At 41.4% G+C, this 142,777-nt stretch overlaps 2 protein-coding genes, 1 long non-coding RNA gene and 2 pseudogenes across 4 annotated transcripts; 3 read left to right on the forward strand and 2 right to left on the reverse strand.

The window, feature by feature from the left end:
* The first annotated feature begins 22,301 nt into the window (after nt 1-22,301).
* Nucleotides 22,302-27,089, forward strand: LOC115431308 (ceramide synthase-like). Of its 2 annotated transcripts, XM_030151568.1 has the most exons (5): nt 22,302-22,664; nt 23,991-24,074; nt 24,165-24,384; nt 26,624-26,719; nt 26,801-27,089. In XM_030151568.1, exons 1-5 carry the CDS (start codon nt 22,543-22,545, stop codon nt 26,852-26,854), a joined length of 576 nt encoding a protein of 191 aa, XP_030007428.1. In that variant the 5' UTR covers nt 22,302-22,542; the 3' UTR covers nt 26,855-27,089. The 2 variants fall into 2 exon arrangements, with proteins under 2 accessions (XP_030007428.1, XP_030007427.1); XM_030151567.1 differs by having other exon boundaries at nt 26,624-27,089.
* Nucleotides 27,090-37,166: 10,077 nt separating this feature from the next.
* On the reverse strand, nt 37,167-52,329 carry gemin4 (gem (nuclear organelle) associated protein 4). The gene is given in 24 exon segments (XM_030152436.1): nt 37,167-37,444; nt 37,447-37,512; nt 37,515-37,565; nt 40,968-41,050; nt 41,170-41,257; nt 41,260-41,366; nt 41,368-41,545; nt 41,548-41,619; nt 41,622-41,667; nt 45,165-45,224; nt 45,226-45,430; nt 45,529-45,685; nt 45,737-45,744; nt 49,527-49,811; nt 49,868-49,974; nt 49,976-50,049; nt 50,052-50,231; nt 50,234-50,539; nt 50,616-50,621; nt 50,624-50,951; nt 50,954-51,079; nt 51,081-51,329; nt 51,331-51,530; nt 52,164-52,329. Coding segments are annotated over 24 exon segments (3,165 nt in total). The 5' UTR covers nt 52,186-52,329; the 3' UTR covers nt 37,167-37,283.
* A 256-nt stretch (nt 52,330-52,585) lies between these two features.
* LOC115431309 (tapasin-related protein-like) lies at nt 52,586-59,821 on the forward strand (annotated as a pseudogene).
* A 25,128-nt stretch (nt 59,822-84,949) lies between these two features.
* LOC115431310 (uncharacterized) lies at nt 84,950-85,368 on the reverse strand. Its single transcript, XR_003937075.1, has 3 exons — nt 85,220-85,368; nt 85,065-85,135; nt 84,950-84,989 (listed from the first exon to the last, which is right to left on the reverse strand). It is a non-coding gene; the product is annotated as an uncharacterized LOC115431310 (long non-coding RNA).
* Nucleotides 85,369-128,374: 43,006 nt separating this feature from the next.
* Nucleotides 128,375-129,854, forward strand: LOC115431306 (uncharacterized; annotated as a pseudogene).
* The last annotated feature ends 12,923 nt before the right edge of the window (nt 129,855-142,777 follow it).

The raw sequence follows: 142,777 nt of genomic DNA on the forward strand, positions 1-142,777 counted from the left end.
ATTGTGGCAGTGGTTTAATCTGAAAAGGAATTCCTGCAAATTAAATCTGACGCCCTTCCATCTTGGACCCGAGCTCTAGTCCTGCAGTGGACCACATTAAAACACTTTTTGGGGCTGGATCAGGGTCAGGGTCAGGGGTCAGCAGAGAAGGCTGGCATGGATATACTCTGTCTCCCAGTAGGTATCCATCAATCTGTCCTGGAAGTAAAGTGGATACATGTGAGTGTGTTTATATCAGAGAAAAAAATGATAATTGCACAAAGTGTTCAGTTACTTAACACATGCACATTTGTCTCTCAGGCTACACTCTGGGTATATGTGCAATCAGGTACAGAGCCAGGACACTAGGCTCCTACATTTGTAATGATGTGTGCCAGATCATAAATGAGCTTGATAGTGCAGAGAAATTCATAATTATTAATAATAATAATAATAATTATTATTATTATTATTATTATTATTATTTCATAATTATTATTATTAGCAACGTATTATTATTGTGACGTAAACTGTCCTTTTCAACATATTAGTGACGATGCCTGGACGTTGATGCTGTGGAAGGACTGCCTATGAACATGGTCCCTTGGCTTTGTGCAGGAGCAGTGATAAGAATGTGTGTTCCATCTACACACACTACTACATTTGGAAGACCAGCAAAATGAAGATTATCACTGATCTGAGACTGAGTTACAATAGAATGTCTCTAACATCATTTAAAATATAATTTAGGATTTAATATAGTGTAAGATTGAAATGGTATGAATAAACTTTATGTCCAACATAAGTAGGAATAACACATAAAGGTGAACAAAAGGACAAATATAAATTATGAATTTAAACAGAACAGTCCAAAATACTTAAGGTAATCATCAACAAAAGAAAAATAAGTCACATACTGTACAGTTATTTCACTGTGGCTCTTTAACAACACTTTATGTCCAAATGAAGTAGGAAGAAGCCAAACTTAAATTGTTCAACCCCAAATACAGACATAGATGAAATGATATTCATGAGGAAATGATAGCGCATGTACTCCGTCTGAAAATCCTCTCCCGACACTAAATCGCTGCGTATTAACTGTGCGTTTAAGGCCTTGGGATCGCGTTTGTCCGGACAATCCATGTCTAACAGCCTGTTTCAGGTGGGAGGAGACAGGTGAAACTCGGGGTTTCTTAAAGGAAACCTGCCACTGAGCAGGTTATGTTCACGGAGTACCATGGCGACAGACTCAGGGTTTGACTTAAACCCCGAGTTTCCCTCATCTAGGCTTCACATCCTCAGAGTTTTCACATAACCCGCTTTCTGGAACAGGGCCAAGGTCTTTACCCCTCACTAACGCTGACAAATGAGGTTAGCTAGCAACACACTTGTTGTAAACTAACAGATGCGAGAAAAAACAAACAATTCTTACGTTAATGTACAGAAACAAACATGATAAAAGGAGTTTACCTTTATGATGGACTTCTCCAACATAAACAACAATGAGGTTTTTGCTTTACATTTCAAATAACCCTAGTGAAATTGACTTTTATTAACTCTTCTGTGTAGTTTGATTTCAATATTATCACTCATTGCTGAGAGTGAGGGACTCACAGAAATCACAGACCCACAAAAACTACTCCCTTTCTCTATGTGAATTAAGAGATCCCATTCACAACATTGTTATGAAAATTACTTTCAAAATTTCAACTTTTTTCCTCAGCTCATACACTTCCCAAGTAGCTTATCCAACACTGAAAATATCATATGTAAGAGTACAAAATACTGATAGGGATTATTTTAATGACTACTTTTAGTCAAATAATGACTACTTTTACTTTTTTCTGATGTTTACTTGTGTTGATTTTTCTCTGCGTGGTATTAGTACTTTAAATGCTCTGACTCCTTCTTCCTCCATTGCTAGAATGTCTGTTATTCTGTACAGTAAGTATGCCCTGTATGACTCATTTTATTGACCTAATCCTGTTCACTGTAAACTATTCTGTTATGAACTTTGAATCATGACCCAATCACATGATGTGACCAAGCCTTGGTTGACTGCAGGGACAATCTCGATTTATTGAGTGTTATTTTGTTATTCTGTCCCACAGAACTAGGCTGAATGAAAAGCAGGCAGTACAGAAGCAGCTGGAGTCAAAAAAACATAGACTACAGCTGGAGACTTTCACCCAAATCTCTGACTGTGGATTTCTATCTGTGGACTGTGACTAAAGTCTGGGCTGGTTAAATGGCAGCCTCAGCTGGTGAGTTATTGGAAAAGTGTGAGGATGTCTATGTTTGAGTGTGTGGGTGACATAGTATTACATGTGAGTTTTTTCTTCCCAGGGCCAGGCTGGTCACAGGTGGTTATTCTGCTACTGGGTGAGAAACATAGTGGGAAGAGCTCTGTAGGAAACAGCATCCTGGACAGACAAGCCTTTCACAAACAAACAAACTGCAGCTGTAAAGAGAGCGGCACTGTGTTTGGGATACAGGTGGATATTCACATTCACACATCCTCTTTACTAATTTAACATGAATTTACTCAGAAACAAAACAACAATGTGTTTGGGTGTTAGTATTTTGTCACGACTAACTATTCACATACAACTAATTTATTGTATTGGTATTTCTTTTTATTTATTGTCATTTTTATGTGGTCTATGATGATTGATTTTACTGCCAGTCAGTTCAGTCTTAGTTATGGATTTTCTTCTTTTTTCATCTGTTTATGACGCAAATTGTTATTATGAGGCAAATTTTTTGAAGTTCTAACGTAAATATGAAATATGTAACTAGGGTATGATCACACTGCCATCATTGGTGTTTAGTCGTTCACATTATTCCTGAGGTGAAACACATGCAAAAAACATGGAGTTAGAAGTGTTCGGATAATTTCCTCTAGTAAAAGTACTGATACACACATGCAAAAGTTGTGCATTCGAAAAATTTTCATCCAGTGCAGAAAAGTCTGTATTTTTGCATAAATTCTGATAGACTGTCAGTCTGAGGTGACAGTGAAAAAGGTCAGTTCTGTTGTGACTCAGTACCGGTACTACATCTAAAGTTGCCTGGATCAGACACGGAAAGATCAGATTCCATGTGATATATATTATATATATATATATATATATATATATATATATACTATATATATATATATATATTATATATATATGAGTGTGGATGTACCTACTGCTTTTCTCACTGATTTACACATCATATCATCCAGGTGACGGTAGTGGACACCCCTGGGTGGTCATCCCACTCAACCAGTCCACACCAAGTGTCTCAGGAGCTCTGCAGAGGCCTTGATGCTCTGTGACCAACAGCCACATGTCATCCTACTGGTTCCTGCTACCACCACCACGTTCGGCCAGGGGGAGTGGAAGGCCATGAGGACCAGCTCAGGCTGCTACACATGCCATTTGGCAGCGAGCTATGATCCTTTTCACCCATGGAGACAGTTTAGTAACAGTTTATCATCTGCTTTTCACTTAGTCTGTTGTTTGTGTCCCTACAATTTACTGTTGCTGTGTTGTAGAGCACAGCACGATGAATTATTTATGTTTTCATCTGTTAATGTTGGAATCAGTGCTTAGTAGAAACAAACCCTTTAGGCTCAGATGCCCCCGTGAGATACAAGAAGAATGTGAAGGTCACATTAGGTACAAGATGATGATGATGAAAAGAAGAAACTATTTATGTTCAAAGGAATGTCAAGATATCCATAGTGGACACTGTGGGGAGTATATTCTCTTTCACCTGGAATAACCACAGCTTGAATGATAAACCCAATCTAAATGTATTCTAGAATTGAAAATATTGAAACAATGTAGTTTTCAGACTATGAACTTCATACATTATTTCTGTGAAAAGCCAGTCTTGCCATAATTCATTTTATTCAATTTATTCATCAGGGACAATGCAGGGAATCATAGTAGACATATAGAATATCTGATGTCCTGCATAAAGAGTATATTGCATTTAGACAATTTAGCAATTATCCAATAAATCTTCTGGTATATGTACATGTAAAGCGGCCACTGAGCTTTGAGCCAAAATGCCAAAAGAAAATGAAGGTACAGGGTTATTTAAAAAAAAAAAAAAAAAAGAGTTTCTTCTAATTTTGTTGAGATGATGATCAATTTAAGGTTTGTACAATCTGAAGAAAAAACAGAATTATTAACAATAATGTCTACAAGAAGAGATGAAAAATGAATGCATTGACAAGGCCCTCTCTAATGTTAATGTCAGCGTTACCACCAGGAAGCAACACCTTCAGCCTCCCTTATTTAAAGGACTTCCTGATGAACACAAAGTTAATGTGACCTGTAGGAAGAAGGATGTAGACTGACACAATGAGGGAATGATGGATGTTATGTATCTGAGAGCTGCTGCATTTCAGTGAATGGAAACCAGTCATTGTCTTTGCCTTCCTGTTGTGGTTGTAAATTTCTGGGGACTGGTCTTTATTGATTCATTTTGACGTTGTAATTTATCATTATAAGACCCACTTTGTATCTGGCTCCTGGGTTTTAGAAAATTATGATTTTTAAATATTCAACAGGGAATTTTTTTTAGATATTGAGAATAATGAAAAGAGTTTAGTCTGACAAAGCACTATCACTGTGCCTATAGTGTGTCACAATAAAAGCATTACTGAGACACAAATAAATGACTGAAACACTGGAAGGGCTTTCATTTTAGACTGTTACAAGAGGTGAAAAGACAAAAATTGCTGAAACCTTTTCCCTCTGTCTTATGTGACAGAAAGAACTACAGGTGAATTTCAACAGAATTTCACTCAGTCAATAACATAGGTTTAAACATAGGTTAACACTAGGTTTATACCACGTGTTGTAAAGAATGATGTATCTATTTGAGGTCATTATCTCTAAAGCACATTGCAGACCTGACTGAAAACAAGGTATCTTCCTTCAAACTCTTTTTTATCTTATCTTCTTACCTAATGAACAGCAATTTGATTTATCGCAGCAATAAATAAAGACACATTCATTTACAAGGCTGATAGCAGGAGATATAAGGACTTTCTGACCTTTCTGAAGTTCTGCATCGTTGTTGACTGTACCTGTGCTGTGTTGAAAACAATGAAAATTCACACCCACAGGTCATGGCTCAGATCAACCAGGACTGATCTGGCCTTCTTCACGGACCTGTTCCACTACAAGTCATGTAGGTTATGTCAACATTAAACCTGTGACATTTGTGGTACAAATGCATGCACTGATGTGTTTTCTAACACACAGCATCAGTCTGTGGCTCAAAGCACAGTTTGCTGTGCAGTTTGCAGTTTGTGTTGTACTAACCCACCAGTCCAATGGTCTGACTGTTTATTATAACAGGGGAGAGTGATTTCCCCTAAAGTCAGTTCAGATCTCCATTGTTTTGACACAATGATATTCAACATGGACGATTCACACCAGTCAGCAAACTCCCTCAGTACTAGACTATGATCGGAACAGGGTCGTAATTATAGAATCATGTAGCGCCTGTCATGATGGCTGCTGCAATCATTGGAATCCATCCATCTTTTGAACTTCATCGTTGAGAGGGTACTGGAGCCTATCCCAGCTACCTATGGGCGAAGACGGGGTACACCCTGGACATGTTGCCAGTTCTTTGCAGGGCTGACATATACAGACGAACTATGGGCAATTTAGCTTGACCAATTAACCTATTAGTGCACGTCTTTGGTCTGTGGGAGGAAGCCAGAGTACCCAAAGAGAATCCACACAAACACGGGGAGAACATGCAAACTCCACACAGAAAGGTCCCACTGAAGGAATCAAATCCAGGACCTTCTTGCTGTGAGGCGACAGTGCTATCCACTACACCACCATGCTGCCCCAATCATTCGTATATGAAACAAATAAATCAGGTTGGAGGAGGGGGATCCAGTATAGGAGAAAAGAAGATCTGTTAAAACACCTTTACCTTCACCTGCTGTGACCCCTCTGTTAAAAAATCCATCAGCCTAGCATTAAAATGATAAAAACTGAGATCCAATACCTAAAGTGTGGGGATGGATAGGTTAAAAGCTGAGGTGAACTCAATAAAAGGTAAAGTATGTAAAAGAATCCACACCTCTGCCCTCTGTGCTACTGGCCTGAAGTCACTTAGTGTCTTAAGGGTTTTGCTTTTAGACACAGGAACAATCACCGAGTCCATCCAAAGACAGGAGACCTTCTGTAGTTCTCATAAGAAAAGGAAACACTGATGTTTCGCAGCTGTAGGGTACAATTTGTCAAAACCCAACAATCAATGCATTCTGGACAACGGACTTTTCATCTCTTTTACACCATGGAAAATTTCAAAACCATTCATTCATTAATTTTTCCAACCACTTAGTCCATAGAGCAGGGTACACCGTGGATCTATTCATCACAGAGCTGACATATATAGACAAACAATTCGCTCTCACATTCACACCTATCGAATTTAGACCAGTTAACCTACTGAAGTGCATGTCTTTGGATGACTGGAAGAAGCCGGACTAACCAGTGGTATGGCGTCCAGTTTCAAAACCATGAACCAACTGGCACATTATTATGTACAGGGTAAAATCAACATTCCGAAGAACAGACACCCCCTTTACTAAAATCATGGACAGTAAAGTGATTTTAGAATACATTAAGCTCATTAGCGGGGTTTAAGAAATGGAGTTAACTATCTCTAACTCCGGGTAAAACCACACCACATTCACTAATAGCAGTGAATGTGTCCATCATGTATCATCCATACATGATGGATTAAAAATACATTGTGCTCACTGTCACAATGATAGAAAGTTGGATTGTAAAGTCAGACTTCCTTGTAGCTCTAATTTACGTTAATTGGATCTGTCACTCAATAACTTATCTGTCACTTTGCTGTTGCCACTTAGTTTTTGTTTTTTATTGTCTCTTCAACCCTTACTGTTTATAGTTATATTCTATGTTTATAGTTATATTCTATTTTTCAGTTTTTTTTTTTTATATTATTCTATGTTCATTGTTGCACCATGCACCTTTTTTTGTACTTTTGCAATTTCAGTCTTCTGTATGTGCTGTATAAATGGCAAAACTGACAATAAAGCTGACTTTGACTTTAACAAGGTTTGGTTGTTTTTGTGCTGCAGGAGCCTTGTCCATCGAGGAGCACATCAGGCAACAGGGCAGGACTCTGTGCTGGCTGCTGGAGCGATGTGGAAACAGGTACCATATCATGACCGATCAGCCCGGGGGCTCCAAGTCGCAGGTCAAAGAACTCCTCAGGAAGATTCACAAGATAATAGAGGCCAATAATTGTCCCAAAGAGATCCGGTATGAGATGTACACTAAACTGAGACAAGAGGTGAGCATGAGGGAAGAGAGGAGAACACAGCGAGGAGATGAGGAAATAGAAATGAGGATGATGTGTGATGTGTACGATGGGAGACCATGGCAGAGGCAGTGGATGAACTCAGTCCCAGTGTACAGAGGTAGGAGGAAACTCACTTCAAATATGGATGTTTCTGTTACTGTGGCAGTTTTTGTTTTTATTTAGTGTCTTGGTTTGGCTTTCAGTTTCACATTAAGATTAATTTAATCAACCCTTAAAGACCTAGACCTATTTTTGTGTTGAATTTCAGATTATTTTTCTCTACATCTAATCTTTCTTAAGTGATTTATCGTCACATATCATTTTATCCTCTGCCTTTTTCAGTGAAACCCATGTATTACATAGTTTATTCATCATGTAGATTTTCATAAAATGTCAAAGGAAATACAGAGATTATTGTACCAGAACAGAAAACGGACATATCAACTGAACGTAAAAACAACAAGCATTTGCATCCACTGTCATTTGTCACATTACATGCTGGTGAATCAATGTTGTAGAAAATGGTAGTATTTCCATATTTACTACGGAACCTCTGAATGTCCAAATGGGTCATAAAATGCTGAGAAACTGCATTTTATCTGAATTACATAAATGTCATGACATGATCAGTGTTGAAAGGATATTAAAAATTAAGGTGAGTAGATACTTTTGGTCATCACCAGTTATTTAGGTCTTCAAGGGTTAATGGGATCAAACCTTTTTTCCGGATGCACCAATGAAAGTTTTTGCAACCCTTTATAACATATCTTCACAATTTAACTAATTCATACAAACCTTGAACATAACATAACAGATAGATCGTCACCACTACCACAGGTGAAATAAAAAGATTTTAAGCCAATAATGTAACAGCAAACGTTGGCTGATAACACTGTTTGGCGTAGTGCATCCCTAGTAGTTGTATTTTCAAGTTGAGGAATAAAGTAGCTTTAGTTTTTCAGGTATTTAGAGAACAGCCTTGAATTTTAGAAGTTGAACATATGCTTTTCAAAACCGTCGTTTATCAAAGGTTCCATACTGTGTAAAACCATTTCGTAAGGGAAAATTAAGATGATTTTACCTATGTTTTCTCCTGCTCTATTGTCCATTATAATTCTTAGAAATCATTAGTAAGCATTTAATGAAGAAGATAATTTTCAAACTTTGATTTGGACTCAATATTGGCAAAACCATTGCTGCATCTTCTATTAAATCTCAGACACTGTTGTTCAACTGACTTCATCCTTTCTTTATATCATTAGCATGTTTGACCATTGTTATTTTCAACAAATACAGTGGTGAGCTATTATAAAGTGTATATTGCCCCAGACTTAACAGTATGACTTTGTTAATTTCATATGATATGCTGAATAAAATGTCTGTAGTATTAAGAGATGATGATGGCGGTTCAATGAGATCTGAGGGTGAACAATAATCTGAACCTACCGTGTGCCAAACAATAGATTACTGTGTTGTAATATATTCAACAACTTAATTATGATTTAAAACAATAACAACCTAGTTAATAACCTGTGGAAGTTTTTGATCCCATTTGATTTGTGCCGTCATTTACGCATATGTTCAATATTTAAAACATGATTTTACAAGTGAAAAAAGTATCAGTATGTAGTAAAGATAGTACAGTAATGTTGTACAGTAGTTTAGTGTGAAGCAGCTCAGTTTGCATTTCTCGAATCATGAGATACATGTGAAGCATTACCTTGACATACCTTCATACCTTCATTCTTCAAGAGTTATGTGAAAAGGTACAAAAAAGTGTGTGTAGTCTTTATTTAGTTGATATTTCAACAGCTGTGACGAAAAATTGTCTTCAAAATAGACAGACATCAAAGTCAAAGGGGATAATTAACTGTACATTTTGGGGGTTTTTTGTTTTGTTTCTTTTGTGTTTTTTGTGAAATAAGGTCCAATGGGGTATAACAGGGAGGGACAGGGACATTTTTAACCTTTAAAGGTGATGTAAGGTCATGCAATGACATACACAAGTGTTTGTCCACTTTGACTTTTAGTTTTAGTCTTCATTTTATCCTTCGTTCACATTCAGTCAGCCAACAACTGGCAGCATCTTTGTATGTGTCCACAGAATACCCAGCAGGCCAACCTTCTCTGAAGCCCACCCTAGGCCTCATCCTTCTGGGCAGGAGGAAATCAGGAAGAGCTCATCAGGAAACATGATCCTGGACAAAGAAGTGTTCAAGATAAACACAAAGACAGTCCGGTGTTCTGCAGGACATGGGGTTGTATGGGGCCAGTCTGTGACAGTGGTAGACACTCCCGGGTGGAGTCAATTTGGTCTGGCCAACCCACAGAAGGTCAGGACGGAGATCAGTGACAGCCCCTCCCTCTGCCTGTGGGGAGCAAAGTAGTGTTTCCTGTTAGCTGTCCCTGTGGCCTCGTTCAAAGAAAAAGACCGGAGAGCAGTGGAAGCATACCTCAGTGTCCTGGGGAACACGGTGTGGAGGAACACTGTGGTGCTGTTCACCTACGGAGACGAGCTGAGAGGCAGGACAGTAATGAAACATATCAAGGAGAAGGGAGACGCCCTGCAGTCGGTGATTGACAGATGTGGACAGAGGTATCATGTGTTCAATACAATACAAGAGACAGGACTCAGTCATTCAGATACTGGAGAAGGTCCAGCAGCTTTAGACAGCAGATACTGTAAATACTGTCAATATGAAAAAAAAAATCTTTTTTGCAGAACAACAATGAGTAATAATGAATTTAGTTTTCAACATTTACATTTCATTCTTCAAATAGTGCAAATAAATATGCATATACAGGGTGGGGAAGCAAAATTTACAAATATTTTGAGGGCAGGGATTGAAAGACAGTGTATGACCAATTAGTTTATTGAAAGTGTTGAGTGCGATGTCTGCCACTGTGATACTGTGGTTGGCACTATTTTGTTCAGCGTAAGGTTACGTGCTGTTATGAAGTAATAAAGGCGGAGCCTCCCTGCACCTGTGTTGTATGGCCGAGACAGTGGTGCTGGTGTGGCTACCTGTTAAGAAAGAAAACATGTCTCCTGTCTTGTGTACATTTACTGACTAAGTTAATACTTCTGCAAAGATGTCTACAGAAGCTTTAGACACGGGAGAAGGTCCGAGTGTCTCCCGTGCAGATGACGAGGACCCACTGCAGGACAGCCAACAGGTTATGGGCCCAGGCAAGTGACAAGTACAAGCGATGCACGGAAGGGGACTGCCCGCCGCGGTTCGAAGGAGACGAAGCCCGGTACCACATCTGGGAGGCAAGGTTTTTAGCGCACTTGAAAACCATCGGCCTCAAAGACGTTATCCTGGGAAATGAGTTAGCAGCAGGGGCTAACGCACACGAAGCTGCGGAGATCAGTAGGAGAAATGAACTGGCTTATGCAGAACTGTGTGGTTGTTTGGATGACAAAACCTGATACGAAGCACCAGATGATGGCAAGAAAAGCCTAGAAATATTGAGGCGTCATTTTGAGTCAGAAGAAAAGCCGCGAATCGTCGGGCTGTACACAGAGCTAACTAATGTGCTAATGACTGACAGGGAACAGCTAGTGGACTACCTAGCCCGTGTTGAGAAGATAGTGGCCGCATTAAACAGAGCTAAAGAGGACCCTCAGTGATGCACTTTTGGTGGCAATGGTGTTTAAAGGACTCACGGATGACTACAACCCATTCTCTGTGCATGTTACTCAGACGAGGGAAGCGCTAACTTTCACTGAGTTCAAGGCAAGACTGAGAAGTTTGAATGCACACTGCGTTACCGCAACAGACCCCGCACAGACGAAGTGATGACCGCTAACTACAAGGCGTCCAAACCTAAGTTTAAAGAGAAGGCGAAGAAATACTTCAACGGTGAATGCTTTATTTGTGAGAAAGTGGACATAAAGCAAAAGACTGCAGAAACAAAGAGAAGAAACCCAGCGGAGGGCAGCCAGTGCACGTAACAGCAACAAGGTGGCCACCATTACAAACACTGGACAAGATGCTTTTCGCGGCAATGACGGACATAAACCCGCGAAGGAAGAAGAGGAGACGTTTGTACTCAGGGTGAGTGAATGGCAACCCCATGGCACGCAGCAGCAAGGTCTACTCGTGGACAGCGGTGCCACTGCACACATCATAACCAGCGAGGGAGCCTTCACTAGATTCGATGATCATTCCGACCCAAGAACCACATCATGCAGCTGGTGGACGGGACGCGGATCACCGGCAGCGTCCAGAGGAAAGGAGACGCGCAGATTGAGCCGACCGACTGCAACGGGAGAGTGGTGAGTGTCAAGCTCACAAATGCCCTTCTGATTCCAGGATACCCACAGAAACATCCTGTCTTTGAATGCAGCAACTTCAAAGGGAGCGAGATTCAGCTTTGAGAAAAATAACAACAAAATGATCCTTCCTGATGGCACAACGTGTAACATGACGTGTAACAAGACAGACTGTACTATCTGGACATTGTAACAGAGAAAGATGTAAACAGTGAGGACTCATGTAATGCATTTTTTGATCTGAAAACTTGGCATGAGATAATGGGTCATTGCAACTATGGTGATATTGTAAAACTTGAAGCAGTTGTAAACGGCATGAAAATCAAAGATAAACATGCAGACCTAACCAGTGTGAAACTTGTCTACAGGGCAAATTTTCTCAAAACAGAAACAGGCAAAGTGATGTCAGGGCCAAAGAGCCATTAGAGCTGGTACATACAGACCTGGGTGGGCCTATTGCCCCAGAGTCATTTGAAGGGTTGCAAATATGCTATCACTTTCACTGATGATTTTTCAGGTGCTATCTATGTATATTTTCTTAGGAACAAAAACAAGGCAGTTGAGGCAACTAAGCAGTTTTTGCGGACACAGCACCTTATGGTAAAGTAAACGTCTGAGATCAGACAATGGAACAGAGTTTGTTTCAGAGGAGTACCAATCATTACTGAGAGACAATGCCATAAAACATGAGAGGTCAGCGCCCTACTCCCCCCATCAAAATGGGACTGCGGAGAGGAACTGGCGCACACTGTTTGAAATGGTTCGATGCATGCTGATTGAGTCAGGTTTACCCAAAGAGTTGTGGCCTTATGCAGCCAGGACAGCTGCAGTCATAAGGAACAGTGCTACTGTAAGAGAACAGGAGAGACACCCTATTTCCTTTTCACTGGAAAGAGACCAGATTTGTCAAAAATGAAAAAGTTTGGTTCAGAGTGTATGGTGTATGAGCGAAACAAGAAAAAAGCTTGACCCAAAAGGCAAAAGGGGAATCTTTGTTGGTTTCGATCGTCATTCACCTGCTCATTTGGTTTATTTTCCAGAGACAAACAAGGTTCAGAAACACAGACTGGTCCACTTCATCTCAAGAGTGTGACTGAGAGTCATACACAGACCGACGCGGACCAACTAGAGGACCACTATGTAGAGTGGGTAACTACACCAAGTCAAACTATTCAACCACAGACTGCACAAGCAGAGCAGAAAGACCCAAACACTGAGCGAGACTCAGACCCAGACAGTGACACAGATCCAACTAATGACACACAGACTCCATGTACCACAGGTAGAGTCAGAAAGAGACCTAATACTTGGAGGACTATGAATGTGCAGTGCAGAACAGTGAGTTAACTATTGACTACTGTTATCGTGCTACAAGTCGGGCTGCCACAGACCTATAAGGACGCTATGGCATCACCAACATCTGAAAGGTGGAAAAGGGCAATGAGAGATGAAATGGCTTCATTTAAAGAGAACAACACCTTCTCACTTGTAACATTACCAGAGGGTAGACAGACAGTGGGGGGAAGGTGGGTATATGCTCTCAAACAAGACGATAAGGGAAATGAGACATACAAAGCCAGGTATGTAGCCAAGGGATACAGTCAAGTAGAGGGACTTGACTATTCTGAGACATTCTCTCCGACAGCCAACCTAACTTCACTACGTGTACTGATGCAGCTAGCTGCACATCATGACCTTACACTACACCAGATGGACGTTAAAGCAGCATACTTACATGCACCTATTGACTGCGAAATATTTATGGACCAACCCGAAGGTTTCCAGGTTAAGTCAAAGAATGGTGTACAACTTGTGTGTAAGTTAAATAAATCCTCTATGGGCTCAAAACAGTCTGGCAGGAATTGGAATATGATGCTCCATGATTTTTTGATTGAGAACGAGTTTGTACAGAGCCAGGCGGACCATTGTATCTACATTAAACTATCTGACAAACAAAAAGTGATTTTGTTAGTGTGGGTCGATGATATAGTTGTGGCTGCAAGCAACGAAGGTTTCTAAGAGAGGTCAAGGAGAAACTAAAAAGCAAGTTTAAAATGAAAGACCTCGGACACCTCACTCATTTCATTGGGATTGATTTCACCCCAAAAAGAGGGTACTGTCAAATGAACCAGTCAAGATACATTAAGAAAATACTGGGAAGGTTTGGGCATGGGTGACTGTAAGCCAGGGCCACTCCCAGTGAAATCAAATGTGATTTGACTCCAGAAGGGGACGAAACTGACCAAAAGAAGTACAGAGGAATGTTGGGCAGCCTCATCTATATCATGACCTGATATCAGCTGGATTGTGAGTAGACTGTCACAGTACATGTCTGCCCCAGAGAGAAGCATATGACAGCTTTAAAGCATGTGTACAGGTACTTACAAGGGACAAAGGACTATGAGTTGTGTTATAACAAGTGTAACACTAAACTAGAGCTGATGGGTTACTCTGATGCTGACTGGGCCAATGACATGAGGACAGAAAGAGCACTACAGGCTACTGCTACAGCCTAAGCCAGGATGGTGCCATTATTTCCTGGAAAACAAAGAAACAGCCGACAGTTGCGCTGTCAACATGTGAAGCTGAATATGTAGCATTGGCAGCTACTATTCAGGAAGCGCTCTATCTTACTCAGCTACTGAAGGACATGGACCCCAGTTTTGCACAAACAGCAACAGTGTGTTGAGGATAACCAAGGGACTATACGCCTTGCAAAGAACCCTGTGAACCACCAAAGGAGCAAACATGTGGACATTAAGTAATTTATCAGGTCCAATGTGTTGCAGGGTAAAATTGTTCTGGTATATTGTCCGACTGAGAATATGGTCGCAGATGTGTTCACAAAATCTGCCACAAGGGGCAAAATAGAAAAGTTTTGTTCTTATATGTTTGGTAAATAGTGTGGTCAAAGTAAGTGGCACCATCGAGTGGGGTGTTGAGTGCGATGTCTGCCCAGTGATACTGTGGTTGGCACTTTTCTTCAGGTAAGGTTACGTGCTGTTATAAAGTAATAAAGGCGGAGCCTCCCTGCACGTGTGTTGTATGGCCGAGACAGTGGTGCTGGTGTGGCTACCTGTTAAGAAAGAAAACATGTCTCCTGTCTTGTGTACATTTGCTGACTAAGTTATACTTCTGCAAAGATGTCTACAGAAGCTTTAGACACGGGAGAAGGTCCGAGTGTCTCCCGTGCAGATGACGAGAGACCCACTGCGGGACAGCCAACAGAGAAGCCATGAGAATTTGTTTGCCACAAGAAAATTTACATAATAGAAAATGTTTTTATTCTGTGTCCTCCTTCTTTTTCAATAACTGCCTTCACACGCTTCCTGAAACTTGTGCAAGTGTTCCTCAAATATTCGGGTGACAACTTCTCCCATTCTTCTTTAATAGATCTTCCAGACTTTCTCGTATAGTTTTGCTCATAGTCATTCTCTTCTTACATTATAAACAGTCTTATGGCACTCCAACTATTTTGAAATCTCCTTTGGTGTGACGAGTGCATTCAGCAAATCACACACTCTTTGACGTTTGCTTTCCTGATTACTCATATGGGCAAAAGTTTCTGAAAAGGTATGGATAATAGTGTTAGGTATGATTATGACATCAATATATTTGGTTTCAAAACAATTGACGTAGTGCCTGCTGAGAAAAAACAACTAAATGTTCATTGTAAATTTTGCTTCCCCACCCTGTACTAAAAGGAAATTAAATGTGGAAGACACAAAAAGCATTAAAAAACAAAAAGAAAAAGATAAAATGATTGAATGAAATCATAAATACAATGAAGGAAATCACTGTTGTATATTGATATATCTTAATATACATTAGATTGGATTGGGTTGGATTGGATTGGATTAGATTATTCTTTACTTCATGTTCAACAGACTTATCTGCTTTTCTTGTTGTGTAATGTGTGTTCCAGGTAAATTCTCTTGTGTCCTTAATGTGACAGCACCTACCCAAAGGGTCGTCTAAAGTGTAACTTTAACATTATGTTTCATGGTGTAAAATCACAGACTGAAAACAGACTAATGGACATGTTAGTCTTTGACAATGGTCCTTAACTCCTCCTGCCAAGATTTCTCTTGAAAAGTTTATTGAAAATATACATAGAAGTAATGAGAAAATATGTATCATCAATAAAATTAGACATTTGAAATCATACTTCTGATTTATTCTAAACCTTTATTTATATTATTTATTTAATTTAAATTTTTTTTTTTTTATATCCCCATTAGCTGTACCATAGCTACAGCTATTCTTCCTGGGTCCTTACAATAATCTTTACAACTTGTCAATGCGAATAACATACAATGTAATCATACAAACAATTTTCACATACTACATAACATACAAAAAAAACAGACAAAAATACAGACACGACAGCTCCTTTAGGTCTGCAGTGGTATGTATATACAGTACATACCAGTGACGATTTCTCATAGACTGCAAGGGAAGCCCGGCTTCCCCTAAAATTACGAAAAATTAAATGGTTAAATATGTATGGTTGTGTTGACATTTTATTGACTACAAAGTGTTAGAACACGTTCATCTCAAAGACAAGTTCGTTCAGAATCAGCTTTATCACAAATCAACGGACGCGATGTTGTTCACTTATCATACATTCCCGTTGCGCTGTTTTCTCATTTGATCTCTGCTCAGTGCATTTGCCGTAGACGCTGGGCGTCTATGGGCTTCAATGGGACTGAGTGGAACAGTTTTTTTTGCCTCAAAACTGGACGGTAATTGGATAAATGCCACGATGTGTCCCGCCCCGGACGCTGGGCATCTCTGGGGGTGAATGGAGCTGTGGGCGGAGCTAGGCCGGGCTGGACACCAGAATCCCACGTGCTGATTGGAGGATCAGTCGAAAGGCTGAATCCCGTTTGATTGACAGCTAGTTTGAGATCTGCTCCTTCACTGATACAGTTCAGTTTTATACCGTTGCGCATTCTGCTGTGAAATCAAGAGAGAAACCACTCCGAAATTACTCGTTCATTTCTTGCACTGTAAATAAAACACACTCATTGTACTTCCTTGTTTCAATTTAAGATAATTTCAGCGTTTTCTTGTTTCAGTTACATAATTTAATCATTTCTTGTTCGAGTTTAATATAGTTTTGTAGACAGTTAAATCAATCATACTGTCAGCTAGGTCGGAGTGAAAGGAGCATCTCTTGTTTAAAAAGGCTGAAGTCTTACACTCGCACCACAATGGGCCAAGGCAATCTAAGCAGCCTAGCTCTGCTGGCCATTAAGAGACACTGGTCCCTGGAAAAGACTTGGTGATAAGGTCACTGACCATTTTCTTAAAAAGGAACAGAGGGCCGAATGTATGTTTAAATAACTAGACTTTTTTTTTTTTTTTTTTTTTTTTATTTAAGCCAACAATGAGCTTCCCCTGTCTGAAAGACGAGCAGCTGCCACTGGTACATACGTATATTCAATTAACCCAGGTATCAATCATTTATGGTCAACAGATGTTTCTTAACTGATTTCTTAAATTTCATTTTACAGTTTTCTTGTGTGATGTGTTCCGGTAGTTTGTTCCATTTTTGCATAGCTCTGTATATTACCATTCTTTTTATTGCATTTGTTCTTGATTTGGGTAGTGTAAATTACCTCTGGTTGTCTGCCTGGTTGCATAGCTATGTCTATCTGAACTAAAACAAACATTTTTGTACAAGATGGATGTTTTTTTTTTGTTCTAATAATATTCTAAAGAAGACCAGTAATGAAGAAAGTAATCTTTTTTAACAGAGGGCCAATTCAAGTGGTTATGCATCTCAATAACATTTGTTCTGTAGCCACTGCAATGCAGTGTGAGCAGCTCTATTTTGTGCAATTTGCAACTTTTTAATATTTTCTAGTGTTGTAGTTGACCATACTGCTGGACAGTAATCCAAGACTGACAGTACTAAGGATTGAATCACCAGTTTAGTTAAACTAGGTGACATAATAGCTGCACACCAGAAACAGCATTTCCCATCTTGGTCGTCATATTATAAATCTGTTTAGTCCAAGACAATTTGTTATCTAATATAACTCTGAGTAATATGTTTTGGAACTTGTTTCACAGATATTTTATTTATGATGAGATTCAATTCAGGTTGATGATGTGGAGTATGAGTTGAACCAAATATAATATTGTTAGTTTTTGATACATTAAGAACCAGCTTATTTAAGCACATGTGGGTGCTGTCCAATAAACTGTAGAATCATCTGCATACATTGTTATAGTTGCCTTATTTAACACTAATGGTAAATCGTTTATAAAAATTGTGTATAATAAAGGTCCTAATCCTAATAAAGGTCCTAATAAAGGTCCTAGTCCTAGAGATCAGCTGTAGGGTGTCCTTGAGGCACCCTACAGCTGATCTCACCCACATCAGAATAACTTCCATTAAAATAAACCTGCTGTTTTCTATTTGTTAAATAACTTTTAAGTCATAATATTGCTGATTGTGTGAAACCACAGCATACTAGTTTTTTAATTAATAATTCATGATCAATAATATCAAAAGCTGCTGTGAAATCCAGCAAGACTGCTCCTACTAATTTCTTTTGTTCTATTCCCCGTAGCCAATCGTCCGTCATCTGAGTTAGGGCAGTCGCTGTGGAGTGCCCCTCCCCATGCATGTTGACACTCTGTAGTTGAATTATTTATAGAAAAATAAGCTCGAATCTGTTCACATTCTACACTTTCCATTATTTTACTCAGCACAGGCAGTAAAGTTATTGCACAACTATTGGGTCCTGAAAATGGCTGGCTTGCATTCTTAGGTATTTGTGTTATTTTTGCCTTTTTCCATTCCTGCGGACATAACATTTCATTCAAACTTTGATTTATTATATGACAGATCACTGGGGATATCAAATCAGCAACCAATTTCAGAAGCTTACCTTCTAAACCATCAATACCTGGTGGTTTATCTTTACAGTTTCTCAGCATACTTTCTATTTTACTAATACTTACTCTTTCAAAATTAAATTTACAGTTTTTACCTAACATAATTTTATCTCTTATTAATGAGTAATATGCTTCATTATCAATTTCCTGAAAGCTGTTCCTTAAATCATCAATTTTTCTAATAAAATAATGATTTAAGTGATTTGCTGTCTCAACTGGTTTGGTGAGAAAATGTCCTTCTAACTGACTAACCCTTCTAACCCTAACACCCTAAACCTGGTGATATTAATGGAAAGCACTTCCTCATAATGGAACTGAAACAAATACCTATGTATAACATTATTTGGCTAATTCCCTTAGAAATCATATTATACATTTACATTTGTGTTTTGTTTGGAAAATACTATATCCACATGCATAAAAACATCTATTATTTAATATTATGGTAAGTCATGCTGAAAATTACTGTAAATGTGTATTCTTTATTATGTTTAAGACTTTTTTAATTAATCCGCATATGGAGACTGTCGTGGACCAAGCAGTCAAAGCACAAAACACAGGTGGAAAAGGAATTTATTTCCTGGAAAAATATCTTTACAAAACAGATAGCTTAAATCAGAGTTATAGGGCCCTTAAAAGAGGTCAACAAAATCAAACTCTACTGAAGAAAAATGCTAACAAAACTAAACATCAACTCAACTAACAGACCTGCCAGACTGAGACACTGGGGGCAACATACGTACATACTAATAGAGTCAACACACATGGGGAAAGTAAATAGACATAAACTAAAACTAACATAAGAAACCCTAATCCCCCCCTCTGATGTACATGCTCTTGGTCTGGTCCATGGGAGGGACTTCAGCATAAAACCCTGCTCTGCCCTCAGCCTCATCTTTTTCTGCAGCAGGAAATGCCACCCAGCTAGGTAACTCAAAGAAAGGAAAATTAATTAACAGCAAAATGTCAAACAATGTAAACTGAACGTGCATGCTCCATCTAGTGACAATCCAAGTGCTAATAAGCCAATTTTAAACAAAAAAAACAAAACAATGAGTGTTGTATGCATACCAAGTGACTGCGGCTCAACATAACTCAACATGTGGTGATGGTGTTTGTGAGTGTGGCTGCTGTAACCTTTTGTGTGGCTGGGCACGGCCATCACAGAGATAAATGTTACTGAGTCAAAAGTAGGTGATAATAGCCTTTAAGATGAGGTGGAGTCGTATAGTATAGTATAGTAAAATTAAAGTACAAACATCTCATATAGTACTTTAATACAGTACTGCATTACACATACAAACATAACAAAACATTTTTTTCCCTGAGAAAGACAGCTGGACTGAAATTGTGATAGATAAACAAGACAAATGTTGTTTGACAAATGCTTGATGATGTTCAGCCATTAAAAAGTGAATGCAGCCAAGGATCAAGGGTGTCAAACTCACATTAAGCCCATTATAATCTCAAATTGGCCAGACCAGTAAAATATTAACAATAAAAAAAAAGTTACATTTCATTGTGAAAATGCAGTATCCTATACAAAATGTGAATTACATAAATAACCACAAACAACCTGAAATTTCTTAAGAAAAATAAGTGCGATTTTAATATTTAAACCGCAAGCGGTGTAAAGGCCCTCGCCCTCCCGCCCTCCCGCCCAACCGCCTCCCGACGTGACCGCCGAGGCCACTGACAGTGAGAGGACACCGTATCATGGGCTCGATCTCACATTCTGCAAGATATACATGCACAAATGCTACATTGGGTCCAGATCAATCTGACACTCTGCGTGCAAGATATACACTTTTATACTTCTAAAAATGGCCGCTTCATTGTGAGGTCATCACAGCTATGCCCAACATTTGATCAAAAATGTAGATGATAACTTTTGATCACATGTGTGTTGGTGATTTTCACCCAGTTTCATCCAAATTGGATGTAAACCCTAGGAGGAGATGATGAAAGTATGAGGGGTGGGATTCTGACAAAAACCCATTCATTTCTTTGGCACAGTTTTGGTGTTGTCATGGCAACACAATTGTAAATAGGGGTGTGTCCTCATTGACTTTTTGGTTCAGTTTGGCATGAGGGATGTGTGTGCCAAATTTTGTTTGACTATGTCCAAAAATTTTTTTTGTCCCATTCAAAATTTTTAGGGGGCACCAGAGAGCCATTTAACAATCCAACTATGCGAGTTACATATCATCGTGGTCAGGTTGTCATTCTGCACAAATGTTACATTGAGTCCAACTCAATCTGACACTGTCTTTGCGAGATATACACACTTTTATACTTCTGAAAATGGCAGCTTCGTTGTGAGGTCATTACAGCCACACCCAACATTTGATCAAAAATGTAGGTGATAACTTTTGATCACACACGTGTGTAGGTGATTTTCACCCAGTTTGGTCCAAATTGGATGTAAACCATAGGAGGAGATGATGAAAGTATGAGGGTTGTGATTTTACAGGTCCACACTTCCACCCAATATGGCTGACTTCCTGTTGGGTTTAGGGTGGGGCCATAATATAATTTTTTACTTGTCCTACCATGGGCTATGTCTGTACCAAGTTTCATTATGATGAAAAAAATTTGGGGAGGGCTCCCATCCGCATAATGTATTTTGATTTTTGAGGGGGTGCTACCACGTCATTTTGGGATATTTTTTCTTGGGTACTTCAAATAAAAAATTTTTTGCCAGGCTTGAATTTTTGGTCAAATAAAATTGACTTTTTGGTCAGGGGGTCAAATTTGTGTTCAAAGTGGCGAGAGAATAATAAAAATAATAATAATGGAACCATGTGATTTTAACAGGTCCTCGCTGACATGTATGTCTGGGCTCAGACCTAATAACGGAACCATGCAATTTTAATAGGCCCTTGCCGACATGTAGGCAAGGGCCTAAAAATAACTAGAAGCACTCGGAGAGCGCAGACCTCCACCAAGGCTGATCAGTGGCCCCCCCCCGTGGGCCCCCCCACACCAAAGAGGTTATGTTTTTGCCAGGGTTTGTTTGTCTGTCTGTCTGTCTGTCTGTTTGTCTGTCCGTTAGTGTGCAACATAACTCAAAAAGTTATGGACAGAGTTTGATGAAATTTTCTGGTCTGCGCCCCCCCGTGGCCCCCCACCCCCGATCACCACCAAAATTTAATCATTTCTTCCTTATCCATTTCCAACAAACCCTGACAATTTCATCAAAATCTGTCCATAACTTTTTGAGTTATGTTGCACACTAACGGACAGACAAACAGACAGACAGACAAACAAACAAACCCTGGCAGAAACATAACCTCCTTGGCGGAGGTAATAATAACGGAGCCATGCAATTTTAAAAGGCCCTCGCCGACATGTATGTCTGGGCTCGGGCCTAATAAGCATTTTCATGTAATATTTTTACATCAAAAGAAAAAAAAAAGGGAGTTGACATAATAGGTTATGAAGACCCCCTCGACAGTTGGCTTTGGCTATTTTACATTACATAATTGCCTTGATTGGAAAGAGCGTAATGCAAGTTTTTCAGATACATTTTTTAATTATTTTTTTAAAGAATTGATCTTTGCACTGAACAGCGATTTTTTTTTTTTTTTTTTTTTTTTTCAAGCAAAGCTGTGAAAGTCTTGTCCCGTACAGTGGGAAAAAATGTATTCCTTGGTTTCAGGGGGATATCTTGAGTGTAATTTTTGCATTTTGCATCCCACTGGACTTTTTGGGGGCCGGTTTTAGCCTGCGGTATTATACAGGTCTTCTTTCCTGAGACCACATGCTGATGTCGACTTCCAGACCCGGATCCGGGTTACCTCAGGTCAGCTCCTCCCTCTGGTTCAGATGACACACTACACCCACGTCCTACAGGGAAGTAACAGTGAAAACAACAGCGTACAGACCGAGTCCTTTGCTCTTCTCCGTGTGCTGGACTCTGTAGGCTCTTATCGATCATCGATTTCTGTCTGACCATTGGGTCGGGTTGGGTCTTCAGGAACAGGTTCCGAAGGTCGGCTCGGATCATGTGGACCGAGGTGGTCTGCGGGGCAGTGGTGTTTCCAGGACTGTTCCACGGGTTCAGGAGAGTCCTCCAATCCGTCTTCACACACTGGACCCAGGCCGACGTGGTCTCTGTCAGTGAAAGGTGACCCACAGACACGGGAGCCCAGTGGGACACGAGGACATTTAGTAGAAATCTGTTTGTTATAGTTATATTTAACCAAGAATGTCTCTAAATAGTCTCGTATTAAGGTAATAATAAATTGCTGATGATGTGCAAAGTGGTGGAGGATGTATCCACCTGAGTAAAACTACATACAGTACATACATACTACTACTACTACTACTACATACTATACACTATTACAGTAACCCTACTCTAGTAAAAGTACTTAGTACACAGTGAAGATACTCCACATGTAAAATCTTACTTGAATTATGAAAAGCCAAAGTATATTCTGGACAGTAAAATGATCCCTGATAGTGTTTAAAAAGTAAATTTAAAATAATACAAAATATTCTAAATAATATATTTAAATACATTCAGATCCTTCATCTCAGTAAAGCTACTAATAGTACTTGCTTCACTACAAATTACACATACAAAATCTTATAAAAAGTGTTAAAATATAAGGATGTTCACAGACCATTACCACACCTATGAATTTTTTTTCATTCATTATTTACACCTCCTCCCATTTTAAATTATTTATTTATCCACTCAATTATTTATTTTTATGTAAACATTTTAATTTTGTATTACTATTACTACTTTAATTTATTTCTGTTTCAGTCTTATTTTATGTTATTGTTATTTATCTATTTAGCTATAGAGTAGAACAAAGTGCTATCCAAAAAAACAAACATCAAAACAACACAAACATAGTAATACATTGAGACAACATAAAAGCAATACAACATAATATATTAAAACAAGTAATTTGATGTTTCATCCATGTGTATGTTCCAATTTACTGCAGTACATGATAATGTTTAGCTCATCTGAACTACTTTATAAACTGTTGGTGGTTTGTGCAAAACATTGTTGAGGAAAACTTTAATCTGAACGCATAAAGGACCAGTTTCTCACGAACATTAAAAAGTCATTTTATGTGGAGAGATGTGGTTTTCACTAATCAAGATGGAGATAAAAAATCTGTAATCAGAAAAGGAACTAAAGCTGTTCCGCAAATGTAGTGGAATTTTATTATTATTATTATTATTATTATTATATTATTATGATTATTATTATTATATTATTTATTATTTATTTATTATTATTTTTTAAAGAAAATAAAATAAGATAAAATACAAAGCTGCATAAAATGGAAATAAGTTAAGTATCTCAAATTTGACTAAAGGTACATATTTACAACAAAGCACTGTGTAATAAATCAATACATTTGATTAGCTTTTTGCTGTCATTATGTACAGTTAACATATAACAAATGGATGCCATTGTTTTCTTCAGGTTGGTGTCCGCCATCCATGCGTCGTTGGCAACTGCAGCAGGAATGACTGTCGTGACATCCTGCAGAGACGTGATGACTGACAGGTAGGAGAGTCTACAGCACCTCTTATTTTGTAATAGAAGCCACAACGACATTAAAAAGCTACCTTGTGTCTCCCCCTAATCCTCCTATAGTCACTGGCTGGTCAATGGATTTGTGTTGTTCGGAGCCCCATACATGGCCAACGATATCTACGCCATGTACCTGAGCCACTACCACACTCAAAGGGTCAAAGGTCATATGAGTACATACAGGAGGCATTCCTTTCAGACCATGAAAGAGTTCCTCATCAGGGAGTGGATGCTGGTCCTTCATCATGTGGTGTTGCTTCTTGTTTTCTTGCCCATCACTCTGGTGAGAACAGGAGGGGATGAACGCACTTCCTGAGTCATTTTGAGTACTTGCACTTTTTTTGAGTATTGCAATTTACTGAAACTTTATACTTCAACTCCACTGCATCTCAGAGACATATAATGCAGTTTTGACTTCACTACATGTGTCTGATAGTGTTAGGTACATTTCAGATTCTTGTTTTTAATAACTATTTCAGCTCAAGACCTAAAAGATCAATTTAATGTATTTGTCAGGACCCAAATTTACTAAAATATATAATGACTTGGCATAAATCTACATACATCAATCAAACCAATATCAAATAAATGCACTTTCTGACAGAATGTACTTCAAACACTAGCAAGTAGAGCTGAGCAATATATTTAATTAGTTTTATCAGTATAATTAGGTTTTGGTAAATTGTGAAAAATGCTTGAAGCACGAAACTGAGAATATTGTTCCATTTACTTTGTAAAGAATTTGTCAAATATGTAATTAGTGGTTATCTTTTTATCATAACAGAGAGAAGATAAGTGGAGCCTCCAACCATCATGCATGGGTGGAGAGGTTCAAGTATGAGCTTTAGCAGCTTAAACATCAGTAGAAGAAACATCAGTCAGAGAAATGGAAATGTAACAATAACTGTAAATGTAAGGTCTTAAATTTAATCAAAGAAGCCTTAAAAATGTCTCAAAAAGTCATGCATTTGGCGTAAAGTCGTAAGTTTGTCTACATTAAACCTGTAGATATCCTGATATTGACTGTGAATTTGTTACTCCAGTCATATATGGCATATAGCTTTATCAGATTTTATTTTCAATCCTTATTGTCAGAAAACAATTGATTAAAATCCCAATTATCTGTGACAAAAAAAAAGAATGAAGTTTTTGTTCATATTGACCAACTCTAATAATAAGTAACAGTAACACACCATCACCAACTGACTCACAAAACACACCATTCAAATATAAATATACATAAACATACACAACTGACTCTGCTGTCAGAGTTTCTCATTTGCACTGGAAATTTTTTTTATTGAACCCCAGCTCTGAACCTGTTTTGTTTAGAGTTGTCTTAAATTTGTTGATTCATTACTGAGCGGATCCAACATAGACCAACACCTCTTGCAGGGAACACCTCTTGCAGAGAACAGGGAATGAATTCATATGTTGTACTATTGTACTTTTGCTCAATTAAAAACAGCTCCAAGCCCCATTTTGGGTCCTGACTCTATCTTTGGGAAATTCACTATTAGAGTCAAGAGAAAAGAAAAAAAAAAAAAACCACTACATAAGTATTTAAAATAATATAAAGATAATCATGGATTGGATTTTATCACACTTTTCTAGGCACTCAAAGTGTTTTACACTGACTTCATTATTCATTTACATCACAGCCGCACACGCTGGTGGTTTTAATGGTGGTAAAATAGGGAAAAGCATTTAAACTTTAACCACCTACAGCAGGCGTGTGCAACTTTAAATTGTTAAATTAATTGTTGTTGTAATTGTTAATTTAAATTTTGAATGAATGAATTCATTCGCCTCAGTTTATCATTTCAACATGTCATTTCAACTTACAGATCACAATGGATCTACAAATGCACAAACCATTTAGTAACAGGCAGAATATTGTTACAATTGCACTTACTTCTCTTTAGACATTTCAGGTTGTTCATATTTGTTCAGGTTATTCACATTTTTGCGAAAGGATAGTTTGTAAATGTAAATATTTTCATGTAATCTGACTATTTAACACAAAAAAACAAAGAGAAAAATATGGATTTGTCATTATTTATAGGTAATATGATAGTATTTTAATGGTCCGACCCACTGGAGATTGAGATGTGCTGTATGTGGCCTCTAAAGTATTGACATCCTTGATTGTTACTATCTCAGTATAATTTTTGCATTTCACAGTTGCATCCCATCGGCCAGACTGGACCTTCTGGTGGGCCGGTTTGGCCCTTGGGCCATATGTTTGACACCCTGACCTACAGCTATGAAATTCAACATACATATTATTTGAGCAATTTATAATCTAAAAACATTCGATATGGTGGTCTAACCCTGACAGGAACCATTTTACTGCACAGTCGCTACTTCCATACTTTAAGTACATTTTGCTGATAATACTTTTTTACACACATTTTTCTGAAGTACAAATGTGAGTGGAGAACTTATAGTTGTTGTGGATTATTTTCAGTGTGTGGTATTAGTACTTTCCCTTGAGTAAAGGATCTGAATATCTGTTCCAGTTCTTCAGACGAGGACTGGGGGATTTCTTCATTGGCTGCTTTTTCATCACAGAGTTCAGCACCCCCTTCATCTCCATTGGAAAGATTCTCATCCAGGTAAAGCTCTCAGATGGCAAAGCTGTCGGCTGCTGGTTTTCCTTAACATCGTTTCATCTGTCATTCCTTCACATTTCTCAGTTGGGTCTGGATGACAGCAGGTGCACAGAATCAACGGCATATTTGTCCTCCTGAGTTTCTTCACCTGTCGGATCCTGCTCTTCCCCTTCATGTACTGGATGTACGGCCACCACGCTGGAATTTCTCTGCACAGAGTGGCTTCCATTTACCCCTGCACTGCAATGGGGTAACCTAGTGATCCTGCTCCACAGATCCTGGTTAGCTCTTGCTGAAGAAAGCAAACAGACTCTACCTGAAACAGATGGGAAACAGCTGTAAAGACAGATCGAAGACAGATTGAGGAGTTGGTTTGTTTGTAAAAACTAATCTGACACTGAGGGTGAGAGTATGCACTGCATAGACAGATGGAAAAAATGAATGTATCAAATACTTTGTGAGAGGTTTTTCTTTAAAATTTTAATCTAAAGAACTTGTTGTGGACAAAAATTTGAATTAACAATCAGCCAGACTGTTGTTTGGTAGTTAAAGGTGCTCTTTGGATGGGATTCATGTAGATGAAAAACTCTGAAAACACTCCATGAGGGAGAGTTGAAATCAAAACATGTTATTTCAAGGAGCTGTATGTAAGAATTATGTTCCAAGGACTCATACCCCTACCCTTGCTTCCTGCTTCTGAAGCATGCAGCGGCAGTGCAGGGGTCTTGAGAAGTCAATCACAGAGAAACTCTGTAAGTGAAGTCTGATTAAACAAGAGAAAACTAAAGATTATATAGAACCAAATCCAACCCCTCAAACTATGATGTCATTCCTTACGTACATCGTACCACCCCATACTACTCCTTCTCTGCTCCGAGAAGAGGTCATGATGACCTCTTCACTCTAACCTTGCTTGGATCATATCTGGAGTGCAGGCGCCATCCTCTATCTACACATTCAGACATTTAGGGGTTTGGGTTTTAACTCAAGGCAAGAAAGAACTCCATTCCTGGGTTGGGGGTGTTACAGAGTGGTAAACATCACACATAATGAATAATGACTCAGCATTAAAAGAAGATGTACTAACAGTATAAAACAGGGATGTCCAAAGTCCGGCCTGGGGGCCAATCATGGCCCGCGGTCAGATTTTATCTGGCCCACAGCTTGGGTTTTATAATGTATTATTATGGCCTGCTTGGACTGTTGATCCGAGTACATGAATCATAAAAGGTTCAAATGCAGTTCCTCCTTTCACCTCATGGTGGCAGCACCACTCTAACTCCATCTGGCTCTGTGACCTTGCCATGAACCCTTTTCGCTGATTTCTAACCATGGTGCCTGTAAATTAAAAAAGGAGAGTTGACAGTGAGGGCCGCCGCTTCCAGGAGAGATGGGAATTACAATTTTTTCACTGAAAATCGAGGTGATTGTGTTTGCCTAATTTGTCGAGAGATTGTTGCCTTGTTAAGGAATTCAATGTAAAGAGACACCAGCAGATAAAACATGCTAACGCATACGACAAGCTAGCAGGGAGTGAGCGCTCCGAAAAAGTGAAGCAAATTCCAGCTGCTTTAAACTCACAACAGTGACTCTTCATGTGAACCTGAGTTCAATGAATTCACCACCAAGGCAGGCTACCAAGTTGCCAGGTTAGTTGCCTATAATTGCTGGTGTTATGTACTTGTAGATGTGACACAAATATTACTTTCTGAATGATTTTGTGAAAGACAAGAGTAAGAATCATATGTTTTCATCTTAAACGTTAACAGACTTACATTACTGAGATAATATGAGACAATGATTACTCATTATGTCATGTTTAAAATGAATGTGGGGTTAAGATTTTTATCAACTTCTTGGAAGTTTAAGATACTCCACAGTTTGCTCTATGTTTATGTTTATGTTTATGTTTACGCATTTGGCAGACGCTTTTTTCCAAAGCGACTTACAGGGGAAAACCAATTAAATCACTCAATCAATCAAATTTTATTTATATAGCGCCAGATCACAAAAAAGTTATCTCTTGACATTTTATATAGAGTTGGTCAAAACCAGACTCTAAGTCAATTTACAGAAACCCAACAGAATCCTCCAGGAGCAAACACTTGTGACTGGTGACAGTGGCGAGGAAAAACTTCCCTTTAACAGGCAGAAACCTCGAGCAGACCCAGACTCCTGGAGGATGGCCGTCTGCCTTGACCAGTTGGGGTTAAAGAGAGAGAGTAGAAGGGGAAAAAGAGAGAGCGATAGAGATAGAGACGGGGAGAGGGGGAGAAGGGGGAGACACATGGAGGCGGTTGAGGATAAGTGAGTGGTGATGATGAGGGCAGGAAAGAGGCCGGACCACCGCAGCAGGTCCAGAGATAATCGTGAAAGAATCTGTGGTTATCCTGGGAAAAACCTTATTAGAATATTTAAAATGGAATGTTTGAAAGTGCTAGGATAGGAGGTGCTCTCGGAAGAGCTGGGTCTTCAGGAGCTTCTTGAAGATAGGCAGGGATGACTCTGTTCTTGTAGCACTTGGTAGAGCGTTCCACCAACGTGGAACGACCCATGAAAAGAGCCTGGATTGTCTTGTACAAGGTCTGGGGACCACCAGACTACGTTCCCCAGATGAGCGGAGTGGTGGGGCGACATAAGCTTTTATTAGTGCACCTAAGTAGACAGGAGCAGACCCACTGAGAATTTTGTAGGCTCGGATTAAAGATTTGAATTTGATGCGGGCAGCTATGGGTAGCCAGTGTAACTCAATGAGTAACACTGTGCCCTTTTAGGCTGATTGAAGACCAGACGCGCTGCTGCATTCTGGACCATTTGTAGTGGTTTGACAGCACAAGCTGGGAGGCCCGTTAGAAGAGCATTGCAGTAGTCAAGACGGGAGATAACCATAGTCTGCACCAGGAGCTGGGTGGCCTGTTCGGTTAGGTATGGCCTGATCTTTCTTAGGTTGAACAGAGTGAAACGGCATGATCGGGTGACAGAGGCAACATGATCCGTGAAGGTCAACTGATTATCAATCATGACTCCCAAGTTACGTACTACACTGGTAGGAGCCAGAGGTATGGAGTCAATAGTGATGGAGATGTCCTGCTGTATGGTTGGCTTAGCTGGGAAGACCAGCAGTTCAGTTTTGGACAGGTTCAGCTGAAGGTGATGGGCTTTCATCCATGCAGATATGTCAGAGGACAAACTGAGATCCGCACTGAGACTGTGGAGTCATCAGGTGGGAATGACAGATAGAGCTGGGTATGATCAGCATAGCAATGATATGAGAAGCCGTGTGAGTGGATGATCTGACCGAGTGAGGTGGTGTATATGGCAAAAAGGAGGGGGCCCAACACAGAGCTATGTTATGTGACTCCAGATGTGAAAGGAAGGCAGAATTGTTTTTTTTTTTGTTTTTTTTTTTTTAAATTTGTTCACACCTGAGTGGCGTAGATTTGGTTACATTGCCATTTAAAAAAATTATATTGTGACAATGAAAATAAAATTATTGTAGAACAGCACATTTATATGTAATTTTTACTGTTTAAAAAACGTCCGAAGGGACCACTGGCCCCTGGCAATGTCCACATTATCAGATCTGGCCCTCTTTAAAAAAGTTTGGACACCCCTGGTATAAAATATAAAGAGTATAACATAAAGAGTATAAAATATAAAAAGTAAATTTTTCCACCACATGGCTTAACAGCAAGACGGGTAAAGCAGTTCTGATTGAATCCACCCCAACTAACTTTGCATCTATATCAGAAATATGAGAAAAGAATAAAGGTGGAGGTGTATGTGCATTATGGTGCTCTCATTTGGGGTGTTTTCATCTTTTGAGTATGTACCTTTCAAAATGGAGCTAAATTTATCTCCTTCCATACACTACATCATCATATACAGGCCTCCCCAGCAGTGTCAAAGTTTTGTTGATGATTTTACTGAGATGCTTTCAGTTGTGTTCACAGAGTTTGACTGTATCATCATTACAGGTGATCTGAATGTACATGTGGATAATGTGTGTGACAGAAATGCAAAAGAACTCTGTGCTGTCCTTGAAACCTTTGGTTTAATTCAGCATGTGAGTGAGCCCACCCACAGCAGATGGCACACTCTGGACCTGCTCATTACTAAGGGGATAAATATTTCAAGTGTCAGTGTGGTCGATGTTGCTTTATCTGATCATTTCTGTGTCTCTTTGAACTGTCAGTAATTACCTCCGCCAAGGAGGTTATGTTTTTGCCAGGGTTTGTTTGTTTGTCTGTCTGTTTGTCTGTCCGTTAGTGTGCAACATAACTCAAAAAGTTATGGACAGATTTGGATGAAATTTTCGGGGTTTGTGGGAAATGGGATAAGGAAGAAATGATTAAATTTTGGTGGTGAGGGGGGGGGGGGGGGCCCACGGGGGGGGCGCAGACCAGAAAATTTCATCAAAATCTGTCCATAACTTTTTGAGTTATGTTGCACACTAACAGACAGACAGACAGACAAACAAACCCTGGCAAAAACATAACCTCCTTGGCGTGGGGGGCCCATGGGGGGGGCCATTGATCAGCCTTGGCGGAGGTCTGTGCTCTCCGAGTGCTTCTAGTTCCCAAACAAGTGGCTGGACCTGCAGTTGTTCGGAAGACCACATTAATGACAGCACAGGCACGCTGTTTATGGAGATGATTAGGTTTGAAAACGCCTCATGTTCTAATGTTGACGATCTGTTGAACTCATATTCTTCTTGTGTTCTAAATGTTCTGGACATCATTGCTCCTGTTAAGGTTAAAATGGTTAGAAATAGGCAGAAGACACCATGGAGAAATGATGACTCAGTCAGGGCACAGAAAAAGGAGTGTCGAAGGGCCGAACGGAAATGGTGCAAGTCTAAGCTTCAGGTTCATTATGAGATTTACAAAGAACAGTTGTGTGTGTTCAACCAGATTTTGTGTAGAACAAGGGAGAGGTATTTTTCAGAAATGATTACCAAGCACAGTAACAACTCTGTGTCCTATTTGCAACTGTAAATAGGTTAACAAACCCTCCTGCTCCATTGCCTTCAGGACTAGTTTCCACATTGAAGTGCAATGAGTTTACAACATTCTTTAATGACAAGGTTCGGGGCATTAAACACTCAGTTAATCCCACAACACAGTTACCACTGCAGACTTCCAGACACCTAGAGCTAACGCATTTCACACCTGTCACTGACAAAACAGTCCAAGAGACCATCTGTAGTCTGAGTTTAGCCACATGTTGCCTCGACGAGTTGCCCACTAGATTTCTAAAATCTGTGCTGAGCAGTTTGCTACCCCACCTCACTCACTTAGTTAATATTTCATTACAATCTGGAACATTTCCCAGGGCCTTGAAAACTGCTGTCATTAGGCCTCTCCTAAAGAAGAGTAGTCTTGATGCAGCAGTACTGAACCCATATCAGCCCATATCAAATCTGCCATTTTTAGCTAAAGTCCTTGAGAGAGTTGTTTACCAACAGCTCTCTGACTTTCTTCTATTGAACAACTGCTTTGATGATTTCCAGTCAGGTTTCAGGCCCATCACAGCACTGAGACTGCTCTGATCAAAGTGACAAATGACATCCGTCTGAACACAGACAAAGGTAAAGTAACAGTCTTATGCCCCGTTTCCACTACGTGGTATCAACTCGACTCGGCTCGGCCTTTTTTGCGTTTCCATTATGAAAAAGGACCTGGAATCTGGTACCCGGTACTACTTTTTTGGTATCTCCGCCGAGGTTCCAGGACTGCGAACCAGATACTAAACCGTGACGTATAACACTGCAAACCACTGATTGGTCAGACAGTTTTCTCTGTGGCCCGCCGTTTTACAAAAAACACATGCGGAAGTGGACAGTAAATATAGCGGTACATTAATTCACATGATAACAGCCCAAACTACACCATGGTCGGTCGAGGAGATTCAGTCTTTGGTGGCTGATGTAAAAATTCAGACGAGACAACACACAACGAGCGAGTTTATCAGCAACTCTCTGAGCAGACGATATGGAAATAACGTGCTGCATCCAGGTACTATAAAGTCAGTAGTATCTTGTAATGGAAACGCTCTCCAGGAATGTCGAGGCGAGCCGAGTCGAGCTGGTTCCACGTAGTGGAAATGTGGCATTAGTCCTGCTGGATCTGAGTGCTGCATTTGATACAGTTGGTCATGTGATTCTGTAACAGAGGCTAGAGGACTGGGTAGGCATCTCTGGTCCTGCCCTGAAATGGTTCAAGTCCTACCTTGAGGACAGGAAGTATTATGCTCAAATCAGAAACTGTGTGTCAGACCAAATGGCAGTGACCTGCAGGGTCCCCAGGGGTCCATCCTGGGACCCCTCTTGTTCAATCTTTACATGTTGCCCTGGGCCAGTTAATACACAGTAATAACGTGTCCTACCACAACTATTAGATGACACTCAGATTTACATCTCGCTGACAGCAGGTGAACATGGGCCTGTGGACTCACTCTGTGACTGCCTCCAACAGATCACTGTGTATCCACACAGCAAAACAACTTTCTCCAGCTAAATTCAGACAAGACCGAAGTCACTGTCTTTGGCCCACAAAAACCCAGAGAAAGTGTCATCAGTCATCTGGAATCTGTTACTCTAAAAGCTAAAAACCAGGTTAGAAATCTAGGGGTAATGGACTCAGACATAAACTTTAACAGCCACATTAAATCAACTAGAAGCACTCAGAGAGCGCAGACCTCCGCCAAGGCTGATCAGTGGCCCCCCCGTGGGCCCCCCCACCCCCGATCACCACCAAAATTTAATCATTTCCTTTATCCCATTTCCAACAAACCCTGAAAATTTCATCCAAATCTGTCCATAACTTTTGAGTTATGTTGCACACTAACGGACAGACAACAAACAAACAGACAAACAAACAAACAAACCCTGGCAAAAACATACCTCCTTGGCGGAGGTAATTACATCATCAGCCTTTTACCATCTCAAAAACATTGCCAGAATAAAAGGTTTACTGTCTAAACCAGACTTAGAGAGACTTATCCATGCATTTATCTCTAGCAGGTTAGACTACTTTAACGGCCTTCTCACTGGACTCTCTAAACGAGCTGTAAGACAGCTGCAGTACATCCAGAACGCTGCTGCTTGAGTCCTGACTAGAACCAGGAAGTACGACCATATCAGTCCTGTGCTCAGATCTCTGCACTGGCTTCCTGTGGCTCAGAGAATAGACTTTAAAACAGCTCTGCTCGTTTATAAGTCTCTCCATGGTCTAGCACCAAAGTACATCTGTGACATGTTGGTCCCATATGAACCATCTCGGACCCTGAGAACCTCAGGGACTGGTCTTCTGCTGGTGCCCAGAGTCAGGACTAAACACGGTGAAGCTGTGTTTCAGTTTCCATGCATCTAAACTTGGAACAGTCTTCCTGATGATTTGAGACAGGCCTCTACTCTGACAATGTTTAAGTCCAGGCTGAAAATGGCTCTGTTCAACTGTGCATGTAACAACTGAAAGGGTTCCTCTTTTACTTTGTTTTAATTGATTATTATTTATGTTTTATTGATTATGTTTTAATTATAATTGTGTGTTTTTAATCTGTCTCTTTTCCATTTTGGTAAAGCACTGTGAATTGCCCTGTATATGAATTGTGCTATACAAATAAATCTGCCTTGCCTTGCCTTACCTAACCCCTAACCCTAACCCTAAACAAAAGTTGCATTTGTTTTGGTCAAACAGCAATGGTCAGTCTTTAGACAGAGGAAAGTGTTAGGGTTAGTATTTTAAATACTGATATCACTGACAGTAGTAGTCCAACCAGAATATTCACATTTGAAAAGCCAAATGGCAGCCCACAAATAATGTTCATGTTGTCATTTTGTGTTTTGGTCTGATGTTCCACCCATCACCTATCTCCCAGTCACCAAGTCAGTAGCGTTTCAGCATCCAGGTTGCCAGTTCCCACTGAGCTGCAGCTGGAACATTTCTGATAACAATGTCTGATGTTACTAAACCTAAAAAGCCTCTTATGATTCCCAAATATGTCATGACAAAGTGAGGAAGAAACCAAGGATATGTAAAGGAGATGCTTTTGAAACATGGAGACAGCTGAAAATGGAAGAATTTGAGGACAGACACCAGGTAAGAGCCACTGAGAGCTGGGCCCTTGGTCTCACCGGGACTGGGCGGTCTCTTCCCCGAGGCCGGGCCGGGTCTCTTCACCCATGGCCAAGCTGGGAGAAGAGACCACAGCCCGGGATCAGGTGAAGAGACCAGGCCAGGTAAAAATACAGGTATATCGCAAAAAATTAGAATATCATGAAAAAATTCAAATTTTTTGTCACTCATTTCAGAAAGTGAAACCCATATAGACATAGAGTGAAATATTCAAGTCTTATTTCTTGAAATTTTTATGATTATGGCTTACAGATAATGAACATCCAAAATTCTGTCTCAGAAAATTAGAGTATTGCATAAAATCAATAAAAAATGAATACTTTAAACAGAAATGTCAGCCTTCTTCATTTCATTCCACCTGAGCAGTGCCACTGGCTGATTGCCTCCACCACGCCACATTGATGCAGTAATTCATGTAAAAGGAGGCCCAACCAAGTCATGACTTCAAAGAAATGAACATACTTTTCAGAAGCCTGACATTTGTTTAAAACAGTGGTTCTTAACCTTGTTGGAGGTACTGAACCCCACCAGTTTCATATGCGCATTCACCGAACCCTTCTTTATTAAAAATAAAATATGATTTTTTTTCAAATTCAAGACACAGGTATATGTTTTACTGTTTCACTGTGTTCAAAGAACAAAACCACTACAGTGCATGAACTCACAACAAATTACATACCTTTTCACAAAGACATGACCTTTTTAATACTACCACACTGAAATGGTTTTAATTTTTAACCTTATGTATTCCGATAATGAACATATTGTATTTCATTCATTCATTCATTTCTGAATCCGCTTTATCCTCACTAGGGTCACGGGGGTCGCTTGGAGCCTATCCCAGCTACATAGGGGCGAAGGCGGGGTACACCCTGGACAAGTCGCCAGTTCATCGCAGGGCTGAACATATAGAGACAAACAATCACTCTCACATTCACACCTATGGGCAATTTAGATTAACCAATTAACCTATCAGTGCATGTTTTTGGATGGTGGGAGGAAGCCGGAGTACCGGAGAGAACCCATGCAGACACGGGAGAACATGCAAACTCCACACAGAAAGGTCCCACCCATCGACTGGTGTTGGAATCGAACCCAGGACCTTCTGTCTGTGAGGCACGAGTGCTAACCACCCAACTTATTGTATTTATGCTATGTATTTATCGTCATAACAACGATGTGGAAAATACTCAAATAATCATCGTCAGACAAGTGGAAGAGATTATAAACACTTCCGGATGTGTTGTAGTGCTATAAGCAACAACAATACACCGCGTATATTGGATGTCAGTCAGAGAAAGAGTCTCCGAAGCCGTTTGTTTACATACATGGACCTAGCCCGACAACACACACCGACTAATAGTCGAGTGTGGTCTTGACCTCCACCGAACCCCTGAGACTGACTCACCGAACCCCTAGGGTTCAATCGAACCCAGGTAAGAACCAATGGTTTAAAATATCCTTTTTGTTAGTTGATTTTATGCAATATTCGAATTTTCTGACACACAGAATTTTGGGTTTTCATTATCTGTAAGCCATAATAATCAAATTTCAAGAAATAAGGCTTGAAAATTTCGTTCTATGTCTAATGAGTTTTTATATGGGTTTCACTTCTGAAATGGAGTAACAAAAATATTGAACTTTTTCATGATATTTTTTTGAGATGTACCAGTGTAGGACTTGTCGTCGCTTGCCATGGTAGCTCCTTGTAGTAGACACTCATGCTGGATCTGGCAGCCCATAGTCTGGGGAGAGGCGGAGAGGATACCATGCTCTGCAGTATTTTGAATTTGATTGCAGTACCAGTTTGGCCACAATCCTACATATGACTCCTTTAAGTATTATTTATTGGGTTTAGTATGACCATTCAAAGATAATATTGGCTTTTTAATTGTTTAAGATGTCTTGGGAAGGTCAAAGCCATATTTTCACATTGTTTAATGACCTGACATAATGAGCTTGCTGCCGTGTTGTTTTTTTATTATGCCTTCCGCGCCTTCTAGAGTCTAGAGTTCTAGACGATATTCCTGCTTGTCCTTCCTCCAATGTGTTTTCTTTTTGTTTCATATGTGCCCTTGACTCCCTCTCATGGATAATGAACAGTGTCCTCTTTTAGCTGTTGGAAGTGTTTTATGTCTGTTTTTTATACTGTGTCTATTTGTATTAGTGTTATAGTCAAAAATAAACAATATAAAAGCTGCTGTGGTACGTACTGTTTTATTACTTTCAAAGTATTTTTAAAATGAATTACTTGATATTATATATATATCATATAGTATATATATATAATATAAACAGAAAATACAGAACCTATTGATATTAATATCAGCTCATTTACACATTTGTCATGTAAACAGTTCAGTTTTAGACCAAAAAATTATTACTGAAATGAAATATTTCATCCATATTTTACAGTTATTAAACACACATTAAGGCATTACTATCTGACATTTCTGAAAACAAAGTTTAATGTTTGTGATCTGATCCTCGGTGTCAAGCTGCAGATGAAACAAGCTGAGTGATCTTCTGCTGCAGACGCCCTTCATTTCCTGGTCACTCAGGTTGTCTGTGATGGTGGTGAAGAAGTACCCGAGTGTCTCCTCTCCAGTGAGCTACTGCTGTCTGGAAAGGCGGCCATGACGGCCTCGTAGTGGCTCGGATCTCCAGACTGCACAGGAACAGTGGTTCACACTGGCTCCTGGCATCATCACCTGGAGAACGAAGCAAACAAAACCACTTAAAGCTACAGTGAGTTTCTTATGTCATTGGGTAAAAATCATAATTGCTTTCAGCATATTGTAAATCAAGTGGTCTGAGATGGCAAGAAGAATACTACCCCATGCTGTGCCTTTCAAACAGGTAGGGGGGTTAAATACATAATAATCAGCTGTACTTACCAACCAGTGTTTTAGTTTAGATGATATACCGGGTGTCCCAATAAACTCTTTTTACAATTTTACAAACTTATTACAAAAGCAAATGAATAGACAAACCTGTGGATATTATTACAAAATAAAAAGTAGATATTGGGGGGGGGGGGGGGGGGTTTGCCCTCATCTTAATACCCTCAATATTGCACCATTAGTTGCATGAAGCCCATCAAGACAGTACTCAATTTCTGCCATGTTTGCTGTAGCATAGCCTCATCAATGGCGGTGGCAGTTCCGTATCTTTGTTCAATGCACAATATCTTTAACATAACCTCCTAGAAAGAAATCAGGGGACGTGGTTAGGGATGTCCCGATCTGATCTAGTGATCTAAAGATCAAAAGAAGATGGGATCCGATTTAGGGGGGTTTTTTGTGTGTGTGTGTGTGTGGTGTGTGGTGTGTGTGTGGGGGGGGGGGGGGGGGGGGGGGGGGTGTGAAAACATCCTGCCCCCTCAAATTCAAGTTTTGTGAAGTAGGGAAAAAGAAAATTAGCTGCGCAACTGTGGGAGGCTAGAGGATTAGTAAAGCGTATATAAGTGTCACTTTCAGGTCTGGTAAGCGTGGGGGCTTTAGTGGAATTATGTGACCCCGACACGACCAACCTGCCGTGCAAATAAACTGACATTCTTTTGACCCTCCCTAGCCCGACCTACAAGTAACCCGCTGATCCGCGCATCACTAATGCATGGCATGTAATGTAGTGATGTGTCGGTTGCGAACGAAATGACTGAGAGCCGGCTCTTCAACAGCAAACAACAGGAGCTGGCTCCTGATTGGAGCTCTGCACCCCCCCCCCCCCCCCCCCCCCGCACACACACTTCCCCATCTCTTCTCTCTTTCTTTTTTTTTTCTTAAAGCCACATTTGATGGTCAGTATGTGTGGCGTCGTCTCTGCGCTGAGCACAGGGAGAGGGGCGGAGTTACACAGCAGAGGGGAGAGAGGCGGAGTTACACACACAGCACACAGCAAGCACACGAACAGGAGGGAGGGAGACGAGAGAGAAAGAGGAGAGAGCAAGGACCACAACACAAATGGACTGGAAAGGTAAAAAAAAAAAGTTGAGAAAATGAGTGACAGCAGGAAACGCAAAATCTGGACACATTTCAATTACATTGACCAAACTAAGGCAGAATGTAGAGTGTGTAAGACAAAAATCTCATGTAGAGCTGGCTCCACAAACAGCCTGCACAGACACATGAGAATGTTCATCATCAGTGCATTTGGAAGAAAAAAGACAAGCAAGTGAACATGATATTAATGAAGGTGCCAGTGTGTCTACTGCAAATGTTGCTGCTACTGCAGTATCTACAGCATCATCCAGTACACCACCACAACACCTAAAATACAACCCAGAGCTCTATGAGCCAATTTTGAGCCAATTTAGAAATAGTCAAGCGTTTCTTTTTGCACCTTTTTATCACTCTAGAGAGTGTATAAATACAGGTGTATTTATATAATAAACATTTGATATAGCACGTTTTTTTTTTACATTAGTAATTCATATTGCGCATAACTTTACATTATTGTTGGTAATAAATTAATTTAAGCACCAAAAATGTGAAGAGCCACTTGGGAGCCGAAAGAGCCGGCTCTTTTTAGCGAGTCAAGCCAAAAGAGCCGGTTCTCTAAAAAGAGCCGGAATTCCCATCACCAATGTAATGCACCCCCATGCGGGCCAAAACTGGCCTGCCAAAGGTTCGAATTTGGCCCTCAGTATGAATTTGGAAAGTGCAAAATTTATACTTAAGTTTTTAAAAGTCAAAGGCGGCATACTTGTTTTAGCTCAGGTTCCACATTCAGCCCAATTGAGATCTCAAGTAAATAATAGCATAATAACCTATAAACAATGACTTCAAACTGAAATCAAAATTTCATTGTAAAAAGTCGGTATCGGATCGGTATCAGCTCAGTATCAGGAAACTAATCCTAAAAAAATCTGATTGGCAGCAAAAAATTCAGATCGGGACATCACTAAGAGTGATATCTGGTGAATGAGGCATCCAGGGAATGGGCCATCCCTTCCCAATCCACTGGTCTGAAAATGTTTTGATTTAGGAACCCATCAACATGCAGTCCCCAATCTGTAGTACACCCATCTTGCTGGAAAATGACAGCTGGTTGAAGGTCATCCAGTTACGGTGCCAAATATTCATTCAACAGGTAAGTATTGAGTTGCAGTAATTGATCTCGCATATAAGAAAAATGTACCAATGATTTGATTGCACATGATCCCACAATGTGATTAAACACTTTGCTACCCACCAAGTACATACAACAAATCTGATAAAGATATCTCTTTTGTACCTTTTTTTTTTTAATTGTAAAGACACCTTAGACATGCTGTAGATTAGTTTAGGGTAAAATTTTTGTTTTTGTCAAAGGGATTAGATAGAGATGAAGTCTGCTTCAGTTCTTCAGTGTCTAGTTGGAAAAGGACACTGACAATAAGTAGGGAAAATATTGTAAATATAGCATCTGACGTTTGTGCAGCATTTTCAGCAATAATGTGTCAAAATGTTCTTATGGAAGTTTCTTGCATTTAAATATTATTTTATTTTATTTATTTCTCTGTGACAGTGAATATTGTTGAGTTGTGGACCAAACAGGATGGATGCCCTTTTCGGGCATGTAAATGGAATTATTGTGCTTTTCTTCTTACTAAGGTGTTATGATTCTTGATATTTATATTGTTATGTATGTTTTGCAGGTCCATACATGTTAATTTTCATTGCATGTTCAGAATAAATCACTAAATCGCTAAATGTAATTAGTCTTGTTTTTGCTAATGACATCTTTTATAGTGCATTTTGCAAATGGTTGTTCATCTATCTTACAGAAAAGTTAATCTGGATCAGGATCTTATATGCATTTTTAGATTAAAAAAAAAAAAAAAAAAAACGACATTATTCTGTTTTGTTGAATACTGCGTGAAGTTTGGGACACTACTAAACAACTTTCATTTTACAGACCCAATTAATTGATAGAAGAACACAGATTAATAGACAATGAAAACCATCAGTTACAGCCCAATAATACATTTCAGACTATTATATGGTGCCTTGTGATTCTATGTCACTCATGTTTCACAGGCTGTGGGTGCAACTGCTCCTCCTCACCTTCATCCTTTGTTTTCTTTTTATCACATCTCACTGTCATGCAATGGGTGAACTTTCACCTCTTACCTGGGACATGCTGAACGTGGCAGAAGAGCTGACTGAGGACAAAAAGCACTTCCTGGCTGGGAACTCTGTTGACCTCCTTGGGACTTCAGTGAACATTGTGTTGCCTGTTCAAGCTCTGTCAGAGTGTCTGTGGAGACTTTTCCTAATGCGCTGGAGCCACTGAAGAGTTTTTGTTTTAGGAGGTGATGGAGCCCTGACAGACAAAGCCCCAGATGAAGGAAGAGGCAGTTTGAACTTTCAATGAGTCATCATGTCCCTGATGGCATGGGCGTACAACCGACTAACGTGGCCCAACCTTCTGAGGAGAGCCAGTGGGTGCAGCTGGATCCACACAGCAGCTGAAAGACTCGCAGGAGGAGGACAGAGAGCCGGAGCTCACATGAAACCTCCTCAGATCCAGGAGGGCAGGTACTCCACATACTCCAGTGAGAAGGGCACGTATAGGCGATCTGAGTCGATCAGGGCCCTCACGGGCTCTGAGTAGCCGAGAGACCATCGTGAAACGGAGCAGCAGGGCAGGGTCTGGGTCAGAGCCACCAGCAGGCCTTTACTAAACATGCTGAGGTGGTCTGGCTGCTTTGGTCCAGAGACAGACAGGACAGCATGGTGGACTGCAAGGAATCAGATATACAGCAGCATTCAGTCCAAGCAGAAGACCTGTACCTGGGCCATACTGGGGCAGGTCCAATGCAGACCACTCCTACAGCAGAGGATAAGAGATGTGGATCAATAAGATTAAAATTCATGCTCAGCTTCTCTATGTGTCTATGACTGTGGTTTAGCTCGATATGCATTTAAAAAAACAACTTTAAATACATTACACCAAGAAAGACGCTACATAGAAAATAATCAAAACAAGCTAAAAGTAGAGATGAACCCACTGACTGACATCATCAGTGAACAGTGGTGGCTAGTAAAATAATTTTTTGGTGGGGCTACCATATGCAAGTCAGTTTTCGGATGCACTTGTAAAACATATCACCACTAGGATACAACAAATCACATGCCCCACTATTTTAAGTATTAATTAAAATTAAAATACACAGTATGTGGTGGTTTCAGTCATTTATTTTTTATATGTAAATTTCACATGTCTATCCTTCAAACATGATAATTTTCCCATGCCTCTATGTTAAAGTCAGCCATGTCCCTTTTCCACTGATAGTATGGCCCAATGTATTTAGACCAGGGGCAAAGGTAGTGCAAGTAGATCGTATGACATTAAAAAAAGTAAGTAAGCATCTGGGATAAGCAACATGGTTTTTACTGCTCCTGCCATGATTGGACCCCTGGTCTCCTGCATCAAAGTCAGTAGTGTTACTTATTGCGCTATCCAGGCATTGTCAAGTATGACAGTAGTATTACCTACTGACTTTGCTGATATCATGTGTGATATTGTGTGGATGTGATGTTTACTCCTGTGAGTGATGCTTTGGTGCAAATGTTGGCGCCCCGATGCTCTCCTATCTCTTGTATGGACAGGGTTCTGGACAGGGTTCTACTGCACACATACCATTTATAACGAGAGTCTACATGGTAAAGGGAGAGCCTTGGGCACAGATTTTTACGCCCCAAACCGGAAACATGTCCTTGGACTGCTCACTAAATAGCCAAAACATTTTTAAACTACACTTGAATGCAGATTATACCCAGTACTCATTGGCTGTATCATATAGCTCATTTATTTAAATATTTGTTTTTGCAAATTATTTTAATGTGATTCCTATCGTCTTCTTCTTCATGTGAGACAGGTGGGGCAGGCCCTAACGCCCTCTATTGATGAGTTGCCACTGTCAGCGAACTTATTTCAAGATGGCTATACCCTGCTGGTGACAAAGTGTAAACAATCTAGTTTTCTAATAAATCCAAATAAGGTTGCAGTGATCCAATATTAGGATCAAATATCAGCTCCAATATCAACCATTTAGCTGATTTGGGGAACTGTTAAAGCAACCAATCCGTAAGACTGATGCTTCCCCTTTACATTTTTGCGACACGGGCTACATCATGCATGCTGAACGTAATTCTAAAAGTAACGCGATGGACCTGTATGTGGTCCCCTTCCAGGAGAGTGTCCCTGGTAGAGAACCTCTGCTTTAAATCAACAATATCAGATCGGTATCGACCAATACGCAAGGCTCATCATCGCATCCAAACTGAAAAGGTCAGATCAGTGCATCCCTAAATCCAAGTGAGTAAACAACATTTATTGCAGTGTTATATAGTACTTAAGGTACAAAGACAATATTGCACAGTAATATTGCCCAGCGTTTCAGACCCACTTTAAGTTTGTTGAAGACTTGGGTAATACATTGCTTCAATAAAACTATGTGAAGTCTGGTAAAGGTTCATACTGTCTTACACATATAATTATTGCAGGTAATTCCTTTATCAGACAGGGGTAGTTGTTTGTTTACCTGCTTTACTAGTTTCAGCTACTTCTTTTAGCCTTCGTCAGAAACGTCACATGATGTTGCTGTGACATGTCTTATAGGCTGCTCAGGAGGACTGGCCAGACAGAAGGGAGGGTCTTCTCCAGGACCGCATCCCAGGTATGTGATAGGGTGTATGCGCTATCATCCCTGTCATTGTCCTTGGCGTGCGTTTCCATATCTCAATGGCCTCTTTTGATCTAACGATGGTATTTGTTGCTTTCAGCACGGATGACCTTGGCGTACTCTAGCCCATAGGTTTTCTTGATGCGCTTTTTCTTTTGCTCCTCTTGTTTGTCTGTGGTGCTATTTCCTTTTCGCATTCTGTCTGTTCTTTTTTCCATGTTCCAAAGTTCTCCCTGTCTCTGCCGCATATGATTTGTGCATGATAAACATGGAATTTCATATATGACATCACATTTCTGTTCTTGATGTATTTTATCTTGGGTTTGACCAGAGTTGTCAGAATTTTGTGTGTGGTTTGATAGTTGTATTAATGTTTTGTTTTTTTTCATGGCCCTCTGAATCTGTTCTGTGATCCCCTGAATGTATGGCAGAATAACCATGGCAGGTGGGTTTGTGTCCTGTGAGTTTTTCTTTCCTTTTGTTGTTTTTTGTGTGTGTTGCGCCTGCCTTCTCCCCTTTCTTATTGCCCACTGTGGATACTGACATTGTGTGAGTGCGTTTTGAATGTTGTGCCTCCTCTTCCTCCGTGTCCTGTGTGTCTGTGACCATGTTAGCCCTTTCGTACAATGTCCTTGCAATGACAGTTTATGTGCTGTGGGATGTTTCAGATGTCCACAGTAAATACTGATCCGTGTGGGTTGGTTTGTGGTGTATTTTGATGTGTATGCTGCCATCTTCTTTATGGGTGAGTTTTCAAGTCCAAGAATTCTATATTGTCAATTGTCTCCTCCTCGTGTGTGAATTTTGTATTTCCAGTACTGTCCATGGTGTTAAGGTGGTCAGTGAACTGTTGGTGTGCCCAATCACCCTGAGCAGCCTATAAGACACGTCACAGCAACATCATGTGATGCTTCTGATGAAGGCTACAGGAAGCAGCTGAAACTAGTAAAGCAGGTAAACAAACAACTACCCGTCTGATAAAGAAATGACCTACAAAAACTATATGAAACTACTTGATTTCATTACCATTATTATTACCAGGTCTGTTTCCAAAAAAATGGAAACCGATGAAAGGAGAGAAAGTGTAAAAAAAAAAAACTGATAAAGAAACTAGAAAAGCACTCAGAGAGCGCAGACCTCCACCACTCAATCACAACCAAATGTACCGTACTTTCCAGACTATAAGCCGCTACTTTTTTCTCGTTTTGAACACTGTGGCTTATACAGCCGCCGTTTTACTGCTGTGTTACAAGCACTGTTTGGAAAAAAGCAGTTAAGGTATGGAAATAAATATTTAAATAATCTTTCTGTTTACCATCTTTCTGTGTGAATATCTCATGTCACAACGTGGACACCTGCGGCTTATAGTGAGGTGCGACTTAAAGTCAGCCGCAGCTTATGGTCAGGTGCAGCTTATAGTCAGGTGCGCCTTATAGCCCGGAAAGTACGGTAATCATTTGTTCTTGTGCCAGTGTGATATTTCCCGAAAATTTGAGTTACCTTGCTAACAGACAGACAAACAACAACACCCCCCCCCCCCAGCCTTGCTGGTCCCAAAATGTCTTTGTGCTACACCCAAGCCTTATAATGGCCTGGAAAACCCTGGAAACATAACGTTAAGTTTCTGAGAAGATCCTACCTGCTCAAGTAGATCACACACAGCAAACAGAGATGAGGGAACTTCGTTCTTAAAGTGTTTTGCCCCACACAGGCTTCAGATGGAAGCGGACTGTCCAGTCCAGATCCTCTGTCTTACTGTAAAGCCAAAACACACATCTGGACCAGCTGTTGGGGTCTGCAGCCACCTCTGTAGCAACCACCTGCCCCAGTGTGGTCAGCACGGTCACAGCAGCTCCTGGGTGTCCATGGACCGCAGACCTGGCCTCTGCGGGACTCTCCCAGCCCCTACAAAAGCAAATGGTTAGAGGTTAATTACACTATGAATGCAATTAGAGACTCTAAAACTTGTCATGACATTAACAGAGGGGTTTAATGTGTTCTACCCGGGAGTCTGGTTGTGTAGCTCGGCCAGGATGTATAGCAGGGGGAAGGGAGAACAGTGCAGCACCCAGTGAGGAGAGGAGGCCAGCTCCTGCAGATCCACACACAAGGTGCTGTGGAGAAGCTGCAGACTCAGATCTAAATCAAAAGAGCGGCGGCCTGCAGGAAATAACAGCAGAAAACAACGAATAACTTCATGCGTGCACTTACCAAGGTTACTATAGTTAACAAAAACTATGCAAATAATCAAAACCAGGTGTGAAAAAGCATTTTATTGTTTAAAAATAAAATAAAAACAACAGTGAATCTGAAATCTGTCAGTTATTTAGCTGATCTGGATTCATGCCAGCAGCATATCTGTGATTTTTCAAGAGAAAGCTCCACACAAAGCTCACAACAATTATAATAACAAAACTAGAACTGCAAGCAGTTATGAACGGGGGCCAAGCCTCCCCGCCCACTCAGACCCCAGGCCCCACAGAGCCCACGGAAGTCGTCCCCGAAGGACGTGGGTCTGGGGCTGAGCTGGTGGAGGCTGGGCTCCGTTCATAAGGGTTTACAGTTGGAGTTAGTATTCCACCGTCTGAGCCGATGTATTCACTGGAATGGGACAAATGCACCAGCAGAGTGGAAGGAGGAATGTGTGGGACTGGGATTAGTTGGAATAGATTACACTCACGTTGACCAATCATTACTAAACTTTACAGCTGGTCTAAGGAGTGACCCTACATCATACTCACCAAATTATATAGAAATCTGTAAAGGCATTTCAGAGAAAAAAAATTCATATATTTGCAGCGCCCATTAGAGGCTAACATTTGTCAAATTCAGCTCATACCCTCACAGTGACATATCAACCAAGTATCTACTGGTCTCAGGAGTCACCCCACATCATACTTACATAATTCATTAGAAAACCGTGTTTAGCCGTTAAGAAATATAAATTTCTCATGTTGCAGCACTCACTAGAGGCCAACATTCACAAAATTCTGCTCATACCCTCAAAGACAGATGAGAACCAAAGATCTAAGATCTGGTGTTGATAGCATTTATTTTGACCGAGATATGTAATAGTTAACATTTTTTTAGCTAGTTAAAGAAATGTATTCATTTAAATTGTCGCATGTTTCGACTGAACGAAATTCTTTGATAACTTAGTAACATGTCTATGAGAAGAACGTAAATGCCAAGATTCACACAGATCAGATAAATCCCAAGTAGGAGTTTCAAAAGTAGGTTTTCCAGTTTTCGCAGTTTTGCCGGAAAAAGTCATCCCACCAATCTGCCTGACCATGCCCATGTGATTCAGCTGTACTCAGAGAATCTGAGGATATGAGGTTTTTTAATATGTGACATACAGTGTGGGAGTTATAGACCAAATGCATATACCTTGGTTCTCTGGCCCCCTGCTGGTGGACATATATAATTGGTTTGCGTCTCAGTTCCGTGCAGGGGTCTGGACAAACCCTCCAAATGTCAGCGCTCTCCCATGTAACACTTTAGGCGCAGAAACAGTTGGAGCCGGATTCCCTGCATTCACTGGAATGGGACCAAGCATTAGAATGCAAAAGGAGGAATGTGTGGGAATGGGATTGTTGGAATAAATTACACCCACGTTGACCAATCATTACCAAACTTTACAGCTGGTCTCAGGAGTGACCCCCCATCATACTCACCAAATTTTGTGTGATCGGACCAACTTTTTTGTGACTTGATATTTCTCTATTTATAGCGCCCCCTATTGTCCGATTTGTACCAAATTTGGCACAGAGCCTCTGGTTTATCTCTAAAAACAAGTATCTAAAGTTTGATGTTGATAGCATTTATTTGAGAAGGATATGCAACAATATGTGTTTTTTAGCTAGCAAAAAAATTTGTTCATTTATAACTAGCACATTTTTTACAGCAGCAAGCTGATTGTAATAACTTTAGATCAGAAGCCTCTGGGACATTGTCTGTGCAAGTTTGAAGCCAATGGGGCTTAAACCCTAGTAGGAGTTCGAAAAGTATGTTTTTGATATGTAGCGACTTAGAAAGAAAAATTTGCTGTGGAAGTGGGCGTGGCCTATGTCAAAAGAATCATCTCTATCCAAGAATACAAAGATGTAAAGTTTATGAATGTGTCATTTAAAATGTGGAAGTTACAGGCAAAACGCGTATTTGTTGTTATAGCGCCACCTAGTGGAGCACATCCACAGTTTTGCTCTGGGAGATCTGTGTCCTATTCTATAGGGTCCATAGAAATTTCACAGCCCTCAGCAGAACAGTTCAGCTGTAGAATGTTTGTTGTTTAACTTGTAATAAGCCACGCCCACATTGTTCAGGCCACGCCACCTTCAAGATCTGGCCTCAGGAAAGGCCCTCCATCATACCCACCAAATTTTGTAGAAATCGGTGCGGCCGTTTCAGAGATATAATTTTCCATATTTGCAGCGCCCCCTAGTGGCCAACATTCACCAAATTCGGTTCATTCCCTCACAGTCACATGAGAACCAAGCATCTAAGATCTGGTGTTGATAGCATTTATTTTGACCGAGATACGTAAGAGTAAGCATTTTTTTAGCTAGCTACACAAAATTTGTTATTTAATTATTTGCGCATTTTTCGACCAAAGAAAATTCTTGTAATAACTTTGGATCAGGCGCATGAGATGAGTGTAGGTTCCAAAATTCACGCAGATCGGACAAACTCCCAAATCGGAGTTCGAAAAAGAAGGTTTTTCCAGTTTTGCCGATTTTACGGGGAAAAAGTCATGGCGGAAATGGGCGTGGCCTAGCTCACGTGATTCTAGTACTATCAGGGAATCTGAGGAGGTACGGTTTTGAATGTGCGACATTACGGTGTGAGAGTTCTAGACCAAAACCCGTTATCCTTGATTATAGCGCCCCTACTGGTGAATATAGCGCATTTTTGCATCTGAGGTCCCTGCAGGGGTCTGGACCAACCCTCCAAATTGCACCACTGCACCATGTACGGTTTAGGCTGGCAGTAACAGGTTTTATGCAACGGAAGAATAAAAGAAGATGATGAAGAATAATAAAATCCGTACAAACCAATGGGTGTCCACAGCACCGCTGGAACTGTGGAACGCTATGCTGGCATACCGCGTCCCCCAGTCCCCGCGGGCTTGGCCCCTAATAAATAGTTGCGGTCCGTGCCTACCGCAATACTAATACATCTAAACCATACAGCCATTTAGTTGAAACTTAGATGATCATAAGATGGGGTCAATAAATCTTAAGATGGGGAGCTGAGGGGAGATGAATAAAGCAGGGGAATAATATAATAGCAGATGGGGGGACAATTCTAAGCATGGAGGGAGGGACTTCTCCATAAGTACTGCAACGTATGTGTTTCTTTCTCTCTCTCTCTCACTCTGTCTTCACAGCGAACTTATGAGTAATGGAAAATTTATGCTTGACAAAATAGTGATTTGATTTATATCATGATACATATCGATAAAGTCTGATATTTAAAAAATTATCGTGATAGGATTTTTTCCCGATCACCCAGCCCTAGCCTGCTCTACCTCCTGAGCCTAAGTATAACCTAAACTCCACTGACCAGGTAAAGGTACATACCCAGCCCAATGCTGGTCAAGGCTGCACCTGGTGTAGACGGTTTATACAATTCTGTGCATATCTAGCCTATATTTGTGTTCTGTTATTGCGTCCAGTTGATTTTTTTTGTTCACGTCACATCTTTCTAGTGTGTTTTGTGAATAGTTTAAGTTATGTGCAATTTTAGATTTTTTAAAATGTTTTGTTGAGTAACTGTTCCACACCAGCCTACACTCAAATCAACCAACCAACCAAGTATTTTCAAAACATAAAAACTAAACAACAAGCCTCACTTTAAAATGAATCAGAAAATCTAATCTGCATCTTTGTTTTTAAATCAATAAATAAATGGCTTTGTAAACTTCATTTTTTTTTTTTGTTTTAACACACAGTGCTCACCTATCATGGAAAGACCTTCGGCAGGACGGGGCCTTCACAACCTCCTGGGGCGACAGGAAACTTTTCCTCCTTTGTCTCCTTCAACTGTCATGACTGGCATCATCAACATACTCAGAAACTTAAGGAGCTGCTCTTTCTCATTGATTGGCAGAACTTTGGTCCTGATGATTTCCTGAACACACCTGCAGAGGAGCCCTTTACCATCTCTAACCTCCCTTCCTCTGTCTTTATTTTGATTTCCCTCTATTTTAACCTTCACTACTTTGAGTTCATCTCGTCTTTCATTCCCCTGCGAGTCCCGGCAACTGCTGCAGGATCTTTGCCATCAGAGGTAAACGCCCCTTTGTTGAAAACAGCTGAATTGCAGGCAGGACCTCAGTGCGGCCTTCTGGATTTTGAAAGGCCATCTCTCTGCGACCAAGAGACAGCTGTATTCAGGTTGTTTGCAGAGCCACCGCTGAGGCTTCCACCCCCTCCTTGGATGATGCAGGTTGAACGCCATGTTTAGCTCCTGTTCAAAACTGTCAGACACAGTGGAGGGCATGCCATGTCCAAAGAGCCCGTGCTTGAAATACGCAGCATTGCAGAAAGCAATTTATTTTTATCTTCTAAAGAAAGAGCTGAAAAAATGTCCACCATGACTTTCATTATTCTCCTGCACTGACTCACCTTCACACTCTGACTTTGAAATTTACTCATGAGTCTGGAGGTGAGTAAGATCAATGTATCACACTGCTGGAAGGCTCTTGGTTCTTTTCCAGGAAGTCCACCCAGTGCTCATCAAAAGTGATCCAGCTATTCTCACTGGCAAACACGACAGCAAACTTCTCATAGTCCTCAAGACGATTAGCAATGATGGCCATTGTAACCTTAGTGTTCACCTCCGGAGTGACTATTACACTAGAGAAATCCAAACATTTCAGCCAATCACTGAGAAAGCTCTTCTTAGCCTTCAGATTCTCGTGATCCACATCTCCCAGAGCTGTGAGGATGCTCTCAATACTTAGTTTTGATCGAAACACAGAGTAACTAGGATTTGGGCTGTCCTCCACTGGTCAGCAGACTACTTTTAAACCAAAACTGGGCAAGCTCTGTAATAATCTCCAAGGCCTCATTCAGATTCATCCGACATGGCTGAACTGAGATGGGGCATGAGAAGCATGCAGATCTCTCAGAGCCTCTCGGATCAGTTCAGGACTCAGTTTCTCATTCTTCTTTTCCTCTTATGATGACAACTTTAGACAGGATTCCATCTTCTCTGCAGGTGGAAGTATGATACCCTTATCTGTTAGAAAGGAGGTGTAAATAGCATCAAGGGAAATGGAAAGAGCTTGGTAGCAGAGCTCAGTTGAGGATATATGATCTCTGATTTTTCTCAGTGAATGAAGAAGGGTGTATAGCACGTCATTGGTCGACACTGATGCCAGTAGATTTGATGTGTCTAGCTTTAATCTTTTAGCAGCCCTCAGGGGACACACCTACTAGACCTGGAGAAGAGATGCATGACTTGATTAGTGAACATTTCCTCCACATTGTCCTTCTGCCCAGCTCTGCCTTTCCACAGTTCCCACCACACCTCCAGTAAAAAATTGGCCATCCTCCTCTCTTACAGGACTGCTCTCTACGTGTTCTGTGAGTCTTTCAAGTTCGGTGCAGAGCTGAAATGGAGGAAGACACAGCAAGAGGCTGGCAAAAATGTATACAGCTGCCATCGACTTCACCAGTTCCAGCAGGACGACACGGTTGACTTCAGGAATGCTGTTCTGTAGAGGGAAGAATGGATTCTCCCTCCAGGCAGTCTCTAAGTCTTCTCCAGCCTCTCTGCACAAAACCTTCAGCCACAAAGGCACAGAGTAGTGTTCTTTTTCAACAGGGGGCGCTTGTGTTGGACAGACCTTTGTGCTCTTCCTTACTGCTAACTTCTCTGATTGCCTCCAAGACCAGACATCCAACTCTGCTCCAGTCTGCTTTCTGAATGGAGGAGAGGGATGAGGGCTGGCACAGCTGACTGGCTGACAGGAAACCCCCTTGAAGTACTGCTGCATCTGAAACATAGCATCAGTGGCCGTTAGGGAAAGTGCTGGTGCAGTAGGGGGTTTCCTAAAATTATAGGTGGTCAGACGTCAAATTAATATAATATTAAGATCACTGATGATGATACCCAGTAATCTTCTTAAGCAAGTTTTGTTGACTTATTATAGTCTGATGAAAAAAAAAAAAAATCATTATTAAAAAGAATTGTACCACAATATGTTAACAAGAATGCACAGAATGATGTGAAATAACATATTTTACTGAAAACTGATAAGTTTAGCACGCACCTAATCCTACAGGACACCGAAGGAAAGCGTTGATGTAACGACTGAGATATAAAATTAATGGCAAAAATGTTAAAACAAAGAACAAAGAAGGCAATCGGGACTTTGTGTAACTATGTATGACGAAAAGTGCAGCAATAATTTTACCAATGGTTCAAGGTGGTCTTTTATGACCTAATGAACAGATGTATTTATAGAAAATATCGTATTAAATATAAAAAATAAAATACCCCAAAGACTAAAAAACACGACTTTTAGAATCGTTATATGCCGAAACGGCAATGGGGAAAAAAAAAAAACAAACAACAACTATATCATCTTTACCCAATCTACAATGATATCTAGCAAAACTACACTTACCTTTGTTCATCATTAGTGTCATAACTGCTAAATATACGTGTTTCACTTGAGTCAGGTTTGTAACTGTCGTTCCAAAGTTGCACCGCAGCGTCTCTTCTGCCTCCCACACAACAGTTAAAGTAAGTCAAGCCACTGCTAGACTGCTCGCGTAGGTTTTTTGCAAAATGTCGAAAATGTTGTTAATTTGTATGTAGGGTTTCCGCCTTTTTCGCGTCAACGTGTCACAGAACAAGAGGAGCCGTTACCAGGTTTTACATATCAACACAGCGCCTTCAGAGGAAGCGGTGAGTACTTGCAACTACTAATGCTGAAATAATGAAATCGCTCGGTTTGATATCTTCACTTTATAGGGATTCTTTCAGTCACATGTTTAGAAACGAGTAAAATAAGAACAAACACGTACTTCATATCACGTTTATGTCAGTGACAAATTGTTCGGTCACCGCTGCACGCACAGTTGGTTTTTCTTCCTCAAAAACGAAAGTGAAAGTGTGACTAACTGCAAACACCACTTTCCTCAAGCGACAAGGAGTGATTTCTTGGGACTATCAAGGAACAACCATGGGTTTAATCTTGAAAACACTAATTTACTTGTTTCTATGTGCAGGTAAGTGCTTCTTTGTATTTTTGCAACTTTGTGCCTTGAGTAAATGCCTTAAACAATAAGATCACAACCTGAAAGACATGATTGAAATATATTGAATGGTGGAATGTGGTGACCTGCGTATTTTATTTATTTATTTATTTTTGTGCTAAATACTGAAATATAAGACAAATTTGAGATGGGATAGTTACACTTAAACTGAGTGTCTCCTTTTTATACAACTTTATTCTTTAATACAATACATCTTAGAGCCATATGGTGTCATTTTTACACCAGTGTTTCCTCTTGTATCCTCAAATATGTTCGTTCTCGCTGTGGTAAGCTGAACGATTAAATGGTAAAAATCTAAACCCTTGTGGAAAATAAAAAATAACAAAAATGAAAACAGTATTGCTCCGTCAGGTAATAGAATATGATGTATTTCTGCAGCTTAAACACAAATAATGTATAAATGTTTAAAATAGTTCAAATGATCTCAACCTTAAATCATGCGCAGCAGTAAAATTAATTTAAAGAAAATAAATTATATATATATATATATATATATATATATAATATATATATATATACACACACACACACAACACACACACAACACACACACACACACATATATATATATATATATATATATATATATATATATATATATATATATATATAAATATATATATATATATATATATATATATAATATATAATAGTAAAACAGTGACAGGGACTCTTACATTTTAGCTGGTGTTAAATGTCTAACGTTACTTGTAGTGAAATATTTTTACAGCTGGTATCAGTACTTTTACTAGAGGAAAAGATCTGCCTACATCTTCCAAAATTGTACTGCATAATACTAAGTAACTGCTGTTGTGGCACTGATGCTGATGTTAATCATCTGTGTGTGTATCAGGTCTGCAGTGTGTCCATCAAATGCCATGGCTGCCCTGTCAGTTCAATGATGAACATGTATCTGTGAACAATGACGGTCACAGGGAGACTCACTCATCCACAGAGAGGCTATGCTCCAATTCGGTCAAAAAGGAGATGCTCCTGTCAATCCGATGCTGTGACTTTCCTGGTCATCGGTAAATTCTGCAGCTTACAGGAAAAACAACACTAAAAATATTGTGCTGAGAGTAATGGTTTTCTGTTTGTTCTAGCATCAAAGTTGGAACTGCGGCGGTTTGTGGAGGGTGTAGATGCAGATGAGTTCAGTGTGAGCTGAATAGGTACAGTACAGAGGGGTATCCATGTCCGCTGGCCTGTGAAGGGAGCAGAGGAGTACAATCGCTGGTGCATCTGCACCCTTAAACACTCCAGAGGTCTGTTCACTGTCATCAGCTTCCTGAGACAACCATCTGACCAGCCACCCTCTGGGGAGCAGGATTATCGGAGCTGGCCTGTGATTGAGGACAGAAATGTCCTCACCACCACAGGTATAGTCATCACAGGCAGTACTGCAACAGATAGGTTGTCAGGGTCATCAGTCAGTCAATCCAGTTTTCTAAGTGAATAGTTAAGATCCTCCTCTAGATAATTACTGCAGTGATGAATATGTTTTAGCTTCAACAAGTTCTTACACTTGCTTCTCATTTCTTAAACAACCATCATTTTGATAGAGAGCATAAAGATTGGACAATGCCAGGATTCATCAGGCCCAAATGTGAAAGAGTGGTTCAGGTTCATGAGACATCATTTTCACACATGGGATTAGCTACTACAGAGTCCAGACCCGAACCTCATTGACAATCTATGGGAAGTGATGGAGAAGACTTCACCAAGTGGTCTGACCCTCCATCATCAATACACGATCTAACCTAACAATTAATTCAACTCTGGACAGAAATAAATGAAACATTTATTGTGAAATTGCAAAGGCATCATTTAGCATTGGTTATGTTACAGTGAATGTACTCTGTAATCAAAGCAACAGACAGTCCAACAAATATTGGTGGGATATTTTTTTGCCCAGGCACATTCCATTTAGAAAAGTCAATAAAATGTAAAACTTAGTACCCTTTGCACCTTAGATCAGATTATTATCTTTGATATTTACAATGTGTAATGAGTTTTTCTGATAATGGTATGATATGTAATAAATAACTTCTCCATCACCACCAAATTGATGCTAATGTCCTTGAGTTCAGCTTGCAGCTAACTGTACTTTCATGTGATTTGTCAAATGTGAGAACGCATAGCTCTTGAAAATAAAAGGATCTGTCTTATTCACCATTTGCGGTAAATTTGTTACGCATATTCATGTTGGGATGATGAAAATATAATTTATTTGTCCTGTACTAGTTCAGATTATTTTTAAAGTTATTAATTTTTTAATCCCAGTATAAAGTGGTGATATTGAAGTCCAGATCAGATTCCATGTGATTTGTAAAGTCATATATCAGCTTAAAAATCAAATTGAGTCATTTCAGTTTCAGTTTTGAAAGAGATGATGTGAGATTCGGCACAGCCAGTGTACTGTCATCGGTATCAGTTCCATATCTCAATTTAATCTTTGTTCATGTCTTCCTCAGTTGTCATGGTGATGAAAACCCAGACTCCAGTTGTGAAAGCAACCCTGGGGTCCCAACAGAAACTCCACTGCCAGTTTAACATTGACCACAAAGCAGCAGCCATCACTGTGGAGTGGCACTGGCAGTACCGAGGAGAGAGGAGTAAGCTGTTCAGCCATGCGAGCCGCTCAGGGCAGACAGAGGGGACCGGGGTGGATAAGAAGAGCCTGGTGGTGGGGGACGCTTCCTATACTCTCCCCTTTTCCAGAATGAACAGTGAAGGGTCATACATTGTTCAGTATCAGTGATGCCGCTGTTAGGCAGTCTGGATATCAGCCTGCATATTGAAGGTGAGTGGCTTATACAGGGAGTTACAGCTTTGTTGAACATACAACACAATATTTCATAGTTGGTTATTTGTGGTCATAAATGCTAGAGATTAAGTTCTGAGTCAGTAAAAAACCACTTTTAAAGGTGGTATGTGTAGTATTTCTGCTTTAAGATATAAAAAAACCCCTATCATTAAATGTTTACAATAAAGAGCTGTGTAGTTTTGCCAAAGATGCCACTGTACTAAAATATAGAGGTATGAACCAAATCTACTGATACTGGTGGTCCAGGAATATATGTGCCCACTAATGGAGTAGTGAGTCACTCTGGTGAGGAAAACTAACACGGTGGGGCATTTGACCAAAGAGCCTTGGGATGAAAACTCCTAGGAAACGAGTTTAAGAATCAGTGACAAAGTTTTAAAAGCTGGAAGCACTGCTGTTGTTTTCACCATTGGACACAGCTCTAAATGAAAAGAATGGAGTTTGATGCTGAAAATGCAACATTTCTTCTACATGGGTGGGTTTGATTCTGAGGCTTATGAAGCCTAATTACGTGATGTTATTATTTTTGCTAAGTTATCATTTGTTGATCCCCTGCTCAGACTAAAGTATGACAGTTCTGACCTTGTTTGAACAATTCCAAACAGATCTTTACAGCAGCTATTGACAACACAACCTCTACAGAAAACAGAGGTGATTTACAGTTTTTACACTGGCTGTTTTCTGTCTAAAAACAGAGCTAAGCTAATAGAGTTCTAATGTAAACTATCCAGCTGATGCAGCATCTGAAGATTTTAAGACATGTTATTTTGACCAACTGTAAAAATAACAGTCTTTTAGGAAGAGCAATGCGCAATGAGCTTTATACCTTATTCGGTGAGTGATACAGTCAGTAAATGCATAACGTTGATTTGTTGGTGGTTTTAGTAGTCCTAAGTGTGTTCTGGTACCAGACATCCCCGAGCTGTTAATAGTTTGGAATATCAGTACTACATAGAAAACCCTGAAAATCTATATTTGTTTGTCAATTTATTGATTCCTAAACGGTTTAATGCAAGCTGGTCATTATTGTGAAATATGGTGAATCACTGTTTTTCTGCTTTTTTGTCAGTCTTTTTTGCTTGTTTTCCTCTCCCACCTTGAGATAATGTTGAAAGCTATACTGTATGATGTGGCCATTTTTACACTTTTCTTTTATCATCTTTAAAATACTCCTAATAAGTATGTATCAAACTAAAATGGTAAAAGAAATCCACCAGGTATTGAAACTCAAAAATGTTTAATTCTCATATATGCTCATATTTCTGATAAAATTCTGACCAATCATTTTATTCGGTCCGAATGAAATAATTGGCCGAACCTGGCTGAGCCTCATGGTCAGTCATCCATTCGGCTGTCCAGCATCCGATCCATTATCGCCGTCTCCGCATCCGATATGGGTACCTCTGAATCTGACGCTTCACTTGGATAGAACTCAAATGCACATGAAGGGAAAAAAACAGATTTATTTACAGAAACAGCTGAGGGGAACAAACAGGAGTTTGATGAATGAATGACGGAGATAAAAGTCTGGAAGTCTGGTGTACTGGACTAAGAAGACTGGTCTGCACAAAGGTCAGCTTTTATGGCCACGGGACTCATACTACTCATGTACTTGGTGTTACACAGTGTAGGATGATAAATAGGGCATCTCATTTTGGGACTTTAGGGTTCAGTGGTCTTGCCCAAGGACACTTAGACATGTGGACAGTTGAACCAGGATTCAAACTGCCAACCCTTTAGTTCATTGGGTGACCCACTCTACCACTGAGCCACAGCCACCCACCCTTCTCTAGAAAAAGAAATCTGGTACCTGCTGAACTGAAGAAAGGGAGGTACCAGGTGGGTAATCTAGGATAAATTGTTCTCCAGTGAAAGCCCTGAGTGCATATCTTTGAAATAAGACTAGGCAATAAAGAAATAAGCAAAACATGTGATTTTACCCATTTTTCAGTGTCAAATGACCTGACCTTGTCTAAAATCATGTGACTTGACCTGTACATGATTTGAGACCTTCATAAACCGACAGTTAGCAATCTCCCAAAACCTCTAGTATGACATTTGCGATGAGCAATTATGGTATAACTAACCAACAAATGCATGATTTTCCATAGAAAAATGGGTTTTCTGCACTCGGCTGATGGACACCCTAAAGATGGTGGTGGGGGGGGTCTAAAACTTAAGGATCGGTGCTGAAATTTTGTTGGAGAGTTACTAATATGTAAGAGATTAACTGGTCAAATTAAGAGCTTGATCGGGAAAAGAAGTCCCAAAAATGAGACGCCCTAATGATAAATGTATGGACTATGAAACTTCAAATGTCCACGGAAAATTCGCGGAGGCCGCTGCGTTCACAGTGCGCATGCCCATCGCCTGGGAGGTGCAGTGAAGACACTGACCCAGCACTTCACAGACCAGACCCTTAAATACAGGGTCTACTGATGAAACAGGAGCCGCGGCAGGTGGATGATGTGTGTGATTGCTGATGGAGGGGTCCGCGGACACACCGAACCAACCGGACCTCTGCCTCTAATTCCGCTTCCACCATGCGCATCAGATGAGAGGAGGAGAGCATCAGAGCTCAGGCAGGGGGAAAGCGGGCGGGGCTTGGAGGGAGGGGTTTGTTCATGTTCAGACTTTTACTAAGTGCTATGAGAAATGCCACAATCGGTAGGTATAGCTTGAAGGCTCACACTTTTGCCAAGTGCCTCTCTGGTGGATTTTTTTTGGGGTTTTTTCCTCAGTAATAATAATGAAACATATTAACATTACGCTACATAAGTACCTCAAGATTATTTTTGGAGGTGAAGAGATGTGATATATAAACTGAGGGTGCTTTTAAGGGTTTCTGCTGTTGGTTCGGGGTTTATTGTTCAATAATATCCACTTTTAAAATGTATTACCTTTCTGCATCATCCCAGAGCTCCACGAGTTTCCCTCAGTGTCGGTCCTACTCTGTCTTTGCTGGAGGGTGCGGAGCAGACAAGGTTGATCTGTGAGGTGGAAAACTCTACCTCTGGATGTTGAAACAGTTTGGTACCGCCAGGACCTGGCCATGTGGGTAGAGGGTTTGGCGCTGCTCTTCCTGAAGTACTCGCAATGTCCTGCTGTCGAGTCACAAACACAACCAGGACAAGACGTACTCTGTTGTCAGTGTTCTTCGACCTCCAGGCGTCAGTCAATGACTCAGGGATGGCAGTTACATGCAGCGTATCCCATAAGTCCTTGCGAGTGCCCATCAGAAAGTCCTTCATCCTGACTGTGGAAGGTTTGTTTTATATCCCCGCAGTACTTTTAGCTTCCACACGGTGGGAGCAGAGAAACATCTATGACACTTATGTTCCATCTGTCTGTTTTTTTTGCTCAGATCGGATGAGTCGGGCTCTTACCTTCACTGTTGGCTTTGCCTTTGGTCTCTTTGTTGTTGCTTTTCTGATTATATTAGTCATGAAAGGTGAGTATGAGAAAAGAGTTAACACACAGAATGTAAAGAGTTTTACATGTTTCAAATTCTGATTCCTGACAGTAATTGTTTAATGTTTATTTTTTCTGCAGCTTTGGCGAATGGTGCAGGTAAGATGATATGTAAACTTTTTAACTATCAATATTAATGAACATTTATTTTGTAAAGAAATAAATCAGTGATTCATGGGTTTACGAGACACCAAAATGGTTGAAACATTTCAGTTCATTCTGATGCTTTCTGTCATTAAACATTTTGGTCTTTATGGGTTATAGTGCTGTTCTTGATCTTTGTCTTTAAATTATATTTCACATAGGCTTTTAAAAAAAAATTTTGCATGACAGTAGATCATAGTTTTTGTTTATGTACAATTCTGTATCAACAGACCATTTTTCTCTGTATATGGGAATGTCTTTGCATCTAATCTCCTGAAAATAACTTCTTCTGAAATATGGAATTCATCATCCAAGTGATAACCATGTAAAATGTTCAATTTAAGCATCTTTCAGTGGGTCTGTGACATGTTCATCTGTCTGTTTGTGTGTTTATCTTGAGCAGAAGAACAGATGACCCATGAGCTGCCTTGACTCACTGTATAAAGCATCAATACAACCAGTGAAGACACCAACATCTCTTCTCCTTTAAAAATGTGTGTGATGTTGATTTGTTGTTGCTTTAATGGGTGAATTTGCATTTCTGTGAAACAGGTTTTTTTTTTTTTTTTTTTGGGTGAGGGGGGGTTGTGTGGTGGGGGGGGGGTTGTGTCGATTTAGTTAGTTTTGCAAATTCTTAATGCCACTGATATTAGAATCTGGATTCCACAAGTGAATCATAACAGGCCATGAGCCAGGGGGGTCCCTCTGTACCATTCAAGGTGGCCAAATACCAGTGGTACTAAATGAAAGCTTAGAATATCAGGAATTAATATTTCCATAATAGCAGTGCCAAATGAGTAGCTTTCTCTGTGTTTTACTCTGCTGAAATAGAGAAGGGTCAGTTAATTGTGTTAACTGTCTGATTTTATGCAATGCAATATAAAGGGTTTGATCATATTTTACTTATAACATCAGTTCTAAATAAGATAAAGGCAAATATAATATATCACATGAGCACTAAAACATTGAGCTTGATTATATATAGTAGGCCTGTAATGTGTACACAAAATTTTTCAGTTCGTTATGTGAAGAAAGAAAACCCCTCAAAATGTCTTTAATGCATTTATTACATTTTTGAACATCTTCAATTTTTGGAGACAATAGAATATAGAAAAACAGGAGTAATATAATTCTGCTGCTATAAATCAAATAGAAAATAAATATTACTGAATTTATTGTATTGTAGTTGAATTATTGTATTCATTTGTATTGCACTTTTCCCTGAAAGGTAGTTTTTTGAACAAACAAAAATCAAATCACAACTTCTGTCAGTTCACATTCTGCATTAAATATACAAAAAATTCCACATGAAGCAGAACATTAAGAAGAAGGCAAACTGGTATTCTCTTTTAACAAATTTAAGAGCACATTCACAACAAATTAACCAAATTATTTATTTAGGACAGCTAACGAACTGTTTAGGGCCACTTGGTATATTGTGGTGTGTTGTATGTGTGTGGGCAGAGGGTGTGATTTGTCAAAAACACAGGGGGGGATGTTTTGTGTTTGTTTTTTGGCAGAGTTGGGGGGGCGGGGGGCGCAGTCATATACGTGGGGGGTGCAGGCCATAACCAACATAACTAATGCTGGCATGAAACAAAAGGTGAAACTTTATGTACTTTAAACATCCTTCTCCGGGGTTCTATTGCTTATACAGCGTGTTGGTGGCGGAGAGACAGACAGACAGAGAGCGCAAGTGTAAGTGTTTGAGAACTACTGTGCATAGGCAGCAAACAGCATTCGGTCTTATCATGGTCTCTTTCCCCATTGTTGTCTTTCATCTGAACGCAAAGTGATCCCAAACAGGACTGTAATGATGGCAGAGGGTCTTCAATCTCTTCCTTCCAGGTTGACATTATATATACATCTATCTATCTATCTATCTATCTATCTATCTATCTATCTATCTATCTATCTATATATATATATATATATATATATATATATATATATATATATTATATATATTTTACTATAATATATATATATTTTTTTTTTTTTTAATTTATTTTTTTTACCTTATGGCAGCTGCTATTTCATATTTTCGGGTCAATGTGCGCTCGTTTATATGTCCGTGCTGAACTTGCGGGGATTTAAAGTTCCGCATCGAACAACCTTCAACCTTTGTGCTTATCAAGCCCCCCCCAACATTACTTGAATGTATTGAATCACAGAAGCAGAATCATTCACTCCGCTGATTTTACTGACAATTTACATTTGTTCCAGATATTGAGTTTCTTGTGCCTTTGCTACTGTGAATGTTTGTACAGAAGGAACAGGAAACTCCAACAGCAGTCATAGTAGGACTGTTTTATGTGGAGCCTGGACTATTTTTTATTTTTTATGAAAGCTGCGTTAAATGTGCACCTTGGGAACTATATCATATTTGCCTTAGCTTACCAGTTTGGAAGTTATGACTCAGTTTTGGGGGGTTGGGAAATTGTTCTAGTTTATTGTGTAGCTCATCTCAGGTCTCAGACTATGTTAGCTATGCTACGTCAACAACAAATCATTGAGATCAACATGTTGACTGCAGTCCTGTAGGCATGCAGGCTGAACTACAGACTAAACAGGACTGTTTTTCTAGTATTTATTTCTATATTTTTTTCAATGTTCAATGTTTCACAGTGAATGTTCAGAATGTTCATGTGTTACAATCTTTATCTTCAACAATACATAGCCTGATAATAAGCCAATGTTTTATTGCTGTTTAGAATTGCAGCTGAATCGCATGTCCTCCAAACCTCACTATTATGATACATTTTGAAAATAATTGATGACACAAGAGAAACAGCAATTGCATCACTCACAGCTACATAATATACAGGGTGGGGAAGCAAAATTTACAATATTTTGAGGCAGGGATTGGAAAGGACAGTGTATGACCACTTAGTTTATTGAAAGTCATGAGAATTTATTTGCCACTAGAAAATTTACATAATAGAAAATGTTTTTATTCTATGTGTCCTCCTTCTTTCTCAATAACTGCCTTCACACGCTTCCTGAAACTTGCGCAGTGTTCCTCAAATATTCGGGTGACAACTTCTCCCATTCTCTTTAATAGTATCTTCCAGACTTCTCGTAATAGTTTTGCTCATAGTCATTCTCTTCTTTCCATTATAAACAGTCTTTATGGGCACTCCAACTATTTTTGAAATCTCCTTTGGTGTGACGAGTGCATTCAGCAAATCACACACTCTTTGACGTTTGCTTTCCTGATTACTCATATGGGCAAAAGTTTCTGAAAAGGTATGGATAATAGTGTTAGGTATGATTATGACATCAATATATGTTTGGTTTCAAAACAATTGACGTAGTGCCTGCTGAGAAAAAACAACTAAATGTTCATTGTAAATTTTGCTTCCCCACCCTGTACACAGCTATGTTGTTGTTGTTATCTATGGCTACTTTATTAATTTTACATTAAGCCACATATTGTGTTATTAAGGCCTGAAAATTTTTGGTGCACACATACTGCCCTTTCTGACTTTGAGCCCATGCTCCTCTATAATCCTGTGCACGTCCCTGTTAACACTGATCCCAAAAGGTGTTGGAAAAAAATACAGAAAATACAACTGTTTACACCATGCATACACTGAGTGTAAAATTTCATCAAACATGATCATTTAAACTGTGAAGAACTGTTAATATCAATTGATAAATTAATCTTTAGCATTATGTAGTGTGGTTACATGTAAATGAATATGAAAAGGGTTGTTGAGATTGGAATGTCTTTCTTGTGTTGCTTGAAGTTAATTAAAGCTTTGATATGTAGGGACACATTTTTTTTCATCTGTTGGTGTCACTGTCTGTCAGATGCACACTTTGGATAAAAATAAATCAAAGTTGGCTGTAAAAGTCACTGATGACCTCTAGAAAGCCTCTCTCCTATTACTTTATTCTTTGCCAGTATTTTCCTTTTCTCTACTCACTAGAAACACACTGACAAACATCCTTGTAAAACATGCTGAAGCTCTCTGCTCATATATGTCAGCCATCAGCTTTGAAGTGGACAAATGAAGAGGAGCCTCAAGATGGAACCCAGAAACAGGTAAACCGGTCAGCCAGGTCTGAGTCCATTTACTGGGATAAACAGAGCTTTAGGCGTATACCGATACCAGATGTGTTATGTCTGTGTGTGTGCCAACGCTGTGCCCCAAAGGGGAGAGCGTGATTCACAGCCGAGAAGTGTGTGGCCCAGGTTGGAGACAAAACGAGTTCACAGTTCAGGATGTTGAGAGAGGAGAACAAATGAAACAGTACTTGAACAGATCAGATCTAAAGGTGTGAAACAGCTTTAGTTCGAGCAGAACATGGAAGTTATAGTTACATAGATAGAATGCAAAACAAGGGCAAACACACTATACATAATAAATGAGAAGTATAAAAACAGAACTGGGTAATCAAACACATCACTGAACATGTTTGATTATTGGTCAGATTCTTAATCTCAGATGTGGGATTATGCAATGATGAATTGGTCTGTTATACATGGTGTAATGTTTTGTTAGTGTTTGATTATTCTGCCCGGGTCGCCTGGAGGTCAGCAGCTCATGAGAGAGAGTGGAAACAGGTTTGCATGGTTACAAATACAGACACAGATCAAAGAGTGGCAGTCAGAGGAGAGAGAGAGGCCGCTGACATTCTGTTACATATATGGACGTATATGTGCCCACATGTGCAAATGATAAGCATGTCAGCAGAAGCCAAATAATATTTTTTGCATGTTTTATTCACATTTTGTGTCTTTTTTTTTATTTATTTTTTTTTACCATATGTAAGTTATGTTGTCAATTGTTTGTACTCTTCCTGTGTTTTCTTCTCCTTGACATCATCTTTTCTTCTTCTTTTTTTATTTATTTATTTTTTTAGCATTGCACACAATAGACTCTACAATACCTTTGTCTGATGACAGTGGATTGCTTGTTTGATTTTAGTTTTAGTTTTATTTGGTTTGGTGCATTTGCCCATAGGAATCTATATCTGTATTTGTACTTTTCCAACATCAAAACCATTTCAACCTCAGTGAATGGAGCAATAAAACATAGAATAGTTTAGTACAATGGTGCATTTCACACATGACAAACATAACAAGACACAAGACAAGACAGCCAATAAAGGGGACTGGAATCATTTGTGATTAATGTTCACTATTTCCAATATATACTTACAGATTTTTTTTTAAATTTTATTTTATAATCATGGCTCTATAGTCTTAATATATTAACTATACATGAGATTCAGTTTGCGTGCAAACAAGCTGTTAGAAAGGTTCCTCAAAGGCCTAATTTTAGTTTTATGCATTTTCTATTTTTAACAGCATATTTTTTCTACACAAACTTATGCATGTCTACTTGTGTAAAGACTGTGCTTTTTTGTCACACTCAAGCCTCACTTTTTGCTTAGTATTTTTGTTCCCTTTAAGTTTAATTTGAGTCCCCTGAGTGTTACTAACTCAACCCAACCTAAATTGCTTTTATTTCTGCCTAGATGCCAGTCTCCTCATCCATTTTAATGATCTTCATGTGGACTGGTGCATCAGTGGCCCTCGTTCTTCACAGATGACCTAGGGCCTGTTTCACAAAACTAGGATTCCGTCATCCAGGATAACTGACTAAGCCGCGTTCAATGAATCCAAAACAAGGGTGTCCAGGCTTAATCGGTCTCACAAAGACTAAGCCAGGATGAGCGGGCACGGATTCATCAAGCCAGGTGTAACTCATCCTGGATAAGTGCGCGCACTTGGCTTCCTCAATAGACCCCGACATCGATCACAGATTCACCGATTCACCATGGCAACTAGAGCAATGAACTTTCCCCCGTTGGACGCCAAAACTCCTCATTTTGGCTAACGAGGAAGTAAAGGACCAAATCAAAAAGAAACACAACACCGCCACAGTTACAAAAACAGTGGGAGACATTGTGGCGAAGGACTACAGACTGCCTGAATAAGTAAGTAGTGCACAAACACACATTGACTGTTCCGCTGAAACCTCACAATTACAACCCAAATAGTTAATTACCACCTCCGAAAACGTAGTTGTGAAAATATAAGTTAAACTGACTGTAGATGTGAGTGAAACTGTGTAAATGTGACTGCATTAGACTGAATAACTCTGATAAATAGATGAACTTTCACGGTCATCAGATATGACCATATTTGGACGTTCAGAGGCTCCGTAGTGAACATGGAAACACAGTCATCTTCTCCAACATTGATTCACCAGTAAAACCTATGGAGTTGGATCAATGACAGTGGATGGACACACTGGGTTTATTCATTTTTTTCTGAACCCGCTTTATCCTCACTAGGGTCGCTTGGAGCCTATCCCAGCTACATAGGGGCGAAGGCGGGGTACACCCTGGACAAGTCGCCAGTTCATCACAGGGCTGAACATATAGAGACAAACAATCACTCTCACATTCACACCTATGGGCAATTTAGATTAACCAATTAGCCTATTAGTGCATGTCTTTGGATGGTGGCAGGAAGCCGGAGTACCCGGAGAGAACCCACGCAGACACGGGGAGAGAACATGCAAACTCCACACAGAAAGGTCCCACCCCCCGTCGACTGGTGTTGGAATCGAACCCAGGACCTTCTTGCTGTGAGGCATGAGTGCTAGCCACTGCACCACCGTGTCGCCCCACACTGGGTTTATGTTCAGTTAATGACAGATTGGACTGAAAAAGACACTGTTTATTCAGTTTGATCTGTTTCTGATAGAAGCACCATCAACTTTAATCTGAGCTTTAATGAACATCTACAGGATCAGCGAATTAAATATAGGAAACCTATCTGATTGATACTGATAAAATGCAAAACTACAGAATTAATATTAAATAAATGGAGAAAGGTTAGATATAGAGTAAATTCATTGTGAACTGACATTAAAGTAATGTTGGGCCTTTATGGGTTAATGAACACTGTTCATTGCTTGTGATGGTCATTGTTTTGGTTAATATTCTTCATCTTATCATTCAGATGGTCCATGCTGACTGTCTCATCAGTGTTGGGCTCAGTGGTCTGGTTCTGGTTCTGGCTTGGTCCATGACTCCTGAGTCTATCAGACCTCTGGAATCTGTCAGCGCCTATCGCAAGGTGAGCCACACAACCTCTATTAACAACCACTTTTTACATCATATCTGTGTCCAGAATGTCCCTGTATTTATGAGGTTGTGATGCGGAGGTTTTGTATTGACAGGTGAATTGTCTGGTATGTTTCTGGGGGACAGGGGGTCTGCCTGGGGGACAGGGGGTCTACCTACCATCCTTTTCTCCTGACACCATACACAGACCCCCAGGAACCACAGCAGGCCTACAGTCATGCCATACCAGGACAAGAACCAGGATCAAATGACCTTTGACCTCCTGAAGGCACGCTTCACTGTCTTCACCATTTATGGGTCAGCCCCTTTGAGGTCATGTGACATCACTGTGGCCTGTACTGTCCTCCACAATGTGGCCTGAGGGAGGGAGTCCCCCCCCCCCCAAAGTGCATCACCAATGGACTGGGACCAATCTGCCATCTTCATTGATGACGCAGTGGTCAGCTAGCCAGGGAACAATATGTGTTCAATTATTTTAGTCCATGCATGATTGAAGTTAAATATGTCCTGCGGGGGCAGAGGAATTTGTGTTTTGTTTGGGGTTTTTTTGTTATACAATTTAAAGTGATTAGGCACTGTTTTGATGTTTGTGCTACATACTATGTATATATGGAATAAACTGTGTATATACTGTATGTGTACTGTATTTATACTGTGTGTATACTGTGTGTTTACTGTGTGTACTGTGTTGCAGGGAGGCTACTGCAGCCATTCATTGTCTGTTCATTTGTTACATATGGATTTGTCCTGCATTTCTTTCAGTGTACAGACGTGTATTTCTTTCAGTGTACGATGTGTATATTTCTTTCAGTGTGCAGACATGTGGGCTGTATTCTACCCTTTATATGTGTATTTTCTTCTGTTTTCTCATATGCTTTGGTTCTGTTCTTTCTATCTTTTACAGTCACTGTGTGACTTCCCTTTTAAAGGAGCTAATGGGTTTACATGCTTTTGATTTATCTTTATTCAATAAAGGAACATCATGTTACTTTTTGTGTATTATATTTCTATGACATATATAGTCTATGGGAAACTGTCAGTTATCTAAGTATAAATAATACAGAGACTGAAAGGGTAATGTAATCAAATTTCCTTGGAATAACTATACAAAAGAACTGAAGTTGTTTTATGTCGTAGTGCATGGAGGTGTGGGGGATTAATGACTGAACTAATACAAATCCAATCAGCATTATTCAGGAAAGGCCAATACCACTGATCAATAAAGTGTCCTATAGGTAATACAGGTATAAGCACAGGCAAGGGTTACCTGCAGGGTGTTTCCACCTGGCGCACCTCCAACAGTGCCTGTGGGTATCCTGCAGGTCATCAGCCAGGAGCCACCCTTCATTGATGTTTCACTCCATTAATCCCGGGACATCTCACGGTGGTGGAGCCAACGGTAGGGACGTCTCCCTACCGCCCCCTGCAGCTCCCCCTAGGACCCTCGTTTTCCCCATGCCCCATCTTTTCTGCTCAGCCAGAGCCAAAACTTGCTCTTTCTCCCTCCTCTGCCAGCTCCTTGGAGGCCTTCTTCATTTTGGGCCCTGTCACTCCCACGTTCCTCAGAAGCCGCTGGATCGATGTTCCGATGAAACCTCTAGAGCCAACCTCTACCGGGTAGATGACAGTTGACCATCCTGCTTCTCGACACTCAGCTACCAGCTCGGTGTATTTGTCCTTCTTTCTTTCTAAGCTGCCTCCATTCCTCCCTCCAAAGGAACAGTGAGCTCTGCCATAATCACTGCTCGGGCTGAGGGGGACCACAGGATGACATCTGGTCTCAGAGAGGAACACACTCATTATCAAAATTAAAAGCTTTAAAGTTAATGTCTTAGTCCACTTAAAACAACACAATTATGTTCAAAGATAAAAAACCTGTTGCCTGTTCATATTCAGAGCTTGATTAAAATATGGGAAAGTATTTCTAATTTCAGAGGAAGTCATGTGTTTCAAAAACCCTATGTATAGAACAAATATGAAGATGTTTAGTCTGTGTTGGAGGAAATGTTTGGAACAGTTCAATCCTAATGATAATAATAATAATAATGGATTAGATTTATATAGCGCTTTTCTATGAACGCATACTCAAAGCGGGTACAGAGGATCCATTATTCATTCACTCTCACATTCTCCCTCTGGTGTTGGTAAAATTACATTGTAGTCACAGCTGCCCTGGGGCAGACTGACGGAAGCGTGGCTGCCAATTCGCGCCTACGGCCCCTCCGACCACCACCAAACATTCATACACAGTGTGAGTAGCAGCACTGGAGGCAAGGAGGGTGAAGTGTCTTGCCCAAGGACACAACAGCACATGGACTGAGCAGGATTCAAACCGCCAACCGTTTGGTTATTGGACGACCCACTCTACCGCTGATGAGCCATGGCCACCTCACAATCTTGAGTTCAAAGACTGTACAACAGTATTTATGTTTAAAACTATGTTTAAATGTCATTAAAATATATGAAGAATGTGAATGTTCATTTTTCACTCAACTGTTGAATCATTTAGTTTTTTGTTGTTTCTATTGTTACTAAGCTAAAGGCATTGGTATCTATTTTATTTCATTTTGTTTGATGATATGAATGGGGGGTCAGCAGAATGATCTTAGGCTTCAACCTATTCCTTTACAGACTTTAGTTTTTAAACATTGTATCTACATAAATGTCTAATGTTTGAAATGTCTGAATAAACACAATTGAACTGAACTGATCTAATGATTGCAAAATCATCTAAAATCATCATTTATGTAAAATTATTGAAATTAATTGTCACAAATGTTTATATACTGACAGTGGGTCTAGTTACTGTGATTCCATTGTGTAGTGGGCAGTGGATTAGAATTGGTTTCCAGTTGTGGTGACTGTTGACTGAGATAAGGGATGAGATTAAATAAATCCTGGAATTTAGCCTGGTCTGGACCAGGCTAGCTCCACAGAATAAACCTCCATGGTAACTTATATCAAAACATATCCTACTTTCCCCTATCCTGCTTTTGTGAAACCGGATCATGGATAAATTGAGCCAGGATAGCCAACATATCCCAGCTAATCCCTTTATCCTAGTTTCGTGAAACAGGTCTCAGGTCACTCACAGCAGGTTGGATAGTATTATTAAAGCTGTGGGAGACTTTTGTGACTAATTTTCATCAAATCTGTAAAACCCCAGTCATAGCCTAAGTATCACGAATCTGCAAGTCTTTCTGTGAGTACTCACCTGAATCTCTTACATTACGGTGAACAATTTCGAAGTGCCATCCACCATAAACAAACCATGTGTTACAAAACAGAGGTGGGAGGTAACTCGGGCATCTCTGGAATTTTGTCGCGACATGCATAGTGGGAAAGGGAGGTTCGCCGCCGCGCCTGACAGCGGCAGCGCAACCATGTGATATTATATGGATGAAACAAACAGTGGAAACAGCTGAACGCAGAAATGGTGGAGGAATATGCATAGAGGGAAGGGAGCTCCTGCCGTTTCCACGTCGTGTCTGTAGCAGCTGTCGCTGTCAGGCGACACGAACCTCCCTTTCCCACAATGCATATCACGACAAAATTCTGAAGATGCCCAAGTTACCTCCCGGGTCTGTTTGTAATCACATGGTTTGTTTATGGTGGATGACACTTTGAAATTGTTCACCGTAACGCAAGAGGTTCAGGTGAGTAATCACAGAAAGACTTACAGATTTGTGATACTGAGGATATGACTGGGGTTTTACAGATTTGATGAAAAACTGGTCACGAAAGTCTCCCGCATCTTTAAGTCACATTTATACAAATGCACAGGGCTGACAAGTTGTATAATGCTCATAGCACTCTTGCCACTTAACTACAAGTGAACAGTTTTAGGCCACTGTGCATCTTCTGCTGTTGAACTAATTGTCTCTCTGGCTTACAAACATCTACAGCTGCTTTAAGATGGATCAAGCAATCTTAACATGCAAACATTTGCAGTTTTAGCTTAATCAGGAATTATATTTGTTTCATTTTAGACATCACTGGAGAATTGTTTTTTACTGTTTATATGTGTTCAGTAAATACGTGTTTAAAGTTGTGTGTGTGATGTACAGATATAGATCCTCTTGGCATCTTCCCTTTTTGTGAAAATAGTATAGGGTTAGCCTTATAACAAAAGATCTTTAAAACATAAATGTTTGAAAGGTTAACAACCAATCAGCCATAACAATCTGACACTGACAGAAAAAAGTGGTAATAATATCGATTTGTTTCATTGTAATCGTAATTTTCATCGGGTTGGATATATTAGGCAGCAAGTTAACATTTATTCCTTGAAGCTGAAGTGTTGGAAACAGCAAAATGAACATCATAAGGAACTGAGTGACTATGGTCAGAGCATCTCCATAACTGCAGGTCTTGTTGGGTGTTACTAGTCTGCAGTGGTTTGAACCAACCAAAATGACAAAGGAAGGACAGCCCAGACTCATGACCATTGAGAATCTGTGGGAGGTGTTCAGAGGCAGAGAATCCCAGCTCCATAAATAAACTTCTGCCATGTATTTGTTCCAACCAGTCACTGAACCAGCCCATTTTGATGAGCACCACTCCTCAGGTAGATGGGCTAATTAGAGGAATCACCTGTGTTAAGTGAACAGTTAGAAGCATTACATGGCAGGACTTTTACTTTACAGAGCTGGGATTCTCCACCTCTGGAGGTGTTGGACAAATAAATCTGATCCATGGAGGTCCACGTTTCTACTTTCAGGACCTCAGGGATCGGCTGCTAACATATTGGTCTAGACACCAAAGCACACCTTCAGAGGTCTAGTGGAGTCTAGGCCTCAGTAAGGGCTGTTTTTGTGGAAAAAGGGGGATCTACACAATATTAGACAGGGTTAGGGTTAAGGAGTTAAGGAGTGAGAATGTTCTGCTCCCATAAATGCTGATTGGTTGAGATTTGTTTTTTCTTTAGATACTTTTGGTCATTAACATTAAGAAGGAACAATAGATCTGGCCCAGTGATTTGACCTTCATAAGTAGTGGGCTGATTTCACTGTAGATAACACACAACAACACACTCAGCTGATCTTGGTTTTGAAACTGGGCAGAGAACCTTTAGAACAGCCTATGCAGGAGGATGCAGATGATTTCACACCACTTCATTATGCAGTGAGTTGAGCAGATGTTTAATGACTGATCTTGTGTCCAGACTTACCAGTAACTCACAGTTAAAGCATGCCTGTAAAGTGCCTTTTATGGGATTTGCTGATCATATTTCTTTGCATCTTTATGTGGTTACAGGTTTCAAAACCGGCCATAACTTTGTTATAACATGGAGCTAATTTCCTGCCAAAACCTAACAAACAACAAACATGTTTTAGATTTACACCTGCCATGCAATTAACTAACACAAAATACATCTGTCAAACAATAGCACAACATAAGGTTATTCTTCACAACAAATGCAACATATCTCTGGTTGTGAAATGGAATTACTAAAACCATATGTGTTCATACAAACATGGGTGAAAGATTCTAATGTTTTTTTTAGTTTAAACAGTTTTGTATTTGGAAGACATGGTACTGATATTTTTGTGCCATTGTGCATCTCATATACATTTGTATGATTAAAGATAATAGGCAAATTCAAACTGTGCCCATTAACCACAACCCCACAATATATTTCTAATGTATGATATGTGCAGTCTGAAAATACTATATTTAAGATAACTTGTATGTGGGTATGCAATTATTATCAGCGAAATGCTCTTAAAGTATGAAAAGTAAGAGTAGCCATTCTGAAGTAAAATGGTTCCTGTCAGTGTTTAATTACTGTATATTTGATATTTTTTTATTTTACAGTTGCATTAATGTGCATGTTGCATTTTATTACTGTACATGTTTAACCCATAAAGACCCAAACAGCCACCACTGACCAAAATCATCTACTGATCTAAAATGTTTAATAACTTTTGATCCTATTAACATATAAATAATTGGTGTAAAATGCAGTTTGGTCATCAGTTTGGTCATGGTCATCAGATATATGCCATTTGGACGTTCAGAGGCTCTCTAGTCACTGTGGAAACACTGTCATCTTCTACATCATTGATTCACCAGTAAAACCCATGGAGTTTGATAAATGACAGTTAATGTACACACTTGGTTTATGTTAATGATGTACTTTTTCTCGAAAAACTTTTTTTGTCAGTTTTCTCTTTTTCTTACATAACCCCCCATTTAATCAGAACTTTTATGAACATCTGTCACAATTCAGTCTCTCTGTTCCCTCTCAGCCTGTCAGCCACGCCCACCTCATCAGGCCAACTCTCCTCACCTGCTTACATAGCTGCAGCTCAAGCCCCAATCAGCCCTGTATTTAATCCTCACTGACTCTCCTGGCTTTGCCAGATTGTTTCTTGTGCTCTAATGTGAGACTTTGCAGTGTTTACTTCCTGTCTGAGCCTCTGTTGCTGATCTTGTCCATTCCTGACTTGTTCTACTTGCCTGTCTCCCAGTAAACCTGCCTGCCTTCTGCCCTGAACCACGTCTCCTTGCCTGTCTCCCCGGTAAACTTGCCTGCCTTCTGTCCTGGACCATGTCTCTCTGCCTGCTCCCTGGTTTACTTGCCTGCCTTCCATCCCTGACCTGATCTCCTACCTCAGCGCTCCTGGCACCAGTCAGCTCATCCAGCTACGAACCCCTTGCCTGCCCCCGACTCACCTGCTACTCACTCCTCACCGGTTCCACCAGTGGATTCCTCAGACTATGGTCTCCTTGTCTCTACTCAGTCACAGTAAGCTCTGGGAGTACGACTTTAAGGTCCGTCAGAGGAACGAATGGTGGAACAAACTTCATCCGTGTACTCAGATGAATGTGCTGAGTGACGATAGTAAAAATGTTTCTGAACTGATTCGGGATTTCAGTGTTCTGCATTTGGGTCATAACCACACCTGTTACAACATCTACTTGATCATAAAATTAAATGCCTGATTTTTCACTGAGGGGGGGAAAAAAAAAAGAAGCAAAATACAGAGAATTATAATAAATAGTGATAGAACACTTAAAGGTTAACTAGAGAGAACCCTTTTTTGCTATTGCTGCAAAAGTAGGTCTGGGTCTTCATGGGTCAAGGCAGAGCTCATTTTGCCTACTTTATATATTGTTCATAGTTTAATCAACAACAATGCATCACATTATATAAAACTTTTTTTTGTGTATTTCTGAGAACCACATATCTGTAACATGTCAAATTTCACAATAAAACAAATGCTCAGATTTGTGTCTGCATTTTTTTTACCTGACCCAAAGGTGCTTTAAAAAAAAAAAAGGTGTATTTATTCTTAACACGCATAACGGGACACAAAAAAGTGCATATATAACCCAGGTAAAAAATATGACCAAAAGACAGATGTACACTATCACTGCAACACAAAGACTGTGCTCACTGTTACATAAGCTTAACCTGACACAAACACACTACACTATGTTGGACCATAAATAAAACACTCCATACTCTAGTGAATAGCACATTTTCAGATAGGTGGTTTTCACAAATAGAAGGGGAATGAAACAACATTGCAGTCAGGGGAAAATGACTAAAGCTGTTGGACAAATGTACTGGAGGATAAATGTCGGTGTGCAGACTGACCCAAACTTCAACTGATGGAAATTTCATGTCAGTATTAGGGAATGTCCCTGTGTGAGCATCTGTAGCTTACAAGATCCTGTGACCAAACCAGTGGCCACAGACTTAAATACTACATACATAATGAATGTAGAGTGAGTGGAAAAATCACCATGTCTGAGTGTGTACTGGCTTTTCTGTTTGAGCTTTAATCTCTGTGGCTTCTCCCCTTTTTCAAGTCCAACTTTGTTCTCCTTTTTCCTTCTTACCACAAATGCCTCACTTTTATTTCTTCCTCACTGGTCTCTCTTCAGTTTTAGCCTGCTGAGTTCAGAGTTAACAGCGCAGCTCCTCTATGATCTTTGAATAATAAACAGCTCTAATGATGGTCCAGCCGTCTGGCTCTCCTCTTCTGAGCTGTTGTGACAGGTCTTGAATAACACCAGACTGATTTTTAACACAGAGTATTTGCAAAAGCAAAGCAGTTAATTGCCATTGGTGTTCTCACTGACAGACCTTGACTCATGCAGTTTATGTTCGAACTCAAGCTGCCTGCTTCTCTCTTGTAGGTCAGGACACATTAAGTCTCTGCAAGCAATAAAAATGAAAAAATAAAATCAACCCAGATGAAAATCAAAACCAGTTTGCAGCCTGGCTGACGATGCACTCTTATCAGCCAGTGGCTATGGACGCTCTAGTGTAATGCCGAAACATCGTAGTTGCATAATAAGTATAGTGAGACAGTGAAATGATTTATATTGCGCACTGCAAACCAACATTTAAGTCAGGTCATAAAACTAGGATGTGTCATTGCATTGCTATGCAGCAGGCGTCATGAAGACGTTTGAGGAAAAGAGCCAGATCAGTTCACAGGGGAATTTCTTAATCATGTTTTGGGAAATTACAGCCAATAAGATTGTGCATATGTTGGTTTAGCGGCACCACAAGCAGAGAGAAATCCAAATAATGTGGTGACAAAAAAACAGACAAGAATGTTGACTTATTGTGGAGAAAAGAGGGATGTGAAGGAATTGTGAAGGTAGTGTTTGTCTCGTATTGAATAATGACACTGTATTTTTAACTCCGACTGCTGCTCTGTTTGTGTTTACATGGAAACTGATGGAGGAAAACTGTAATTGATATCAGCCCCTGTGAGACCAGACTGTCCTTCTCGTGCAGCCTCTCATGTCATACTTCTGCAAAGGTTGCTTCCAGTTGCAAGTCTGAGTAAGCGTTAACAACATTTTGTCACATGCAGGACACACTCTTTAAGTTGGGCTGGGTTACATGGTGAATGGTCATTGGTCAGATGATGAGGAGGATCCATGGCAACCACAGTTGTCTCTGTGAAATGCATAAAGTCATGTTTGTTGTGGTCAACACAGCTATCAGTCGTATGCTGATCTAAGATGCAATGCCAGCTGGCTCCAATTGCAGATCTCAGGCGATATTAGATCTTTCTGAGGTCAAGTGGAAATAAAGGACATTTGCGTCAGATTGCGTGTACTTTGAAAGGGGCGTTTTCAAACCTATAGTTGGTTTGCTTTGATGAAATCTGTAGATTGGTTGGTCATTTGGTGCATTTTCATTTTCTGTTGGTTTTATGGTGTGAGTGATTGGTAGGTTTCATGTGATCTAATATAGTCTCGCATAAGTATACCTGTTCTTCACTGTTTAGGTGTCACTGTATCCATTATCATTCTGAATTCAGAGGATAAATCTCACTGCCTTGTATTTTGTCAAACTAAGTTGCAGAACACAAGAGTGTTCTACAGTTGGGGGCCATAAAAGCTGAATGAGGCCTCACCATGAGTTTATGTGTGGACTATGGGAAGAGTTAAAAGCTTACTACCGGAGGACCTGAGGGTCTGAGAGGGCTCATATGTCAAAAGCAAATCAGATAAATAAATAGTGCTGAGACCATTAAGAGTTTTATAAACCAACTAGAAAAGCACTTGGAAAGCACAGTCCTCCACCCCCAATCACCACCAAAATTTAATTCATTTGTTCCTTGTGCCAGTAGCAACATTTTAATCAAAATCTGTCAACTTTTTGAGATATCTTGCTAACAGATAAACAGACAGGCAGACAAACAGACAGACCCCGATGAAAACATAACCACCACCGTTCCTTGGCGTAGGTAATAAAAGCACTTTAAAATTGATGTTGAATATCACAGGGTGCCAGTGCAGAGACCTGAGCGCTGGTGTGATCTTTCTGGTCCTCGTCAGCAGCCTGGCTGCTGAGTTTCAGAGCAGCTGCAGAGGTGCGATGGTTTTCTTGGGAAGACCAGAAAGGAGAGCGTTGCAATAATCAATGCAATTAGTGACAAATGCATGTATCAAAGTCTTCACTGGTTCGAGAGAGAGAAAGGGTCTTACTCTAGCTATATTTTTTGAATGATAGAAAACAGTTTTGGTGACAGACATTATGTCTGGTTCAATGCCAAGCTCACAAGCTAATAAAACATCCTATCCATCCATGCTACTGATTTATGCCATGTCCATACAAGGACACACACATCTCTATTTAGCTGGGGGGGGGGGGGGTTGTAAAAGGTTTTACAAAATATCTTTGTCCAAAAGACATCACAAAAATGACAACAAACCAAGGGAGTAGGTTTGATTCTGACATTGGTGGGCACACAAAAGTGCTCCAAGGCAGCACTCCTGAAAGTTGATGTTTTTTGCATTTGCGATCATAATTTCATGTCATGTAGAGCTGATCAAACAAGCAAACAATCACAGTCAGTTGTAGCCATTTTGGCACCTAGGTGAAATATGAATTTGGTCCCCCCCCCTTAAAAACACCACACATGCACACAAACCAACACACATACATATGGGGGGGGGGGGGGGGGGGGGCATGAAGAGGAGATACATTATGTGTGAGAGGAGATGCACAAGCAGCCACCAGTAAACCACATAGAAACATATATCAAACAGCCAACTAGCAGTAACCATATAGAAACATAAATAATCAGACAGAAACATATATTAAACCACATAGAAACATATATCAAAAAGCCAACTAGCACTAAACCATATAGAAACATAATAAATCCGATAGAAACATATATAAACTACATAGAAGCATATATCAAACAGCCAACTTGCAGTAAACCATATAGAAAGACATAGAAACCACATAGAAACATTTATTAACCAGAAATAACCATATAGAAACATACAGAAACCACATAGAAACATTTAGAAACCAGCCACCAGCAGTAAACCAGATAGAAACATATATAAACCACATAGAAACATATGTAAACCAGTTCAGCAGCAGTAAACCAGACACCTTAGCAGATATCTCATATCTTAATCATCTACAGTTCCATTATTAGCCAACTTTGCTTCATTTCAGTTCAGCTAGCTGTTGCTAGTAACATCAACGTTTTTTAACTAAAATCTAAAACTGCCATGTCATACCATAAAATCTGCAGACTTGAAGGAATGACAAACTCATAAGAACTGGCTCCTGCAGTGATGGCTAATCTGCTCTATCCACTGTCCAGCTGAAAACATCCATTATATCACATGGCTTGTTATCATAATGGATAGAGTTTTCTCGTCTTTCTTGTCTGAACATATGTCATCCATCTGTACATGAATTGTTACACCCTGACATAGAGATATGTATACATTTAGCAAGATTTCAAAGGAAACCTCCCTAAATCCACATCTCTCCATCATCTAAGGAAGGCTGACTCTGAGATTAGTTTTAAAGATGTTCTTCTCCTTCCATATGTTGTATGCTATAATTTAAAAGCCACTACTACTTAACCCTGTAAAGCCTGAACCATTAAATCATTGACAGAAAATTCCAGTTCTTTGAAACTAAGCCTTTTTTTAGTCCTTCTGAACAATCAAAGCTTTTTTTTTTTTTTTCAAATATCAATTTCCATGTTTGTGTTTCAATTTTGTATCATATTTCACACATCAGGTCTCAATGCTCAAATATTAATATTTTTGAACAAACAAAAACATAATATAACACAAACATCTATCCATCTATCCATCGTCTTCCGCTTTATCCGGGGCCAGGTTGCGGGGGCAACAGTCTAAACAGGGATGCCCAGACTTCCCTCTCCCCAGACACCTCCTCCAGCTCTTCCGAGGGGACCCCGAGGGAATGTGTAAGAGACATAGTCCCTCCAACGTGTCCTAGGTCTTCCCCGAGGGCTCCTCCCGGCTGGACATGCCCGGAAACACCTCCCCAGGGAGGTGTCCAGGAGGCATCCGAAACAGATGCCCAAGCCACCTCAGCTGGCCCCTCTCGATGTGGAGGAGCAGCAGCTCTACTCCGAGCTCCTCCCTGGTGACTGAGCTCCTCACCCTAACCCTAAGGGTGCACCCAGCCACCCTACGAAGGAAACTCATTTTGACCACTTGTATCCACGATCTTGTCCTATCGGTCATGACCCAAAGCTCATGACCAAAGGTGAGGGTAGGAACATAGACTGATCGGTAAATCGAGAGTTTCGTCTTTCGGCTCAGCTCCTTCTTCACCACAACTGACCGATACAGTGACTGCTGACTGCGACTGCCGGAGGATATGATACATTTTTATTTATTTATTTTTATTTTATTTATTTTTATTTTGTGCTCCAACCTCAGGGGGATCACACTCCTCAGCCTCCCAGGGAAAGTCTATTCCAGGTTATTGGAGAGGAGGATCTGACCGATAGTCAAACCTCGGATGCAAGAGGAACAATGTGGTTTTGTAGTGTCACTGGTCGCGGAACACTGCACCAGCTCTACATTCTCCATCAGGTGCTCAAGGGTTCATGGGAGTTCGCCCAACCGGTCCACATGTGTTTTGTGGATTTGGAGAAGGCGTTCGACTGTGTCCCTCATGGTATCCTGTGGGGGGTGTTTCAGGAGTATGGCGTACGGGGCCCTCTGCTAAGGGCAGTCTGGTCCTTGTATGACCTAAGCAGGAGCCTGGTTTGCATTGCCGGCAGTAAGTCAGACCTGTTCCAGGTGCATGTTGGACCCTGGCAGGGCTGCCCTTTGTCTCCGATTCTGTTCATGATTTTTATGGACAGAATTTCTAGGTGCAGCCAGGGGCCGGGGGGATCCAGTTTGGGGACCCAGGATTTCATCTCTGCTTTTTGCAGATGACATTGTCCTGTTGGCCTCATTGAACCTGGACCTTCAGCGTGCCCTGGGGTGGTTTGCAGCCAAGTGTAAGCGAGCGGGATGAGGATCAGCACCTCCAAATCCAAGGCCATGGTTCTCTACCAGAAAAAGGTAGTTTGCCCTCTTGGGTCGGTGGAGGGTCTTTGCCCCAAGTGGAGGATTTCAAGTATCTTGGGGTCTTGTGCACGAGTGAGGGAAGGATGGAGTGTGAGATTGACAGATGGATAACACAAACATGTCTAACAAATTGGTAATTCCTTTTCAAATTGGCAGTTCGGCCTCCTTCCTCATTAAAGCTGTGGGAGACTTTGTCACCAATTTTTCATCAAATCTGTAAATCCCAGTCATAGCCTAAGTATTATGAATCCTTAAGTCTTCTCAGTAAAACAGGCATAACAGGGATACGAGTAAATAAAACAAAACATTCTCCAATACACATTCTGTGGCTATGCTACAAGGTCACAGAAGCAATCACAGAAAGACTTACAGATTCATGATACTTAGGCTATGACTGGGGTTTTACAGATTTGATGAAAAATTGGTGATGAAAGTCTCCCACAGCTTTAATGACAATCTTGTAGTGTCACTGGAAAGGCCTCTGGTGAACGAATTCCTCCCCCTTGGTGGATTATATGTGTATTGCATGTGTCTAATTGTATACATCTTGTTTTTCAAGAAAAAAACAAATCACACTGATAATGTAGTGGGGTTCTAAACTCATGTATCAAATATGATACGTTTGGCATTATAGGGTTAAGTGGAATCTGTAGCTGATTTTATGAGTGGGAGGTTTTCAGAATGGATCTGTACTGAGAGATGATGTAAATGACTGGAGGTTCTGAGAGAAAAATACACTGCGTGTCATATCAGTCCCCGGACTTTTACTTGTTTTGTCTGTCTTGTGTGTCGTTTCCTGTTTTATTTTGTTAAGTTTCCCTCATGTGTCATGTCTGGTGTCTTTACTTCCCTTCCCTGATTGTGTCCACCTGTGCTTGATTACCTGACTCCTCCCTGATTGTCTCCACCTGTGTCCAATTGTCTTCCCGCCCTCTTGTGTATTTAAACCCTGTGTTTCCCCTGTTCGGTGCCAGTTCGTTTTCCTCCGTCTCGGTGTGATTACTTACCAGCATTTTGGATCCTGTCTGTCTACCTGTTGTGACCCGTTTTGCCCTTCGACCACCGACTCTGCCTGTTCCTCGTCTGCCTGCTCGTCTGACTTCGACCTGGTTTGTCCTCCACACCTGAGTATTCGCCTGACCCCTGTCTGATCATCCGCCTTTGTGCCCTAGCCTGTTTTTCGACCCCCTGCCTGGACTATCGGTACGTGAGCCTGCCTTATCCCCATGTACGTTTGCCTGTCTGATTGTCCTCCCGTGTATGACCTGGTCTGTCCTCTGACTCTCCTTTGCTTTCTCCTAGTCGGGTTCCCCTCGTGTGCTCCCGACCTGGGCTGTAAAGTGGTTCACTTGGAATCTGAAGCCGTGACGATTCCCCAGCACAGTCCCGCTGAAGAACCATTCAATACTTTCCTGTGTGAACCAATTATACTGACTGTATTTAATAAATTCCCTTTAACTGTATTCCTGTCTGAGGGTCTTGCATCTGGGTTCAGTTCACGTACCACCGGCCTTAACACTGCGGTGATGCAGCCTGTCCTGTGAGCCATACTGACACAGGGATTAGGCTAAATTTTAATTTGTATGAGGTGGCCAGTTTTTGTGTGTGTGTGTGTGGTGTGTGTCTAGGTGTGTCAGGCTAAGCAAATCTCCAACAGCATAACCCAGGAAAGGTCTACAGAACAGATTCTAAGACTGTTAAACAGCAGCAAGAAGGGACATTCAGGAAAACAACCTTAATGTTCTCTCTCTGCAAATGTGTTTGAGCTGGTGTGTATCTCGCTCACACGCACACACGATCTTATGACAACACTCTGATTTATTTGGTCTCTGGGGCCCTGATGAAACTCATCCTGAATGACCTCATTTGTACAGCAAGAGGCTGGGACAAACATACACTGCTTCTCTGTGTGTGATTTTATGAAGTGAGTCAGCGAGTGAGAGTTGCGCAACATTGCTGTTTTGTCAAATTAAAAATGACACAGTGCATTGCAGTGACTCAGAAAATCGTTTCTTTCTGCTACTGACATTTTCGCTTCCATTTATGTTTGTTTGTCTCCCTTGGATTCACATGTGGAGTCCTGGACAGAGATGGAAGTAACAAATTACTCCTCTCATTATACTGCAACAAAGTAGAATCTCTTCTTTTTGTTTTGTATTTTCTAAAACTGCTACTGTACTTTAAATTGAAGTATTTAACTTTTCTAGATTTTAAATGGTTTCTATTGCAAAGTTTCCATCACAAACCTGATATAATTTACTGATCTGAGACAGAAAGTCAGGTATCATTCATGTTGCAATGAGATTCCACAGAATTAAACTACTAGCAAGAAAAAGACACACAAGACCTAATGCCAAATTTGAATCAAATGAAATTTTTTGTATAGCGCCAAATTCAGTTCACATTTTATTTATTTATTTATTTATTTTTTATAATTCATTTAAAATACATATTCAACTTGTATTCATAATTTACAGTAAGATATGATTATGCAAAAAGGGTAACCCCCGAAGCTATCCATAGCTTATAAATGGGTAGCAAATCATAACAAATCTAAACAAAAGTCATCTCATGACACTTTACATATAGAGCTGGTAACCAGACACTCAAGTCAATTTACAGAAACCCAACAGAATCCCCCAGGAGCAAACACTTGTGACTGGTGACAGTGGTGAGGAAAAACTTCCTTTTAACAGGCAGAAACCTCAAGCAGACCCTGACTCCTGGAGGATGGCCATCTGCCTTGACCAGTTGGGGTTAGAGATAGAGGGCAAAGGAAGACAGAACGAGAGAGGGAGAAATGGAGAGACTGGGGAAGAGGGGGAGAAGGAGGGGAAGAGAAGGAGGGGAAATAAGGGGTGACACATGGATGCAGTTGATGCACAGATAGCTGAACCAGAACTATAACAAAGTAGATCAACTGGTGCTGGCACAACCACCAACAACCAGAACAAATATCCATGACAGTTAATACTACTACCACAAATCGAGAATGGATGTTGGAATCAGCAGTCCACAATACTTTGACCAAGTCACTGGACCTCAGGTTTGTTCTTGTTCGCCCACTCTGAGCCTGAGCCTGGCTGAGAAGGGCTTTGTAAGTGAGGAGGAGTATTTTAAAGTCTATCCTAGCTTAGGGAGCCAGTGCAGAGAAGCCAACATAGGAGAAATATGGTCTCTGATACTGGTTCTGGTCAGTACACAAGCAGCAGAATTCTGGATTAGCTGAAGGGTCTTTAAGGACTTTTGGGACAGCCTGAGAGAAGTGAGTTATAATAATCTAGTCTCGATGTATCAAAAGCATGGACTAATTTTTCTGCATCATTCTGTGTTAAAATATACCTAATTTTAGTAATGTTACGTAGATGAAAAAAGGGAGTCCTAGAAATCATTTTTATGTGTGAGTTAATTGATAGATTGTGATTGAAAGTAATTGCTAGATTCCTCACAGTGGTTTTGGGATCCAGGGTAATACCATCCATGGTGACTATTTTGCTGGACACTGCATCCCTAACAGTTTTTGGGGTAAATACAATGACTTCAGTTTTGTCTGAGTTTAGCAGCAGAAAGTTGTTGGTCATCCAATCTTTAATCTCTTTAATGCACTGAACTGATTAGCTTATCAGGTTTAATGGATAAGTATAATTGGGCGATCATCAGCGTAGCAATGAAAACTGATGGAGCGTTTGTTACTAAGTTACCTAAAGAAAGCATGTGTAGGATAAACAGTAATGGTCCAAGAACTAAGCCTTGAGGTATTCCATAACTAACTGTAGTGCACTGAGAGGCTTCATTATTAATGTTAACAAACTGAAAACGATCCGTTAGATAGGATTTGAACCACATTAATGCCAATCCTTTAATGCCAATTGGTTTTTCCAATTGTTGTATAAGGATGTGGTGGTTGACAGTGTTGAAAGCCGCGCTAAGGTCTAATAAAACCAGTATAGAAACCAGATCCTTATCTGAAGCAGTTAGAAGGTCATTGGTAACTTTGACCATTGCCATTTCTGTACTATGATGTTCCCTAAAACCTGACTGGAAATTCTCAAATACACTGTTGGCTTGAATGCATGTGAATCATTATCAAAATCCTTGGCCAGTTTTAAGGGACCGATTCAACCTATAGATGAAACTGTCACTAAAAATAAGAAATAAATGGAGCCCATTTCAGATAAACAGGACACCTAATGTCCATCCTGGTGCTTTGTCATTAAGTCACATTTTAATGCAGAGAGTATTCCTATAGTCTAATTTTGATTCACAGTCTGGTCCAACAGACAATGCTATGGTTATTGTTTAGTTGGGTTTCGGCATAAAAACTTGGTTAAAGTCAGCGCAAACCTGTGAAGGGCAATAACAAAATAAGGGTGTTTTCAGACCTAAAAGTATGAACTATGGTTTAAGTGTTTTTATATTTTAGTCTGCATAGTTCTCCTTTCACACTGCAATTTTGGTTGTGGGCCAATATGTCTTGCTGTCATCGTGTGCTGTGTCTCCCTATACTTGACATTGTTGACTTTATAAATGCAACTGTTCATTTCATGTCTGAATGTTTTCAATTCACCTCATTTTCAACTTCTGTCTTTCACTGGGTTTTCTTCTTTTGTTTTTTTTTGTTAGGAATTGCTCTAAAAGTTCAAACTATATGTGGCAGTACGTGGGGAAATCAGATTACCCAGTTGTCCGACAACGCCACCCAGGGGAATTTCACCCCTGGGAAAATTATACAAATAATAAAATTAACTAACAAGATCACAGGTTCGTAATGATCCACCCGGGAGAGATAATGTTTAGTTAAAGACAGATTTTATTGAACAAAAATTATTAAACAGTTAACAAAAAAACTAAAATGTCGCACACACCAGGCCTTCAGCCAGCACTCAGGCTGACAAAAACAAAATAAGGGAGGACAGGGCTGAGACTTACCACCACGGCAGGAAACCAAAAATAAGGGGAGGGGTCCACCACCACACCTGTGACACGACACACAAAAAGAAAAAGAACACAAGGAAACCGTGAAAACACCACCACCAGGTTGGACTGCCGCTCAGGTACCCAGCACCTGTACCACAAAGAAAAAGAAGAAACAACCATTAATAAAACAGCCTGAGTGCCTAGGTCACTGGTGGCCGACAGTGGACGATTAAAACTCACACACACTCACACACATCCATCCAACATCTAATTAACTCAAAATATTAAAAGCCATGAAAAATACAATTTCCTTAAAATAGTGTTGCCAATAAACATGAACAAAGGAAATTGTAAAAAAAAAAAAAAAAAATCCAAACAATAAAGAAACTATGAAAAACACAAAAAAATATCTATGCCCGCCCCCCGCCACAGGTAGAGGATCAGGTCCGGAAAGACGAGCAGGAGCCGGACCGTCCGGAGAAGGGGAGGGGAGACGAGCCAAGGTCCGGGGGCGAAACACTCGGGCCGAACCCGACTTAGCCAATGCGGCACCGGACAGAGACGATATCCAGGGTCCACTGTAGCACAACAGCCAAACCAGAACAGCAAGGCAAAAAGGACGGGACAGCAAAACCAAACCACAAAGCCAAAACAGCAACAGTCAATGAGTGTGGTGGCTGATGACAGGCCACCACTTACTGCAACCTTTAAATTAATCAAAAGAAAACACTCTAATTAATAAATGCAAAAAAAAAATACTCAATTAAAGAGAATGATGCACATACATACATACATACCACTGGCGCAGCATCACAGAGAACAGGAGGAGGAGAACCGCAGTTACCTGCAGCCCACACTGCAGGAAAACACAGCAGCAATCAGCTGAGAGCTAAGCTACAGTCTGATAGAATGGCAGACAACGCCGACTCACCAGGCAGACCACGTTACTTCCCACCAAACCTCCGGCGGGGTGATCTGTTCCCCCTACACCGTCTGTAGTCACTAAAAAAACACACCGGTGTCACCAATGCGCACGTTGTGCGCACACAGCGAAAAGAAGAGAAAGAGAGAGAGTGGCCACACTACCTGAGGGTTGAATGTTTGCGATGCCCACCGCAAACAAAGGGCTCCGCCACGCCGAGCTGCAGTCACCGCCACGCTGGCTCAAAGGACTGGAAGGAGAGGGTCAGGTGTGACCACTCACCTGATTATAAAGGCGCGTCTGGCACCGCCCCACAATTAAGGTACGGCGCTGCTGGCGCAGTGCCGTGCAATGGCAAGGAGGGAGAACGCCTCCGGCTACATATATAAAAAAAAATCTCAAGTTATACATGAACCAAATATGGTTCAGTTTCATTCAGACCAAAGCAGGGGCCCGGGACACATCATCAGTAGTGTTCCTCTGGATCATGGGGTGTTTTGGCAATTCACACTATACAGCCTCCCCGGAGGCGGACAGCTACAGGGTGATCAGCCCCCAGTTTGCGCCCCACCCCCCGAGCCAAGCCCGAGCTGACCACACACACCCCACCCCGCTGCTTGGAAGACCAAGAGAGGTTGTTCCTCTTCATCCAGAGCCACTAGCTGCTTCTTTCTGCGGTCTCCAATGCAGTTTTGACGGCTGTGTACAGGCTTTAGCCCCTGACACCCAGGTCTCTAAGCATTTTGGTGGTAGATGTTGCTATAGACCCTCTGCATCCAACCTCCACTGGGCGGACTTCTGTGCTCTAGCTGTGATGTTATCCTTCAGCAGCTTGTTCAACATAGCGTAGGTGTTTTCGCTCATATGGCTTATCTACGGATTCTTCCCAGGGTATGGTGAGCTCGATGATATAGACCTTCTTCAGGGCGTGGGACCAGATCTTACGGTGGTGGTGGCAATCAATGCAGACTGCAAAGGCACAGTCGCCATTAAGTTTGTTTAGACCTCAACACAGCTAACAGGTGTTTGGAATACACTGTGTGATTTTTTTTTCCTATCCAAGACAAAAAAATGGGAGAATGTAGCAGTGGCTCTATGTTGCACTGTGAGGCAGGTAAAGAAAAGCAGTTGTTGTCCTGGTCTGTCAACTAAATGTAGCCAGAGGCTGTCTCCCTCCTTGCCACTACACTTTAATTGTGGGGTAACGCCGGACGCACCTTTATAATCAGGTGAGTGGTCATACCTGACCCTCTCCTTTCAGTCCTTTGAGCCAGTATGAGGGTGACTGCAGCTTGGCATGGTGGAGCCCTTTGTTAAGCGCGGTGGGCATCGCAGCACTCATCCTTCAGGTAGTGTGGTCTCTCTCTTCTTTCTTTTCCGCTGCATGTGCGCAATGTGCACATTGGTGACACCGGTGTGTTGTTCATTGTAGCGTGACTACAGACAGTGTTGGGGGAACAGCTCACCCCGCCAAAGGCTTGGTGGGGGTGTAGTGTGGTCTGTTCAGTAAGTCTGTGTTGTCTGCCATCCCACCAGACTGTGGCCTAGCTGTCAGCTGACTGGTGGACGGACGTTTCGGACTTGGACGTTTCGGCCTAGGACGTTCCGGACTAGGATGTTTTGGACTGCACTTTTTGCAGGGTAGGACTTTTCGGACAAATCATATTTTCAAAAACAAACACCATAAATTTATGTTTATTTGCATATAATTTTATTATTCACTCGATCACATATTAAAAATGTATACTTGATCACATATTAAAAATGTATACAATTAAAATCAAAATTAAAGTATCAAAATTATACAAATTACATTGCAAGTCTATGTCTAAAAAAGCCTAAAAAGTCTAAAAATGTATACAATACACTCAAATTCAAAATTATACAAATTGAGCATTTTACACATTGGGCCTTCCTCCTCTCAAGTTGTGACTGACACCCCGATGGAGTTCTGGAATGGATTTAGTGCCAGAAGCTCTATCCTCACAGAGATGCTGCAGCCTTGATTGAAGTTCCTGGTAGGTCGGACCCCACGTTCATTTTGTAGTAGGACTCCAGTGACACGTGCACACTCTGCCTGTAAACACTCAATTAGTTTCCAAACTGTTGTGTGTGCATGTCCAACCAGGGATTGGAATTTATTGTTCCAGCCCTCTGAGATGTTATTTGTACGAGGTCGATCACTAAGTGTAATGGCATGCATATTCCAACGTTCAGGTGGAAAAGCTGGAGGACTTCGACGGATGCGGACTTGTAGTGAACCTGGTTGTGCCTTCCGTTGCCGAAGCTGCCCTGTGACATAGGTAGTATCGAAGTACTCTAGTAGTGGAAGGGCCTGATCTGGTGCGGTGTCCCTCAAATGAGCCATGCCATCAGCAACCTCCCCAACAGGCAGAAAGGCAAGGGCATCTAGCTGACCACAGAACAAACGAAAGTCATTATCTGCCTCATACAGGTTGGAAAGACCCAAAGACTGAATCTTCCGCCAGATTGACTGTGTTAGGTGATAGAAACAATACTGGATTGTAACTTGCTCACCAAAGACATGATGAAGAGCAAGCTCAACACCACGCTCAAAGTCCACAATCACTATAGAGAGGTCACAACCAGCTGCTGCCAAGACACGAAGCATTTCTTCATACGTGGTCTGTGTCTTCCGTTGAAGCAGAGCACACACGAAGGGTGGAAACACACCGTTGACCTCTCCTTGGATAACGTACAGCTGATAGAAGAGACGAGGGGCAGCAGCAAATGTCCCATCCATACACCAGGTATCAGATGCAGCCAGATGCTGAAGGTGTTCTTCAGTGGCGAAGACGATGATCCGTTCATCTGCTTCTGGTCCGTTGTCATAGTGAAGGAACTTGGTAGAGATGTCACCGATGGTTTGGCTCCATTGTTCGGGGATGGAAAGCTCCTGAAGAGTTTGTGGGTCACTGGGTCTGTGTCCTGCTCGAGCCCTTCGTAGGACGCGCTTCACTGTCTCGGTGGATGGCAATCTGGCCTTGACTTCATCAGGAGCAGCAGATGTAGAGAAAGTGAAGATTTGGTTGGGCTTGTCATTGGTGGAACAGGCCTTCCTCTTCATGCCTTGTCGACACTTCTCCACCTCCACACCTGTCTCATCCGCAAGGTGACCATGTTCCTTAACAAGAACGGGGTTCTCAAACTGTTTGGTGGTTTTCAGTAAAGCAGTACAGCTGATAGGAGCTTCACGTTGAACACATCGCCAAGAGACTTCATCCTTAACCTTGGACGTAGACTTCACAGTATACATGAAACCATCTAAGCATAGTTTCTTTCCACCGCGTTTTGTACTGATTATCTCCATAGTGAGCTAAGCAGAGTGTCAATGGTTCTGACCTGTTGGCATTTTGACATGCTTTATATTAGTGAGCAACATTAACTCAAATAACTGCTCAAAGTTATGAGTACTTACTTACCTCAGGTGATCTGCTTATCTCTATGATGTGCTCATTGATGATGAGTTCTTATTTACCCCAGGTGACAAACCACTGAGGTCTGATTAGGGCCACACTTTGGTGTGCTCACTGTGTTAACAGCTGAGGTGTGAATTTTCTGGCCACACTTTGGTGATTTGGTTATCTCTATGATGTGCTCAGTGTTATGAGATCTTATTTTGGACTCTTTCAAATAATGTGAGGTTATATACTTGCAATGTAATTTGTATAATTTTGATACTTTAATTTGAGTATATTGTATACAATTTTAATATGTGATCAAGTGAATAATAAAATTATATGCAAATAAACATAAATTTATGGTGTTTGTTTTTGAAAATATGATTTGTCCAAAAAGTCCTACTCTGCAAAAAGTGCAGTCCGAAACATCCTAGTCCGGAACGTCCTAGGCCGAAACGTCCAAGTCCGAAACGTCCTACATTCCAGCTGATTACAGCTGTGTGTTTTTCCTGCAGTGTTGGCTGCAGGTAACTGTGGCTCTCCTCCTCCTGTGCTTTGTGACGCTGCACCAGTGGTATGCACGTGTGTGTATCATCCTTTTTAATTATTTTGCATTTATTAATTACTGTGTTTCCTTAATTTAAAGATTGCAGTAAGTTGTGGCCTGTCATCAGCCACCACGTCCATTGACTATTGCTGTTTTGGCTTTGCTGCATTGGGTTTTGGATACTGGATATCATTTCTGTTTGGTGCTGTATTGCAGCCGATTTGGGTTTGGCTTGACCATTTCCAGTTGCTCTGGGCTTTTAGCCACTGGACCTTGGTTTGCTCCCCTCCCTCCTGTGAAAGTCTAGCTCCCTCTCGTGTTCCTGGGCCTGATACTCCACCTGGAGAGGGCACAGACTGGTGTCTTTAATGTGTCTTGTATAGGATCTTTATTGTTTAGATTTACTTTACAATTTCCTTTGTTTATATTCTTTTCTTGGAATTATTTTAAGGAATTTGTATTTCTTGGTTTTGAGTTGAAGTATTATTGTCACTGAGAGGTTGGATGGATGTGTGTGTGTGTGTGTGTGTGAGAGAGAGAGTTTTAACTGTTCACCGTCGGCCACCAGTGACCTGAGGCACCCAGGCTGTTTTATTAATGTTTGGTTTTTCTTTGCGGTACAGGTGCTGTGTACCTGAGCGGCAGTCCAATCCAGTGGTGGCATTTTTCAGTTTCCTTTTGTTTTTTTTGTGTGTCGTGTCACAGGTGTGGTGGTGGACCCTTCCCCTTATTTTTCTTTTCTATTTCCTAACGCCATGGTAAGTCCTCAGCCCTCACTTCCTTTTGCTATCTCATGTCTGAGTGCTGGTCGAAGGCCTGGTGGGTGAGACATCTTAGTTTTATGTTAACTGTTTGATTATTTTGTTAAATAAAAAATCTTCTTTTAACCAAACATGACTTCTCTCGGGTGGACCATTATGAACCTATGAGATCTTGCTATTTAACTTTTATTTATTTGTAGAATTTTCCCAGGGGTGAAATTCCCCTGGGTGGCGTTGCCGGACAAACTCCTCTTTGATTGACTGACACTTTGATTCCCCCGCTCACTGCCACATAACCTGGAATAAAATTCTGACAGTGTTGGAAATTTAGTTTGCCCATTTCACAGTGTGACTACTCCAATTAAACAACCAATAGGAACTGTAATGGAATTTTAACTTTTTTATCTGATTCCGCTCTTTGTTCCTGTCTCCTTTCCTGATCACCCTTCCCTACTGCATGCTAATTTTATGAATACCCCCACTACATGCTAACTTTCCTGTCTCCTTTCCTGATCATTCTTCCCAATTGCATGGTAATTTTCTGAATACCCCCACTGCATGCTAACTTTCCCGTCTCCCTACCTAAATTCCCCTACTGTGTGTGTAAATTTTCTTGCAAGGTAACAAAAGGTGACTGATTGTTAAAGCCATGAGTTCATCATTCAATCAAAAGGCCCTTTGAGGAGACTGGAGGTGTCACTTGCAAATGTGATTCACCCTATAAAAGGTGGACCTTGTGAGAAGCTCTTTGTCTTTTTCTTCACAAACGCCGCTCGTGTGTAGAACTGACCTTTCTTTGCAAAGAAATAAAATATTGTCGGCCGGCAGATGTCTCTATTTCATTTTTCACCAGCAGCAGAGAAAAAATTTCCGTAACAGAGCGCACCATGAAATAACACACTGACTAACATGTCTGGGTTGATAATATATCTAAAACTAGACGCCTCATTTCAGGTTGCCTTCTTTACCTAAGTCATGCTGAGTCCATATTCTCCTCCTTCCTCTGGATGGGGTGACCATTAACTATCATTAGCTTAGCTTCCTTGTTCATAACTACTGTGGTGCAGGTAAACTGTGTGTGCTGATGACATTTCATTCTAGTGTGACAGTTCACTTAGTTCTAAAGCGCCTCTGCTACAACGCATTTAAGGACACGGGTGGATTTAACCTTCAGGAGGGGAAAAATAAGAAAATGACAAAAATGCATTTGACTCTGTTCTGGCCTTTTAATTTCGACAGGTGAATCCCCGACCCACACACACACTCATACACACACCGCACTCATGCACATCCACAATTAAACCAAAATCTCACCAACACACCACCTTTAACAAATATCAGTTACTATATGCTTTAAACATAAACAGTCAACCCCTCCCCACAACACCTGCTCCCTGAGTTCCCAAAGGTCCACGCACGCCAGCAGTCAATGCAAAACCGTAGTGGCGTAGCCGCTGGCTCTACTTGCGGCTCCACGCAACACCACCGCAGTTTTGGCCCATGTTGGTTTCCAGTGCTCCTCGAAAGACAATAATCCATATGGAATGGATGAAAAAGTTTAATCCACAAAAAAAAAAAGGGTTAAATCCACCGTTTTGGTCCCACTGGATCTCCTGCTCTGGCACGCTTCCAACACGGCGTGACATTCCACTCCCACAAGCGTCCGTCCGCGCGTCATATCCACGCCTTTTATACAGTGACGTTCGGAACTTATTATTGCATACCTAACTAAATACAGAAATAATAAATCATCCTTGTGCCCAAGTTGTTGACATCAAAGGATTGACCAAGAAGTTATTTTGCCCCTGCTGGAGGCCTTACATATGATGCATATGCAAATATGGAAATATGGGTAATGGCCTGTTGGTCTTTACACTAGCGTCTTTAATTTCATCATAGCCAGAGATTAAATCATTAAATTTTATTACAGAGTCTGCTTATGTGTCATACCGAAATTTATCAGATCCATGTCATACAGGTAAGTTTTGTATTTCACTAGAAAAATGTCACATTTAGTCTACATTTCACAAACAGCTAATGAAGAGCAGCAATAGCTACAATAATACAGTATGTTCACTACATTTTGTCTTTGTTGGTTGCAACCCATTTGCCACTATAAAATGTTGCCACTGTATGTTTCAGAAAACTACACTTTTGGTATGTATATTTGGTATTCAACATAAACTGATCCAAGTATATATTTCACATGAGCATGTATTGCAGCAGCAATGGCACTTTGGCATTTTGAGACAATAGAATGATGCCACATTAACAAACATGTCTCTCAGAAACAACAGTGTTATTACATTTTCCATGGTGAAGTATGAACTGACAACAACTGGTGAGGATTAAAGAGCCCACACGTATCACCAAAACTTAAAACTGCAGGAATAGAGATGTAAAATTTTATTTGCTCTATATCTGCCACCATCTGCCCTGTCTATGTCCTACTTATTGTGGACCAAAATACTGATTTTTCAGTGAAAAATTACTTTGAGGTCATGCAGATCTGTGGTTTGCAGAGTCCAAAAAAAAAGTAAAATTTATTCAGGCATCAGTGTTGCTATGTTTGGAGATGAGCAGCCATGTGTTGAACTTGAAAGTGGCTGCGATTGATGGATGTTCTCTAATAACCCTGTTAATTGGCTCTGGGTGAGTCTTTTACGGTCGATTCTATGTGTGTTCGGCTGCAGGGCCTGGACAAGGAAAGGGTGATGTAATGCTGAAGGACTGATAGTCTGAAGGTCTGGTAACTCTGTGAGGTTTTGGTATAGCAGAGGTGTGTGTGTGTGTGTGTGTGTGTGTGTGTGTGTGTGTGTGTGTGTGTGTGTGTGTGTGTGTGTGTAGAGAACAATTGATGGATATGACTGAAATGTATTTTGGCTGAGTGTGTGCATGATGTCATCTCACACTTACATACTATTGCTGAAGAAACAGCCATCAGTTATCAGTGTGTGTTCAAAGTCACTCACTGACTGAACTCCTGGAAAAAGTATAGAACTGTATGACTTTCTCACACTATGTGTAACTGTTTGTCCATTCATGTTCTTGCAGGTGTGTTAGAGGCGTACTTTGTTTTCTGATGAAAAACAAGAAAAAAATGTTAGAAGAAATACCAGTGTCATTAAAAAAAAAAAAAAAAAAAAAAACTTTATCACAGACATTTTGGTTTGTGTGTGTGTCTCTGAAGTCTTTATCCACTTGAACTTCTCAAATCCCAGTCCAGTTCTTGAGGTCATATCCTCACAGCAGCCCCCCTGTATCCTCCCTGCTATTGACATTAGGGGCCTGTACACTTCCGCACCTATCTAATCCTGACACTATCCCACTGAGGACACCCAGTCCAGACTCATTCAGTGTGTGTCTCCTTTTCCTCAGTCTGCTCTCTGTTTCTGATCTCACTGAGGTCTTCCTTTCAAAGTGCCTCATCTGGTCTCTGTAAGGATGTAATTTTTGTTTACAGGTTTCACTAACAAAAAAGCAACACAATTCTGGGCCCAAGAAAGAGGACAAAAGACCTCAGGCTACAATAACAGAGTAATAGGCCAACTGAGTGGGCAACCTTATGATACAAATGAGAGCAGCTACTCACAAATTGGGTTACATAAAAAAATAAAACACCAATTATGTATAAAAGACCAAACAGGACAGTTAGTCTATAAGATTACATAAACATTGTGTTAATCAAGCTGATAAGTGTAGTAAAGAAGGGGAAATTAGGGGGAAATACATACCTTGTGTCTGCTGCTCTCTCTTCTCAGTCCAAATCAAAACATAATGTGTATTCTTCAGATAATGTGATTATGTTGTTGAAAAACATGTCGCCATTTGACCTTGAAAAAGTAGGTCAAGGTCACAAATTTTCAACAGGCTTTTGCTCCATGCCAAGATGCAGCCACAGTATACATTCGGCGTAGATATCTCAATGCATTCTTCAGATAATGCGATTATGTCATTGACAAGACATTTCGCCATTTGACCTTGAAAAAGTAGGTCAAGGTCACTGATTTTCATTAATAATAATACATTTTATTTAATTTCTTGGCACTCAATAGGCTTCTGCTCCATGCCAAGATGCATCCACAGTATAAATTTGGTCCAGAAATCTCTATGCATTCTTCAGATAATGTGATTATGTTGTTGAATGGACAGACAGATGACGAAACGATTACAATACCCCTTTGGCCAGAAGTTGGCCTAGGGGTAAATATTTGCACTTTTCACTTTTTCAAACCATGGAGTAGAGAAGCAGAAGTCAAATCTGACTGAATCTGAACAGTGTCTGACTCCCACTATGCAGTAGATTTTCTACTGTTTTAGATTAAAGCATGACACTTTGGCTCAATCAAAGCAAGGATGTCCCAGCAACAGTGAAGCAGATAAAGGAATTAGAACAACTTAACATAAACTTAACACAAATTTGATTTGAATGTGAAATTAACTTTCGATAATGGTGAATATACAAAAGTGAAGGTTCTGCAGCCAAGATGTATACACTACAAGAAACAAAAGTTTGATGCATGAAATTAAGGATTATTTAAAAGACCGCATGTAGGTTTGTGGCCAAAACTGGTGCTGCAATCTCATTCTTTTTTTTTCTTTTTTTTTCTTGTCTTGTCCAGCATCATTATAGCAGAATGGTAGTCTCTTTCTTATTAATCATTGTCATTACCTCCGCCAAGGAGGTTATGTTTTTGCCAGGGTTTGTTTGTTTGTTTGTCTGTCTGTTTGTTTGTCTGTCCGTTAGTGTGCAACATAACTCAAAAAGTTATGGACAGATTTGGATGAAATTTTCAGGGTTTGTTGGAAATGGGATAAGGAAGAAATGATTAAATTTTGGTGGTGATCGGGGGGGGGGGGGGGGGGGGGGGGCACTGATCGTTAGTGTGCAACATAACTCAAAAAGTTATGGACAGATTTGGATGAAATTTTCAGGGTTTGTTGGAAATGGGATAAGGAAGAAATGATTAAATTTTGGTGGTGATCGGGGGTGGGGGGGCCCACAGGGGGGGCCACTGATCAGCCTTGGCGGAGGTCTGCGCTCTCCGAGTGCTTCTAGTTTGGATCTGTTATTTAGTTTCAATTTGTTTATTTTGAATTCTTTATGTAATTAGTTTGTATTTGATTGGTTTTATTACATTGTGACTTGTTTATTGACTTGTTTATCTTTTTCTTCCTTTTAGTTGCTGGAGACTGGTGGTGGTGCTGGTGGCTGGTGTCCCCTTCTTCGTCTGCTGTGTCCTGGGAGCGGTTAATGTCACTGAGGGTTTTTGTCCACACGTATTGGGTGATTTCTTTTGGTTTGTTTGCTTCGGGACTAGCTGTCGCTCACCTACCTGTCTCCAGCCTCATTTAGTCTTTCTTTTGTAATATGTGCATAGATTAGTCTTTTTAAAAGAAAAGAGAATTTCTACTGGCAAAATAAACTAATTTATATGTTTTTCAATCACGTCTCATGCCCTGTTTTTGGAGCCAACTTACCTGCGTGCCTTACATTTTGTTTTATTCTCCAGGTGCAATTCCTGGGGTGGCGTTGTCGGTTCCTTTTGTTATATTAAGTTGTATCATTTGGTTAATTTGATTAGTTCCAGTCGCCAGTTACTAAATATTAGTTTATATTCTCATTTGGTCCCTTTATCCTTCATCACTTACACCCCTATGCCGCCACACATCTTTGCTATTGAAAACTTTTGGTGTAGTTATATTAGGGGTTTGATGAGGATGATAAGAAAAAAATATGTGTATCCTGTGACTGAGGGCGAGCAAAGCAAACAACAGACTCATCTTCATCTGTCTTATTTCTGACTAGTGGTTCAGGGTTGTGCTGCTGAGCTGCTCCTCTGTCATCAGTAGACTGTTCTCCCTTTCACACTTCCTCCTGTTTCTCTAGACTCGCCTGCACCTGTATCACAAAAAATATCTACAGACATTTTGACTTACAGAACCAATTAAGATATTTACATTGGCAAAATATGCAGGCTTATTTAATATTACTTTATGCTATTGCCTTTCAATTGTGGGCTTTGTGTGTTTACTGTCTCACTTTTAATAATAAAAAAATAAAATAGGTCAGGACTATCGTTTGGGTATAGAAAGTGGTTTTACTGGAACTAATGCTTGCTTGTTTACACAGTCTGTTCCAACAGCTCACCTTTTCCTTCCATCCTGACAGGAACAATCCCCTCATCACTACTGGCTCCTGGCTCTGCTTCTGACACTAAATCACATTTTAAAAATGGTCATAATTCTCAGCACAAATCTTCTATTTTGCAAAGCCTTGGTGTCAGTTTCATTCATGTAGTGCTGAATCCTGGAGCATCTCAGAGCACCTTTCATACTGAACAGGCCTACACCATACTCTTCATTGGAGCCTATTTATTCTAATAATCTTCCCTCTCTGAGCAGTCCTACCTGCCCACTCTGGACTTGTGGGCTCATGGCTGGTGTCTGCTGCTGGATCTGCTTTCTGACTCTGAGGAGCTACAAGACAAAGTTTCCCAGTTATGTGGTGTCGCATCATACTATTATTTAAATTGCATAACGTTATGCTACACACCACAATGCCACACATTTCACTGACTTGATAATTAACTAGATTGAAAGGTGGTTTATCCGTTTCATCGTCCTCATTAGTTGTTTCCAACTGGGAGGTCGTTTTTGTGAAAAAGTTGCAGAATTTGGCGCATTTGGCTGCGTTTGCTTCCAGAACTTTCCTCTTTTTAATTCTTGCTTCTCCACACCACCCTTGCTCTTTCTATTATCCATGTTTCAAACAGCAAACACAGCTGACCATCCACAGCCTACAGAGCACAGATCGTATATGCTCCACAGCTACAGTATAGAGCTACTAACCGTATGCAAGGACAGATTACGTCAGGTTACGGTGTGTCTGCGTCTGCTTGCTAGTAGAGGGGGTGGGGCCCAGGAACAGCGGTTGCAGTTTACGTGATCAACCCAGTGCTATGACTGACCCCCCCGCCCCCCCCCCCCAAAAAAAATCAATATATATTTAAAGTGAACTCCGGCCCTCGCGGCCTAAATATTATACCGGCCCACCGGGAATTGTCCCGGTCCTCCAGATTAGCCAGTCCGGGCCTGATTGTGACATAAGGTATACCCTGAAAGTGACAGTTAATGGGTAGAGCTGTAGTCTTAGACCAGTTAATGGAGTAGTTATTTGTAAGTGTGATCATCTAGGAGAGAGATGCTTGTGAGTTCTGGAGAAAAAGTAATACATCATCAGCATGAAGACTTATTTTGTGATCTATATTGCTGGTATGAATTCCTTGTAATTCTTCATGTTGTCTAATGGCAGCTGCTAAGGGTTCAATAAAGATGGCAAAAAGTGAGGGGGAGAGTGGGCAGTCCTGTCTGGTGCCTCTGTGCAGACTGAAGCTTGCAGAAGTTTGATCACTGGTCCTCACATGCATGTAGGTTGTTATACAATATCCTAATCCAGTCAATAAAAGCTGAGCCGAACCCAAATTTATTTAATGTCGTGAATAGAAATTTCCAGTTTACCCTGTCAAATGCTTTTTCTGCATCTAAAGAGATGATTATGGTTTCTGGATTGTGAATATTAGAATAATCTATGAGGTTAATTATTCTGCATATGTTAGTTGACAAGTGTCTACCTTTAACAAAACCTGTTTGGTCTGGATGTACAGCATTATGAAAGGAGTTATTTTCTCTAGTCTTCTGGCCAAAGCTTTACTGATTATTTTGAGATCTACATTTATTATTGAAATTGGGCAGTAGCTTGATGGGAGTGTGGGGTCTTTTCCTGGTTTTAATAGAGTAATGTTAGCCAAGTTCATATTTGTGGGAATTTTATTTTTCTCCTTTATTTCTAATATCATTTTATGAAGGTGGGTGCCAGTATAGTCCGGAATTCTTTGTAGAATTCAGCAGGCTACCATCTGACCCCGGGGCTTTATTATTGGGCATATGCTGGAGAGCTTCTTGGAGTTCATTAACAGAAAGAGGTGAGTTCAGAGTTATTCTCTGTTCCTGTTGTAATGATGGTAGAATGATATTGTGAAAAAACTGATCAATATTCTTATCTGATGGGTCTATTTGTGGTGTGTATAACGCTTTATAAGAATCCCTGAAAGTGTTATTTCTTTGCCAGGGTCATGGCTGATATTTCCTGCTGGATCTTTAATGGAGTTAATAGTTGTTTTCTCCTCATTTGTTTTTAATTGATTAGCCAAGAACTGCTCGAGCAGGAGGCAAATGCAACCGACTGTCCCCCCTGAAGCAGACAGCAGTCCGAACCGGTCTGCCTTGAGTCGCTCTGTATGGTCACTGGCTTGCTGACATCATAATAATGTAGAACTGGCACCGCAGTGACCAGTGATTTGATTTCCTTCACAGCAGCTTCATGTTTAGGAAACCAATGCCACAGCATCTCTTTGTCCAGTAACCTCCTCAGCTGTTCACACACCTCTGACAGGCGGGGCATGAACCTCAATAAGTAGTTAACAAAGCCAACACACCACTGAATGTCTTTTGCATCTGTGGGGTTTGGCATATCCAGAACCAACCTGACCTTCTCTGGGTCAGCAGTGACTCAACTGGGCTGGTGAACACATCTTTGTAAATGTTAATGAGAAGGTCTTTGATTAGCTGACCTGCCCTGCAGTGCTCCACTTTATTCAGCTCTTCGGGAATGGTGAAATGTATCAGGCCAAGTCTCTCACATGTCTCCCCTGAAAGCAAGGACTTCTGGCTAATGCGCGCACAACCTCGATGTTCAGTCTGTGTGTCTTGCCCCTGATGACACACTGTGTGCTGTACACACCGAGCTCATCCAGTCACTGTTTTTGAGCCTCAGTCTGGTGAAACTTTTCTGAAGAGGTGCACTAGGGGCAAGTCTCATCTTGTCTTTTAAGCTCATTGCAATGCAGGTGGCTCCAGAGTCAAGCTGGCACCTCTAGACCCCTTTGTGCAGTGGTCGGTTTACAAACCACTTTTTCCCTTGAGTGTTCACCGCCCCCATGCTCTCAGCCGTACAAACATCTCTCTCATCGTGGTCACTGTCCTCCACGTCCCCTAGCAGTGGGTCATCCACTGTGTTCAACTGACATGCTTGCTGGCTTCCTTTCATACATTACTTTGGCGACGTGATTAGAGGTGCCGCATAAACAACTTGACTTTCCAAACGTGGGGCACAGGTTACAACCCAGTCTGTGCTTTGTGCCACAGTACTTACATTCACTCATGGTTTCCTGTGGTTGTGCAAATGTGTTGGTGGAGTCGGATGGTCTGCCGGAATGTCTATTTCTGTCCATATGCTGCATCAAATGCACTCCTCCAGCACTGTGCTGCTAGTTGACAATTGGCTTGGCAAAGGTCAATGGCCCCCTCCAACTTAAGTTCCTTTTCTCTTAGCATGCGTCATCTGGCACCCTCATCAGTTATTCCCAGAACGAGCCTGTCCCTTTTGAGCTTGTCTCTTATAGCTCCGTATTCACCTGTGGCAGCCTTTTCCCTCAGTCTTGTGACAAAAGCATCCACAGGTTCTCTTTCCTCTTGTTTAATGTTGCCAAAGACATACCTCTCAAAGATGACATTTTTGGTGGGTGTAAAGTATTCCCCCAGTCTGTTAAATATCGCTCCCATGTCTTTCTGCTCGTCCACAGTGAGTCTCAGATTGTGCTTGTAAACATGAAGACATTCCTTCCCCATTAGCCTCCTGAGTGTAGCTGCCTGCACCGTACTCAAAAAAATCAACTAGGCTGTGTTTGATCAACAAACCCAAAATATGTTGGTAATTGTATTAGTTTGTAATGTTTGTTCTCATTAAATCACTTGTTTTAGTTCATTCAACATGAGTTCCGGAAAATTCAAGTCAGTTAACTGAATTCATGGTAATCTAACGAGAATGAGGTTCGTCAATTTAATGACTCTCGTATGCTCATATACTGCTCATGCTCCACTCTCTTGAATGGATGCGGATGCAAAAGAAGTGAAAGCAGAGCTGTTGAGATTTTTCAGACTTTTCACGGACTGAACATCTTAAATTTTTCATCGTCTTTTTTCATCATTTGGCTGTAGAATGCAGATTACTGTAAGCATGGATTCCTTTTTTTCCTCAGGACAACACAATACATACAAGAGCATGTGTCCACAAGTCCTTGTGCATCGACTTGAACGAAGACCATGAGAAACTTGTGAAGATGTATATGGTGAGTTACATATACTGTGAGTGACAGAGTAACCCAGTCAGAGAAGGTATATACTCTGTTCGGACTTTTCAAAATTTTTAGCCCTCCGAAAAGGCTGGACAGACAGCACACAATGTTACAACTCGTGTTTATCCTTTTCTTGCTGAATTTATTTTTTGTTCTTCACAGGAATTATCACAGGTCATAAACCTTTGAATAAAAACAAACACATAGAAATTCATAATTACAATGCACTCTTCACACATAAAACACAACATCAAGCAAACAAAGTCATCTCTCACATGACAAACAGACTTAAAAGACAAAACACATTAGACTAATAACAACAGTGACTATATTACCCTGGAAACTACATCACCCAGAAGGCTTAGTGTCCTTGGAGCATGCGCCCAAGCGCCACCGTAGCGCCACCGTAGCCCTTTTTATGAATGGGAGCTCATGGGCTAATAACTACACATGCCGACCACAACGTAAACAAAGCCAAAATGCGCCGCAGCGCGACATTGTTACAGACTAAGAATTAAACGTCGCTTACTACGGAGTTTACTATGGCAGTCGCCAGGATCATTAACTTAAAGAATATTTAAGGTAACGTAAGATACGGTTAGCATTGATAATTGGCACTCACGCCACAGCCGAACTTCCGCATTCCCGCAACTCATAGTTAAACAAACACAAACATCCTTCCACTGTAAAGTAACGCTAACTTAACAAGACAAATGAAAACATACACAAGCATCTATTAACGATTAAACACCCTTAGCAGTCTACATTAGCTGATAGCGTTTGTTACATACCAATGGGCTGTGTGCTTCTGCCGATGGCGAACAGATCAATGAATAGGTTGATTAGAATGGGCCACAGCCGCCATATATAACCTCAGGCAACCCTGCCTGCTCATAAATATAAACTGTCACACTTAATTTACCATAATATAAACATTACTATTATTAACAAAATTAGACAAAAATATGTAAACACATAAAGAAATTTAAAGAAACCAAACAAGTACAATTTTCAACAGTGAAGTTTTTTAAACCCATTTACTCAGTCTTAACAGCTTTGTCGTTTCACCCAGAAGTCTTAACACCTCCCACTTGGCCGACTGATCAGGAGATCCAAGGAGGCCACAATAATCACAAGTTACTTGAGTCTTTAAGTGGACATCAAAGGGAACTCGTGGACTTAAAGTCCAGCCTTAGTAGCTACATGGAATCTAAAGTGTCTTTCAGAATAAAGTGACCTTTCAAAGTTAAAGTGCTCTTCAGTAGTCCAAATGCTTCCATGAGTTAGAACATGAGTACAAAGGCTAACTAAGGAGGTAGGCTCCACCACCTTTCCTCCTACTGAGTGTAGGTTTGCCCTTGAACCACTCAGTTGCCTCCCAGGGTTACCCACTAACTAAAGCAACAAGAGTCCATTTAAAGTCACAGTCTTTCGGGTACCCATGGCGAGGACTTATCTTACCTCCCGTTGATCCTCAATCGGAACCAGGACCACCAACCTCCGTACATCCCTGTGAAGCACGATGGTTGGAGACAGGATAGAGTTCTTCCTCTGAGCCCTAGGCACAAGGGAGGCTGGAAGGCCCATGCAGGTCTTGACGTCCACGTCCCGGACCACCCCCTTCTTGTCAGGATACGTAGCAACAACTCGACCAAGCCGGAACTGTCCTCTCAGAGCATTCTGATCCGCGATCCAGACCACATCTCCAACCTCGACGCTCCTCTCCGTTCGGTGCCACTTGTGCCGGATGAATAAATTTGGACCTGCCAACTCACTCCACTTCGACCAGAACTTGTCCACTCCAGCCTGGACAGCCCTCAGCCTACGCCAAGGGTGGGTTTCCATGTCGATCCCGTGCATATCTCCTCCATGCCCAGTACGCCCCAGGATAAGGGAGTTAGGAGTCAAATACTCCACTGTGTCCTCCTGCTCCTGTGCCTTGGCATCGATGGGACGCTCGTTGGTCAAGTTAGCTGCCGAGTAGAGAAGAGTCTGGAACTCCCCCCATGTGTAGCGTCTGGTAGCTCCGCTGAGGCTGTTTAGAGCTTTTTTAATGAGCTTAACCGCTGCTTCAGCTGCACCATTCCTATGGGGCGAGTCTGCGGGGTGGAAATCCCACTGCCATTCACTGCCGTTCTTGGCAGCCACGTTCTCAACTGATCCATTCTGTAAACAGGCTAGGTGTTTGTGTAGCTCTCTTAGCGCAGGGCTGGCACCCACGAAGTTTAAGCCTCTGTCTGACCATAACTTCTTAGGATGCCCCCTAAGAGCCGTAAATCGGGAGTAAGCCTGAAGAAAACTTTCAGATGACTGGTCATCAACGAGGTCAGCATGGACAGCCCTGGAAGCCATGCAACAATACACTACTCCCCAGACCTTTTTCTTGGTTCTTTTCTTAACAGCGTCCATAACCTCAAAAGGGCCAAAGAGGTCCAGTGTGGTATACTCAAAGGGGTTTGATCTGCTGGTACGCTCTAGAGGAAGATCACTCATCACTTGCTGGCACAATCTGGCTCTTTGTTTTCTGCAAATGATGCACTCACTGACTACCTTCTTGACTGTTCTCCGACCTTGCACCACCCAGGCCTTTCTTCTTGTGCGCAGCAGTGTCGCAGCGATGCCTTCATGATTCACCTCATGAGCTTCTCTTGCCAGCAAAGTCCCCAGCCATGACTGGAAAGGAATTAAAGGTACAGCCATTCCATCTTCATTCCAAGATTGAACCCTACCACCACACAGCAAGAGACCAGTGTTGTCATCCTTGGTCACAACCAGACGGTTCAAGGTCATACTGTGAACATCTATACCATCCTGAGCTGCGAGGGCAAGGTCTTGGAATGCAACTTTTCTCTCTTCTGCAGATAGCTTGGAACCATTTACCTCCCACTTTGCTGAACCCAAGGTTGGGCGTTTCCTTTCCAACCAGGATTCTGCAGCTCGTCGAGTCCAGGCGATGGTTCCACATAACTTTAACAGAGTACTAAACCGCCTGGGCTCGACCAGGTGCACAAGGTTCACACCCCAGGGTTTCCTCCTCGGTCTGTCTGCTGCTGGAACTGGATCTTGGCTTCTCAGTGGCAGTTGCAGTGTAGGACGACCGTCATCATCCTTCAGTGCTCCCAAATCCAAACCGACATCAGCATTGCAGGGGGTAGATCTCTTCCGTGATTGAGCTCTGGTGACTGCAGCTGAAAAAGCTTTTCTCTGGAGCCTTTTAACATCATCAGCAACGGTAGTCACTATCTCACTGGCCATCTTCACAGGCCACTCAGCTTCCGGCCATCTTAGGAACTCAGGGCCCCTTTGCCACTCTGACTCTTCATCGAGCTCCTCAGGAGATGCTCCCCTTGTGATGATGTCGGATATGTTAAGGCCACCCTCAACCCACCTCCAGTTTTCTACTGGTCCTGCCTTCTGGATTTCTCCGATGCGATTCGCGAAGAAGGTCTGGTAGCCATAACTATCTTTCTGGATCGCTCCCAGGATTGTTTGACTGTCCACAAAGTGGACCCAATGTGCGACCTCAATGCGGCAGTGCTTCTCAAAGTACTTTTTCAGACGAACTGCGAAGACTGCGCCGCATAACTCTGCCTTAATCACATCCCCTTTCTGGTTTAATGGACTGAGTTTGGCCTTTGACTCGACCAGTTTCACGACAACTCCATTCTGTGTCTCCCATCTGAGGTAGAGTACGGCACCATAGGAAGCTTCACTCCCATCTGAAAACGTGACTCCCAGTGGGCTGCCTATGGCTCCTGGCGGTGTGAGACTTCTCTCGAATCTGATCTGGCCAAGCCTCACATACTCCTCGAAGAGTCTTATGGAGGCCTCCCGGAGTTTTGGAGAGAGCGGGTCATCCCATGTGTCTTTACCTGGGTTGCCTTTACCCGCTTCTTGGTAGGACTCCCTTACCAGCATTACTCCTTTCTGCTTAGCAGGTGTGGCTAGGCCGATAGGATCATAAAAACCAGCAATCTGGCTTAACAGCATTCGACGAGTCAAGGGATTTGGAGTGTTGCTTCTGACGTCTTGCTCGCATAAGTCACGTTCCAACCTCATTTTGCCTTGCTTTTTTGAGAAGTTGATGGATGTCATTACGTGAAGTTTGTCAGTCTCTGGTTCGTAGCCAACTCCTAGTGCTTTGTTTTCTTCATCCTGCATTTGATTGGGTAACACCAGAGTTTTGGGCATAGTTGCAGTTTTTTCACTGTTACTGGGGTTGACTGCAGCTCCAGACCTCCCACTTTGGCCAGACAAGACCCACGGCTTGAGGGAAAAGCCCCCGGCTTCCAAGATCTTTTCCACTCCTTTGGTAATCTTTACCAGTGTCTTGAGGTCATTGCAGGATGTCAAGATGTCGTCGACATAACTGTCTTCCATCAGAACCCGGCGCTCTTCAACCATGGCAGCAAACTGGGGCAGGTTTGCAGTTTCTCTCATTGCAACCTGAGCGATACAGCCCGCAGGTTTGTCACCGATGTTTACCCTGACGACAGCAAAGACTTCAATTTCATCCTCTGGGTTGTCTCTCCAGAGGAAGCGATGAAGATGGACTTCTTTGTCTTTAAGCCACACGGAGTTGTACATCTTCCTCACATCACCTAGGGCAGCATACAACCCACTCCTGAACCTCAGGAGAACTCCTCTGATTGAATTGAGGACGTCTGGACCCTTGTGCAGGAGGTCATTTAAACTCACCCCCCGGAACTCTTGGCTACTGTTCCATACAATTCTGACAGGTGTAGTAATTGAGTGAGGATTAGGTGCAACTAGGTGACTGATATACCACTTCGGTCCCTTCCAGCTGTCCATCTCCTCTTTGGTGAGTTTAGCTGCAGCTCCCCTCGAGACCATCTCATGAATTTGCTCCCTGTATGCAGCCTTCCACTCCAACTCCCTCCCGAGACGTTTCTCCGTGTTCAGGAAGGTGGCCTCTACTGCACAACGATTATCAGGTAGGGTCACAAGGTCTCCTTTCCAAGGGTAGGATGCATCCCAGTGAGGGAAGGCACTATGCTTATCTGCTTGCACATAGGTGAGGCATTCTTTGATCTTCTCTAGGTCTCTTTCCTCTCCTAGAGTCATTTCTTTGCCTCCAGGGGGACACCTACCGCACCTACAGCCACCACATTGAGGTTCACATGCGGCGCCGACACTGTCCCACTCGAACCACTCAAAAATTTCTTTGCTGGTAGTTGCAGTACTACGCAGGATTGCTTCTCCATGTTCTACTTGGGCTTTTCTAGGTCCTGCTGGGTTCACAAGGATCTCTCTGTACACTCTGGAAGCTGTTCTCATTGACCTTGCGAAGTGGGTTTCAGACCAATGCACTACTAGGTCTATATCTTCGAAGAGGTTAGGATGCGTACCACCGACAGTTTTACCCAGGGGACCATCCCAGAGGACAAGGTCTCCCTCCACTTTGGTTGGTTGTGGGACCAGGCGACCCTCCCTGTGACTAATTAGGAGATCAATCTTATTGGGGCGGACCAAATCCTTGGCTGCAACATCAGGGAAAAATTTCCGTAGTTGCTGTGGTGTGACTGCTTGGTTCACCTTAGCGATGTTTTCCAGGCCATAACAGAGAAGTTTGTGCTCTGTGACTGTACCTTTGGGGGTTTTTACTCTCAACCTCAGAGCATACCTTTTGGTAGAAACTGCCTTCTCCATCCCTCCAACTCCTTGGACAATCAACTTAATGTCATCTCCATTCAGGTTGAGACGTCTGGCGGCTTCATGCAAGATATAATTTGTATCCGATGCGAGGTCAATCAGTGCACCAACTATCTGGCCCGAGTTTGTTGTCACCTCTTGTAGCATCATTATGACTGGGTACTCTTTTGGATCGCAGCCAGTGCTGGTGCACACTGTGGTTGATACTTTATTTGAGAAAGCTTCTTTAAACTCTGCTTTCAGCTCTGGAGGGAGTTTGGCTAGGAGCTCTTCTTGTTTGTCAGTCAGTCCAAATCCTCTTTTCTCCACTTTTATGTCACCCTGCTCTCCACTCTTTTGATCCTTTTTCCTGATCTGTGGTTTTGGGCAGAGGAGGTAGTTGTGGTCTGAAGACCCCCCTTTTCGGCAGTCATCCTTTGAGCAAAGATACTTTGGGGTGCAACTGTTAGCTTCACCATGAAGGCACAAACACTTGAAGCATGCTCCTGCTTTCCTTAGCTGAGCTTTCTTACTTGACAGGTTAAGCTTCTTGAAGACTTTGCAGGCGAATAGTCTACCTGCATGCTCACTGTCACCACACGTGATGCATGAATTTGTTTGTGAGTTCTTTTGGGTGTTTCCCAATGTGGCTTTGGTGAATGCTCTTTTTTCTTTTCTATTTCCATTAAACCTCTCAGGCATATTCTCTGAAGTGGGTTGCAGCTGATCTAACTCCTCGAGAATGTCCTCCTGCCTCTTCAGGTATTGCAGTAGACAATCAAAGTGGGTGCGTGATGAAAAGCCGCTTGCAGGATCATTCTTGTATGTTAACCACTTTTCTTTAAGAGAATCGGATAGCTTGCTCTCAATTGACTGAGCCACCACTCGATTTTTCACTGCATCTTCCTCCCCCAAGATTTGGAGATCACGCAGTGCTCTCTCTATAGCTTGGATCAGTTCAATTGCCTTTCTAGGGTTGTTTCCTTTGATGGGGGGAAGTCCTTGCACTTCTTTTGAAATCAGCAGCACTATTTTTGGCTTGTTCCCGTACCTGTTGTCAAGGAGCCTGAACACATCGTTGACGGAACTGCAGCTGGACAATGCGAGGTCCCTCCTGACTTTCTCATCTAGGCTGCCTAGAAGGTGGAACTTCCTCACGTTCTCCAATCTGTGTGGGTTTCCCAGCCGCTCCAGGTCCTCCCATTCAGCTTTCCAGCGGTAGTAGTCCCTGATGTTACCGGAAAACATGGGCAGGCGTGCTCGCTCAAGGCTAATTAGAGGTCTGAAGTTATATGCTCCGGGGTTCATGTCTGGGCCACCTTGTGGTGCGTTGAAAGTCCCAGGTGATGAGCTCACAGGATGTGGAAGTGCACGATAGCTGAGATCGGGGAGTGCACTGGGCAAGCTAGGCTGGACGCCGACTACAGGGGCTTGTGTCTCTACGGAGTAGAACGGATCAGGATTAGGTTGAGCACCAACAGCCGTTGCTTGTTCACGGGTCTTGCTCTGCTCTCCAACTTGATTTCGCTCCACTTTGACATCTGGCTCCTCCTCTTCATCGCCGGACTGATCCGAACCTCGAGTACTGCTTTGCCATACCCACTCATCCCACAGTTTCTCACGTCTCCTCTTCAGTTTCCTTATACGGTCTCTTGATTCTGTTAGCTTGGATCTGGGAATCAAGTCAATCCATTTACTCAGCTCATTTTCAAGCTCGAAGATCTCCCGCTCCAGGCTTCTATTCATGAGCTCACGCTGCCTTCTGGTTGTCTGTCGACGGTCGGTTGCCTCAGCCTGATCCATGGCTGATTCAGCCTCTTTAGCGAGAGTGATAATTCCCTCCTCAGCAAACCTTGACCAGAAGCTCATTAGGACTATCTGCTCAACTTCATCAAACTTACGGTCGCAGTCTGCTGTTTTCTCGTCGATACTTTCTGCCTTTTCTGTGGCTTTTTCGACGTTTGCTTCTATCAGGGCCGTTGTATATTCAAACCCTGCATCTCTGACTCTGGAGTGCTCCTTTTGAAAGTTCCTCCATTCATTTATCATGTCGTTTTCTCTAAGAGCATCGGCTCTGGAGGTGAGGTGATTGGCTCTTTTGGTGAACATGGTCTGAGCAGCTGAACGCTTCTGCTTTAGCTTCTCCAGAGCCTCCTCTGTTGCTGCCATCTTGCACCCTTTTCTGCTTTTACTCAGAATACAAGCTTTTAGTGCCACCTAGGTTCAGATAATTCTTCTGCCCTTATTGGGCTTTTGCTCATTTATTTCTCAGCCAGCAGGTTAGCAGATGATCAAACAGCTTTGTGGATGGGCTGTTAGCTCAGTCAGATTAATTCAGCAGTCTCTTAGATATAATTCTGTTCTTCGGGCTTTGTCCTTTCTTTAAGGTTTTCTGTCCGTGGTTTATGACTGTTCGGACTTTTCAAAATTTTTAGCCCTCCGAAAAGGCTGGACAGACAGCACACAATGTTACAACTCGTGTTTATCCTTTTCTTGCTGAATTTATTTTTTGTTCTTCACAGGAATTATCACAGGTCATAAACCTTTGAATAAAAACAAACACATAGAAATTCATAATTACAATGCACTCTTCACACATAAAACACAACATCAAGCAAACAAAGTCATCTCTCACATGACAAACAGACTTAAAAGACAAAACACATTAGACTAATAACAACAGTGACTATATTACCCTGGAAACTACATCACCCAGAAGGCTTAGTGTCCTTGGAGCATGCGCCCAAGCGCCACCGTAGCGCCACCGTAGCCCTTTTTATGAATGGGAGCTCATGGGCTAATAACTACACATGCCGACCACAACGTAAACAAAGCCAAAATGCGCCGCAGCGCGACATTGTTACAGACTAAGAATTAAACGTCGCTTACTACGGAGTTTACTATGGCAGTTGCCAGGATCATTAACTTAAAGAATATTTAAGGTAACGTAAGATACGGTTAGCATTGATAATTGGCACTCACGCCACAGCCGAACTTCCGCATTCCCGCAACTCATAGTTAAACAAACACAAACATCCTTCCACTGTAAAGTAACGCTAACTTAACAAGACAAATGAAAACATACACAAGCATCTATTAACGATTAAACACCCTTAGCAGTCTACATTAGCTGATAGCGTTTGTTACATACCAATGGGCTGTGTGCTTCTGCCGATGGCGAACAGATCAATGAATAGGTTGATTAGAATGGGCCACAGCCGCCATATATAACCTCAGGCAACCCTGCCTGCTCATAAATATAAACTGTCACACTTAATTTACCATAATATAAACATTACTATTATTAACAAAATTAGACAAAAATATGTAAACACATAAAGAAATTTAAAGAAACCAAACAAGTACAATTTTCAACAGTGAAGTTTTTTAAACCCATTTACTCAGTCTTAACAGCTTTGTCGTTTCACCCAGAAGTCTTAACATACTCCCTTAAAATTATTACCTCCACCAAGGAGGTTATGTTTTTGCTGGCGTTGGTTTGTTTGTCTGTCTGTCTGTCCATGTGCAAGATAACTTAAAAAGTTATGGATAGATATGGATGAAAATTTCAGGAAATGTTGATACTGGCACAAGGAACAAATGATTAAATTTTGGTGGTGATCATGGGGGTGGGGTCGTGGGTGTTGGACTGATCTGCATTGGCAGAGGTCTGCGCTCTCCGAGTGCTTTTCTAGTTTGTCATGTTTTAATCCTATATGTGGCCACAGTGGGTATGGATAAATAGGAGTGTCACTAAGACAGAAATGGAAATGAATGCATTTTAACATAACCTTCCGACCTGACAATGCCACTCTGGGAATTTCACCCAGAGAAATTCTCTACTCAGTTAACAAATATAACCGAACGGGCACACAGGTTCACATATACAAAAGAGGGAGTCGAGACGTGGTTCCAAATGAGCAGATAAAATTATATTTTAATACAAATAGACATTTTTAAAATACAATTCAATTCAAATTAAAAAGGTGTGCAGGGAGCAAAAAATAATAAACTAAACAATCCAAAAAAGTGTGTAATTAGGGCTGGGGCCTTACCAGTGAGCGAAGAGAAGGGGAGGATAGTGAGGGATCCCGGGGGGGTCACCCCAATCTCACACGTGCAGACACAATCACACACAGAGCCACACTTGAAGTGAACAATCAACCGGGGTAGTGACGACACAGCAAACCAAAAAAAAAAGGGGACTCCACCACCAACCACACCAGTCCCGCCGCCACGGTGGGCCCACAGCTACTAAAAAAAAGACAAAAGAAAAAGAAATTAATTAACAAATACTCAAAAAAAAAAGCAACCGCATTTCAACAATTAAAAACCAAAGTAGGTACAGAAGAAAACACACTAAACCTTACACATTATGAACAGAAGAAATCAAAATTCATTATACAATATAACTATACTAAATGGAAATAAATCAAAAACCAAAGTACATATATATCACTTAATTCAAATAATCAAAATTAACAAAGGATTAACAAAAAAACAAAACTTCACATGGATAAAAAAAAAAAGATGTTACACAAAGTAAAACACTATGTGACAAACAATAACCATGACAAATTAATCACTAACAAAACCAATCATAACAGTAAGCTCCTTAGCACACGTTCAATTAAAAAAAGGAAACTTGAACGGTCACAACGAAGGTGGCTCAAGTGGTTCACCTCAATGGCTAATACAAACACCACGTTGTGGATGGCAGACGCAGCGGTAATAGCCACTAGCTGGCCGTTAGCGCTAGCCAGCAAGCAAGCGTGATTAAAGTGTTGGAATGAGGCGAACAGTTGACCGTTCATAAGCAGCAGTTTTATAGCTCTGCAAAGCAGCAGTATTTCTAGGCAGTCCCATTAACAGCAGGAGTGATTCTGTCCACCTGGCATCTAAAATGGAGAAACGCGATATTACCAAAACCAGAAACAATATGCTAATGCTAGCACCGCTACACGGGGACCTACCATCATCGTAGCAGGTAAGCATTCATCACTGAGAAGTACGGGAGCCCAGGAACGAGACCTAAAGAAGTAACAATGGCTGCTAAGTGGATGACGCAAAATAAAAAAAGTTACAACCTAATTAGCGGCTACAGCCATACCTGCAGGAGCGCAGCACAGGGTGAATCAGACGACACGGAAGCGGAAGTGAACTGGAAGTGCATCACATTCAGCATCAAAGGAGAGCAAGAGGTTTCAAGATGGTAGACCCCCCGTTTATATAGAGTAGGCCCACAGCGATCGGCCAATGAGCAAGATGATCCAACCTCAAACCAATCAGCATTGCATGTCTTGCTGCCACAATCTACCCCCCCTTTTTGCAACGGTGCCCCGACGATGACAAAAGAAACACCTGGCTACCAAGCTAATGCCAAGGCCTAAAGAGGGCAGAAACTGCGTTCACCACAGGAGCTGAAGGGTTGGAAGTCCCAGGTGCCATGCTCTCCACCGACCTTGGCAGATGATGGACATTCGAATGCAGGCCAGCAGTTGACCGTGCAGTCCGCCGTACTAATGGTGTACTAATGTCAGGGTCTATGGTCGGTGGAGCAACCAAATGCGCTAGGGTCAAGTCTGCTGCCATTGGAACAGGAACCTTTGAAGGACCTGGCATTGGAGAGACTGAATCGGATTGGGTAGGCTGCAGCTGAGGGATGGTTTGGGTTGATGCAGTCATCTGAGGTGAAGTCACTTGAGGAGCCTCCTGCACCAGGACACACAAATCGTCCTCAGTCAGCAGCTCATCCTGTGAAGATGGCTGGTCAACAGGAGGCGAAAGCGGGGCAGCAACACCATCAGGGGGATCAGGATCAACCACAACCTTCAACAGCGTACGGTGGACCTGTTTGGATTTAGACTGGTCATGTATGGGCGCAATAGTATACACTGACCCTTCCCCTTTTGGTGCTTTGAGGACTCTGTACACCACAGGACCCCACACGACCTTTTGCACTGAAATCCTTCAACCACACCAGCTGGCCCTCTTCCAATCGCACATCATGAACTCGCCGATCATGGTTTGTCTTTCTGCGCTCAGCAGCAACCTTTAGCCTTTCCCGAGCTCCATCAAAGGCCATCTGCAATCGAGCTTGGTGATCCTGAATCCACTCATGGACAGTCCCCACCAACAGGCTCTGGAACTCGACCCAAAAAGAAATCAACTGGGAGCCGAGGCTCTTGCCCAAACATCAAAAAGAATGGGGATTCACCAGTTGATTGATGGGGAGTGGTGTTGTATGAATACAACATCTGTGGCAGACAGGTGTGCCAGTCTCGTTTCTGATGCACAGGCAAAGTTCGAAGGAGATTATGCAGGGTTCGATTGAAACGCTCACACTGGCCATTGCCAGCTGGATGGTATGGGGTAGTGCGAGACTTTTCAACACTATACAACCTACAAAGCTGCTGGATCAATGAGCTCTCAAAGTTACGGCCCTGGTCCGAATGTATACGTGCTGGGACCCCAAACTTCAAAAACCACTCTGCCACTAAAACCTGAGCCACAGTGGAAGCTCGTTGGTCTCGGGTAGGGACAGCCAGCGTGTACTTGCTAAAAACATCTGTCATGACAAGCACATTCTCAAGACCATTACTGCTGGGTTCTAATACCGTGTAGTCAATAGCCACTATCTCATTCAGCCGGGAGGCTAGCAGGTGCCCCATGTAACTATGAGCAGCTGGTTGGTTATCCTTGGCGACCTGGCACCTCTCACATGCCTGACACCACTGGGCCACCTCAGAGGACATACCTGGCCAATAACGTTGCTGCCGAAGCAGCTCTAATGTCCTTCCAACACCCTGATGGCCATGCCCCTGATGCACCTGTGTCAGCACTTCCTCCTTTAAAGCAGCAGGTAGAAGCACCTGCAACACCACCTCTGCACCATCTGGATGATGGACTCGGCGATACATAACCCCTTCCTTTTCCACCAACCGATCCCATTGATGGACCAGTGTCAAAACAGGCCGGGAGAACTTCTTCCGGTTATCGGGGCCTGGCTGTTGTTTCCAGCTCCAAAAGGCCAGAACTTCACTGATGACCGGGTCAGCCTGCTGCAAAACTGAAATCTGTGATGGAGTATGCTGGGGCAGGGCTACCACAGCAGTTTGAGTGGCAGTGGTCCTTTGACTCTGCAGGGCCTGCTGTAATGGCTGGGGAAGTGATGTACCACAAATCATAACCTCCAGATCCTGTACTGGAGGTGAATGCTGTCGGGACAAAGCATCTGCATTCCTGTTAACTCTCCCTGAACACATCTAAATGTGGACAGGGTGACATCAACTTAGCTTCCCTTAACTCACTTGAACCAACCCTTGAGCCAGTGGCTGCCCCCCCCCGAACTGTGGCTCTGCAATTCGGCGGGCACTAGTTTTCTGGCGCCTGCTGGGGATGCCTGCTGGGCTGTGGGGGAGCAGGCAAAGAGGACTGTGAGCGTTGGGGGACATGTACCCCATCGCAGTCTCTAGCTATATGACCTGGCTGCTGACAACGCAGACATATTATGGGGCATCGCTGCAATGGACGGCTGCGCTGATGGGAGCCCTGCAGCTGGGACATGCTTTGCGTAAGTTGGTTAATCTGCTCCTGCTGAAGTTTTAACATCTCCTTCAATTCTTTCAACTCAGACACCTGAGGGTCATTAGCCAATCGCTGTGGCCCTCTCTGTACTCCATATTGCATACCAAAGACTGAAGGAACAGAATGACTTCTGCCTCTGACACCCCCGGCAGACCCTCAAGCTCCCATCTGATTGCCTCACCACGAACCTCCAATAAGGTTGCAGCCGGCTGCCTAGGCACAAACTGTTTGAGCTCACGACGCAGGGCACCATCAAGGACATGCTCAACAAACTGATCATGCAATAAAACTTCAGCATTTGGCATCTCACTAGGAGCACGCTGTTTCACTGCTGCCATAACACCCATCAACGCAAGTGAAAACTCTTGCAGGGACTCACCCTCCCGCTGTCGTCGAGAAAAAAATGCCTCCTGTAGGGCTACATATGATTCACAACAACAATGCAACTCCTGCAACACAGCAACTACCTTGGCTGGGTCTCCCCACTCCTCAGCAGAACGGTACTTTATCTCCTCACGTGCTTCACCTTCTAAGTGGTCAAACAAAAAGAAAGCCTGATCTGCTACAGATAAATGACATACTCTCATACAAGCCTGGACTTCCTCAAACCACTCAGTCAACCCTATACCTGCCTTTCCCCGAAACATGGGACACTTTCTATCACGAGGAACAAAAACCAGTCTTTCTAGCATAGGGGTACCAGCTGCAACAGGAGCAGCAGGGTCAGGCACGGCCGCAGCCTGCTCCCGTTGCAGCCTCTCATTGTCTGCCTTTAACTGCGCAACTAAATCCATCAACTCCTGCACCTGTGCCTCCATAGCTAAATCCTGATCTACAACAGGGAGATCCTACATTTGGGATAAAGCTGTGAAGTAAAGAAAACCCAGCAAGAGGACCTCAGAAAGAGAAAAAAAAAAAAAAAAAAAAAGAAAAATTCCCACAAGGACTGACTACAGGTCCACCAGAAACGTACTGCTGCTTTGCCTCAACTTATTTTAGAACAGCCACTTACAATATACACATACCCCAAAACAATAAAATGGAACACATATCTTGGTCCTCAATAAGTATATCCTGCCGACAACGCCACTAATGTGGCGACAGTGGGTATGGATAAACAGGAGTGTCACTAAGACAGAAATGCAAATGAATGCATTTCAACATAACCTTCCGACCTGACAACGCCACTCTGGGAATTTCACCCAGAGAATTTCTCTACTCAGTTAACAAATATAACCTAACGGGCACACAGGTTCAAATATACAAAAGAGGGAGTCGAGACGTGGTTCCAAATGAGCAGATAAAATTATATTTTAATACAAATAGACATTTTTAAAATACAATTCAAATTAAAAAGGTGTGCAGGGAGAAAAAAATAATAAACTAAACAATCCAAAAAAAATGTGTAATTAGGGCTCGGGCCTTACCAGTGAGCGAAGAGAAGGGGAGGATGGTGAGGGATCCCAGGAGGGTCACCCCAATCACACGTGCAGACACAATCACACACACAGCCACACTTGAAGTGAACAATCAACCGGGGTAATGACGACACAGCAAACCAAAAAAAAAGGGGACTCCACCACCGACCACACCAGTCCCGCCGCCACGGTGGGCCCACAGCTACTAAAAAAAAGACAAAAGAAAAAGAAATTAATAAACAAATACTCAAAAAAAAAAAGCAACCACACTTTAACAATTAAAAACCAAAGTAGGTACAGAAGAAAACCCACTAAACCTAACACATTATGAACAAAAGAAATCAAAATTCATTATACAATATAACTATACTAAATGGAAATAAATCAAAAACCAAAATACATATATATCACTTAATTCAAATAATCAAAATTAACAAAGGGTTGAAAAAAAAAAAAAAAAAAACTTCACATGGATAAAAAAAAAAAGATGTTACACAAAGTAAAACACCATGTGACAAACAATAACCATGACAAATTAATCACTAACAAAACCAATCATAACAATAAGCTCCTTAGCACACGTTCAATTAAAAAAAGGAAACTTGAACGGTCACAACGAAGGTGGCTCAAGTGGTTCACCTCAATGGCTAATACAAACGCCACGTTGTGAATGGCAGACGCAGCGGTAATAGCCACTAGCTGGCCATTAGCGTTAGCCAGCAAGCAAGCGTGATTAAAGTGTTGGAATGAGGTGAACAGTTGACCGTTCATAAGCAGCAGTTTTATAGCTCTGCAAAGCAGCAGTATTTCTAGGCAGTCCCATTAACAGCAGGAGTGATTCTGTCCACCTGGCATCTAAAACGGAGAAACGCAATATTACCAAAACAGAAACAATATGCTAATGCTAGCACCGCTACACGGGGACCTACCATCATCGTAGCAGGTAAGCATTCATCACTGAGAGGTATAGGAGCCCAGGAACGAGACCTAAAGAAGCAACAATGGCTGCTAAGTGGATGACGCAAAATAAAAAAAGTTACAACCTAATTAGCAGCTACAAACCATACCTGCAGGAGCGCAGCACAGGGTGAATCAGACGACACGGAAGCAGAAGTGCGTCACATTCAGCATCAAAGGAGAGCAAGAGGCTTAAATATGGCAGACCCCCCGTTTATATAGAGTAGGTCCATAGCGATCGGCCAATGAGCAAGATGATCCAACCTCAAACCAATCAGCATTGCATGTCTTGCTGCCACATATAGAACACAGACACCGAGACCAGTGCTTCCATGTGTGGCAGCAAGATATGCCATTCTTGTTGAGTTGAGTTTGGACCATCTTGCTTATCGGCCAATCGCTGTGGGTCTGCTCTATATAAATGGGGGGTTTGCCATCTTGACGTCTTCTTGCCCTCTTTGATGCTGACGGTAACGCGCTTCCTGTTTGCTTTGGCCTCTGCATTGTCTGGTTGAACCTGTACTGCACTCCTTCAGGTCTCTTTTGCTGGGTTCCCGCACTCATTTGGGATGAACCCTTCTATGCTATGATAATGATGCCAAGTGGAAAGAATCATCACTCCTTCTGCTGTAGGTAATTGAGACTAAGCCAGAAATACTTCTGCTTTGCGTACTGTAAAACTGCTTTGCTTTGTTCAAACTGCTGTGGTGCTTAAATCATGCTTGCTTGCTAAGGCTAATACCACTGATGCTGGCTTTGCCATGTTAACTATTGGGACGCTGCTTCACCAAGCTATACACACGCTAACAGCCGGCTAGCTGCCATCATTGCTGCTTCTGCCATCCACAGTTGGGCAGTTGTATTGGCCACTGGGGGGAACAACTCAAGTCAATTTTTGAGGCTGTCACTATTTCTTTTATTTATTGATTGTGTGGCCAGGGGTTGATTGTTATGACTGATTCTTTGTTTGTGGTTAATTTGTCATTACTATTGTTTATCACATGGTGACAAACAATAGTATTAAGTAGTATTAAGTAATACTAAATAAAAGTAGTATTAAGTTACATGTAGGTATTTTGGTTTTTGATTTATTCCTGTTTAGTATTAGTATATGTAGTATTCTCTTTGAGTTTGATTTCTTTTGTTCATAATTTGTAGGGTCTAGTGTATTTTCTTTTTGTGTGTTCCCTGGTTTTCATTTGTTAAAGTGCTCTTGATTTCTTATGGAGTATTTCTTAATTAGTTTCCTTTCTTTTTGTCCTTGGGCCCACTGTGGTGGCGGGACTGGTGTGGTCGGTGGCAGTGATGGACAAGCTACTTGGAAAATGTAGTGAGCTAAGCTACAAGTTACTCTGCTATAAATGAAGCTTTACTACACAGAAGCTACCACCCAGTCAAATGTAGCAAGCTAAGTTACACAAACACTGCAGAAGTAGCTCACTACATGTGAAGCTACTTTAAGTTGCGCCAACTTACATGGCGATAAAAACAAGAAACTATATGATTAAATTACCAAATACATGCAAAGTCAGTTCCACTGGGTTATCAATATGCCAGAGTAACTATAATTAAAGACCAACAATTACTGGCCAGTTACTGACATCTGCAGAACAGGATGTAATTAACAATGCTCAGTATGGTCCAATTGGAATTTAAAGTCACGTGGAAGTGGAAGGCAGTAAACAGAATGCTTTGGATGGCTGTGCAGGCAGGGGACTCACTAAAAACCAGGCGTTTCACCCAGGGGTGGGGCTCTACGTCCTGCGTCACACACATCGTGGACATCATGGACAGTGCACTTTTGAGTTTATGTGATTGGTTTTGATGTGTGGAAGAGAATAATTTATTTAAGGTGAAATACAAGGAGGCATTGTCAGCTTCAGATTTAAGAATTTTATTTAAACAAATGTTCAATAATAACTGTAACCCTATGTTTGCCTCATCTTGAATACGTTTACATTCATGCAGCTGCTTGTGTGACCAGTAAAACCTACAAACTGCTGATTAATTTGGGATCATTTTATAATAGTGAGGAAATACCACAAATGGATTTTTGGGCAAACTAAATAGAGTAGTCTGACATGTCACTGTGAGAAAGCCCTACAAAGTAAGGTTTCATCTAAGTGCTCAACAGCACCATCTGCTGGTACAGAGGGCTGGCAGTAAAACATGTCTGGGCATGTCTGGACACACTGGCAAGCTGCAGAGCCCAGTGACACTGAGGAGCAGCGGACTGTGTGTAATGGACTTTGGTGTTTGTTCTATTATCTGTGCGTTCTTGACAGAAAGTAAGTGTTTTCTGCTTTCTAATGATGTATAATTTGTTCACTATTACAGTTTGTGTTTGCATGGAATTATTATGTGCAGGTTTGAGTTAGTAGGTGATAATTATGACCCTGCTTATTGTTGTTAAAGGTTAAATTACTTGTTCAACATTCAGTATGTAATGTTTTCATGTTGCTTAGCATGCTTTGCCTCTGCTAATTGTAATTTTGGTAATCTTATGCTCATATAGCAGTTTATTCTTCATTTAGATGTTTGTTCATTGTGTAGAATGCTTTTCTTATACAGTTTATTGCCTTTCTTTATTTCAGACCACACACACACACACACAGACACATATACACACACTTTCTTAGACACAACCAAATGCTGTGAACCGATGTCCAAGTCCTGCAATCTCATTAAAGGAAACTGAACAGATATCTCTCTCCACGTGCCTTGATTCTCTGACCGGAATCATAGTCCATAATCTGCCGCCTCAACCAGCAATCCTTTTACTGAGGTTCAGCCTCAAACAGTCACTATTTGTAAAATATGTGTTTAAAAAAGAAAGAAAGCAAAAATTGAGAGTATACCCACTTTTCCAGGGACCACTACACCACTGACAAACTGGTTCCTTTAGTGCAGTGTTTGTCAAACTGGGGCGTTTGAAGTCTTTCTAGGGGGATCATGGGTTCACTCCTGGGTGTTTTTTTTGTTCAGGTTAGAACATGTATCAGGTGGAACTAATGTTGATCATTGGAGCACCCTGGACTCATTTTAGGGACGTACACCAAACCAATCTACTGCCATGGTGATCTGTCACTAGACTAGACAAAGAGTTTAGGTTTGGATAATGGACAAGGATTGGACTGGAAAAGACACATGGGACATGTTTGTGTTTTGGACAGTTTGGGCTTTATGTTCTCAGATGTCCAATGGAAACAGGCTCACTGATCCACTGATATTGGTCACATGTTCATCTGTGGAACCAACATGTGTTAGTTGGTCTAAACAAAGTAGCTTTATTGTCATTGTTGTAGATAATTGCACATTTCCTATTTTTATTTGGAAAAAATATTGTTTCAGTGCGCAGTCTGGTTTGAGATTATTAGCAAAAATCTAAGTTATTTTAAGAGGGAAACGGCTGTAGTGCTCTTTACTGTGGGTTTGGCGGCTCTGAAGCAAGCCTTTGTGGTGATCAACGTCCACATACCTCAGCCAACACCATCGGATGTTCTGCAGAACACCGGCTCCCTCTGCATTAAAGTGGACATCGTCATCTGACAGGTGCTCCAGGTGAGACCAGGTGCGGGTGCGGGTCTCATCTCCAACTCTGCCATGAAAATGATGCTTCTGGTCCGCTCCATACCCTATCGGCTGTCCGCTCACTGGTACCACCAGCAACGACCGCGGGAGGATGTCGGAGAACAGGAAGTGGGGAAAAGCGTCATCCACTGCCCAGAGTTTGCGCTGCGGTTTACAAGCGCAGGCACGGCGCTTCCAAGAATGTGCATGATGACGTTCCAGTAAGACACGCCCACTCCGGGCAAAACGCCTGGTTCATAGTGAGTCCTGTGCAGACAGTGTGTGTGCCCCGTTCCGAATGACCTAGAGTGGTTGTGTTGTGGATAATATAATTACATTATCTAGTCTGCAAACTGCTTTTCCACTGTGTTAAGCCATATAAAAATAGCGTCTGTGGTCGTTACCACGCTACTTGATCAAAAAAAGAGTTAAGCTACTGAAACGTTACTTGATTAAGGAAATGGTGACGTTACCGCCAAGCTACTGAAAATTGTAATAAGTTACTGGCGTAGCTACTTGTAGCGACGCTACTGCCCAACACTGGTCGGTGGTGTGCTGTCACTACCTGGTGTGGTGACAATGGTATGGGTAAATAGAAGTGTCACTAAGACAGAAATGCAAATGAATGCATTTTAACATAACCTCCGATCTGACAACGCCACTCTGGGAATTTCGCGCAGAGAATTTCTAGACTCTCAGTTAACAAATATAACCCAGTGGGCCACTCAGGTTTGTCTATACAAAAGAGGGGGTCGAGACGTGGTTCCAAATAAGAAGATAATATTATGTTTTAATACAAATAGCAATCTTTAAAATACAATTCAGTACATATTAAAAAGGTGTGCAGGAAAAAAATAAATAAACAATCCAAAAAAATGTTAATCAGGGCTGGGGCCTTACCAATGGACGAAGAGAAGGGGAGGATGGTGAGGGATCCCGGGAGGGTCACCCCAATCACACGTGCAGACACAATCACACACACAGCCACACTTGAAGTGAACAATCAGCCGGGGTAGTGACGACACAGCAAACCAAAGAAAAAGGGGACACCACCACCGACCACACCAGTCCTGCCGCCACGGCGGGCCCACAGTTACTGAAAAGACAAAAGAAAAAGAAATTAAGAAATACTCAAAGAAAGCAAACACACTTTAACAATTGAAAACCAAAGTACGTACAGAAGAAAACACACTAAACCTAACAAATTCTGAACAAACGAAATCAAGATAACTATACTAAATAGGAGTAAACTGAAAACCAAAATACATTTATATTACTTAATTCAAATAATCAAAATTAACAAAGGGTTAACAAAAAACTAAACTTCACATGGATAAAAAAAAAAGATGTTATACAAAGTAAAACACCATGTGACAAACAGTAATCATGACAAATTAATCACAAACAAAACAAATCATAACAATAAACCCCTTATCACACGCTCAATTAAAAAAAGAAACTTTAACGGTCACAACGAAGGTGGCTCAAATAGTTCGCCTCAGCGGCTAACACAACGTGGCTAACACAAATGCCACGTTGTGGATGGCAGATGCAGCGGTGATAGCTGCTAGCTGGCTGTTAGCGTTAGCCAGCAAGCAAGCGTGATTAGAGTGTTGCAATGAAGTGAACAGTTGACCGTTCACAGGCAGCAGTTTTACAGCTCTGCAAAGCAGCAGTATTTCTGGCTCAGTCCAATTAACAGCAGGAGTGATTCTGTCCACCTGGCATCATCATTGTAGCAGGTAAGCATTCATCACAAATAAGTACGGGAGCCCAGAAATGAGACCTGCAGGAGTGCAGCACAGGGTCAACCAAACGACATGGAAATGGAAGCGAACAGGAATACGTCAGTCGGCATCAAAGGGGAGCAAGAGGCTTCAAGATGGCAGACCCCCCGTTTATATAGAGCAGGCCCACAGCGATCAGCCAATGAGCAAGATGGTCCACCTCAAATCATCAGCATTGCATGTCTTGCTGCCACACCGGTTTGATTGTTCACTTGAAGCGTGGTTGGTGTTGTGACTGTGTCCTGCACAAGTGATTGGGGTGACTCCTTTGGGATACTTCATCATCCTCCCTTCTCCACTTCCGCTGGTAAGGCCCCAGCTCTGAACAAACTTATTTTTTTTAATTGTTTAATTTCCCCCATGGACACATTTTAAGATGTATTGTATTTTATTTGTATTAAAAACATTATCTTGTTTTCTTATCTGGAACCACGTCTCAACCCCCTCCTTTGTATAATAGAACCTGTGTGCCTGCTGTGTCATATTTGTTAATAGAGGGTATAGAAATTCTCTGGGTGAAATCCCCAGAGTGGCATTGTCGAATTGGAGTTTATGTTACAAATTCATTTACTTGCATTTTTGTCCTAGTGACACCTCTGGTCTAACTACACCACTGCTGCCACACATGGGACAAACCGTGTTGGGAGTGTATGTCATGAAGAAGGAGGGTGCAGAGCCTGATGACCTTGAGGACATTGGTGTGTTGTGTGAAGGTGTGGAAGTCCTCAGTGCTTTGGCAAACATTGGAATTGCTTGTGCTTTGTTATTTGGACTGATATATTGTGTGAACCTGCAATACCCACCAGACCTCAAATGTACTATTGAAGTCTTGCAGAAGATTCTTCTGAATCTGGATGGGCAGAGACTGTCATCCAAGGTACAGTTGCTCAAAAACAAGCTTATGAGCTAAGTCGGCTTGGAGAAGACTTGGAGAAGTATTATATAGAGGGAATGCAGATATGTCACTTCCCCCCTGGGCCACACCCCTCTAAGTCAGACTGAGTGGCAAAAACAAACCAGCTCTACATGGTGGAGCATAGTAGTAACTACAGCGAGACCGGGAAAATGTGGAATATAACATGAAATTAAAGACAATTGGACTTGACATGGATCCATACAACCTACCAAACAACAAGTGGTCTACGAACATTGATATGCGGCCGGAAATCACGTATCCTGACATTTATATGAACCTGATTTCAATGCTGGGAAAATGCACTATGCAAAGCCTGAAAGCATACAAAAGCCTAAGAGTTGTTGACATCCCCGTCATTGTTAATTAGAGGATTACAGCTGGTGAGTGCTTTCAATTCAACATACTATTGTTTTCAAGGTTTTATGTCAGCGAAGACATATTTTCTTGGTGGTGATTGCCAAGGTAAAGGCCCAGCAGTAGTGCTCACAGTTCACTACTGATTTACTGTAGTTTAAGCCTTAATATTGACCCAAGTGAGTGTCTGATCTACTGGTACTTTTGATATTTAAGTATAGTTAACATCAAATATTTGATACAACACAGCTACAACAGCTTTGTGCTAGAGTACCTCCTTATTTGGAAAACTAGGTTAGCCTCAGTTTAAGCTAGTTCACAAATTATGTAAAGCTCAAGGTTCAGAATCACAATTGAAGACAAAACGTTCAGTTATGAATCATATAACTAAATAACAGATGCTAACAGTAAGAGCTTTACTAAGAAGTAACATTAGCCAAAACGATATGTAATTTAAGGTACGATTTTACACAAGAACACAGCATAAATTAACGTTACCTGACACGAAATGGCAACCACAGATCCAGGTTTTGTTGCCTGGATTCCAGTTATTTCTACGAATTGCAGTGATCCATCTGCTTCTTTTGTTTTTGGCTTTAGGTAGCCAGTAAAACGATAGCTCTGAGTGCTTTTTAAACCTATTTGTGCAATCAATGGCACAACAGCTCTTCCCCATTTTTTAGATTGTTCTAAAGTTTTCACAGTATTCAAGCCAAAGCCGCTACTTGTCTCCCTCTTTCTGCCAGTCAGTGGACATAACCGCGGTGACTTCCACTAGCGGTGACGTCACGTGCATACCCTCTATTTGTCTCAGTCACATCTGTTTTTCTTTTTTTTTTTTTTTTTTGTTCTCTGTCTTCGTATGTGCGACATAGTATGTTCACAAGAACTATTTAAGTTTGTTTGCTCAATGGACTGAGATTTGTCTCAGTAGCAGAAAATACTTCTGTTGACAGTTTTGTGTCACTGGAGCAGATGCAACACAGCCTTTGAATGAACACCTAAACTGTGAGTGTGCTGGATTAGTTATAAACACTCGTTTCCAACATTCATTTGAGTTGATCCCCACACACAATCTTACAATGATCGCCTTCTTTTTGAATCTTGTTACATTGCAAAAAATAAATAAAAGGTTCCCAAAACTGGTGGAGTTTCCTTTTCATGGTACAATAACTTACAGCCTTTTTTTGATGTTATTACTGTTCTACTGGATTAATATATTTAGGGTGTCCAGTCCCCTTAATCTCTGCTTTTTTCCTCTTTTTTGCATCCTTCATTCCTTTGTATAGTGTGGTTGCAGTTACAACAACTATAACATTGTAACATGGGATGAGAGTAACTTGAGATACGGGTTATGTTAATGTTTTAATTAAGGCTGGGCAAGTTAATACGTTATTACCGCGTTAACGCATTCCTTAAATAATGCCAACAATTTTTTTCTCACGTTAATGCCGTTTTATTATAACTCATATTCCTCTGCCCCAGCTTGGTGTGCATGGTAGCGATTAGCTCAGCAGATAGACAACAGGTTTCCCAAGAAAACCCAGTCGCCGAAAACTTCTCTCCAAATCTTTTACTTGAGATTCACTGTAAAACTGCAACATACATACAAAATATGTCTCAGTTATGTTCATTGCCTTAGTACTTTTACATGGCATTATACACTGAAATGAATGGGAAAGAGATCACTAGCTCGATGCTAACTTGAATGGGAAAATCCATTGACACGCTAATGATTAGCATTTACAGAATTCATTAAGATTTACGTCTTTTTATCCAGGTTCACATCAGAGATATTTTATACTATTCATTCTTATAACAACTGAACATAACATACTCACAGGCAAACATTTTTGGGGCCATACAGACAGAGTGAAAGGAACGTGTCTGTTTGTTCCTTCTTATGTCCAAACTGGCTACGGGAACACCGAAAGGACAAAATATACGTTAGTTCAACTTATTCTGACCACTAGAGGGCCCCCTTTGCTTGCTTTGAACAACTGAACATCACATATTATTGGGCATGTTAGTATTAGTACTTATTAGTGGGCTTAAGACTCCTGTCAATCACTCACAACCGGAAATAAACTGGTGGAGACATAAACATGGAGAAAAATCCCGGTCCTTTACATGGACATTTTCATTTTAAATGTCTTCAGATGGTGGGGTTGAGAAGGCCAAAGTTGTTTGTAAGCACTGCAATGTGGAATTATTTTTATCACCGGAGTACTTCGAGTCTGAAATATCACTTAAAGGCAATACACGCTGTTGATGACGGAAACACCCCCCCCCCCTTATATGACTACGCCATTACTTGTGATTAATCGCAGAAATCCACACAATTAATTGCGATTAAAAATCTTAATCGCTGCCCAGCAGTAGTTTTAATTCAAATCATGTTTAGCGCGAGGTTAAAGGGGAGCTGTAAATGTAGAGTTCGGCACCTGTATATTTATACAAAATGTTTGAATATAAAATGCAAATTGATGAATGTTTGTTTTAGTAATTTTATTATTGAGTGCCTGTACCAGCATCAAACAGAGCACTAATTTAACCAACAGATGGATGTAGTTCATTAAACAAGATTGACATAAGCAACACAGACTAAACTGTAGTAGTTTATAAAAACAAGTGGAAGTTTGTGTACTAATATTTGGACTAATGTACACTAACTAGATTTAATTTAATAAGGCTAAAAAGTTTAAGCTTGTTTACTGAATAGAGAGAGATTCATTGAATGAAAATGTTAAAATCATGTTACACCTATTCAATTATACTTTGTTCAAATAACATGATTAAAACAGATTGGATTTACATGATTTGTTTAGATGGAATTTGGGTACCAAGATGAAATCATGTTGATCCAATGAAATATTTGTTTGAGTGTGGCTTCTCTGCCTTATTAATCCTGGTTACGAGCACATAGTCCTCAAATTCTGATCGAAAGCTAGCCCAGTTGCTGTGAAGATCCCCAGTCATCTTCATGAGCTCCAGGGGTGGAATAATTGGAAGCCATCACACTGGCGTGATGACAATGGTAGCAGGCTAACTGAAACTTCAAAACTAAGCCATGCAAAACAAAATAAACACACGCTGTTCAAGCAAAAGGCAACGTAAGACGCACACTGGGTTCCGACACAGCTTCTGACACCATGTTGTGAGTGTGAACACTGGTAAATAACAGAGTCGGGCTGTGTCTCTTAGTAACGTGTATTCACTGGCTGAGTAAATACAGAACTGAGGCATGTTACACACGACAGGTATATATCAATCATTGCCCTACAGGGGGAGCTGTCAGCTGCATAACATAACCCTCTAACATAATGTTCTTATTAACCAGAGTGAATGACACTGGTGCATGGTCGCTGACAGTGACTGGGTGAATTTTGGTTTCGGGTATATCCCTCATCAGCAAGCCGCTGGTTAGGAAGTAATCTAATCTAGAATACGAGTGGTGGACTGAGGAGAAGAAGGTGTATTCCCTGACAGTGGGATAGTGGAAACGCCACGCATCGCAAACACCAAATCCTTCATGGATTGTTTAAACAACTTCTGAGGATTGGTCAAGTCTGTTATTTCCAGTGGGACTCAGCCTGTCAACTCCTGAGTCAAGAACAGTGTTGAAGTCCCCTCCTATACTGAGTGTGCAATCTAAGTAATCATAGTGATGTGAAAAAGGAGTGAAAAAAAGGAGGGGTCATCAACATTTGGTCCATATATGTTTGCAATGCATAACTTAATATTTTGAGTAGATAATTTAACTATAATAAATCTGCCCTCTGGATCTGTGATTATGTCAGTGTCAAAGTTTAATTTTCTGTTGATAAGAATTGCTACCCCTCTCTGCCTTGAGTTGAAACATGCTGAGTATACATGTGGAAATTGTGCTGTATGAAGTGCATCTGTAGATGTGTTTGTTAGATGCATTTCTGGTTGTAAGACAATGTCTGCCCTTCTGCCAATCACATTCAAAATACTGCAGAGCAGGGGTCATCAACCCTGGTCCTGGACATCTACTGTCCTGCGTATTTTAGATGTATCCCTCTTCCAGCACACCTGACGGTCATTATCAGGCTTCTGCAGAGCTTGATGATAGGCTTATCATTTGAATCAGATGTGTTGGAAGAGAGCTACATCTAAAACATGGAGGATAATAGATCTCCAGGACCAGGGTTGGTGACCCCTGCAGTAGAGTGTGGTATCCCCTCCACCTACCCTCCAGACTAGAGGTTGCCAGATTCGGCATGAGTGTCTACTACAAGGAGCTACCATGGCAAGCAACAAGTCCTACACTGTAAGTTTATCATCTGTTAATTATGTTTATGCTTCATACATGATGGTCTGCGAAGTAATTAAAGATCAAGCCACTCAGACTCATTTGACCAATGAAATGTCTCAGTTACATTTCATATTGCCATGCTAACAGCGTCTCAGCATAATACATCCCTAATGTTAGCAATATCAAGTCACCATTTTTTGTTTCTCAAACAATTTATTACCTGGTCAAGTCGATGACCCACCTGCATACGGGCTAACGTACTATGAATGAACCTGCATAACATTATTTACCTTTAGAGAATATTTGAAATGTACGTGCTTACAATAAGTAGAATTAAGTTAGCCAAACTTAGCTGAATCTTACTGTAACGGCTTGAGTACGAAACTGAACTCAAATGCAAGACCCAGAGACAGACCTAAAAGTTTACGGTGTTTATTAAACACAGAATTAACTGACAAATCTCTGATAGTGTGAATAAACAGAATCTTGAAGACACAGAGTCCTGGATTCTTCACAGGGTTCATGAACTGGACCGGAGACGGGACCACACAGCCCGGACCGGAAAACACGTCAGGAACCCGACTAGGGGAGAGCAGAGGGAAGTCAGTAAACTAACCAGGTCATGCATGGGCAGGCAAACGGAAAGGCAACAGGACATAGGGAACAGGCAAGCTCATGTACCAGTAAAACAGGTGAATAGGTCAAACACACATTGAATCGTTGGAGGTAGAGGCACAGACAAGGGTCAGGCAAAAAGGCAGGAGTCAGAGAAGACAATCCGGGTCAAAAGCAGGCAAACAGGATCCAAAAATGCTGGTAAGTATCACACGGTGGTAAATACAAACTGGCACAGGACAAGGGGAAACACAGGGCTTAAATACACAAGAGGGAGGGAAGACAATGAGACACAGGTGTAACAAATCAGGGCGGGGAAAGGTAATCACACAGGTGGGACAAATTAGAAACAGGAAGCTGGATTGCCAGCAATGGGAACTGGGTTGCCCCTGCAACATAATCATGTTGAGCCCTTGCAACAAGAAAGTCACTGGAATCAAGCTGTCATCACAGCTGGGGGGGGGGGGGGGGGGGGGGTGTCCATGATCATTGGAGCCATGCAAAGTGAAACTGAAACTAAAGACACTAAACTATTCCTCTAACTCTCCAGATCCACTCCACTGCTGTAAGGCCCCCTGGGAATGCTGGGCCTCATGAATTTGTTATGTTCACCCCCCCTTAATGGTGCCCCAGTTTGGGAATCATAACGAGGCGTTTTCGGTTTAGTAACATCAGACATTTGTGATCAGAGCTGCAGCTCAGTGGGAACTCCTTCCAAGGCCAAGACACAGGACTGAAAGAACTGATAAGGACAGAAGTCTGTGTCTCTTATTTTTCACACACAAACAGACTTTCAAGGACTCACCACATATAAGCATTTACCCCCCCCCCACACACACATCTCCGTCTGCCTCACAACATTCTTCCTCTCTTCCTGTCCCCATCCCACAACCAAATCCATTGAAAAAAGTTCCATCAGGTAACCACATGTACTGTGTTTATAATGTCTTATGCCTTATGTATGTGCTTGCATTATCTTCGCTGTAATTTTTTTGAAGGATTTGTGTTGGGCGCATGCACACGCAGCGACCAGCAGTGAGTGAGAGCTTGCTGCAAAACAAATCTACCCACAGGTATAAATGTAACTTTGAACCTTGAACCTGGATGCTAAAATGCTACTGACTTGGTTAAATTTAGTCTCTGGTTGGTTAAATTTAGTCTCTGGTTGGCTCAGTACACCCCGGAGCCAACGATAACATCTGATCCTAGCTAAAAAGTTTGTTCAAAGTTTGTTCATAGATTAAAAACAACTTTTCCTTTTAGCTCCGCTAGCCTTGCTTAGCCGAGCTATGGCTAGCCCTCTGCCTTCACCTTCTTCCCGTCTGTTCTGCTCAGTGTGCTGTATATAGTGAGCTCCCTGCCTCCTTTACTGAGGATAGAAGCAGCTGTAGGAAGTGTAGTTTAGTGTCAGAGTTGGAGGCCAGGGTTTCTGAGTTAGAAGCACGGCTCTGCACTTTGGAGGCTAAGGCTAAACCTAGCTATACCCAGGTAGTAGCAGGGACCGCAGGTCGTGCTTGTAGTAGCAGGAATGTTAGCGTGGTTAGCCCTCCAGCGAGTCCCGTGCAGCCGGGAGAGACCAGGGACGGATTTGTGACAGTACGGAGGAAGCGCAGTGCTAAACGCAAAAACTTAGTGCACCAACAGCTTCCCGTCTGTAATAGGTTTGATCCCCTCAGCGACACACCGGCTGAACCGGATACACTCATAATTGGCAGCTCCATAGTCAGAGACGTGAAGCTCCCAGCGGTGTCTGTCAGGTGTTACCCAGGGGCCAGAGTCGGTGACATCGAAGGAAACCTTAGGCTTTTACAGCAGAGTAGGACCAGGTTCCGCCGGATCGTTATTCACGCAGGTGGTAACGAGGCCCGGCGGAGACAATCTGAGGTTCTTAAACTGAACGTAGCCTCGGTGTGTAAACTTGCTAGGTCGATGGCTGACACCGTAGTATTCTCTGGACCCCTGCCCAATTTGGTCAATGATGAGATGTACTCTAGGTTCTCATCATTTAACTGCTGGTTGTCTAGATGGTGCCCAGAAAACGACATTGTTTTTATTGACAACTGGCGTGCGTTCTGGGGAAAGCCCGGGCTCATTCGCAGGGACGGCATACATCCCACTTGGGAGGGTGCCTGTCTTTTAGCTCGCAATCTGGCCGCTAACCTTAGTCTTCCAAAGTGACACTTCAGAGTGGGGGCCCAGGAGCAGAGTTGTAGTGTAAAACACTTCTCTGTTAATCACTCCTCCCGAGCTGTCACACATCCAGTGTTTAGGAAAGAAGATAGAGACTGTGTCTGTTCCTCGTGTAGAAGAGGCTCAAAAACCTAACCCTATAGAGACTTTAGGAGTGAGACCAAATAATTTAATACAAATAGTTCCGGATTGCAGTCAAATTAAAAGTCAAATTAAAAGGACATCTAATAAACATATTAAATGTGGATTACTAAACATTAGGTCTATTTCATCCAAATCTCTGTTATTAAATGACTTAATTGGTGACCATAAAATTGATATTTTGGCTCTGACAGAAACCTGGCTTCAGCAAAATGAATATGTGAGACTAAATGAATCCACGCCACCAAGTCATGTGAACTTTCACACAGCTAGAAGCACTGGTCGAGGTGGAGGAGTGGCAGTAATTTCACACTCTAGTTTAGGTCTGAACCCTAAAACTAATCACACTTATCAATCCTTTGAAAGTTTATTTCTGTCAATTACTGATCCCAATTGGAAAAACAAAAGAACAGTTCTATTTGTAGTGGTCTATCGCCCTCCTGGTCCTTACTCACAGTTTTTATCAGAATTCTCTACTTTTGATCCACTGTAGTGTTAAACTGGGATAGGATTTTAATAGTTGGGGACTTTAACATTCATGTTGATAATGACAATGACTCTTTTAGTGGAGCTTTTAGTGGCCTACTAGATGGGATTGGCTTTGTTCAAAATGTAAATAAACCAACTCACCGTCACAAGCACTCCCTGGATCTGATCTTAACATATGGTATTGAGATTAGTGACCTTGTTGTCCTCCCCCATAACCCCTTACTCTCAGACCACTTTTTAATTACCTTTCAGTTTGTGCTTGAGGATAAGTCTACACCTGTGATTAAAGCTCAGATGAAAAGGACATTATGTGATCATTCTGTCTCAAGGTATAAAGATAATTCAGCCAATATTCCTTCCCTGTTGTCTGATTATGTAGAGAACATGTCTAGTCCTGCTGCATGTGATGAGTTTGTCGATAGTGCCATGCTCACACTACAGACTGCTCTGGATGTAGTTGCCCCCCTCAAGCCGAGGATTGTTAAGCCAAGGCCAGCTTCTCTTGGTATAATGCCGAAACACGTTCCTTTAAACAAGCAGCACGTAAATTAGAGAGGCTATGGGGTTCCAGCTCAGAGCATTCTTTTAGTGCCTGGAAAAAGCTTATTGGCCTATAAGCAGGCCCTGCGTAAGGCTAAAACTAGATACTACTCATCCTTAATCAGAAAAAAAAGAATAACCCTAGATTCCTGTTCAGCACTGTAGCCAGGCTGACAAACAGTCACAGCTCAGTAGAACCCTCATCCCACTTACTCTCAGCTGTGATGACTTCCTACAATTCTTTAACGATAAAATCTCAACTATTAGGAACAAAATAGATGAACTACCTCCAAATATTAGGTCTGACAAAGCACAGGCTGCTACCCTAGAATCTCTTCTAAACCCCCACAATGTTAGATAATTTCACTACTGTAGATGGAGCTGATGTAGCATCTATCATTATGTCCTCCAAACCATCGACCTGCCTCTTAGACCCAATCCCAACCAAACTTTTCAAAGAGACTCTGCCCCTAACTATTGACACAATTCTAACTATAATTAATACCTCACTAGTTACTGGCTACGTGCCACAGTCTTTTAAATTTGCAGTTATTAAACCACTTCTGAAAAAACCTACTCTAATCCCGACATCCTGGTCAATTACAGACCTATATCTAATTTACCCTTCCTCTGAAAAGTTCTTGAAAGAGTGGTAGTTAAACAGCTGTGTCAGCATTTACAGGACAATAGTTTATTTGAACACTTCCAGTCTGGCTTTCGTGCTCATCATAGCACTGAAACTGCGTTAGTCAAAGTAACTAATGACTTGTTATTAGCTGCTGCTGATGGTTTGGTCTCGATCCTGGTCTTATTGGACCTGAGTGCAGCTTTTGACACTATCGACCACAGTATCTTACTGCAGAGATTAGAATGGGACATAGGCATCAGAGGAGCAGCCCTGCTGGTTTAAATCCTATTTATCTAATAGGTACCAGTTTGTTAATGTAAACCAACAATCATCAACATATTCCAGAGTTAGTTGCGGCGTGCCACAAGGGTCGGTCCTCGGGCCCATTTTGTTTACACTATACATGCTGCCTTTAGGTAACATTATTAGAAAACATGGCATTAATTTCACTGTTACGCAGACGATACACAACTGTATTTATCGATTAAACCTGATCAGACCAGACAAGTAGATAAACTAAGTTCCTGTGTCCGTGACATTAAAACCTGGATGAGCGCTAATTATCTTTACTTAACCCTAAAAAATCAGAGGTCATTATAATAGGCCCTAAAAATGTGAGAGACTCCCTAACTGACCAGATAGTCACAATGTGAGTGTAGCCTCCACGCCACAGTTAGAAACCTAGGAGTTCTATTTGACCCAGATTATCATTTAAACCACATATTAACCAAGCCTGCAGAACCGCCTTCTTCCACCTGCGCAACATAGCCAATTAGAAATATTCTATCTAAAAATGATGCAGAAAAATTAGTTCATGCGTTTGTTAATCTAGATTAGATTACTGCAACTCCCTTCTCGTAGCATGTCCTAAAAGCTCTCTAAAAAGTTTTCAACTGGTTCAGAACGCGGCAGCGAGACTACTAACAGGAACAAATAAAGAGACCACATCACCCCTGTGCTCCAAGCCCTTCACTGGCTTCCAATTGAGTTTAGAATTAGATTCAAAATCCTCCTCCTCACATACAAGACCATTAATGGTATGGGTCCCTCTTATCTCAGAGATGCTCTGGTGCCGTACCATCCCAAAAGAACCCTTCGTTCTCAGAATGCTGGTCTACTGGTAGTTCCCAGGGTCTGTAAAAGTACAGTAGGAGCTAGAGCCTTTAGTTACCAAGCTCCTGTTTTATGGAATCAGCTTCCAGTTAACATTAAAGAGGCCGACACAGTCTCTACATTTAAGGTCAGGCTAAAAACATTCCTATTTGAAAAAGCTTATGGTCAGGCTAGTTCAAACCAGACTGAACCCGCAGTTCAGTCTAAGCTGCCCTAGGAGCAAGAATGCTGAGGGAAGTCCAGGCACTGAGTCCTATCTCCTGTTTCTGGTTCTACGTACCATTCTGGTCTGCACTTATATTTTTAATATTTAGCCAACTTAGTTTGTGCAGTACTATTCACCTGGTGTCCCCTTTCCCCACTCCCCTCCGGGGGAGTGGCTACTTTTTCAGTTGTAACCGCTTGGGAGCCAATGATGACAGGATCTGCGCTGACCCATCTGTGTCCTGCCCTGTCCTGTGTCCTGACCCCCTCCCCCACCTGTCCTAGATGGACGTCCTCGGCCTCACCACTGTGGATGGGCCTCCTCGTTCCTGCCTGTCTCATCCAGCGGGTTGGACCCCCCATGTGTCCACCCTACTGCATCCTTGCAGACTAGAACTACATCTGCAAATGGACGTCCATCAGTCCTGGTGCATCTATAGCCTGTCCGTCCATGGGAGTGGATCTCTCCTTCACTGTGGTTCTCCCCGAGGTTTCTCCCTTTTCCCACTGGGTTTTGAGTTTTTCCTTGCCAAGAAGGAGGGTCTAAGGACGGGGGATGCCCTGGACACTACTCATTTTCTTGCTGTTTATTTGACTGTTGTTTACTCCAACTGCCTCTGTAAAGCCCTTTGAAATAACCTTGTTGTGATATTGGGCTATAAATAAAGTTGAATTGAATTGAATTGAATTGGTGATGGGGAGATAGGTGATGGGTGGAGCATCAGACCAAAACACAAAATGACAACATAAACATTACTTGTGGGCTGCCACTTAACTTTTCAAATGTGAATATTCTGGCTGGACTACTACTGTCATTGATATCAGTATTTGAAATGAACATGATTCCTTAATGTCTGGTGACATATCAGGGCCATTTTATGATTACTTGAAATGTAATTCTTACATACAGCTCCTTTAATCGTTTATATGTACAGCAAATATGGGGCAAATTTGTGCAGGACTGCACAACATTATGACCATTTTTTCCACATCCCGCAAATTGAGACAATGTCCCGCATTTGATTGGCTCTGGCTGTCCAAACTGCAGGACAGTCGCATTCCTCCAAACATGATTTTCATTTTATAGCGGAGACAGCGCTATCACCATTGGCTGTGTCCGCTGTCAATCAAACAACACACTCATGGGGTCAGGAGTCCATCAACCTGTCACCGGCGTCCTCCTGAGCTCCGCCCACTGACACACAGAAATCAAGGGCAAAAGCCTCAGACACCGACATGCAAATATAGGCGGAAATCATGGAAACTCTGCCCAAAAAAGATGCAGCTACAGAAAAGAATGGGAACATGAAAGCGATGGGGGATGATTGACAGAGGGCAGTCCGCGAACTATGTCCAACTTATTTCTCCATCACACGTGGAGGCAAGTAAGACACTGTATGTATGTGATGTTTGGTCAGATTTGATCCATATAGATGAGTTTCATGTTAAGTATGCATACATTAAGTCTTGGAGGCGGAAGTCATGCTGAGTTTATAGTGTGTTAAACGATGGACCTGCTAAACTCCTGTGTGCCGTTTATTACTTACTGTAGCTTTCACCACGTATAAGTTAGGCATACAGACCGCTTGGTTCCATAGGTGGCAGCGGTGGTTCTGTTCTGCCGACCGTTGTTTATAGTTATTACCATGGTTAGTATAGCTTCTCAGTATCGGTAGCCTGCATGCCTGTTGCGCTTAGCGGCGTGGAAAAAACATAATTGTCATCATGAGGTACGGTGATGAAGACCCTTTAAACCTACCAGGAGGGCTTCCCCTGGCCTATCACCCTACAGAGACAGAGTGATTGTGGATCTACCTGCTCTCTTTGCCAGCAATGGCAGCCAGAGTTTCCTCAGCTGGGTGAAGCAGCTGGAAGTGGCAGTCGGAGCTACGGCGGGCAACACCACTGCTTTTCTACTATGGGACAGCCTTCCCGATGCGGTCAAGTCAAATTATGCGGCTGTGAAAGAGAAAATGGGATGGGCTTTTGGACAGAAACAGTTAATGGACAGTTTTAGAGCTAACATATCAGCTCGTTCACTAGTTCCAGGGGAGAGCCTGGAGGTGTACGCAGCTGATGTGAGCCGGCTGGTAGCTGGTACTTCTGTTTTTGCCTCCGAGTTGCGCGTGCATCACTGTTGTTTGTAAACATTGAAACTCATCTATTCCCTTTTGCCTATTTTAAGTTTGGAGTTTGAACTGAGAGACAACAAACAAACAAATGCTTTTGTTAAGTATGTGGATATTTATTTTTTGACAAAATTCCACGGGATATTTACTTTATCTTTTTGTTTTTATTGCTGTGTTAGAATGCTAAATGTTTGACTGTTCTGTGTTTAGATGAACAAAGGTTTTTGGTCCAAGTAATTTTAGGTTGTCTGGAAGTGGAAACAGCTGTTATAATGTTGTCAGTTATGCCTTTTTGTTTTATTACACATAGATTAATTTACCTTTGAGGGCTGAGAATATGTACTCAAAAAAAGCTTATTTTCTAAAAGTATTTAATTACAATATTTGAAACTTGAGATTTCTTTTTTGAGTTTCTACAGGTAGATTTTTTGTTTTTGTTTTTACAAGCAAAAAAAAGTTGTTGAAACCTGTGGAGAAAAAGCAAAAAATATATGCACAGTGCAAAAATATGCATACTGTGAGCAACCAAATCAAACTGTTGTTATTCATATTTATAAGCTGGACAATAAGATGGACATTGTTTAAAAACCTAGACTTTGTTACAGCATTACAGTTATGTGTCCCACATTGTCCCACACAAACACACTCCTTGTCCCACATGTGGCTTGCAAGCACCTGGTCACCCTATTTATGGCACCAACATTATATTTTTCTACAGTCACAATTTTTTTGGGTGTCTATCACTGCCATGTTTAAGGAATTTAAAACACACATCAAAGTTCTGGTTATCTATTTGTGAGAGCTACTTCATTTATTTATTTATTTGATGGATTATATGTTTAATTCTCTAACGGTTGTGTCATTGAATGTCAGAGGTATATGCGATCTGCTGAAAAGAAAAGCCACTTTTCTATTCTGTAAAAATAGTAAGGCTGACTTAATATTTTTACTAGAAACTCATTCAGGTGAGTCAGATGTAAAATTCAATTCAGCTTTATCTGTAGAGCCCTATATCACAACAAGGTTTCCTCACAGGGCTTTACAGAATTAGCTGGATATGAAAACAAACAACAGTCAAATAAACAACAGATGAAGGAAATGGATTAATGTCCTGGGCATCCCCCGTCCTTGGACCCTCCTTCTCGGCAAGGAAAAACTCCAAAAACCCAGTGGGAAAAGAGAAACCTCGGGGAAAGCTGCAGTGAAGGAGAGATCCATTCCCATGGACGGACAGGCTATAGATGCACCAGGACTGATGGATGTCCATTTGCAGATGAAGTTCCAGTCTGTAAAGATGCTGTAGGGTGGGAACACGTGTGGGGTCCATCTCAGATCCCGTTGTCATTGGGCCCCAGGCAGCTACAACTGAAACAGTAGCCACTCCCCAGAGGGGAGTGGGGAAAGGGATGAACAGACTATGTAAACTAAATATTGAAAATTGTAAGTACAGACAAAAGTGGTCCGTAGTACCAGAAACAGGAGATAGGACTCAGTGCACTGTACTTCCCCAGCATTATTGCTCCTAGGGCAGCTGAGACTGAACTGTGGGGTTCAGGGTTCAGTCTGTTTGTAACTAGCCTGACCATAAGCCTTTTCAAAGAGGAATGTTTTCAGTCTAATCTTAAATGTAGAGACTGTGTCGGCCTGTTTAATATTAGCTGGAAGCTGATTCCAAAAGACAGGCACTTGGTAACCAGAGACTGTAGCTCCTACTCTACTTTTAGAGACCCTAGGAACTACCAGTAGACCTGCATTCTGAGACCAAAGTGTTCTGTTAGGATGGTACGGCACCAGAGCATCTTTGAGATAAGAATACCATAGCATTAATGGTCTTATATGTAAGAAGGAGGATTTTAAATTTTATTCTAAACTTGACTGGAAGCCAGTGAAGGGCTTGGAGCACAGGGGTGATGTGCTCTCTTCTATTAGTTCCTGTTAATGAAAATGCAGATTGGATAATTTATTAATAATTTTATTTATGAGTCGAATAATGCAGCCATATTCTTAAATTGTAAAAGCATTTCTTCAAATGTATTTTAATTTAGATTATGGTAACTAATCGCTTACATAGTGATTTGCTGTTGATCGAATATATATTATTTCAGTTCTTTAATTACTGTTTCACCAAACCTGTTGTCTCCCCAGTACTTCCACGAAAGATTCTTACGAATCAAGAGATGATGATGGAGTAAATGAAAATTCTGTTTACCACGGTTCAGGCCCTAAAATCGGTCACTGAGGAGGAGATGAGTATGGAACCAGATCTGCTGCCTTTCGATGATCGCCAGTCTGTGGAAAAACTTGAGGAGCAGCTCACCAGTACTCCTGACCTAAAAAATCAGCTGGTAAGAAAGTAATTTCAACTTTAGAGGAAAAATGGTGTCCAATGCTAGCCTTCTTCTTGATTAAGTTAGCTTCAAAGAACATAGCTCAAAAGCTGACAAGCTATACAGTCAGTGGAAAATTAGGGATTCATAACTACACAGGTTATCTAACAGCAGGTTTGACCCCACGGATACCTATAATGGAGGTCTTCATAACCATGGGAACAATAACTCACAGAACCTTTTATTGAACTTTACAAAATATTACTGTTATGCTTTCATTGCACAGGTCACATGGTGGTTAGACCAGTTTTAATATATATATTCAAACATATTTGGAAGAGCATGTCGCACTGCTGACCTACTAACAAAGAATATCAATTTACAGAGAAACGCTCTGGTGCTTAAAGGTGGAGGAGATGTTAAGGGGTGTGTGAAGCGAATTATGGGGGCAACATTCACGCACACCATGGCTATGGGCATCAGCATGCGAGGCCTAAACGGGAATTGGCTTCCAGAATTTACAACTAAAAGATGTTGTAATAGGTAAGTTTGTCTTGAGACTTAACTGACTCCATTAGAGACTCACTTTGTCCTTGTATTTTTTATAGTTGAATTCACACTACAGGTCTGATACCAATTTTGAATCTTTGTATTTTTGTTTTTTAAGCAGCTGTGCGACATAATCGTCCGACCTCTGGCACAACGGACCAAGAGATAGAGGCAAGAATAACTAAATGGCTTCAGAATGCACCTGACTGCAATGGGGGACGGAGTGTGTGCATGAAGAGAACAAATGAGAGACGATACAATGATTAATGTTTTTAGGGCCAAACTATTGTGTTAATGTTGCTACTGCCATTGAAGATGGTTACAATGTATTTCCACTATTTAAATGCAGTGTTGGTGTTTCTTCCCCCCATAAAATATGTTTTAGTGATTATTAATTGTATTGTAATTGCGTAGTAATAGTTTGACAAAAGTGACTGAAATAATTCACTTTGCACTTTAACTTTTCTAATAGTGTGCTATCAAAAATATGAATTATTTTTATGCATAGCATATGTTTTTATTTAAAATGATTTTCAATTCAAAATAAATGTAGATACTGATTCATAACATTGTTGATGCTTTTTGAATGCATGGGCTGAATACAACACATCTTGTTTCATGCCTAGATTAGGGCAACATCTAGTGCCAATACCAAAACTGTTCTGGGCCAGCTCAGGGCTGCCAGTGCACTACCAGCTAGCCCATGTGTGGGCCATCTCCGCAAACCAGACCTGGGCCAGTTCAGGGCCACCGGTGTGTTTGCAGCTGGCCTTCTGCTGGCCCATGTGTGGGTCACCTCCACAAACCAGACCTGGGCCACTTAGGAGCCACCATTCTTTGCGGTATGTGGGCTGAGTGTATGTGCATCATGTGGGCCAGAACTGGCCCAGACCAAGTTTGCTACGTGGGTAGTCACTTTGGACAACTTGAGTGTAGCCTCCAGCACTACAGTTAAAATAGGACCAATGGCCCTGTAGTGTACCGGCCAAATTAAAAGCTTTGGGAAATGTATCCAGATGCCATTTATCATCACCCAGTGATGTGTATTTATTATATTACAGAAATAGCCCATGTTTTGATCATATTCCAATCAGATCTGTAAAAAATTTCTGATTTTTGGCTGACATCTGGCTAAGTTCTGGCCCGGGTTTGGCTCACTTCTGGCTGCCAGACTCACACCATGTAAACACTGTCATTCCAGGCCACAAGTGGGCCACATGAAAATGGGGAGTGTGGGCCAGAACTGGGCCAGAAGAATCTTGCTATCTGGGATTTGTGCTCTGTTCAGGGCCGGTTCATGGCATAAGTCACATAGGTGGTTGCCTTGGGGGCCAACCACTGGGGGGGGGGGGGGCACTAGTAAAATATAATAATAATAATAATTATTATTATTATTATTATTGTAAATAATGCCTGTTCAAATATGGGCAACATTATTTCAACAATAATTGGCCCAGATGTGGTACAGATACATCTGGGCCACATACATCAAAACCACAATTGACCCACATGTAGCATGCCATCATACAAACGGTGCCATAAGTGCCAGAGCTGACCCAGATCTGGTTGATATACTACTTGCCATGTCAGCAGTAAGCCAGGAGTGCCAGTTTAAAACCAGATCTGGCCCACCTGTGGCATGGACACATCTGGGCCACATGCACCAAACCAGAATCGGCCCACATGTGGCATGCCATCATACAAACGGTGCCATAAGTGCCAGAGCTGGCCCAGATCTGGTTGACATACCACTTGCCATTGCCAGAGGTCAGCCAGCAGTGCCAGCTTAAAGCCAGGTCTGGCCCACACCTGTCTGCTATGTGGGTACATTACACGAGATAAAACAATTGTCACAAACTCTTCCAGATCACGTTCAGACGATATGTCTCATCTGACTTTGGCCTTCAGGGCCGTGGTAAAGTACATGTAGTTTTGTTATTTCCTACCTCTGTCTTGTTGTCAGTGAAAGAAACCAGATGGCCTCATTTTATTTTAGTGTGCTTTGCCAAAACACTGAGGTACAATTCACTCTAAACATGACACAGTAATGGGCAAATTTGTACTAATCACAAGCAAAAATAATACATTTCTTTTGTATTTGCTCTCCCTCCTTCTGCTCCATGTGCAGTTCATTAAACTTATGCTTTGAAGTGTTAATGACATCATGACTTGGCTGGTGTCCTCTCAGGCCTGTTTAAGCATGAGAAGTTCCCAAGGAAACTCTGATGTCATGGCGAGGGGGTCGAGGTGAGGTGCATTTCAGAAAATGTGGCTGAGATCTGATGCCTGTTAACATACAGTGTCAGCAGAGTGGGCTCAGAGCCAGCAGGTAGCCTGTCTCTCAGCCTGACTCAGGTCAGCCTGTCTCTCAGCCTGTTCAGTGTTTACTGTGTCTCTGTTGGTCTCTAGGCAGAGATATCAGAGCCAGGCTGACCCACAATTACATCATGTGAGCTGAACTCTGATGTAAAGAGATATGGTCTGGCTGGACTCAATCCTTGGAAATGTGTTAGTGCTATGAGAATTGGTCATAAATACTCTGTCAAATACAAAGTAAAATTGCTTACAAATTCCCAGTAGTGTGTCGTTTCTGTTTTCACATTCATTCATTCACATTCACATTTCCTCCTTATAACTGGGCCTGTAACGGTACACATACCAGTACACACCTGTTCAGTTTGGTACACAGCTGTACCTAAACGGCACAGTATGTTGAGAAAAACAAAAAGGAATGAAAGACGTTCGATGCGGAACTTTAAATCCACGCAAGTTCCACACGAACATATTGAAGCAGCGCACATTGACCCAAAATACGAAATAGCTGCTGCCATAAGTTTAAAAACAAAACAACAAATATTATGTCAACCTTGAAGGAAGAGATTGAAGACCCTCTGCCATCATTACAGTCCTGTTTCAGATCACTTTGGGTTCAGGTGAAGGACAACAACGGGGAAAGAGACGATGATAAGACAAACGTTTGCTGCCTATGCACAGTAGTTCTCAAACACTTAAACTAGCGCTCTCTGTCTGTCTCACACACACACACACACACACACACACACACACACACACACAGTGTCTACGCTGTATAACAGAGGAATAGAACCGGGGAGTTGGACACTGAAAGTATGTAAAGTTTCATTTTCGTTTCACGCCAGCATTAGTTACATTAGTTATGGACCGCACCCTCACGTATATAACTGTCCACCCTCGCTCCGCCAAAACAAAAAAAAACAAACATCCCCCCCTGTGTTTTTGACCCTACACACACACACACACACACACACACACACACACACACACACACACACAAACAAACACCACACACACAAATATACAAAGTGGCCTAAAGAGTTTGTTAGCTGTCCTAAAATAAATAATTTGGTTATTTCTGATTGTGAATGTTGCTCTTAAATTTGTTAAAAGAGAATATGAGTATGCCTTCTTCTTAATGTTGAACTTCATGTGGATTTTTTAGGGACCGAGCCGAAAGGTAAGGCCCTCTCACACAGTGAGAGGCCTTGCCTGCAAGCAAGGCCCTATTGTTATTCGTTCGTTTTTATATTATTATAATTCAGACACCACTTTGACCTGGATTTTGACCCCCTAAACATGCTCAAAAACTCATCAAATTTGGCACACATGTCAGGTCTGGCGAAAAATTTGATAAAATGTAAAAATTAACCCCATAGGTGCCAAAATGAGCTCTATAGCGCCCCCTACATACACAAAAACAGCCCTAGCGGCCAGTAGGAATGTCACAGAAACATGAAACCAAAGCCAAAATTTTCGTCTCATCGAGACGACAAATCACACACTGACACTCATGACCTAACTCCAACAGGAAGTTCACAATTTGCCTTTCAAACTAAAATGCTCAAATTGCAAACTTCCAGTAGGAATGTCGTAGACACACGAAACCAATGCCAAAACGTTCATTCAATCGGGCCCAACAAATCACGCACTGACACCTATGAGCTATCTCCAACACGAAGTTCGCAATATGCCTTTCAAAATAAAAATTTTTAAAACTAACTCCGATGATACCGTTTGTCGTATTGACTTCTAAATAGCACCAAAAGATACAGTGAAACGTCCTTAATAAAATAATCTCACATCTTTTCCATAACTGTCTTAGATTTTTTTTTAGAAGCCCACAAAGTTGCGATGTTTGGAACTCATTTTTCACTTTGGAGTTTTTCCCCACATGTGACATATCTACGCATTCAAGGGACTCAGCACAACTCTCCCATGCAAAAATTTTTGAGATACGATGTTTGGTTTTTGATTTATAACAATTTGTTTATTTTCATGCTTTTTCCACTTTAGACTACCATTTGACCCCCTTAACATGCTCCAAAACTCACCAAATTTGCCATGTATGTCATGGCTGGTGAACACTTTGATTCAATATCAAAATTAACTCCTTGGGTGCCAAAATGGACTCTGTAGCGCCACCTTTGTACTAAAAAACACACAAAATCTGCCCTAGCGGCCAGTAGGAATGTCACAGAAACATGAAACAAATGCCAAAATGTTGGTCTGATTGAGCCCGACAAATCATACACTGACACTCATGAGCTAACTCCAACAGGAAGTTGGCAATCTGCCTTTGAAAGTTACTCTACGTTTCTGCAATTACTGCTTATTCATTTCAGACTTTTGAATAAAAAGTTATACCTCATCAAATTCCCACAGGTCTGCAGAATCCAAAACTGAAAGAATTTTTCAGATACGACCTACGGTTATGGAATTATGGCGATTTTTTGAAGAGTATATTTAGTTTCACTTTTAACAATGGCAAAATCCCTATAAAACTCTTGCTGGTTCATTGTTGCACATGTCTCACTATAGTGCAGTGGTTAGAGGTGCTGCCTTTTGAGCAGAAAGTCTCTGGTTCAAATCCAAGGCAAATGATTTTTTTTTTTTTTTTTTTCTTTAATATTAAAACAGGTTTTACTGCATTGTATTGTGGATATTGGAAATTTTGTACACATTCAAAAGTACACGGAGTACATTTTTTCAAAATAAAACCCCAATTAAGAATAATACAAAATGTCTATTACACAACTTCTTTTCATTTTTATGACCAAACGCTCAACTGTTTGTACAATGTTTCTTCATTCAAAAGTACTTTTTCTCACAGACACACATGCTCACACAATAGGGTTTTTCCAAAATAAAAGCCTTAAATGTGAGAAATCAGCACTTTTATGCTCAATTATTCACACAATTTCAATTCATTTTTCAAATTGATTCTTCTCTCACACACAAAACAAATGCACATACACACAATAAGGCCTACTTTCACGTTTCACAATGACAAAGTCCCTAAAAACTCTTCCTGGTGC

Source organism: Sphaeramia orbicularis, chromosome 13 (genome assembly GCF_902148855.1).
Source record: "Sphaeramia orbicularis chromosome 13, fSphaOr1.1, whole genome shotgun sequence".
NCBI classification, from domain to species: Eukaryota; Metazoa; Chordata; class Actinopteri; order Kurtiformes; family Apogonidae; genus Sphaeramia; species Sphaeramia orbicularis.

Coding starts and splice junctions, on each gene's coding strand:
- LOC115431308 (XM_030151567.1), top strand. CDS start 22,543: ATGTGGACCGAGGTGGTCTGCGGGGCAGTGGTGTTTCCAGGACTGTTC. Junction 22,665..23,990: donor GTGGTCTCTGTCAGTGAAAG/GTGACCCACAGA, acceptor TGTTTTCTTCAG/GTTGGTGTCCGCCATCCATG. Junction 24,385..26,623: donor TTTTCTTGCCCATCACTCTG/GTGAGAACAGGA, acceptor TATCTGTTCCAG/TTCTTCAGACGAGGACTGGG.